The sequence below is a fragment of the Haematobia irritans genome, chromosome 1 (assembly GCF_050003625.1).
Source record: "Haematobia irritans isolate KBUSLIRL chromosome 1, ASM5000362v1, whole genome shotgun sequence".
Classification (NCBI taxonomy): domain Eukaryota; kingdom Metazoa; phylum Arthropoda; class Insecta; order Diptera; family Muscidae; genus Haematobia; species Haematobia irritans.
The window spans coordinates 63901411-64045589 of record NC_134397.1 but is presented as its reverse complement, the minus strand read 5'-3'; the positions used below and the strand labels follow the sequence as shown (position 1 = coordinate 64045589).

General features: G+C 33.8%; 2 protein-coding genes and 2 long non-coding RNA genes across 4 annotated transcripts; 1 reads left to right on the top strand and 3 right to left on the bottom strand.

Moving 5' to 3' along the window:
* Positions 1–34234: 34234 nt before the first annotated feature.
* On the bottom strand, positions 34235–50458 carry osk (oskar). Its single transcript, XM_075290587.1, has 5 exons — positions 49573–50458; positions 42733–43144; positions 42133–42674; positions 41668–42052; positions 34235–35485 (listed from the first exon to the last, which is right to left on the bottom strand). Exons 1-5 carry the CDS (start codon positions 50354–50356, stop codon positions 35383–35385), a joined length of 2226 nt encoding a protein of 741 aa, XP_075146702.1. The 5' UTR covers positions 50357–50458; the 3' UTR covers positions 34235–35382.
* An 8084-nt stretch (positions 50459–58542) lies between these two features.
* Positions 58543–87475, top strand: ScsbetaA (Succinyl-coenzyme A synthetase beta subunit, ADP-forming). The gene is made up of 8 exons (XM_075290586.1): positions 58543–58622; positions 58684–58763; positions 59592–59698; positions 73373–73525; positions 73581–73743; positions 73816–74083; positions 86274–86698; positions 86764–87475. Exons 2-8 carry the CDS (start codon positions 58698–58700, stop codon positions 86935–86937), a joined length of 1356 nt encoding a protein of 451 aa, XP_075146701.1. The 5' UTR covers positions 58543–58622; positions 58684–58697; the 3' UTR covers positions 86938–87475.
* On the bottom strand, positions 64758–66766 carry LOC142238826 (uncharacterized). Its single transcript, XR_012722831.1, has 2 exons — positions 66202–66766; positions 64758–66097 (listed from the first exon to the last, which is right to left on the bottom strand). It is a non-coding gene; the product is annotated as an uncharacterized LOC142238826 (long non-coding RNA).
* A 4310-nt stretch (positions 87476–91785) lies between the features above and the next one.
* LOC142238824 (uncharacterized) lies at positions 91786–92216 on the bottom strand. The gene is made up of 2 exons (XR_012722830.1): positions 92108–92216; positions 91786–92044 (listed from the first exon to the last, which is right to left on the bottom strand). It is a non-coding gene; the product is annotated as an uncharacterized LOC142238824 (long non-coding RNA).
* Positions 92217–144179: the final 51963 nt, after the last annotated feature.

The window sequence follows — 144179 nt, the reverse complement described above, 5'->3', positions numbered from 1 at the left end:
GTTTATTTGGGGCTATATATAATATAGATCTATACGGAACAATTTTGGCATGGTTGCTATTTGCCATACACTAGCGAAATGTACCAAATTTGATCCTCCAAGAGGCTCCGGAGGTCAAATCTGGGGATCAGTTTATATGGGGGCTATATATAATTATGAACCGATATGGACCAATTCTGGCATGGTTGTGGTTGTTAGAGACCATATACTAACACCACGTTTCAAATTTCAACCGGATCGGATGAAATTTGCATCTCTAAGAGGCTCCTCAAGCCAAATTTGGGGATCGGTTTATATGGGGACTATATATAATTATGAACCGATATGGACACGATGTACCAAATTTCAGTCTGATCGGATGAAATTTGCTTCTCTTTGAGGCTTCGCAAGCCAAATCTAGTGATCGGTTTATATGGGGGGCTATATATAATTATGAACCGATGTGGACCGATTTTTGCATGGTTGGTAGAGAGCATATACCAACACCATGTACAAAATTTCAGCCAGATCGGATGAAATATGATTCTCTTAGAGGCTCCGCAAGCCAAATCTCGGAGTCCGTTTATATGGGGGCTATACGTAAAAGTGAACTGATATGGCCCCATCCGACCTACGTCAATAACAACTACTTGTGCCAAGTTTCAAGTCGATAGCTTGTTTCGTTCGGAAGTTAGCGTGATTTAAACAGACGGACGGACGGACGGACGGACATGCTTAGATCGACTCTGAATTCCACCACGACCTAGAATATATATACTTTATGGGCCTTAGAGCAAGATTTCGATGTGTTACAAACGGAATGACAAAGTTAATATACCCTCATCCTATGGTGGGGCTATATTATCTTACTCTACAAAACATTTTTTTTTTTGATTGGGTTAGGTATATTTTCGTACACTCAGAGAAGAGTGAACCCATTAGCGAGTTATTTTTAACTAACCAGTGTTAATATTGAATTTCGTATGTCGCTAAAGAAGCATGTACCCATATTAAGTTCAACATTTTCCTATAGGTTAGTAATTTATTTTAACTTTTGTCAACTTCAAATTTAACTGTTCAGAAGTAAAAATTTAACTAAATAATACACTTTTTGAAAACGAAAAAATTAATGTTCCGGATTTCCTAGACCACCTGGTGACTTGGAGCAAGGAGACCTCAAGGGGGAGGATCCCCATTTCTACATGAAATATTATATTTAGTACAAACCACTTACTCTTCTGTAGTACAAATCCTTTAGAATCATTTATTAGATTTTATTTTTATCATTTTATAAAATTTTACCTTTTGTCCGGACGGAGGATAGAACCGCGTTTTCTAACTAAACACACTATCCACTGGGCCACTTAGCTCTTACGCTCATCAACAACCAAATGTGACTTTGTTTAGGATAGAACCGCGTACCATCAGTTTTCTAACTAAACACACTATCCATTGGGCCACTTAGCTCTTACGCTCATCAACAACCAAATGTGACTTTGTTTATTCTTTTCTTGCTTGGCTGCATGTATTCATTAACACATACATTCAAGCTTATGCACAGTAAAAGTTCAGTAACGCTGAGAAACTTCTTCGTATGTTGGAGAAAATACGTACTCGCTATTATTATATTTGCTTCAGTCCATTTACGAACCCATTGGGAGTTCTTAACCATTTTGCTGGTAATGACCGTAAGTTCAATTTACTTCCACTGAGTTAATTTTGTTCATCAATAGATCAATTTAACTAACTGTGAGCAAAATTTTGAACTACTCAATATTATGGAATTTACGACGTAGTTACGACGTTAAATTTTCTGAGTGTACACTTATGTTAATCCTTTCGAACTTTATTATTTTAAGTAACTTCTTAAAAATATCAACGCATCCATAACGCGATCTTGTCATATTGTTGACGTATCATAAATGTTTATTACTTAATTTGTCGGGTATGAAATCTAAAGCCCGTTTGCACTGAATTAACTCTAATTTATTATTAAGCAATCTTAAAAACAAAAAAAAAATAAATAACAAATTGGGTTTATTTTTTCGGGATCCCGAAAAATCCCGGGATTCAAAAAAAATCGCGGTATTTGGGATTAATCCCGTCCCGAAAATCCCGAGATTTTCATTTTTTATTGTTTACGAAAATATAAGACCAAATCAAAAATATCATGGATAAAGATTATTCAATTTTCATACCAACATTGAATTTGTATATAATATTTTCCTATATCTACACGTATACTTATCACAAAGTTTTTTCTTATATGTAATAATTTCCTATAAGAAACAAATGAATATAAGAAAAACTGTGTTTTTTATGACATTCGGAGAAAATGCGTGCATTATAGGCGGTACTCAAAGGAATTTTATTAGACACTTTATAATGGGCGGGTCTCACCTTATAATGCCTACTACTATTTGTTTCTGGACTACTCGCTGCGATAAAGGCTCAAATTCTCAAAAAACTCGGCAATTAATTGACAACACTAAACTCATCTGTTGAAAAGCATCAAACATGTTTGAAGTCTTTCACATCAATTTGAATTACATATGGGTATTTCCATTATTTTACTACCAATGTATAACAGTAATCTATGAAATATTTTACATTCTTGATCAGTGTTGCCAGCATTTTCCTGCCTCTTGTCCCCAAATTGGGACGCCTTCGTCGCCAAAAATCCCCAATTTATATTAAAATTCCCCAATAAATTGTTGACAAGTTTTTTTTTGGAAAAAACAACTTTAGAAGAATGGGCTCCGCTGTAGAAAATAATATGCAATGTTTGTTATACCAGTTTGTGAGTTACAACTAGATAAAGATTTCAAAACACAGAACCAGGAGACGGGTGCTCAAAATATCATCCGATACAATTCCTGATCAGAATTAACATAATTATGGGTATAAAGAGTTAGGTTAGGTGGCAGCCCGATGTATCAGGCTCACTTAGACTATTCAGTCCATTGTGATACCACATTGGTGAACTTCTCTCTTAACACTGAGTGGGTATAAAGAGTCAACGAATTTATATCTTATGCAAATCGTTTTCTAAATGCTCAAAAAATAAAAATAGGAGTTCGGTCAGCATGTGTATTTATGTATTTATTAATTTGAAATAGTCAAGAAATATTCTCACAATAGTAGGTTAGGTTAGGTTAGGTGGGAGCCCAATGTATCAGACTCACTTAGACTATTCAGTCCATTATGATACCACATTGGTGAACTTCTCTCTCTAAAATAGTAAAACAATCTTAGAAAACAGAGTAAATTGCAAATTAGCTTTTGGATCCATAGACAATAGAATATATACAGATGATCCATCGGTGTCAAACGATGTTTGACAGTTCCGAAGATTAAGAATAAACGAAGAAAATAAGAGCATGCTTACATTCTCCTTCGTTTTCCTTTTTGTAGTTTGCCAATTTTACACAAAATTAGAACGTTTATGGTGCACCAGAGGATTTATAAATAAATTAATATATTAAATGTTCATATTTGAACAAAAAAATTGTGACCAAAACCACGAAAATACGAAATTTAATTTTGAGCAGCATTGCTCTTTACGAACAACACAAAAGCAAATCCACGAACATTAATGTTTGGGGCTGACTCTTTACGAAAAGATCAAAACGAAATGTTAGAAAATTAATTTTTGGAACTGACACATTTTTTAAAGAGACAAGTGGATCATCTATGTATATTCTATTGTCTATGCTTGGACCCCCAAATAAATGCCGTGGAATAAAGAGGAGGAAATTTTGTTTTTATATTTTGAAAATTCACTGTATCCCTTTTTAAGCATGTAGAAGAAAAGAATTTCATATAAACTATAACTCTACGCTTGATTTATTATACTGAACAGGTTTCGAAAATTCCCCGGAAAAATCCTCAAATTTCTGGAAATTCCCCACCAAATCCCCAAGTCCCCAACTCAAAAATTTCTATAAAAAATCCGGACTTCATTCTAACTCCGGTCCATCTCGTCTGCTCATTCTTACGTCATTTCTATTTTTCTTCTATTGATGTATTTCAACTCTGCCTTTTTCTTCCACAGGATTTATGTATTGCTACGATTGTAATCGGGTTTAATTTGGAATTATGTAGGCCTTTATTGGAACTCCAACATCTCAATAGCCGACAAAGGCCTTGTCGTGGTGTCACCTAGTTAATTAGCGAATCCACTAAACCTAATAAGCGAACGTTGGCATAGGAGTTACCAAATGTTACAAAAATAGGAATCGCTTTTCTAATCAATATTCCTCATTTTATAAAATTTTTGTTTTTAATTTTTATATAATACAATTCATATTGTAATTATACGAACGTATTGAAGTTGTCAGTCGAACATTGCAAGAACAAGTCACTCATTAATTTTTAATTTCATTTCAAGAAATTTCTCACTCCTTACTCTCGTGTGGCATAAATCATAATGAGGGTTGAAATCTGTTTTGTTGCAAAAAACTCAATTGCGAAACCACCCTTTTGGAATCAACCGGACCGTTAGGACATGGAACAACATCATTCAGCAACATAGTCAGGAAGTTACATTTGGAAACGTCAGTAAAATAAGAAAACTTGAAGATTTTTGCAAATTTACCTTTTTATGCAAGTGTTTCGATGCGAAAAAGTGTGGGCAGCTTGAGGGAATGTCATTTCAGGAAAAAAGGGTTCTAAAATGCAACAGTTAATAAGACATGAGAGAGTAATACAGAATATTAAAAATTATTAAAATTTGACAAGAACCTATTACTTCACAACAAACAATGAGATAACTACTCAAGCTATCAAATCGTTGGTGCTGAGACTAGAAATGTTCACAGAACAGGTCTTATTCGGTCTGTTGATCCCTCCAAAAGAATCACCTTGATATCCAGAGATACTCATACGTCCATTTTCCCTATAGGGAAAGAATTCTCTTCGTTAATTTTACGAAGAAGTCTTCATTAACTATTCTTCGTGAATTCTTCATTAAAACAACGAATTTTTCATTCATTATCGTAAATTTTACGAAGAACATTTTACGACTATAAGAAACATGTACGAAATATTCTACATTAGTACTTTTCGTACTTTTAACGAAACTTTCTTTAAATTTCATGAGTTTTGTGAATAAGTTTTTACGAATTTATGAATATTTTACGAAATATATGTTTTTATACCCACCACCATAGAATGGTGATGGGGGTATAATAAGTTTGTAACACATCGAAATATCGATTTCCGACTATATAAAGTATATATATATATATTCTTGATCAGGGAGAAATTCTAAGACGATATAAGAATGTCCGTCTGTCTGTTTGTTGTAATCACGCTACAGCCTTCAATAATGGCGCTATCGTCCAGATATGGCACAGATTCGTTTTTTGTTTGCAGGCAGGTCAAGTTCGAAGATGTGCTATATCGGTCCAAGTTTTGATATAGTCCCCATATAAACCGACTTCCCGATATGTGGTCTTGGGCTTATAAAACCCGAAAAATATAGAGGTATTTGAGGACCATAAAAAGGTGTGCCGAAAATGATGCCCATCGGTCCATGTTTTGGTATAGCCCCCATATAGACCGATCTCCCGATTTTGCTTCTTGGGCTTCTAGAAACTGTATTTTCTATCTGATCTGCCTGAAATTGAAACTCTGGAAGTATTTTTGGACCTTAAAGAGGTGTGTCGAAAATGGGGTGTATCGGTCCATTTTTTGGTATAACCCCCATATTGACCGATCTCCCGATTTTACTTCTTGGGCTACTAGAAACTGTATTTTCTAGCCGATTTGCTTGAAATTGAAAATCTAGAGGTATTTTAAGATCACTATCGGTCCATGTTTTGGTATAGCTGCCATATAGACCTATCTCCCGACTTTATTTCTGGGGCTTCTAGAATCCGTAGTTCCACATAAACTGATCTGCAGATTTAACTCCTTGGCCTTCTAGAAACCGTAGTTTTTATCCGATTTTCACAAAAATGTAAATATACTGGAATTTTAGACACTCAAAAATCTGTATCGCATTTATTTTTACCGGTCCGTTTGGTAAGGCATCGATATAGACCGAGTTAACTTCTTGAGGGTACACCCAAAGAAAAAATATTTTCCTCCGGAATGAAATTTTAGACAAACGAAATTCCCCTTTCGTATAAAGTATTTTCGTTTAGAGCAAACTAATCCGAATTTTTGATAAGCGATTCAACGATTGTCTCTAAAATTTGTGTCAAAAGAAAGCTTTGCTTATTTAAAATTTCGTTCCTCAGAAAAGAAAACACTTCTTTCAGGGTATAACAGGCGCACTGATCATGAAAATTGCTTGAAACTGAAAGTAAAATTTCCAGATTTTACTCATCGTATTCGTTTAAATATTGGCGGAAAAAATCTACAGATTTAAGATTTAAAATTAAGGCGTTATTTCATCATATACTTGATATACTTATGCTCCAATCGATCACGCATCGATGACGCATTACCTGTCTGATCAGCATTTTCGTTCTTGGGAGGAATCCAAAAGTGGTTGTTTTCCTCGCTGTATCCGTATGTTGCCAGAAGAATGGCGATGGACAATACTTCTATTCTATGACAATTTTTTCGGAAAAATTCTCAAAGATTTGAAAACGACTCGCATTATTAATTTGAGCTCCCCATAGATGCAGGTGGTGTGAACTTGCCAGGAATATTTGGGCAATCGTGGTTAATAGGTATAGAATATGTGGACATATTTTCAATATCACTTCCAAGTTGTTTAGTTTCCCCAAAACTAAAATCTTTCAATGCCGTTTTTTTCTTTACTTTCCTCCTCTTCCTCTAAATGATGACGAAAGCAAAATCAACATTTGCGCATGTTACCATTAATTACAACAGCAGCATCCGTCGCATTATATATAGATGTTTCCGATGCTCATACATGCACTAACATGCTAGTTAAACCTACTAGACTTAGTAAGAAGAACAACATATACGACAAAAAAAAATTGGTTCAACACAACGACAGCACTAAACAAAAGCATCACTGCCAGTGTCAATGACAGCAATATACCATAGAATAGAAATAAGCACCAGCAGCTATGCAATCGTGCTTTGCAATTAAAAATTCTAAAGGCATGTCAGAATAGAATACCAGAGCTGAGAGAAGCTTATGCAAGTCCACAAAAGGGATAAGGATATAAGACTAATGAGGAAGAGATGAAGATTGGTTACCAAAGTTTGCAATCGCAATGAGTAGAATGCTGTACGAGTAGTTTATCCCTCATTTTATTTTTCATTTGTATTAAAATGTTGAAATAAAATAGATCAAAACAGAGAAGAATAAAGTAAGTAGCAGTAGAGATACCCTACATAAGAGGCAGAGAATAAATAAGATCGATCGTCAAGTTGAACTCATCTAATCTAGAGTGCGTTTGCCTAAGTTGGTAGAATTCTACCAAATATGGTAGATTTTTTACTGCTTGATAGATTGGTAGAATACTTGATGTTTTGGTAGATTTTACAAAATATTCCTCTCCACCTATGAGGTACTTCACAATTTTCTATAGAAATAATATTTAGGCATCATTTCTACAGACATAAAATTGAGACAAAATTTTCTACAGAAATAAAATTATTGACAAAATTGTGTATAGAATTTTTTTTTTATTTTACCAAAATTTTCTATAGAAATAAAATTTTGACAAAATTTTCTATAGAAATAAAATTTTGACAACATTTTCTACAGAAATAAAATTTTGACAAATTATTCTATAGAAATAAAATTTCGACAAAATTTTCTATAGAAATAAAATTTGACAAAATTGTTTATAGAAATAAAATGTTGACAAAATTGTCTACAGAAATAAAATTTTGCCAAAATTTTCTATAAAAATAAAATTTTGAAAAATTTTTCTACAGAAATAAAATTTTGACAAAATTTTCTATAGAAAAAAAATGTTGACAAAATTTTCTACAGAAATAAAATGTTGACAAAATTTTCTATAGAAATAAAATTTTGACAAAATTTTCTATAGAAATAAAATTTTGACAAAATTTTCTATAGAAATAAAATTTTGTCAAAATTTTCTATAGAAGTAAAATTTTGACAAAAAAATTCGATAGAAATAAAATTTTGACAAAATTTTCGATAGAAATAGATTTTTGGCAAAACTTTCTACAGTAATAAAATTTTGATAAAATTTTCTATAGAAATAACATTTTGACAAAATTTTTGATAGAAATAAAATTTTGACAAAATTTTTGATAGAAATAAAATTTTGACAAAATTTTTGATAGAAATAAATTTTTGACAAAATTTTCTATAGAAATAAAATTTTGACAAAATTTTCTATAGAAATAAAATTTGTGAAAATTTTTCTAAAGGAATAAAATTTGTGAAAATTTTTCTATAGAAATAAAATTTTTTAAATATTTTCTACAGAAATAAAATTTTTAAAATATTTTCTATAGAAATAAAATTTTGGCAAAATTTTCTATAGAAATACAATTTTGACAAAACTTTCTATAGAAATAAACTTTTGACAAAATTTTCTTTAGAAATAAAATTTTGACAAAATTTGCTATAGAAATAAAATTTTTGAAATATCTCTATAGAAATAATTTTTTTTTAATATTTTCTATAGAAATGAAATTTTTGAAATATTTTCTATAGGAATGAAATTGGAAACATTTTTAAAGAAATAAAATGTTGACAAAATTTTCTATAGAAATACAATTTATCCAAAATTTGCTATAGAAATAATTTTATTAAATATTTGCTATAGAAATAAAATGTTGACAAAATTTTCTATAGAAATAAAATTTTGACTAAATTTTCAATAGAAATAAAATTTTGACAAAATTTTCGATAGAAATAAAATTTTTGAAATATTTTCTATAGAAATAAAATTTTGACTAAACTTTCAATTGAAATAAAATTTTGACAAAATTATCTCTAGAAATAAAATATTGAAAAAATTTTCTCTAGAAATAAAATATTGACTGGATATTCCTTTGTCGGAGGCTTCTACGAAGAGAGGTCAAATTCCTTCAGTACTATGGGCGGTGGTCGAATTCCAAGAACTGGATTAACCTGATGGCAGTTTACGGCTTCCGCTCCAGTACTCGCACGAATCCTGTTTGAAGCTGCCTAATTTACAGGCTCTTAACTTCACTGAAAGCTTCATTCATATACACAAGCCTGTGATTTCGATGTTCACTGCGAAAACGATACAGGAGATATTCCTTTGTCAGCCGTCGTTCTAAATGTAGCTTTTCACCGATTGACGCTGACACGAAATATTTCTCCACTGACCGGCCGATTGCCTCATCAGTTCTCTTAAGTTTCTTTGTCTGCACACCAAAAGCTGATTGCAAGTACTATAGCAATAGAATGAAGAGATGGTTTGTGACCCTAAGTTACATTCGACCCTATATTAATTTGTTGTCGGTATTATGAAAATTAACTCGAAAGTAGCATGCCTGGGTAGCATGATTATAAAAGGTTTCATGGCTGATATTATAAAATTTCTCGGGGTGAAAATTTACTGGAAAGAACAGCCATGATTATAGAATCAACAATCAAATTGAACTCATCTAATCTAGAGTGCATTGAAAATTTGACGTGAAGTCTGCTTATGTTGTGCTGCAACTTCCTTATCATCTAATCAGCTGGCTCCACAGCTGATTAGATGATGTGGTCGAACATCAAGAACTGGATTAACCTGGTAGCTACACATGGATTCCGCTACAGTAATCGCATGAATCCCGTTTGGACCTGTCTGATTGTAAGGCTGGACATCGGGTACATAATCGTGCGAAATAACTTCACTTTCCTGAAAGTTTCGCCTTCACAACCATAAGTCCATGATTTGAAAGGTCGCTACGAAAACAATACAAGAGATATTCCTTTGACTGGGAATTCTGTGAATAGTCCGTCGTCGTTCTGAGTACTGCGTTATCACAGGATTGTTACTTTATAGTGTGTCGCCGATCAATACTAACACAACATAGTTTTCTACTGGCTGGCCGATTGTCTCTTATATTGTCAAAAAGGTTTCTATGTCTGACGACAAGTATCTTACTACTAATTTTAGAAGTGCAAATTAAAAATGCGGGATTTTTCAAATGTTCGAGAAATTGTTCCGAAGTTTTTAAACACTGTGAAATCTCAGCAGCATTACTGAGTAGGCATAATCCAAAAAAGGTTTTTTTGTGTTCGGTCGAAACTGGACCCCATGACCCTTTGAATGCAAGGCGGGCATGCTAACCATTGAACCACGATGGCTCCCAAGTTCGATACAAAGCTCCAGTGATCGTTTCACTGAGTTGCAAGTGCTCATAGTACACGACATCCAGATGGTCCCACCAGATACACAGAATGAGCTTCTTTCCATAGGCATTCTGCTTTGACGTTGACGTTTAGGCATGGTTGCGGTAACCATAGAAATCTTTGTTTGCTTGAGATTATCATAGTGTATCCATTTTACATTCATTGCCATAGGTGATGCAATAATCCGTTCTGTTGCCTTTGAACCAGATTTTCGCAAGCTTCCCTCAAATTCTGTTTTGTGGCATATTAGGAGCCAAAAAAAACTATTTTGGTTACACTCCGGGTAACTGAGACATACTGAAAATGAAAGCTATGAATTGAGGTTATCACATGAATGTAGTTTCAGTAGTGTCTGATGCGTATATCTTGAAATTCGCCATCTGTTATCACTCTCGCATTACAAATTTACGCATCCAATATTAAATCTACGGATAACCTTAATCGGGTAAGTCAGTGAAAAGTAATTTGGACAACAATTCGCGATTCAAACTTTGAAAAACTACGACTTCGGATTTTTTTTTAATGTACAGTGATTGGGCAACAAATCGAAATTTGAGGAAATACAACTTTGAAATTAAAAATAAAAAAAAACAAAAGATTCTTATAGAAGCCTCTTCACTACAATACTCTCTAGATTCCGATGTACCTTTGTCATTTATGTGAAATCATTCTGTAGGGTACATATCATCCATCATAGCCATGCAATATATCTATGCATAGGATTCCACAATGTAGAGTTATCTATTCCATACTCGTAATATATGCAGTATCAGCAGAAATTCAAGGGAAATTTTATTATTCCACAGCTAGCAGCATAACTTTCCACAGAAAAATAAACAAATAAATAAATGAAAAAACCTAACCTGTTAGGTCTAACTCACTATGTCATGATTAAATCAAACTTGAGCAAGTACATCTATGACGCTAAGACCTTAACATAGTAAAGGAATAGATACAGATAGTATCATCAATGTCATAACATGTTATCTATCTAAGCTACCTATACCGAGGAGGAGATAAAAATATCTTCATGTAGAAATATGCAATAATTCGCTTATTGTTGGTACAGATGCATCATCCTCGACTACATCGATTAACACCCATTAAAGTAATTGTTGCAATTCTTATATAAAATATCTTGTTGTTGCACAATAACAGCTGTAACCAAAAATTCAAGAGCATACATGTGCACAGTGGATTAAAAAGTAGAGTTAGTAGAGTCTCTAGACTAATGAAACACTAAAGCTGGAATATGCTGAGCTTCAGAGCCGAAATGTAAAGTTTGAAAATGTAAAGTTGCGCTGTAACAGCTTCGCAACTGATGCCGACGATTGTTTTGTTCCTTACGAGGGTTACCTTTTATATTTCGGGATTAAGAACCAAAACAACTACTAATCATCGTAAATCAGCATTATGCAAGATATCGAACATGCAGTGGAGTGGATTACTAAGGCCTTCAACATCTCACTGAAAGCTGCTTGCCCTAGAGGGAAGCCTAGGGGGGAAAATCAACCATCATGGTGGTCTACGGAGTTAAGTAATATGAGGAAATCCAGCAGGAAGCTCTTTAACAAAGCAAAGTCCACCAGAGCTCCTGAGGATTGGGACGCTTACAAGAAGAATCTGAGAGGATACAAGCAAGAACTGAGAAAGGCTCAGCATAACTCTTGGAATGATTACTGCAGCAGTATTGAGAATACGTCCGAGGCTTCCAGACTGCGGAAGGTACTAACAGGTTGGCTGATAAGTCCCCGGTCTAACAAAGAAAAACACATTTTTTGTCAAAATTCGTTTTTATTATTCAACATAGTTCCCTTCAAGAGCGATACAACGATTATAACGACCTTCCAATTTTTGATAACATTTTGGTAGTACTCCATCGGTTTTGCCTCAAAATAGGCCTCAGTTTCGGCGATCACCTCTTCATTGCAGTCAAATTTTTCCCTGCCAGCATCCTTTTGAGGTCTGAGAACAAGAAAAAGTCGCTGGGGGCCACAGCTGGAGAATACAGTGGCTGGGGAAGCAATTCGAAGCCCAATTCATGAATTTTTGCCATCGTTCTCAATGACTTGTGGCACGGTGCGTTGTCTTGATGGAACAACACTTTTTTCTTCTTCATATGGGACCGTTTTGCCGCGATTTCGACCTTCAAACGCTCCAATAACGCCATATAATAATCACTGTTGATGGGTTTTCCCTTCTCAAGATAATCGATAAAAATTATTCCATACGCATCCCAAAAAACAGAGGCCATTACTTTGCCAGCGGACTTTTGAGTCTTTCCACGCTTCGGAGACGGTGCACCGTTCGCTGTCCACTCAGCCGACTGTCGATTGGACTCAAGAGTGTAGTGATGGAGCCATGTTTCATCCATTGTCACATATCGACGGAAAAACTCGGGTGTATTACGAGTTAACAGCTGCAAACACAGCTCAGAATCATCAACACGTTGTTGTTTTTGGTCAAATGTGAGCTTCCATTTTGCACAGGGCTTCCGCATATCCAAATATTGATGAATGATATGACCAACACGTTCCTTTGATATCTTTAAGGCCTCTGCTATCTCGATTAACTTCATTTTACGGTCATTCAAAATCATTTTGTGGATTTTTTTGATGTTTTCGTCGGTAACCACCTCTTTCGGGCGTCCACTGCGTTCACCGTCCTCCGTGCTCATTTCACCACGCTTGAATTTTGCATACCAATCAATTATTGTTGATTTCCCTGGGGCAGAATCCGGAAACTCATTATCAAGCCAAGTTATTGCTTCCACAGTATTTTATCAAAACACGAAATTCTTTTTTCCATTTTTTCACAATAACAAAAGTTGCTTCACAAAAGACGCTCTATCTCACAAACTAATTGACTTACAGACGTCAAATTTTGACACGAATCATTTGAAGGTTGGTACTATATAATACTAGCGACGCCATCTATGTGTCAGACCGGGGACTTATCAGCCAACCTGTTAGCATCCACTAACTGCGCTCCAAGTTTCATTAAAACATCGGAGGTCAATTGGACAACGTCTAGTGAGACGCTGGAGGTACTATTGGACACATATTTTCCTGGAAATCAGACGGTTGAACCATGTTCTGGCGGTACCACAGCGGCTCAGCGTGTCATTTCCTATCGAGTAAATTGTATCGAAATCTAGAATAAAATGGGCGTTAAATAGCTTTGGACCATTCAAATCCCCCGGACCTGATGGAATTACTCCGGCTGAGTTACAAGCAGTGGCTGACAGAATTATCCCCTGGTTGTCGGCAATATATACAGGATGTATCAACTTAGCATATATTCCAGGAAAGTGGAGGGAAACAAAAGTCGTTTTCATACCTAAAGCGGTAAAAGCCTGTCACTCGAGTGCGAAAGATTTCCGACCAATCAGCTTATCCTCATTCCTACTTAAGACTCTGGAGAGGATGATAGATATTTATCTTAGAACTAGCGTCGATTCAACTTTGCTCTCGAAACGACAGCATGCATACTCGAAGGGCAGGTCTACTGAGACCGCATTACATAAACTAGTCAGCTTTATTGAAAGCTCACTATCTGTCAATGAATACACAATATGGTGTTTCTAGACATCGAAGGGGCATTCAATAACGTCCATCCGAGCTCGATATTAAATGGACTGACAACTTTGAATGTTGATCCAGGTATACTTAGGTTGTTAAACGAACTTCTAATGAAGAGACGTATTTCAGCCACACTAGGACAAGCAAACATACAAAGGTATGTGAACAGAGACACTCCCCAAGGAGGAGTTCTAACACCTCTTCTTTGGAATGTTAGGTTAGGTTAGGTTAGGTTATGTGGCAGCCCGATGTATCAGGCTCACTTAGACTATTCAGTCCATTGTGATACCACAGTGGTAAACTTCTCTCTTATCACTGAGTGCTGCCCGATTCCATGTTAAGCTCAATGACAAGGGGCTTCCTTTTCATAGCCGAGTCCGAACGGCGTTCCACCTTGCAGTGAAACCACTTAGAGAAGTTTTGAAACCCTCAGAAATGTCACCAGCATTACTGAGGTGGGATAATCCACCGCTGAAAAACTTTTTTGTGTTCGGTCGTAGCAGAAATCGAAACCACGACCTTGTGTATGCAAGGCGGGCATGCTAATCATTGCACCACGGTGGCTCCCGCGAGCTATCGCTGTGATCGGAAAAAAGATACGGCCTCAGTTCGGTCCTCAAAACAATGCCAGATATGCCTAGCGTAGTGGATTACACTTTGAAGAGACCACTTTTCGACAAAAAGTTTGAAACTTTAATTCCCAACAGTGAGGCATGGTGCACACAGGCCCCGGTGAATGAACGATATATAGATTTCTACACTGATGGCTCCAAATTGGATGGACAAGTAGGCTTCGGAGAATATTCTAAAGATCTGGAACTTCGAATAGCGAAAAGATTACCTAATCACTGTAGTGTTTCTCAGACTGAAATATTAGCAATAAGAGAGGTGGCGAATAGGCTGAAAAGTAATGTTCCAAAAAATGTTGGCATTAATATATACTCAGACACTCAATCTGCAATAAAATCCTTGGACTCTGTGTTCCTTAACTCGAAAACGGCTGAGCAGCACAATATTCACCTAATATGGGTGCCTGGTCATAGGAACATACCGGGGAACTGCGAAGCGGATGATTTAGCAAGGCTAGGGAATACCTTACATATTCCAGGTGAACTAGAATCTATGATGCAATTGCAAGGGTTGTAACGACAGCGAGCAAATATGGCCCCATTTAAACTTAAACCGTACACTAGATATGTTAGTGTTCTCAAGACGTCACAGATCACTCCTGATATCTTCTATAACGGATCGCTGCCTCATAGGCGATTTTGCAAAATCTATTGAACTCACCTGTCCAACTAAGAGGTACTTAAATTTTCTATACAAACTTTTGGAAAGTTTTTCTATTTTTGAAAACTTTTCTATAGAATTTTCTATAGAAATAAAATTTTTTAAAAATTTTCTATAGAAATAAAATGTTGACAAACTTTTTTATAGAAATAAAATTTTGACAAATTTTTCTATAGAAATAAAATTTTGACCAAATTTTCTATAGAAATAAAATTTTTACAAAATTTTCTATAGAAATAAATTTTTTGAAAAATTTTCTATGGAAATACAAATTTTGAAAAATTTTGTATAGAAATAAAATTTTGAAAAATTTTGTATAGAAATAAAATTTTGAAAAATTTTGTATAGAAATAAAATTTTGACAAACATTTCTATAGAAATAAAAATGTTGAAAAATTTTCTATAGAAATAACTTTTTTTTACAAATTTTCTATAGAAATACAATTTTTGAAAAATTTTCTATAGAAATACAATTTTTGAAAAATTTTCTATAGAAATACAATTTTTGAAAAATTTTCTATAGAAATAAAATTTTTGAAAAATTTTCTATAGAAAAAAAAATTTTGAAAAATTTTCTATAAAAATAAATTTTTTGCAAAAACTATTGGTGCGAAGTATAATGACTACTGTATGAGCTATCATGATGCGGAGAAAAACGAATCAATTAAACACCTCTTGTGTGAGTGTCCTGCATTTTGTGTAAGGCGTAAGAATATTTTAGGGGCATATACACTGAAAAAAATATTGTCGTGAGGTCAAAGATGTCATGTCTTTAAAATACGAATGCAAATTTTGCTTAGCATAGAAGACGCATTTCTCTAGTATAAAGTTTTTTTCCTTGACCAAATGTCGATAAACTTTTCAATGAAGTCGTATTGTCCTTATAATTAAGTGATTTGATTTAAAGATGGATATCATAACATGAACGGAAAAATGTTTGGGCTAAGGTCAACTTGACTTTAATAATTTAGAAAAAATCTTTAAATTTAATGAAATTGTCTTTAAATTTGTTGTTTTTTTGCATCTTGACTACAAAGCAAAAAATCGTTCAAATATAGGACATGTTTTTCAACACTTTATTTTAAAGACGTTTTTTACTTGAAACACAGCAGAATTTATACTAGAAGTCGAGTCTTAATTTGGAAAATAAAGTCGTCGTTAACTTGTTTTTAAAAGACTTTGATAGCATATGAAGAAACAAAGCTGAAAAAGCGAAAAATTAAAATTTGCTTCCTAGAAGCAAGTACACAAAACCCGATTTTAAAAGAGAATTGTGTCTTAAAAGTATCCTTACTTGTATTCTCCGCTTCTTTGGCTCGGAATCAATACCAAATTTTTTAAAGTAAAGACAAAATCTTTGGAACCGGGTATGCTTTTTTTTCAGTGTAGCTTTAGATTACTGGCGGACCTGGAAAACGTTAACTTAAGCAGTCTGCTAATGTTTTTGGAACAATCTGGTTGGTTCAACAGAAGAAAATAATCGAGAAGTTTCAGCGGTTAAAACTAGAAGTAACCATATGTAAAAGGTACTTTTAGTTAATGTGGTACCACAATGGACTGAGTAGTCTAAGTGAGCCTGAAACTTAATCGGGCTGCATTTTAACCTAACCTAACCTATCGTAAATCGCTTTATTGTGTTCCAAAATATTCCCCCATTAAGATCTATACATTTTTGCATTGGTTTGCTAAATTCTCCATAACTGTCATTTCGCTCGAATCTATATTGGTCATAAGAAAACGTTTTTGGAGTTTTTTTGGTGTATGAAGTCCCTGTGCGCTATTTAAACACATCTCTTGTTGATGAATCTATGCAGTAACTACGATAAAGTTCATATCTATTTGTGTTATTTCCTTTAAAATCTGCTGCAGTTGACATTATAGGCGGCCGCATTACTCCACATGGACCACAATTCATATTCTCATTATCATTATCATTGTCATCGTCATCACAGTTATTGTAGCATCAGTTTATTCTTCTCTTTTACTTAAACTGTCATTGTTCGTTGCACTTGCACTGGTTTCCTTTCGGTTATATCTCCTCGGGATTTTATTGTTGTTATTCAATAGACAATTGCTAGCAGCATTGGATTGCCACCATAAGGAATGAGTGTTTAATTTACAGACAGACTAGACTGTATGGATAGCTCTTTTCAGACCACATTTATTTGAGAATTTCCATGTAATGAATATTTACATGATGTGTGATTTGTATACATAATTTGTTGAGGAGTTTTATTTATGTCATACAGGAATGTAGAAATTGTAATAAGACATGCCACCTACTTTGTGGTCTCTATTATATTGTAAAAGCTAAACAAATTATTGTTAATTTTATTGGCATTTCCGTTGGAAGACAGCAAAAAAGAAAAGAAATATTTCCCTTTGCAAAAAAACGTGTGTATTATTATATTATTGAATAAAACTATGCCTAATTAAAGTGGGTTGGTATACACTGAAAAAACAGTGAACCCACCAGGAAAGATAACTTTCGATTAATTTTAGAAAATTTGGAACTTTTTTAGAAAATTTTAACTAAACGGTATTACAAGCGCTGGCATCACTCCGATATGGCAAAAATAAGTAAATATTTTTCGACAAATTCAAGAAAATTTATTAGACATAACTAAATTTTTTCAGTAGTTAAAGAAAATTTTGTAGTTTTAAGTGAAATCTTGGAGTTCAAAATTGCAAGAATGTCTTTAGTGACATACGAAGTTCATGATGGACACATTTTTGGTAAAATTTACAAATTTAAAGAAATAATGTACTATTTTGTAAGAAATACGAAATTAGGAAATCTTTATGCTTTATTTGTGTATAAATTTTCCCCGTTTTTTAGTTCATTTAACTAACATACGCAAAAAATTATTTGACTAAAATAAACTTTTTCCAAACATAATGATTTTATGAACTAATATAAAGTTAATATGGCTTTAGCGAAATAGAGAGTTCACTTTTTTTTGAGTGTAAGTTTTCTGTGTCGAGCGTCTGAAAATGCACAAACTTGCTGTCACATTTTTCAAACCAGTTTTCAGCCTAATGCTTAGTACTAAGTTCGTTTCTGCGAAAAACGAATATCTTCATCTATATCCGTAAATAGGGCCTCAGACCCAGGGATGTTAACTTATTTATGCGAAGTAATATACCTGCCTATTTTTTCGTACGAAAAATCCAGGGTTGTATAAATATAAAACAAAGATTTCGCATTTATTCGGCGCTAACGTTTTTTATGTGGAGTATAACAGTTTTTCGTGCGAAAACGTGATCTTAGTACTAGGCTTAAAGTTGGGTATTAGGTTCGTGTTTAGCCGCTAAAATCGTCATTTTTCACGATTACTTTTCTTTCCCAGCAAAAAAAAATTGGAAGTTCTTCCAAAGACACAACTTTAAAAGCACTTCCAGAATATGCACTCCCAATGATGTTCTTTAATTTAACTACCCAGGAAGTTCTCTTAATTCAATTTTTTATAACTTGGGTTTTTCATACTTTTAATGGGTGATTTTAACTTTTTTTATTTCAAATAGCTTAAAAACAGAGTAAGAATTCATAAAATGGTACAAATTATTTAAATTTTGTCGAAAAAAATGGTAAATTCAATCTGAATAAATTGTGAATTTTTGAAAATATTTGAGGTCAAACGTTTCCAACAAGCGTTAGAATCCATTAAAAATTATAAAAAATTATAAAAATTATTTATTTGACAAAATATAACAGAATTTTTTAATTTTCATCCAAAATTACACCTAAAGAAGTGATGCAAATTCAGTGCAACGGCTGTTGAAATGGAGGACTTCCGTCCTATGACAAGCCCATGTTAAATTCATCGCTTCTGTGTTAATTATGCACCACTTCCGGATCCAAAAAGAACATTTTCATTACTTTTTTGGCGACGCTTTTTTTGCTGGGTACTTTTCTTTCCCACCAAAAAAATGTGGAAGTTCTTCCAAAGGCACAACTTTAAAAGCACTTCCAGAATATGCACTCCCAATGATGTTCTTTATTTTAACTACCCAGGAAATTCTCTTAATTCAATTTTTTATAACTTCGGTTTTTCATACTTTTAATGGGTGCTTTTAACTTTTTTTGTTTCAAATAGCTTAAAACCAGAGTAAGAATTCATAAAATGGTACAAATCATTTAAATTTTGTCGCTAAATTCAATCTGAAAAAATTATGCATTTTTGAAAATATTTGAGGTAAAACGTTTCCGACAAGCGTTAGATCCATTAAAATTAAAAAAAAATTATAAAAATTATTTATTTGACAAAATATCACAGAATTTTTTAATTTACTTCCAAAACATTGAATCCGGATCACACCTAAAGAAGTGATGCAAATTCAGTGCAACGGCTGTTGAAATGGAGGACTCCGTCCTATGACAAGCCCATGTTAAATTCATCGCTTCTGCGTCAATTTAGCACCACTTCCGGATCCAAAAAGAAAATTTTCATTACTTTTCTGACGACGCTTTTCTTGCTGGGTTTATAAACCCTTTTAAGGAATACAAACTTTGTGAAAATTTGCTTTGGACTATTCTCCATCAAGTTATAATAAAATTTGCAACAAAGATGTATAATTTTACACCGTTTTCATTTTAGCTGCTAAACTCGAACTTAGTACTCACCTCAAGGTTGATGATCCTGCCCGATAGAGGCGGTTCAATATATGCATAGGCCAACTTTGGTGTGGCGTTAGAAATATTTCCTCGTAAAAATAAATTTATGTTATCTATGTACACTGAAAAAAAAGCATACTCGGTTCCAAAGATTTTGTCTTTACTTTAAAAAATTTGGTATTGATTCCGAGCCAAACAAGTAAGGATACTTTTAAGACACAATTCTCTTTTTAATTTGGGTTTTGTGTACTTGCTTCTAGGAAGCAAATTTTAATTTTTCGCTTTCTCAGCTTTTTTTCTTAATATGCTATCAAAGTCCTTTAAAAACGAGTTCACGGCAACTTTATTTTCTAAATTAAGACTCGACTTCCAGCAGAAATTTGCTATGTTTGAAGCAAAAAACTTCTTTAAAATAAAGTTTTGAAAAACATGTCCTATATATGAACGATTTTTTGCTTTGTAGTCAAGATGCAAAAAAACAAAAACAAAAAATTTAAAGACAATTTCATTAAATTTAAAGAATTTTTCTGAATTATTAAAGTCAAGTTGACCTTAGCCTATACATTTTTTCTTTCATGTTAAGATACCCATTTTTAAGTCAAATCACTTAATTATAAGGACAATACGACTTCATTGAAAAGTTTATCGACTTTTGGACAAGGAAAATAAATTCATTTTAGAGAAATGCGTCTTCTATGCTAAGCAAAATTTGTATTCGTATTTTAAAGACATTAAATCTTTGACCTCACGACAATATTTTTTTCAGTGTAACAACGGCGTTACTTCCTCTATTGGCAAAAGTTCTTAATAGATCTAAAACGTGGTCATCCAAAGTTGTGGCACTAGTATCCCACCCTGTTCCTAGTATCCCACCCTCCTACTTTTCACAGAAACACATATCACTAAAATATTCCCAATTACAAAACGGTTCTTATAAATAAAGGGTGATTTGTTAAGAGCTTGATAACTTTTTTTTTAAAAAAAACGCATAAAATTTGCAAAATCTCATCGGTTCTTTATTTGAAACGTTAGATTGGTCCATGACATTTACTTTTTGAAGATAATTTCATTTAAATGTTGACCGCGGCTGCGTCTTAGGTGGTCCATTCAGAAAGTCCAATTTTGGGCAACTTTTTCGAGCATTTCGGCCGGAATAGCCCGAATTTCTTCGGAAATGTTGTCTTCCAAAGCTGGAATAGTTGCTGGCTTATTTCTGTAGACTTTAGACTTGACGTAGCCCCACAAAAAATAGTCTAAAGGCGTCAAATCGCATGATCTTGGTGGCCAACTTACCGGTCCATTTCTTGAGATGAATTGTTCTCCGAAGTTTTCCCTCAAAATGGCCATAGAATCGCGAGCTGTGTGGCATGTAGCGCCATCTTGTTGAAACCACATGTCAACCAAGTTCAGTTCTTCCATTTTTGGCAACAAAAAGTTTGTTAGCATCGAACGATAGCGATCGCCATTCACCGTAACGTTGCGTCCAACAGCATCTTTGAAAAAATACGGTCCAATGATTCCACCAGCGTACAAACCACACCAAACAGTGCATTTTTCGGGATGCATGGGCAGTTCTTGAACGGCTTCTGGTTGCTCTTCACTCCAAATGCGGCAATTTTGCTTATTTACGTAGCCATTCAACCAGAAATGAGCCTCATCGCTGAACAAAATTTGTCGATAAAAAAGCGGATTTTCTGCCAACTTTTCTAGGGCCCATTCACTGAAAATTCGACGTTGTGGCAGATCGTAAGTCTATTCATGATGAAATGTCAAAGCATACTGAGCATCTTTCTCTTTGACACCATGTCTGAAATCCCACGTGATCTGTCAAATACTAATGCATGAAAATCCTAACCTCAAAAGAATCACCCTTTATTAGCTTCGCAACTGGTGCAAATGTATTTTCGTAATCTATTGTTAAAAGAAAACTTTTGCCCCTAGCCTGGCCTTGTACCCACGGTTGCCACAGTTGGTATGATTCTACCGCAAAAGGGTAGATTTTTTACTGTTCGATAGATTGGTAGAATTCTGAATGATTTAGTAGATTTTGCAAAACACACTGTCCAACTAAGAGGTACTTAAATTTTCTATACAAACAAAGTTTGGGAAAGGTTTTTCTAATTTTGAAAACTTTTCTATAGAACTTTCTATAGAAATACAATTTTTTAAAAATTTTCTATAGAAATAAAATGTTGACAAACTTTTTTATAGAAATAAAATTTTAACAAATTTTTCTATAGAAATAAAATTTTGACAAATTTTTCTATAGAAATAAAATTTTAACAAAATTTTCTATAGTAATAAAATTTTAACAAAATTTTCTATAGAAATAAAATTTTAACAAAATTTTCTATGGAAATAAAAATTTTGAAAAATTTTGTATAGAAATAAAATTTTGACAAACATTTCTATAGAAATAAAAATTTTGAAAAATTTTCTATAGAAAAAAAATTTGAAAAATTTTCTATAGAAATAAAATTTTTGACAAAATTTTCTATAGAAATAAAATTTATGACAAGATTTTCTATAGAAATAAAATTTTGACAAAATTTTCTATAGACATAAAATTTTGACAAAACCTATTGAAAAATTTTCTATCGAAAAAAAATTTTGAAAAATTTTCTATAGAAAAAAATTTTTTGAAAAATGTTCTATAGAAATAAAATTTGGACAAAATTTTCTATAGACATAAAATTTTTGAAAAATTGTCTATGGAGATAAAATTTTTGAAAAATTGTCTATAGAAAAAAAATTTTGAAAAATTTTCTTTAGAAATAAAATTGTTGACAAAATTTTCTATAGAAATAAAATTTTGACAAAATTTTCTACAGTAATAAAATTTTGACAAAACTTTCTATAGAAATAAAATTTTGACAAAATTATCTATAGAAATAAAATTTTTGAAAAATTATCTATAGAAATAAAATTTTTGAAAAATTTTCTACAGAAAAAACATTTGGAAAAATTTTCTATAAAAAAAAAAATTTGAAAAATTTTCTTTAGAAATAAAATTGTTGACAACATTTTCTATAGAAATAAAATTTTGACAAAATTTTCTATAGAAATAAAATTTTTGAAAAATTGTCTACAGAAAAAAATTTTGAAAAATTTTCTATAGAAATAAAATTTTTGACAAAATTTTCTACAGAAATAAAATTTTGATAAAATTATCTATAGAAATAAAATTTTGACCAAATTTTCTATAGAAATAAACTTTTGACAAAATTTGCTATAGAAATAAACTTTTTGAAAATTTTTCTGTAGAAATAAACTTTTTGAAACATTTTCTATAGAAATAAAGTTTTTGACAACATTTTTTATAGAAATAAAATTTTTGAAAAATTTTCTCTAGAAATAACATTTTTGAAAATTTTCTAAAGAAATAAAAAACTTTTCTATAGAAATAAAATGTTGACAACATTTTTTATAGAAATAAAATTTTTACAAAAATTTATATAGAAATAAAATGTTGACAAAATTTTCAATAGAAAAAAATTTTTGACTAAATGCGTAGTGTTTTAGACTAGGAATCAATACCAAAATCTATAAAAAAATCGACGCAAATATGGAATGATTACTTATTATTGAAATAGAGCCAAATTAGAGTGTATAAATATATGTGATGTTTGTTTGCACAACATTATAAATACATATGAACAATGAAGTACTTTATAAATAAAGTTAATTTTGTGTTTTCTTTTCTCAAGTGGCGTCCTTTTTTCGACGACGAAAAAAAGTTTTTTCATAAAGATCAAAACATTTTAGGTTGTTACCATGTTATTTTAACTGGAAGAAAAACATTTCTGTCTAATACCATAACATTTTAGATCGTGACCATTATCTTTTAATGGAAACAAAATTCTTTTTATCAATATAATAAAATTTTAGATGAGGAAAATTTTATTTTTCTTAGAACCATGTTCACTGAGCCAACATGGTTGCAGGTGACAATGTTACATGGTTGCCGCAAAAATAGCTCCTCTCATATTATTTTGCTATTGGAATATGATTGTGACAATCATGTTTCTTCTCTGCGTGTATATTTCAACGTATATACTGCATCGCTGTGAAAGAGAATTACCAGTTATTGTATTCTAATATTATTTCTTCAATTATATTCTTCTTATTGTATATCCTTCTCTCTTAGAGAAACCTAAAAACATTCAAAACGCCTCCCATACCAATATATAAACACCAAGAATCACTTAATTTCTTGTTGGGAATTTTCAAACACTTATAATCCCTAAAATCTATGCCAAAATTTACCCCAAAAATCCTTGCCATTTTACCAATGTCTCGTAAATGTTATTATGTTGTTATTGCAAAAATCTAGATGGGTCGGCAGATTTAAAGCCAACCCCCATTCTACTTCATGGACTTCCCATTATGGTCTTACCATTCTTGTCGGCATATTCATAACAAACATCCAGAACTCAAGTGTCCCATATTGGGGATGAACTAGAAATAGCATGGCAGGCAACATCATAGTAGTCACACAATATGGATATAAAAATATTTACATTTGTTCGAAGGATATAAATGTTTATAAAGGATTGTGTGATTGCGAATGGGAAGGTAGGAAAAGATTGAAATTTATAAGTACTGGAAAAACGTTACATGTATACATGTGCAGATATTATGCGAAGTCTATTGAACCCGGTAGTTGGCACGGATGTATTTATAGAAAAATAAATGGGCAAAATTTTGTATATAATATAAATGAATGTACAGATATAAAACGTTCTTACATATACATGTATAAAAAAGCTGTCAGTTTTAAAACGTTTTGTGCAGTAAATTTATGTGAGTTGCTAAAAGGGTAAAAACAAAATTTGCACTTTTAAAATTAGTCTTGAACATAGCCTTGCACAAAAACAATATTGCTGTAAAAATTAGATTAGCTAATTAAATATGTTTAGATCTCGAAATTTTTCTCTTTGGGCCTAAACAGATAAATATAGTTGTGATTAATCAGATATAATCATATCGGATGTTAGATCTGAAATAAATAAATAAGTCTGGTAAACAAATATCTATTCTATTTTCGCATTTTTTTTATAATCGCCACTATAGAAAGGCGATGTATGTAGATGTAGAGGTATTTTAGATCCACAAAGAATACACAAATGGTGTTTATCGGTCCGTGCTTTGGTCTAATCCACATATAGACCTAGATCGTTCGTCTAGACACCGCAATTTTATGCAATTTTTAAATTAAAAATTTTAGGTCGATAAATAGGTAGGTCGAATAGGGCAAAGATTATAGATTACAGAAGATGGGCGATTGGCTACTGAGCACATCAAACCATTTACCACGTTAATTTAATACTCGAACCGACAAGTATTGACATCAAGGCCGTATTCAGGGGGGGTGAGGGGGATCAAACCAAAGATCAAAGAGACTGAATTTTAAAGAAAATAAAATTTTGACAAAACTTTCTATAGAAATAAAATTTTGCAAAAATTTCCTATAGAAATAAAATTTTGACAACGTTTTCTACCGAAAAAAATATCGATAATATAGAATCGCATTCTTTTTTCGACTAAAACTTTCTTGAAGTTCAATAAAATCCTGTTTTTGGCTATGTCTTTTACACAATCGAGATTTTCTTCCCACATGAACATGTCTGTTTTGCCATATTTGTAAAATACTATTAGCAAATAAGGTTGATAAAGACTTTCTCAAAATATTAAAATATTTTGTCAAAGCTATTGTACCATAAATCTGATATCGACTCAAAAATGTCTACACAAAAGGTTCTAAATCATTCGCGGGGGTACTACGGGGTGAAAAAGGTTTGAAAAAAGTACTATAGTACTGCATTTTCCATCCCTGCAGTTACTACGTGCTCATCCGAACGTTCATTTTCCACAATGAAGAGATTAAAGACGTATCTTAGAAATTCGACTAGCGAGAGTAGACTCAAAGGATTGGCATTAATGTCGGTTCATCGCCGAATAAATGTGCCGACTGCACACAAAAATTTTTTTTTCTGATTCAATCACGAAATTAATTGATCCAATTAATTTTTTAATTGAAATGTCTTCAATCACGAAAATGATAGTATTGGGCATAGAAAAAATTCTTGATTAAAAAATTCATTGATTTCATTACCAAATATCAATTAATTTTTTAATTGATTCAATTAAAAATTTAATTGATGTTGATTGCAAAACTCAATTAATTTATTAATTAAAATTAAAAAAGGTAACTATTTTCAATTAAATTCTGAATTGGCATAGAATTTTTATTTGGATTAAGAATTGATTGTTTGAAAAAAAAAAATTAATTAAAAATTTAAAAAAATGTTCATCGCTTTTTTAACTGACTTAGTCTTCCGAATTTGATTAAAAGTTAATTGTATCAATTAACTTTTTAATTAAAAATTTTAAAATTTTCAATCATTGACTTAATTAACTTAATGTTTCTATCTTGATTAAAAAGTTAATTGTACCACATAATTTATTAATTGAAAAAAATTTCAACTTCAATTAACTTTTTAATTGGAAATATTTTGGTGATATTTTTTTCTGTGTGAGGAAGTCATTGATTTATTTGCTGCCCAAAAAGCCCGTCGGCTCATTTTAATGAGCCGATTATCGGATTAAGTTTAATATTATAAAAATATTGTATACATACCTACACACAAAAAAAAAATTCTGATTCAATCACGAAATTAATTGATCCAATTAATTTTTTAATTGAAATGTCTTCAATCACAGAAATGATAGTATCAATTAACAAATTAATTGAAGGCCAATTAAAAAATTAATTGATCCAATTAAAAAATTAATTGATTAATTGATTGATTTTTGTGATTGATTTTTGTTTCAATTAAAAAATTTGTTGATTCAATTAAAAATTTAATTGAATATTTTTTAAAACTCACTTCAAATTTTAATTGGAAAATTTTTCGTGAAATTTTTTTCTGTGTATGCACATATGAGATTATATGAATATTTTTTTTAAAGTTGAAAAAAAATGTATTAGTTATACAAATGTAGCAAGTATGCTAAAATACTGGACTTTATCCCATCAATACTTAAGTTAGTGTCAATTAGATGATAGGTTGTATTAAAATCAATGCACATCCTACGGATAGGCTCTACCGAAGCTTAATTCGAACTTTGAAAATCAATGAAAAGGAACTGGTAATTCCTAGAAGCCCTGAATAATCCCAGATAACAATTCCGAGCATGGAATATCATCACTAACTAACCTATACATCGTCATAGAGCTCAACAGCGTCCGACGGCTCTTAAGAATGGGTAAATAAATCAGCCTCAATCTAGAAGTGTAAGGAGAAAGAACAAAGTCACTGTTCCAATGAAGATGCCTCAAAGTAAACATCATAATGAGGTTCCCATGCGATAGAGCCATAATCCAGGATAGAGCCATACTCTTGGTAACATAAAGGTCCGAAAACTCTTTCGCCCAATGCTTTATGTATCCTAGAACCACAGATGCCTTATTCACCATCGAATCAATATGGTCATTAAAATTAAGCTTATAATCTATAACAATGCCAAGATCAACAATATCGGCTGAGCTTACCTTACCACCGAAGAATCAGGCAAATGCCGGCCAAAAATCGATAATCGGCCTTCGGCATCAAGAAGCCGATTATCGATCGCTTTGCTTTTTCCTTCCCATTTTCTTGTATTCTGATATAATTTCTGTATAATGAAGTTTCTATATAATGAAATAATTTTTTTGTCCCGTCAATATTCATTGTAGGGAAGTTCGACTGTAGTGTTTCCTTTCAAACCTCTTCGCAGGGGGTTTTTTGAAAATGTATAGAATTTCAGGTGGTTTTGATGACAAATGTTCTCCCAAGAGGATTGGTTCAACTAGTACGCTTCCCAAAGTTAAATTTCAGATTTCGGATTTAGAGGAATAATTTTTGTTTATAATTTTAAACTTCTCGTCCAAGCTTGCAAGAAACTACGATGAAAGAAAACATTTCATATGATTTGAAATGTAAATAATAAAGATTTGTTATGCGAATCAGCTCTGATTAAAAAAAAACTGCGATTTCTAGAAGCTCAAGAAGTCAAATCGGAAAATTGATCTATATGGGATTATACCAAAATAGGGACCGATACATACCATATTCGGCATACCTATTCATGGACCTAAAAGACTTCTGGATTTATAATTTCAGGTAAATCGGATAAAAATTGCAGTATCTAGAAGTCCAAGAAACCAAATCAGAAGATCGGTCTATATGGGAGCTATCACGGTTGCACAGTTGGTAGAGTTCTACCAAAAATTGTTTACTGTTTTATAGATTGGTATAATTCTTGATATTTTGGTAGATTTTGCAAAATATTCCTCTCCAATTTTTATAGAAATACGATTTTGACAAAATTTTCTATAGAAAAAAACATTTTAAGAAAATTTTCTGTAAAAAAAAAACATTTTGAAAAAAAAAAATTCTATAGAAGAAAATTTAGACAAAATTTTCTTCTATAGAAATAAAATGTTGACAAAATTTTCTACAGAAATAAAATTGACTATAGTGTTTAGAGAAATAAAATTTTGACAAAATTTTCTATAGACGTAAATTTTTAAATTTTCTAGAGAAATAATATTTTGACAACATTTTCTAGAGAAAACATGTAAGTAAAGTCTAAAGTCGGGCGGGGCCGACTATATTATACCCTTCACCATTATGTAGACCAAAATTTGTGTTACCATATCTGATTTATATCAGAAATGATTTGGAGACAATTTTTTGTTCTTCTACAAAATCGATAGAATTAAAAATTAAATCGGCTAATACCCTGGGATGGAACACAATGTCGGGCGGGGCCGACTATATTATACCCTGCACCACTTTGTAGGTCTAAATTTTCGATACCATATCACATCCGTCAAATGTGTTGGGTGCTATATATAAAGGTTTGTCCCAAATACATACATTTAAATATCACTCGATCTGGACAGAATTTGATAGACTTCTACAAAATCTATAGACTCAAAATTTAAGTCGGCTAATGCACAAGGGTGGAACACAATGTTAGTAACAAAATATGGGAAATATTTAAATCTGAAGCAATTTTAAGGAAACATCGCAAACGTTTGTTTATGATTTATCGCTCGATATATATGTATTAGAAGCTTAGGAAAATTAGTCATTTTGACAACTTTTCGACTAAGCAGTGGCGATTTTACAAGGAAAATGTTGGTATTTGACCATTTTTGTCGAAATCAGAAAAACATATATATGGGAGCTATATCTAAATCTGAACCGATTTCAACCAAATTTGGTACGCATAGCTACATTGCTAATTCTACTCCCTGTGCAAAATTTCAACTAAATCGTAGCAAAAAATTGGCCTCTGTGGTCATATGAGTGTAAATCGGGCGAAAGCTATATATGGGAACTATATCTAAATCTGAATCGATTTCAACCAAATTTGGCACGCATAGCAACAATGTTAATTCTACTCCCTGTGCAAAATTTCAAGCAAATTGGGACAAAACTCTGGCTTTTAGGACCATATTAGTCCATATCGGGCGAAAGATATATATGGGAGCTATATCTAAATCTGAACCGATTTCAATCAAATTTTGCACACTTGACTATACTACTAATTGTACTCCTAGTGCAAAATTTTAACCAAATTCAGTCAAAAATCTGGCTTCTGGGGCCATATAAGTCCATATCGGGCGAAAGATATATAAAGGGTGATTCTTTTGAGGTTAGGATTTTCATGCATTAGTATTTGACAGATCACGTGGGATTTCAGACATGGTGTCAAAGAGAAAGATGCTCAGTATGCTTTGACATTTCATCATGAATAGACTTACTAACGAGCCACAACGTCGAATTTTCAGTGAATGGGCCCTAGAAAAGTTGGCAGAAAATCCGCTTTTTTATCGACAAATTTTGTTCAGCGATGAGGCTCATTTCTGGTTGAATGGCTACGTAAATAAGCAAAATTGCCGCATTTGGAGTGAAGAGCAACCAGAAGCCGTTCAAGAACTGCCCATGCATCCCGAAAAATGCACTGTTTGGTGTGGTTTGTACGCTGGTGGAATCATTGGACCGTATTTTTTCAAAGATGCTGTTGGACGCAACGTTACGGTGAATGGCGATCGCTATCGTTCGATGCTAACAAACTTTTTGTTGCCAAAAATGGAAGAACTGAACTTGGTTGACATGTGGTTTCAACAAGATGGCGCTACATGCCACACAGCTCGCGATTCTATGGCCATTTTGAGGGAAAACTTCGGAGAACAATTCATCTCAAGAAATGGACCGGTAAGTTGGCCACCAAGATCATGCGATTTGACGCCTTTAGACTATTTTTTGTGGGGCTACGTCAAGTCTAAAGTCTACAGAAATAAGCCAGCAACTATTCCAGCTTTGGAAGACAACATTTCCGAAGAAATTTGGGGCTATTCCGGCCGAAATGCTCGAAAAAGTTGCCCAAAATTGGACTTTCCGAATGGACCACCTAAGACGCAGCCGCGGTCAACATTTAAATGAAATTATCTTCAAAAAGTAAATGTCATGGACCAATCTAACGTTTCAAATAAAGAACCGATGAGATTTTGCAAATTTTATGCGTTTTTTTTTTTAAAAAGTTATCAAGCTCTTAACAAATCACCCTTTATATGGGAGCTATATCTAAATCTGAACCGATTTCTTCCAAAATCAATAGGGTGCTATTCTGACCCAAATTAGGAACATGTGCCAAATTTGAAGGCGATTGGACTTAAATTGCGACCTAGACTTTGATCACAAAAATGTGTTCACAGACAGACAGACGGACGGACGGACGGACGGACGGACAGACGGACATGGTTATATCGACTCAGGGACCCACCCTGAGCATTATGGCCAAAGACACCATGTGTCTATGGGAAATATAAAGCTAGAGCAATTTTGATGCAACAAAATAGCATTTATGATTTATCGGGCGATACATATGTATTCGAGATATAGGACAATTTGAGTAATATTTACAATTTTTGCTACTCAGCAGTGCACAGTGGTCGATCCCTTTGGCCAAAAATAAAAAATCAAAGTGAGAAATTTTTCAAAAAGTGTGGCATCACTGTTTCTTATGCAAACAAGGTTTTACAATGTGTATTTGTTTTTGTTTTATTCCATCTGTACACTTTATGAACGGCTTCAAAAGAGAGAGCAAGTAAGCAGTTGGTTTTTGAAGTGTGAAAAAGTATAAAATGAAGTGCATTTTTAAATAAATAAAACAAAAGATAGAAAAATTATATTGAAATAAATCGAAATGAATATTGAACTAAATTGTATTAACTATATTTTAAAATAAAAAAAAACTTGTTTTAAATTTGTTATAAAATCAATTTTTGTCAGTCTCATTGTTTCGTGTTCGTTCGTTCTTATATGTAAATTTTATGTAGAGTTTTAGTTGTGTTCCCCCCTGAAGTCTCCAATGGGATTTTTAGTGGTTTATTAGTTAATATTTCAAGATTCCAAATTGATAAAATTCAGCTGCTTTCTTTTGCCCCCCTTTGTGTTATCTCCCTAATACCGAAGTGGTCTTGTTTTTTTATATCCAAATATGAATTTTTGTGTGGTGTTTGTTAACACTGAAAATTTACATTTGATGACTTTTCTTATGTATTTTGATCTGCTGAATTTGAAAATGAAGGTTAAAAATTTTTTTATGAAACCGTTTTTGAAATATCCCGTCATTTTTAGTTTTTCCGACTTTTTTCGCTAAATAAATTATACCTCGAGCTAGAAATGTCCGATTATATCGTTGTTTGTACTTGAATGCAAGGTATTGAGATGGCGAACAAACGTGTATAATAAGATCTATGATAAGTTAAGTGGTTCAAAATATATCGATGAAAATAGGGCGAATTTTCAAAACAATCTTGTTTTACAACTTCATGAAAATCGGATAAAAACTACTGCCCTTGGAGTAAAATCGTGAGTTCGGTTTATACGTGGGCTACACCAACACATGGGCTGATTCACCTCATTTCCGTTACATCTATTTGTGATCTTAAAATAATTATAGATTTTAAATTTAGGCAAATCGGATAGAAAGTACGTTTTCTAGAAGCCCAAAAAATAAAAATCGGAAGATCTGTATATATAGGGGCTTTACCAACACAAGAACCTATATCCATCATTTTCTTCACACCTATTTGTGGTCCTAAAATACCTCTGTATTTCAAGTTTAAGGCAAATCGGATAGAAAATACGGTTTCTAGAAGCCCAAGAAGTAAAATCGGGATATCGGTCTATATGGGGGCTATATAAATACATGGACCGATACACAATTTTTGCCACTCCTATTTGCGGCCCTAAAATACCTCTAGATTTTCAATTTCAGGGAAATCGGATAGAAACAATGGTTCTTAGAAGATCAAGGTTTATATGGGGGCTATACTAAAACATGGACCGATACACACCATTTTTAGCACACATATGTCTGGTCCTAATATACCTTTAGATTTCAATTATCAGCCAAATCGGATAGAAAACAGTTTCTAGAAGCCCAAGAAGTAAAATCGGGAGATCGGTCTATATGGGGGGCTATACCAAAACGTCATCAATGAATCTCATTTTATCATTAAATAGTCCTGGCATAATTATAAAGCCGTGACCGAAGTTTCACGATGATACCTATACTGGAAGTATTTTTGGCCGCTAACTCCATATAGCACCGACCACTGTGCAGTGGCGATTTTACAAGGATATTGGTTAAATCTCGCCAAGATATGTGGTCAATTGTGGGTTATGATATATTATTTGGGCAATTCGGGCGATATTTCCACAAGTCGGAGGTTTATTGAAAAAAATTTGGCATTACAGTGTGTAGGATATGACTACGATATGGGAAAATCATCACAGAATTTTGTGTCAAATACGGGTATTTTGACCATATTTGGCATGCATAGTTAGAATAATAATCCTGCTATCTCAACAAAAAACATAAATGGGAGAATAATTTTGGCCTCCGTGGTCATATGGGTGTAAATCGGCCGAAAGATATATCAACCAAAATTAGCACGCTTAACGATACTACTCATACGTACTCCTTGTGCAAAATTTGAAGCAAATCATGGCAAACCTCTTGCTTATGAGGCCATATGAGTCTAAGTCGGGCGAAAGATATATATGGGAGCCATATCTAAATCTGAACCGATTTTAACCAAATTTAGCACACTGAATTATACTCTTAAACGTACTCCTTGCGCAAAATTTTAAGCAAATCAGGACAAAACTCTGGCTTTTGAGGCCATATTAGTCGAAATCGGACAAAAGGTATATATGGGAGCTATATCTAAATCTGAACCGATTTCAACCAAATTTAGCACAATTAACAATACTATTAAACGTACTCCTTGTGCAAAATCGTACTCCAAAGCAAATCAGGACAAAACTCTGGCTTTTGAGGCCATATAAGCGAAAATCGGACAAAAAATATATATGGGAGCTATATCTAAATCTGAACCGATTTCAACAAAATTTGGTACACTTAATGATACTATTAAATGTACTCCTTGTGCAAAATTTGAAGCGAATCAGGGCAAAACTCTGGATTTTGAGGCCATGTAAGTTCAAATCGGACGAAAGATATATATGGGAGCTATATCTAAATCTGAACCGATTTGGCTGATATTTTGCACATCTTACGAAAGCCCCAAAAAAATATTTGGCTGGCCGAAATTTTGAGAAAATACGTTGATAAATACGTCAATTATGACCAGATCGGTGATAAATATATATGGCAGCTATATCTAAATCTGAACCGATTTTTTCCAAAATCAATAGTGATTGTCTTTGAGCCAATGTAAAACTCTGTGCCAAATTTGAGGACGATCGGACTTAAACTGCGAGCTGTACTTTGCACACAAAATTACATATACAGACAGACGGACGGACATCGCTAAATCGACTCAGAATTTAATTCTAAGACTATCGGTATACTAAACGATGGGTCCCAGACTTTTCCTTTTTGGCGTTACATACAAATGCACAAACTTATTATACCCTGTACCACAGTAGTGGTGAAGGGTATAAAAATTGGCAACATTTTGATCAAAAACTTCAAAATAAAAATTTTAAATTCGGTAGATTCGGGTAAAATTTTCTTAAAATTTTGGTAGATTATTTTTTGGACGAGTGGCAATCGTGGAGCTATATCAAAACATGGACCGATACACACCATATTTAGCACATCGAAACCTGGACCGATATAGCCCATCTTCGAACGTAATCTTCCTTCAGACAAAAGATGAGTATGTGTCAAATTTCTGCACGATAGGTTCATTATTGAAGGCTGAATTGTGATTACAACAGACAGACGGACTTCGCTATATCGTCTAAGAATTTCTCCCTCAAGAATATATATACTTTGTATAGTCGAAAATAGATATTTCAATGTGTTACAAACGGCCAAAAAAAACGCTTCGATCGAGCTCTACTGTGGAGTATTTGAATTTTCCCGAAAATTTTCTTTGAATAAAAGACACGATTAGTTTGCTTTAATTTATTTAATTAATTTTTTTTTTTGGTTTTTTTAAAGCTTGTTATGGTTTGACACACGTAAACGCGCACAAAGGGACAAAACACAAGCACACATAGTGAACACCAACATAAATTTTTAATTAAAAAAAAAAAAGAAATATGTATGAATTTTTATAAATTATATACAAATTGCGACATATAAAATTTTCATTAACGAATGTAAGGAAAACGAAAATACGAATATAAGTTGTATAGATTTAATGAATTTAAAAACTCCAGTGGAAAAATAAAAAAGAAAATTTCCAAATTTCCAGTGGTTTTTTAAACAAAAAAAAAATATACAAAACGAATACATACAGCATGACGTACACAATGCTTGAGCGAATATGGTTTAAAACTTTAGCGAATTAGCAAAAATCAACCGCGGCATTGATTTATGTAAATTTTAAACTTATATTGACCCAGGCATACACCTACAAATGTGGTAAAAATTTTTCAACTATGGTTAGTGTTAAATTCAAAGTAAAAGTATTGACTTTCATGTATTTGTGCACGAATACAAGAAAGAATACCATACTTTGGCAAAAGAGGATGAGGACAAGACGCATTATGGAATTCCAAAAAAAAATAGGTAAAGGATAAGTAAGACGATAGTAGAGTAAAAAAAACCTAAACAAGTGTTGAAGGTTTCTTGAAATTTTGCCCAACTTTTCTTCCCTCAAAAAGTTGTTGAAAAATTTAAAGAAATAGGATTTTCAACACTCGGTTTATAACAAAAGCCAGCTTTTGTTGTAATGGGAAAATAATAATCAATTGATAAGGTGGGTTTAAAATTTTAGCCTAATTATATACTAACGTACCTAAAATATCCTTATTTCTATAGATCGATCTATGGGGTTTCCTTACATGTCGCCAGAAAAATAAACATATAAATAAACAAAAAAACAAAAAAAAAAGACAAAAAGGACGAAACACACAAAAAACATAGATACATAAATATAACATAAAAAACACAAATGATAACATAAAATATTGAAATCTTGTAAAAACAGCGTTTTGAAATGGTTCGTTTGTGGCATAAAATGGAGTTTTAAAATATTGTTGCTTCTTTTTTATCACATCCCTGTTTTCATCGTGGTATGGGAATTATTAGCTCTAGTATTCCAGCTTAGATTCGATAAAATTTAATACACGTTGACGTCCAATTTTATTCCAGAATAGATAGAATTCTGTGGCGCCGGTGACACTTCGTGGAGCGCTAAAATGCCAAATAGAATCTATATTAATTTCTCTTCATTTACGATTTAGTTGAAATCGTTAGTAGAACAATCAAATTTGTACATAGATTAACGGACACAAGCTATAAGCAATTACACATATATTATTAACAACAAAAAGTGAGTTGTTGCAGCTGTTTTTGTCTGCACACAAAATTTTTTTTTCTGATTCAATCACGAAATTAATTGTCCAATTAATTTTTTAATTGAAATGTCTTCAATCACAGAAATGATAATATCAATTAAAAAAATAATTGATAGTCAATTCAAAAAAATTAATTGATCCAATTAAAAAATTAATTGATATTATTAATTTGTGTGATTGATTTTTGTTTCAATTAAAAAATTTGTTGAATCAATTAAATTTTTAATTGACTATTTCTTAAAACTCAATTAAGATTTTAATTGGAAAAATTTTCGTGAATTTTTTTTCTGTGTGTAGAAAAAGGGATATTTCAACAAGAACGGATTTCTTATTTCATGAAACAGAAAACTGTAGATTCAGCAACCTTATACCTCATAAACATTACGGTTCCAAAATCCACTGTAACTAGATTTCAACTGTCATTTGCCTTATAAAAAGGGGAAATTAATTTTTGTAGACTTTGATCAATTAGCTTCTGAATTAATAGACCGAAATATCCAACAACTTTTTTGTGTGATTTATTAGAAAAAAAACACCATTAGATCTTTTCTTTATTTCTACCCTACGGGAAATGGATCAACCCCAGGACCGGTACAGGGCTGGTCTCTGGTGTGTATGGACCAGAGAATGAAAAAGAATATTCATGAGAGAGTACCATATTCGATATACTTTGAATCCAACCATAGATTATAAATAACATAGATGGTTCCAAAATTGTTCGAAAACCACGAAAATACAAAATGGATTTCCTCTTTACGAACGACACGACAACCGAATCGGACAAATTACTATCTGGAATTGACACTTTCGGAAAAAAACGAAAAATTAATGTTTGGAGCTTAAATTTTTTCGGGAAGGAAAACGGCTACCCTATGTAATCTTTAATCTCTGCTTTGGTGTGTAAATATAACAACAGGCGGTAGGCGAATACTCGTTTACGTGTATTTCTTATGCTCAAAATCCGTGGCGGAATACCGTGACGGTTAGCGGCATGTCGCCAAATTAAAATCTATTATAATTCCTTGGCGGTAAGTGTTGACATCGCTTTTCAAATTTCACTAGGCAATGTTGTCGCCTGGCCACGTGAACATTCTTTTATCTTCAAATAACTCAACAAGACACAAGATTTTACATGCAGTTATTCAACTCCTTTATTATTTAAAAATGTGCTTTTTCGTCCGTTAAGTCGAATGCTTCTGGAAATGATGGATTTCCACTTAAATTCTACAAAATAGTAATACCCTATATCGCCGACCACTTCCTTCATTTGGTCAACACCATTATCATGAGCAGTGTTGCCAGTATTGGGGATTTTTCCCCAAATCGGAGATATTTTTTCGTGGATGGGGACACAATTTTTGAGTTGGGGACTTGGGGATTTGGTGTGGAACTTCCACAAATTTGGGGATTTTTGTGGGGAATTTTCGATATTTGTTCAGTATACGAGTAATTATCACAGTAAGAACTATGGTTTATATGAAATTCTTTACATGCTTAAAAAAAAGGCTTAAAGAAGTACAGAGATTCTCAAAAAAATAAAAAAAAACTTTCCTCCTCTTTATTCCACAGAGTACAATTTATTTTTTTTCCTAAGAAATTTTTTACTATTGTGAAATTATTTCGTAAGGACTCATATGCGTACATCACTGATTTTGAACATGTATCCCATATCCCGCACAGAGTAGAGTTCATATCGGGACAGCAACGCATTTTGATCGATAAGTCAATTTTATTTCTTGACTATATGTTGACCGAACTCCCATTTTTATTTCTCGAGCGAGGATTTACATAAGATGACTCGATGACTCTTTATACCAATAATTAACTCTGATGGGGGCTGGTATCGGATGATATTTTGAGCACCCGTCTCCTAGTTTTGTGTTTTGAAATCTTCATTCAATTGCACATTTTTATTTTATTTAATTTTTTTTTTTAATTTTGTACGGATTTTCTACTGCAGAGTCTATTCGTTTACTTTTTTTTTCAAAAAACTTGCCAAAAATTTCTTGGGGATTTTTATGGGGAATTTTAAATTAAATTGGGGATTTTTGGGGATAAAAGCGATCCATTTTGGGGACAAGAGCTCGGAAAATACTGGCAACACTGATCATGACCTCTAAGTTCCCTCGAGAGTGGAAAACGGCAAGAGTGTGTCCGATTAAGAAAAAGTCAAATCCGAATTGTCAGGATTATAGGCCGATAGTGCTAATGCCTGTTTTATCTAAGGTATTCGAATATATTTTGAAAAAGCAACTTAATGATTATTTGGAATTTAATAATTTGCTTTCTGATTGTCAATGTGGCTTCAGAAGTCATAGAAGCACAGCGATGTTACTGCTCGTCCTAACCGCATTAGCGTAGCTAGACAATTTTCCTAGGGGGGGCTATAGCCCCCTAGCTAAAAATGTATAAACTGAACTTATAGGTTCAATTAATGTTTTATTTCATAAAATTGAATAAAAAATTAGACATCAAAATAACTCGACAATTAATTTATAATAAAGCAACTAAAAGTAGTTCCACACTTTTCCCAGCAAAAAAATTGTGAGTTGTTCTAAAGGCACAACTTTAAAAGTACTTCCAAAAATGTCCTCAATTATTTTAACTACACAGGACGTTTTTTTACTTCATTTTTTTTCATATTTTAATGTGTAATTTTTGTTTTCTTTTTGTTTCAAATAGTTTAAAAAAGAGTACGAATAAATAAATTGGTACAAATTATTCAAATTTTGGCACAAAACTGCTAAATCTATTATAGAAAAATCGATAATTTTGGAAATTATTCGAGGAAAAACGTTTTAAACAAGCGTCAGAATGCATTAAAAATCATAAAAACAATATAAAAATTATTTATTTGGGAAAATATCACAAAATTTTTGAATTCACATTCAAAACACTTAAGAAGTGATGCAAATTCATTGCAACGTCTGTTGAAACGGTGGACATTTGTTCTATGACAAGCTCATATTACATTCATTGCTTCTCCGCCAATTTTGCACCATTTTCACTCCTTTTTTGGCAACGCTTTTTCGCAGCATTATTAAGATATTAATTTATGAAAGAATAGTTTTAATATCAATTACTATTTTTTTAATTAAATTAAACTAAATCATAAGTTCAACCACAGCTTTATTTCATAAATATCTGACTTCAAACATTGCCATCGGCAACTGCTACCACAACCCAAGTAATTCGATTGTTAATGAAAGTCTTTAGCGGAACTTTGTGCGATTGTATATTCTTGTTTAATTTTTATAAAAATTAAAAAAACTATTGACATTTATTGAAAAATGGAAAATCATAAATAGAGTTTCAAATTCTGGGGGGGGCTAAAATTTTTCTGGGGGGGTCTAAGCCCCCTCCCCAGAGGCCTTCATACGCTTATGCCTAACCGACGCTATAAGGGGGAATTTGGAAAAAGTTGGGGTTCCAGATTTATACGTGAAAGATAGATCTTTTTAGTGCTATATCCCTTGTCAAAAACGGATATTGAGAAATTTATTTGGGAATCTCCATATATGGCCTGGAAAATAGTGTAGGTAATGCTCTTCGAGAGAAATGTGATCACGGTGGACAAATGGAAAAAGATGGGGTTCCAGATTTATATGTGAAAGATAGATCTTTTTTATGCACTATCCGATGGTAAAAACGGATTTTGTGAAATGTGTTTGGGAGTCTCAATATATGGCCTGGAAAAAAGTAGAGGCACTGTTCCTCGTGATAAATGTGACCACTGTGGCCAAATGGAAAAAGTTGGGGTTCCAGATTTATATGTGAAAGATAGATCTTTTTAGTGCTATATCCCTTGTCAAAAACGGATATTGAGAAATTTATTTGGGAGTCTCCATATATGACCTGGAAAATAGTGGAGGTACTGCTCTTCGAGAGAAATGTGACCACTGTGGCCAAGTGGAAAAAGATGGGGTACCAGATTTATATGTGAAAGATAGATCTTTTGAATGCTATATCCGATGGTAAAAACGGATGTGTTTGAGAGTATCAATATATGCCCTGGAAAAGTAGAGGCACTGCTCCTCAAGAGAAATGTGACCACTGTGGCCAAATGGAAAAAGTGTGGTTCCAGATTTCTAAGTGAAAGACAGATCTTTTAGTACTCTATCCGATGGTAAAACAGATATTGTGAACTGCATTTGGGAGTCTCAATATCTGGCTTGGAAAATAGTGGAGGCACTGCTCTTCGAGAGAAATGTGATCACTGTGGACAAATGGAAAAAATGGGGTTCCAGTTTTATATATGACCAGGAAAAGCGAAGGCACTGACCTCTGGAAGAAGTTCCAAAGGTCAAGTCTAGGGATCGGTTTATATGGGGGCTATATATAATTATTGACTGAGGCCACATTATTGTTGGAGGCCACATACTAACTTCACGTACTAAATTTCAACCGTATCTGATGAAATTTGGACCCGTTCAATAACTAGGAAAATTGATCTCCATATGGACTAACTTAGAATTTAGAAGAGAATATTAAGAAGTTTTAAGACACCTGTGCATCGGCTATTGTTACCACAAGAGACTTTAATGTCCACCATGAACTTTTGCAGTCTCTCCTGAGTAATGACCAGAAGGGCATAGCTTTTGGCGGAGCAGATAGAGGGACTTCACATTTTGCACGGTATATATGGCCTGGAAAAGTGAAGGCACTGACCTCTGGAAGAAGTTCCAGAGTTCAAGTCTAGGGATCGGTTTATATGGGAGCTATATATAATTATTGACTGAGGCCACATTATTGTTGGAGGCCACATACTAACTTCACGTACTAAATTTCAACCGAATCTGATGAAATTCGAAACCGTTCAATAACTAGGTAAAATGATCTCCATATGGACTAACTTAGAATTTAGAAGAGAATATTAAGAAGTTTTAGGACACCTGTGCATTGGCAATTTTTACCACCATGTTACCATTTTAATGCCCACCATAAACTTTTGCAGACACCTGTGCATCGGCTATTGTTACCACAAGAGACTTTAATGTCCACCATGAACTTTTGCAGTCTCTCCTGAGTAATTACCAGAAGGGCATAGCTTTGACGGAGCAAATAGAGGGACTTCACATTTTGCACGGTGAATGTAGAGGCATTCAAGGTAATTATGGGTGATTGCAGCAGTTTGACAGATTAGCGTCTGATAAATGACGGGATCGGATCACCTCCCCATAACTCTCACTATTGACTAACCCTCCGATTTCATAGCCTCTGAAGGTCGGACGTATATCAAACAAAAGAAAGCCAACTGGGACGGCTTCAGAGAATTTAGACCGCAGCACCGTGGTTTCAAATCGGATAAAGATTTGTGTGAAAGCTGAGGTGATTTCTTTAAAGTTGCAAGTTTTTGGCGTTGAAAGTTGGTCATATAAAGTTTATGAAATTTTGTTTTAGCTGCAAATCCGAAATTTGGGGCGGATTCTTGCTTTCTGGTCCGATTTCCAACAAATTTAGCACGGTTAACTATATATTACAAATTATTCTCCTTATACAAAATTTGAAGCAAATCAAAGTAAAACTCTGGCTCCTGGAGGCATATTGGATACTGACTAAATGCGGTGTTACTGCATTTATATGGGCCCAGAAGCCAAAGATTTACATTTAAAGAAATGCACTATATCGCCAGAGTTAGTAAGGCGCATTTTGCCGCATTTTACTAAGCAACGGTCTAAATATAATATGCCGATGGAAAGTTATTTGAGAGGACTTTCTTTTTATGTAATCGAAAAATTACGAACATTTATAGTTTTTGGGCTAAGGAACAATTTTTTTCTTTATTTTTTTTTTTTTGGATTTAAAAATATGATTTGAACAGATTATGATATCATTATGATTTTTGATTTGGTTTAATTTGATTTTAAGAAATAGTGCTCAATATACCATTCCCAAAATTCGTATCAAAAATCCCCAAAATCTTCAAAGTGAGAACATTTGTTATGAAGACACAATTTCAATCATAGAGGTTAAATAGTTTTCAAAACTACTTGGAAAATACAAACAATGACGACTTACCTCTGATAGCAATCGAAACGCACATTTCCCTTTTCATTTGCCAAACACTTCCAGATATCTATAACCACTAATTTTTTTCGTTCGCCTTCACGTTTTATAAATTCATTGAAACGTTCCAAGTTGCACTTTACATCTACTTCATGAGAATAATTTCCCAACGGGGCCAAGGTGGTGAGAATAGGTTTGATGCCCTTTTTTAACATTGTATTAATGAGTTCGCGGAATTCATGTTCGATTTGTATTAATTGACGCCTCTGCATTATATTCACCGAACCAATATTGACAATAATTGAACGGTCACTATCGGTAAGAGCGTTAATACGTTTAATGGCGGCATTAATGGTTTGGCCCGATACGCATAGGCCGGATTGTAAAATTCTTTCATCTGCAATTGATTGAAAAAAAAAAACACAAAACACTGCAAGTAAGAACCAAAACTTGGAGGGAGAAAATGTTGACACATACGTTTTTTAAATTTACACCTAAGCTCCATTCGGGCCATAAACAAAAAGAAATCATCTCCCAGCAATAGAAAATCCAAGAGATGTGCCTCATAATCGGAATCTGCGAACATGGAATCATTGGTATAACAACTTTTGGCATTAGGCGATGATGATCTACTTGAGCGTGGCATTGAATCTTTAAAAGGCAAATAAGATGAACGCCGCGGATTTGCCAAATTCTTATTTGTGTTATTCGTATTCGGTTGATTATGTGCCATTTGGAAAAGATTATTCAAATGGTTAATATTATTTTCATATGTTGGAACATCAGCTGTGATTATATTATTGCCATTGAATTGATTGAAATCCACATTGTTAGGGACATTTGTAGCTGTCCCAAGTACTTGGTTGTAATCGACATTGTTGGGGTCATTTGTTGTAACTGTCCCAAGTACTTGCTGGACTTGCTGTAGATTTTTGTTTGCCGCAAACAGATCGGTGGCAACAAGCATGTGATTTGGATAACTTGATGGAATAATCTCTTGGTTGTGGATACGATTGAGCCTTCAATATTTAGAATCATAAAACAATTGTATTAAATTTTAGTTCATTATTTACTTACAGATAATTACAGTTGTCATTATAGAACCAATTGTCTTCGATAAATCCTTCAGAATGATCGTGTAACATATTGGGATCATTGCAAGCATTCAACGCAGTACTCTCGGTATGTATTATTGGTGGTTTCCGTTCATATGGACGAGGTGGATAATAAAATCGCTTTTTCGGAAAATAGTTGGGGTTCCTTTGATTTTCTCTATAACGACGATGATTGACTTTGGGTTGTTGGTCATTGGTATTTTTCTGTTCCATTACTAGGTCGTGTATATGTTTTGTCCTTTCCATAGGCCTTATGTTAAATATTCGTGTTCCCTTCTCATTACAATAGCAGGTAACGTAGGGAATGGTCAAAAGGAAATCGGTGACCGCCTCATAAATGGGAAAAGTAAGACCAGTAAGTTTACGATAATCATCTGTAGCAAAGAAAGATGAGATGGAAGAAAATTTGAGATGGAAATGAGCATAGAATTTATTATATCTTAATATGTTTTGAATCTATTTTATTCGTTGGGGAATTAACTAAAGAATCAAAAAATAATCTTCTCTATATCGGAAAAATGGAACTTGTGAGGAATTTGGTGGAAAAGTTCAATGTATTGCACACGTTTGTCTACCATTTTTAACAGTTTTAATACCAAGCTTATGTTTCCTCCACCATGTGATGCTTAAAAAGTTTTACTGAAAACAGTCATCCACATTCGAAATTATTAGGTAAAAATTGCCGATGGCAAGGTATTTTAAAACTTTTTTGCATTGTCTTCAAAATTGTATGTTAGCCTATATGGAGTCAATGTTAGATAATAGGCACATTAAATACCTATACCGTTTTTGTTTTCATTCTATTTTTATTAAAATTCATAAATAACATACAATTTTAGAATCAGTTTAGATTTATTCGAATTGGCAACCCCGTTGATACGATTTATGTCTTTCAAACTGTGTGAAACTGGGTCTGCGGTATTGTAATCCATTCCCGACGAAGGACCGTCTTGAGATCATCGACACTTTGGTATTTTTTAGTGCCAACTTCCTCCAAAATACCCCAAGTGCAAAAGTTCAACGACTTGATATCCGTAAATTTTGGTGGCCATTGTGATGTAGAAAGTAAGGAGCCTCATTTGAAAGCCATTCTGATTGCGATAGTGCTGAGTTCTACTACCCATGAACTTCTTGTATTTTTTGCAATTTCAGTGGCCTTAATTCAAGCTCCAAAGACTTAAGATCTGGAGATTTTGGTGGCCATTATTAGGTAGAAAGCGAGAAACCTCATTTTTAAGATTCTACTGGAGTGCCCATGATCTTGTACTTTTTGGAATTTCAGCGGTCTTAATCCATGCTCATTTTTCAATTCGTGTTGCAGCCATTCTAGTTATATATTCAGTTTTCTACCTCTGCGGCGTGTATTTCGACAAATCTGGCCTTCACTTTTCGGATCATTTCTGGTGTTATCGTTTTTTTATGTCCACTTTTTAGATGAATTCCATCACCAATAAATGTATTTCTAAATGCAATGTAAATTCTTTTATAAGCTATAAAATGAGTTGTCACTGGAACAAATCTGCCAGCTGTCAGACGAGAGGTCCATAAAGGGTGATACGGTCAAAATTTGGTCAAGGGAAAACACGTGTAAATCGGTGAAATCGTTTATTAAAAAATCAAATTAAATTTCTTTTTCAAGTTCAATTAGTATAAAATTCAGGAAAAATATTCAGTTAGGTTTTAGCTTTTCCAAATACGAATTGCCGGGCCTCACGCTTGACACCTGCCATCAGATTTTGTACAGCCACCTTGTCCACCTTCTTCGCCGCAGAAAGCCAGTTTGCCATGAACTGCTGCTCGTCCTTACCAGTTTTCTTGGTCTTCTTTGGGTTCCGCTTGACAATAGCCCAGTATTTCTTAATTGGGCGGAGCTCTGGCGTGTTGGGAGGGTTCTTGTCCTTGGGAACCACCTGCACGTTGTTGGCGGCGTACCACTCCATGGCCTTTTTACCGTAATGGCAAGATGCCAAATCCGGCCAAAACAGTACGGAACAACCGTGTTTCTTCAGGAAAGGCAGCAGACGTTTATTCAAACACTCTTTCACGTAAATTTCTTGGTTGACAGTCCCGGAAGCTATAAAAATTCTGCTTTTCAAGCCACAGGTACAGATGGCTTGCCAAACCAGATATTTCTTTGCGAACTTTGACAGTTTTATGTGCTTGAAAATATCTGCTACCTTTCCCCTTCCTTTTGTCGTATAAAACTCCTGTCCCGGAAGCTGCTTGTAGTCGGCTTTGACGTACGTTTCGTCGTCCATTACCACGCTGTCAAACTTCTTCAGCATCGTCGTGTACAGCCTCCGGGATCGCGCTTTGGCCGTCGTATTTTGTTTATCATCGCGATTTGGAGTCGCTACCTTCTTGTAAGTCGATAGTCCGGCTCGTTTTTTGGCTCGATGCACGGTTGTAGACGATACACCCAGCTTATTTGCGGCATCTCGGAGAGAGAGGTTAGGGTTTCGCTTGAAACTACCGGCAACTCTCTTTGTCATCTCAACGGCTTCCGGTTTTCGATTTCCCCCCGATCCAGACTTCGTGGCTGTCGACAAACGTTCCCCAAACACTTTAATTACATTTGTTACGGCTGATTTGGCAACTTTTAGCGATTTTGTCAGGTTTGCGTGCGGGTAGCTCGGATTTTCGCGATGCGCGAGCAAAATTTTGATACGCTGCTCTTCTTGCTTGGACGGCATTTTGACAACTGAAGAGTGAATTCCAAAATCAAAATAGGAGCAACATTCTACACACACACACCTTCAAAATGAGGGGTGTTCAGGTTTTTTAAATGCAAAATTGAAAGAAATACGTCAAGTTTATATTGACCAAATTTTGACCGTATCACCCTTTAAATTGTAACAACCTGAAATTGGTTGCAATTCATATTCACTGTTCAGTGTTGGTTGCAATTCATACACTGTATAAACCACTTTAGTTCGTGATTTGTTTAGAGAGAGGAGTCTATGTATAATTATGAACCGATATGGATTCATTTATGTGTTAACCGAATCGGATGAAATTTGTTTATCCATGAGGAAGAAATCAATTTTTAGGATCGGTTTATAAAGGGGCTACATACTAATATTGACCGATATGGGCAGTATATAGCATGACTATATACTGAACATATGCTGTGAAATCACTTACCACTTCAATCTCCTCCTCCAAAAGGCTGAAGGAATCAACTCTGGAAATCGGTTTATATCAGGGCTATATATAATTATGATCCAAATTTCAACCAGATCGGATGAAATTCAACCTCCTCCTCCAGGATTCTCAGAAAGTCAATTCTAGGGGACGGGACGAACGGACATCGGACGGACGGGAGGATGGACATCGGACGGACGGTAGGATGGACATCGGACGGACGGGAGGATGGACATCGTTAGATCGACCCCACAATATATATACTTTATGAGTAGGAGACCAATATTTCGATGCGTTAGAAAGGGAATGACAAGTTGGATGGCATGAAAATATCGAATTGGACACGATTCCACAAGTAATTACTATTTTTCGGTTTTTTTTTATTAAGGTGGGTATTAAGTTCGACAGTTTGTATTTAAGGAATACAAACTTTGCGAAAATTTGCTTTGGGCTATTCCACATCAAGTTATAATAAAATTTGCAACAAATAAGTATAATTCTATGCCTTTTTTGTACTGATTTAGTTTTCACTTTTGCGATTTTAGCGGCTAAACTCGAACTTAATACCCACCTTTAGCCTAAAAGAATTAAAAACAAGTATATACAGCAGTAAGTTCGGCCGGGCCGAATCTTAAATGCCCACAACCACGAATCAAATATAATAATAGTCTTCTATGAAAACTATTCGTCGTAGCGGATTACTAGATATAGTTTCAGAACACCTAATTGTGGTTTTGAAAAACCTACAGAATCTGAACACCAAATCGGAGGGCGGGTTTATAACGGGGATATATAAAAATCTAGAGCGATACACAATATATTCGGAACACCTATTAATGATCCTAAAAATTTATAGATTAAAAATTTCATACAAATTTGATAGAGACCGAGATATCAACATTTGTACGGATGGATTAAAAATGGCCGAGGTCATGGGCAGTCATTTAAGTTAGACGGGAGTCACCGAAGTGCAATGGTTAACATGCCCGCCTTGCATGTTAACCATCGGTCTATATGGGGGCTATACTAAAATATGAACCAATGCACACGATTTTCTGGTCATAAAAAAACGTCTCGATTTCAAATTTCAGGCAAATTGAATAAATACTACGGTTTCTAGCAGTTCGAGAAGCAATATTGGGATATCGGTATATATGGGGGCTATAGCAAACCATAGGCCGATACACACCATACTTGGCACACATATTTGTGGTCCTAAAATACCTCTAGATTTCCAATTACAGGCAAATCGGATAGAAAATATGACCTATAGAAACACAAGAAGTAAAATCGAGAGATCGGTCTATATGGGGACTATACCAAAACATGGACTGATACACACCACTCCAGTCCGCCGTATATTCTATCCGATTTCAGGTAAATCGGATAGAAAATACGGCGTCTATAAGCCCAAAACCCCAAACCGGCAAATCGGGTAGAAAATACGGTTTTTAGAACCCCAAGACCCTAAATCAGGGGTTCGTTTTAAAAGGGGGTCTATATTAAAACCTGCCCACCTTCGAACTTGGCCAGCCTGCAAACAAAAAACGAATCTGTGTCTAATTGGAGGACGATAGCGTCATTATTGAAAGCTGTAGCGTGATTAAAACAGACAGACAGACGGACATGGTTGTATCGTCTTAGAATTTCTCCTTAATCAAGAGTATATATACTTTATAAAGTCGGAAATCGATATTTAGATGTGTTACAGACGGAATGACAAACTTATTATACCCCATCACCATTCTATGGTGGTGGGTATAAAAATCCGACAAAATTTACTGAAATAAATACCCCAGTAATCGAACAGCTTTAACACAAATCAAAAGCAAATGAGAAGGATCATTTAAAATTATACAAAGAGCAGAAATGTTGCATAGTTAAAGAACAGAAACGCGATATATGTTCAAAGTTTAAATAAATTTCAGTGAATGGCGTGCTTGCGTATCTCAGGCGCATTCATTATGGCAGAAACAGATTCCCTTAATGTCATACTTCATCTGTTTCCTTTAGACATATTGGCCAAACAGTCAGCTGCAACAACGGCTGTACGGTTGGGTGAACTATCGAATAATATAATTTTTTAATATTTTCGCTGTATCTCAAAAAGTCTTCGATTATACCCTAAGATTTTTTTACATAGTTAGAAAGCCTACATTTATAGGTCTATTTTTAGCAAAGTTATTGAGCATTAGATTAGGTTAGGTAAAGTGGCAGCCCGATGTATCAGGCTCACTTAGACTATTCAGTCCATTGTGATACCACATTGGTGAACTTCTCTCTTATCACTGAATGTTGCCCTTCGGCCGGGGTTTACGACTTTCTCTTATGGACAGAGTCCAAAGTGGGCAATCGCAGACCCAAGGCCGGGGTTTAAAACTTTCTCCTATGGACAGAGTCCAGAGTAGGCTAACTCGAACGCATAATGGTTTACATCAATTGTAATAAAATTAATTAATACTTACAACATAAAAAATTATTTCAGTGATAATCAATTTTTTCCATACTCAGAATCAAAGCACAATAACTTTGCTAAAAGTAGATCTGTTGATGCTGTGCATCAATTGTATGGCCAGAATGTAGGCTTTCTAACTATGTAGAAAAATCTAAGGGAATAATCGAACTTTTTGAGATACAACGAAAATATTAAAAAATTAGGGTAAACATTTTCTTTTTTTATCCATATCTCCCAAACTAAACTAAATATTTATGAAATATGTTTTGCGTATAAAAGTGCATTAAATAAGCTTTCATACGATTATGTTCAGATAGGACAAAAAACAAAGGAGATATATCGTTTTTTTTTAACCCTTTCGAGGGCTATATCTTAAGACCCTGTACTTCCCCCGGCTAAGGGTCACTTTGTTGGAATCAGCTCACCAAATGACAGAACATATATGAAATCTACGCAATTCGGTGAGGGGCCCATAAACTGCAGTTGAGGCCTAAATTAAAAACAATTTTGCATGTTTGGTACAAATAGAGTAATATAATATACAATATTAAGAAACAAATTTGTGGGAAAAGCCTGTTTTTCGCATCAAGGGAAATGCGCCGGGTTTGAGACTTTCTTCTACAGACAGGGACCAAAGTGGGCTAATATCAACCCATATTGATACGTAAGCCTTCGGCCGGGTTTGAGGCTTTCTCCTATGGGCTAACCAAATTGATAAGCGTGGATTTTTATTAATATTTTCTCTTTTTTAAAAAAGCGATTTAAAAAAAATCTATTTCCCAAGATTCTTTTTAATTTATTTTTATTGAATTCGCAATGTACATGAAATTAGCTTTGATATGAGGACAATATCATATGCTTATATGAGAAGGGATCAAAAGTTTGAATAGTGACAAACATTGTGCTTAAAAATATAAAAAATTGAAATTGATTGAAATCCAATATCGCTGATTGCATTTAGAAACTTTCAAGTACGTTTGTTGGCAAGGAATATAAAAAAAAAACTAAACGAATTGTTGTTCTACGCTAAATTCTCGACGGCGGTAATTTATCACTACTCAGTAATTCCGTTAACTTTTTCTTTAAGCCCGTTTTCCAAAGTCAGAGTTCATCAAATTGGTCAATTTATTTTTTGATTCTAAGTGTATACCAATACCTACATTTAAAAAAAAAAAAATATCGATCAATTAGAACTATACTTACCGCGTATTTCCGATATGGTAGCCCCATCTTGAGCACGTGCTAATAATATACCACGAACTTCGGCATCCAAATCGGGATACTCATCACGAACTTCCAGAAATGTTAAATCCGTTACAGTCATATCGACGTCTTTGTCCAATGTTAATGTTGATGTTACACAATTCTGGAATATTTCCAAACTATCCGAAATACTGTGATAAGCACTATCAGCGGAACTACGACGTCGCTGTCGAAGAGAGTTCTCGATGGAATTTGCCTTTGAAATTGCGTTGATGGTGTTCGCTTCCGATTCTCTACCAATCAAAGTTAATGACAAAAGTTTCGAAACAATTTCAACTTTACGACCATATCTTCGAGGGCCCTCTTTACCGTCGTCGATAGTTGAAATTGATCTTTGTTCACCAAAGGCAAATGAAAACGGAACTTTATTGGCTTTTGAATTAAAAGTACAACGTGGTACAAAACTGTTTGTGGATACTGTGCTGCTGGATACGCAAAAATCCTTACGTTTATATTTTCTAAACCATTTATTACCACTTTGTTGGCCAGAGCTTTGATGCACCTCCTTTTGTTGCTGCTTTTTTGGATTTGGTTGGTGTTCACATAAATTTTTCGACAACTTTGGGGAAGGATCTTTTTGCCGCCAACGCTTTATACACGTGGTGATGTGCTCTTGTAGAGCTGTGAAATTTCTGCGACCGTTCGAAACGCTGTTTGAATTACGTTTGATTGTAGTTGTTTCTTCATCTACACTTGTTTTTGTTGTTGGATCCGTATTGGCCATAGTAAATTCCAAAATGAATGATGCCTCCACAAACAAACAAAAACAAATTGAATGAATACAATTTTTACTTGAAACTGATAGAAAAATGTTCAGCAGCAGCAGAACGTAAAATAACGGTTCATTAATTGCAGTTGTTGGTCTCAGCAAATAAAATCGATAAATAATCGATTCATAGAAAATTTGATTTTTCTCATATGCACAGCACAGTGTTGCCAATGAAATTGTTGACACCTTTTCCTATAGGCCCAATACGCACGTGATCAGAGACACTGCCAATATATTTTGAATTTGACTTTTCTTATAATCCCCACCACGTCCGCTAATAGTAGAAGAGATTCGCGCAGTGATATCGAATTATTTGGAAAGTACCAGAAGAATTAATTATAATATATATTTATATATGTTTTAACTCTGCTGTTTTGGTATTCTTCATAAACATGCAGCAGTATCGATTATGCCTTCCGACTTGACTTATAATGTGGCCAATATACCCTGCCAGCATTTCAAAGATCCATTTCATCCTCATCGCTACCACAGACTCGTAAGTGGCACTGCAACAATCCCAACTGTGATAGTATTTTTCCATCACTATTCGCATGAAAGTACTTTACCATCACTATTGTTACAAGAGCCATTTTATATTTTGTGAAACACCAAGCACAACTAGCTTCTTATAATTTGTTTAAATAAAAATGATAGTGAAGTGCTGAAAACATAGTTATTTCGCTTAAAATTGTGAAAGGTATATTGGTGAACAATTTTTGACTTTCCAAATGGAATAAAGTGATAGTTTTTCAAATATTTTTCCAGACACGCTGCCTCCATTGGGAATAAAGGCACTGGCTGATAGACGCTACAACATGCAACTTGTAACTCAACATCAATCTTTTATTAATGCATAAAAATATGTTAAATGTGATGTGATAGTCGTATAAATGTTATATTTATGAGAATTTATAAATGTTTAATAAAATTAATAAACATCTAAACAATCGTGTTTTACTTGACCACATTGATTCTTTTACAACTATCTTATGCGCTTTACAGATTATCAGTTATTCCGGACGGAATGTCGGTGTTTGTAAAGAATCTTACAATGTGTCGGATCGATACGACTTGTCGGCGATGACTAAATAATCGGTAAATGTGTTATCGATCCCATAAACATGCAGCAGTATCGATTATGCCTTCGGACTTAACTTATAATGTGCACAATATATGGGATATATTCGACACGAGCACTGTCGTCCGGAATAACTGATAATCTGTAAAGCGCATTAAAATGAACTTTGTCTGATTGTTTGAAGGGGCTCTTATTGGCGTCCTTCTAAATGTATCCAGAAGGGCACCTAATAATTGCACTCATGCGATACTTTTTTATAGTAACTTGGCGTGGTACAACTTCTCAATAGTGGCGGCGCTTTTCCGAGGAGTTTTGGATATCGTATACGACTGTTTTCGACGTAGTGGGGATTCTCAGAATCGCCCCCAAATTCAAAAAATGTTGGCAGGGTATGCAGCCAGAAAACAAATTCGTTGCCTCAACCGAATTATTTGCCAACCGAAAGCAGGTGGTTCCATCAACTATCAATGATATCTGTCAGCACAACTAACATTTGGCAATTGTAACTACATGGTAGTATGTTGGATCAACTTTGCATTGGTTGTCGCAATTTCATATTAATTGTTTTGTTTGTTGGTGCAACTGCCCTCGATTTTCTTTGCTATTATCCTAACCAAATTCCAATATCAAATGAAAGGGCAGATTATATTGAGATTTTATTAATTTATTACAAGATTTACAATCATAATAAACTACGAAAATAAATACATAAGGTGCTAACAACAAAGGCTTTTGATCTACATATATGTGAGATAAATTTACATTACAATTTACAATTTTTTATAGGTAATGTTTGTATACCAATGACAGATGGTTATTAAGGTGAGTATTAAGTTCGAGTTTAAGGTGGGTACTATGTTTGTTGGCACGAAAAAAACTTCACTTAACCATTCTTTCGCGTTGAAAAATGAGAGTGTTGACAATACATTTCGAACGAAGAAAACAGCTATTTTGGAGCTATTCCGCGTTTATTTCTCCGCAATTTAATTGACAACATCGCCAAATGTCATACTATTTTTACTTATACATACGCAGCAGCTGATTGTTTACATACACGCATTCATGATAATTGTTTTGAAAAGTGTTTTTCTACCAGTTTTTGGATTGTTTTGCAAAAAAATCTCATACAGCACTGGACACTAATAATTGTTAAGAATAAAGCTCCAGCCGCTCTACTCCTGGTGTCTTACCACATTATGCAACAGCTTTTACAACATGTGGTACATTGTCTTCTTCAGCTTTTCCAAATGGATACCGTCAATTTGTAACGCACATCAAAAAAACATATAATTCCGGTGTTATGCTAACTTTTACATCATGCGCAGCAATGGACTCATTCCTCAACAAACTTATTTCGTTGGTGTCCACAATATCTACACAATCGCATTGCAATACCATGCTGTTGCCGCCTCACTAGCAATTTCAAATCCAGTGGTCACCACCACGGTTCCCACAAAGGATAATAACGCCATTTCATTTGCCAATGTTGTTACATCGGGGGGAACAACCAACTTAAGCCCATAACTCAAGTTCAAGGGTAGTCCCTAAGCCAAAGTCACTGTTCCCGACTTATATTTCGTCACAAAGGGATGTTAGTGTTCTATACCAGACTCTTCGTTGACTGAAATTAATACATTGAGAAGCAATTGGCTGGTTTACTGAAGGATGTTATACTCTCCCAATGTATAAGTTCCAATAACTATTTCAGTCACGTTATGAAATTCAACCAGTGTTTTGAATTGATAAAATGCTAGAATGCCGCTAACTGAAATTTAAAAGCCACAACGAAATTAAATCGTTTCATTCCAGCCTATCGCAACCATTTTGGACAAATGATGAATACAAGAAAATTATTTTGCTATTTAAATAAAAATTATTTAATTATTTGCTATAAACATTTATTTTGGATATAACTTTGTTCAGAAAAATTTACTAATTTTATATTAAAAAGTATAAAACGTATAAGACCACCCAATTACTTATACCCCGGTATATAAAAATAAAACAAGTTCGATTATAATTTTATTATGATTTTTTATTAATTTGTACATTTATACACTAATTAAAGACCCTAGAACACAATGTTTTCTTTTCTGGATTATCAGCTTTCTTTCATTAATATTGTTATATTTAAAAATTTTTAATTATCATTTCTCATATTTAGCTTTCATGTTGTTTCCATTAAAAATTAAAATTGCATTAACATTTCTTTTGTTCAATTCTCATTCATTTACGCCTCTTACACACAAAAAACGAGCTCGCTTAACAAATAGAAAAGGGAGCAATTACGAGGAGCGGTAAAATAATAAAAAAAATACAATTCATTTCTTTGTAAAAAATGGGTGTTGAATGTAGAAGCACTGGGTTTACAGAGATAAGACGAAATCGTTTTTAAGCATATTTTAAAAAAGAAATCTTCATCGATTACATCTGCAGTATTATGACAATTAGCTTCTTCTACTTCTTCGTGTTCTGTGCAAACATTATGTAGCATAACATTAGTCAATTCTAAATTAGCAGGGGATGATGATAAATGGTGGCCTGGTTGTATCTCTACAATATGACGCTGATGGAATGCTATTGTTGCTGATGGCTGAAGCGATGATGGTACTGTTGTAATAGGCGGAGTTTCCAAAGGGCACCGGTCGCCGATTGGAAACTCCTAGAAGACATTCCTTAGGGGTAAAATTTCACCCGGCCACTACTTCGCCAGCAAAATCCAATTTAACAACATCACCTGGTAAACATTCCTCCACATCAACTTCATTCTCTGCCGTATTTATACGGTTCAATGTCATTGTAATATCTGGACCAGACTTAAGTCCCACGGTAGCTCCTGCTAAAGCCATTGTAGTGGTGGGAACAACAACATTCGATCCAGCTGCTGGTGATACTATTGTGGATGATTGTGAAACCACCATTGCATTAGTATTGCATTTGTATTACTAACGGCAGCAACAGTCGATATTGCATTTGAAGAATTAGTAATAGTGGCTAATATTGGAGTAGTATTTGCTGCCACCCCAATGGGACCACTCACTACTTGGGCGGCCGTTGTATTTGGTTGTTGCAATACAATATTTGCGGTCACAGCCACTGTGGTCGTGGCAGGTGTTGAGGGTGCTATGTTGGAGTTGTTCACTGTAGCTGATGTAGTGGCTGCAATTGTGGGTGTCAGGGATGTGAGGGCAGATGCTACTGTGGCAGAAACGGCTACAGAACCAGATGCTGTTATATATGTTATATACATATAGCACTCCGTTATTTTTATTTCGTCAATCTAATTGCATTTTTAAATAACAACGCGAACCACTTTTGTATTCTAATTTAACACAAATCATTTGAATAAATCAATTATTTCTTAATTCACATTACAAATGGCGCCATGTTTTGAAACTAACTAATCTCAACATATGGAAGGATTTAAAGCCGACCTAATTAGGGACTATGAACTTTATGTCAGTTTTTCAACTCGAAAAAAAACAAAGTACCACAAATGAAAAAATATTTCGGTAGTTTTTCGCATTTTTGGTTTTGTATGGGATTTCGCTTCGGAAACCGAACATAGTACCTACCTTTAGCCGCTAAAATCGCTAAAATGAAAACTAAATCAGTAAGAAAAATGCATGAAATTATACGTATTTGTTGCAAATTTTATTATAACTTGATGGGGAAAAGCCCAAAGCCAATTTTCACAAAGTTTGTATTCCTTAAAATGGATTATTAAAGAAAAGTAATCGTGAAAAAATTACGTTTTTAGCGGCTAAAGGTAGGTACTATGTTTATTGGCACGAAAAAAGCCCTAAATCATTCTTTCGCGTTGAAAAATGAGAGTGTTGACAATAGATTTCGAAGGAAGAAAACAGCCATTTTGGAAATATTTCGGGTTTATTTCTCCGAAATTTAATTGACAACATCGCCAAACGTCATAAAATTATTACATATGTTACGCAGCAGCTGATTAGATTGTTTACACACACGCATTCATGATAATAGTTTTGAAAAGTTTTTTTTACCAGTTTTTAAATTGTTTTGCAACCAAACCTCACACAGCACTGGACAATAATAATTGTTAAGAATAAAACGCCAGCCGCTCTACTCCTGGTGTTTTACCACATTCGGCAACAGCTTTAACGACATGTGGTACATTGTCGTCTTCTTCAGCTTTTCCAAATGGATACCGTCAATTTGTAACGCCCATCTAACAAACATATAATTCCGGTGGTAGGATAACTTTTACATCATGCGCAGCAATGGACTCATTCATCAACAAACTTATTTCGTTGGTGTCCACAATATCTACAAAATTGCATTGCAATACCAGCGGACAAGAGTGTACTTATGCCCATGCTGTTGCCGCCTCACTAGCAATTTCAAATCCAGTGGTCACCACCACGGTTCCCACAAAGGATAATAAAGTCATTTCATTTGCCAATGTTGTTACCTCGGGGGAACAACATCATGGGGTGACCAGTTAAAACACGTACACAATACAATAGCTATAGTCAAAGTGAAACTTTTTGTTCAATCACCATAAGCCTAAAGCTTACGTTCAAGGGTAGTTCCTAAGCAAAAGTCACTGTTCCCGACTTATATTTCGCAAGATAATTCGTCACAAAGGGATGTTAGTGTTCTATACCAGGAACTCTTCGTTGACTGAAATTAATATATTGAGATGCAAAGTGGCTGGTTTACTGAAGAATGTTTCTTGTTATACTCTCCCAATGTATAATTTTATAACTATTTCAGTCACGTTATAAAATTCAACCAGTGTTTTGAATCGATAAAATGCAAGATATATGCATAATTAATTTTTGCATTTTATTTTTGGAACATAGCAATTTATTCCTGTGATTCCATTCGTAGCTACCATAGTACTGCAACATCAATTGCACTGCCTTCTTTATAATTACGATGCACGGCCAGCATTTGTGTTTATTATCCCTATACCCAGTAAAAAGAAACGATTGTAAAATGAAATTCACTAAATAGAACTTTATTTTGTTAACACTTTTCTATAAATTTCATGTTATGTACATTATTTATATTCTATCATGTAGTAGGGAGCCGCTAGATGGTGGCTTTATTACTAAAACACCGCTCCAAGTTATTTTTATTTTGTCAATCGATCTTATTGCATTTTTAAATAACAATGCGAACCACATTTGTGTTGTAATTTCACACAAATCATTTGAATAAATAAATTATTTCTTAATTCACATTGCAAATGGCGCCATGTTTTGAAACTAACTAATCTCAACATGTGGAAGGATTTAACACGATCTAATTAGGGACTGTGCGCTTTACGTCAGTTTTTCAACTCGAAAAAAAAAACAAAGTACCACAAATGAAAAAATATTTCGGTAGTTTTTCGCATTTTTGGTTTTGTATGGGATTTCGCTGCGGAAACCGAACATAGTACCTACCTTAAACTCGAACTTAATACCCACCTTTAATAATCCATTTTAAGGAATACAAACTTTGTGAAAATTGGCTATGGGCTTTTCCCCATCAAGTTATAATAAAATTTGCAACAAATACGTATAATTTCATGCATTTTTCTTACTGATTTAGTTTTCACTTAAGCGATTTTAGCGGCTAAACTCGAACTTAATACTCACCTTTAGGTTGCAATTATGTGGTCAAACGACAGACCCTAATTCAATATATACTTACCAGAAATTTCTTCCTTAAGCCTCTAGATATAAATACAGATCGACTTAGACTCATCCTGTATTCTTAATACAATAAAAAGCTCGCTTGCCGTAAAAAGTATTTGTGTTTGTTGGTGTATGAAGCCTGCAATTTTTTATGGAAACTTTTGTAATATTCCTTTTTTATAAAGCGGTGCGATACTTACCTAAAGACAACTTCTTTTCTATGGGATAAACTTTATTCAATGTATTGCGGACTATTATCAAGTAAATGCTGTTCCCCGTTTTGCAAATTTTGTAGCGTCATTCCATTTACCATGTCGATGTTGATATAAATATTTATTTGTTGCAACAACTACCTTACGCCCGTCCTATAATTGAACTGTGATTCTATTAGTATACTCAACTTTTGGTTGTACCAGCCATTTGTTGATTCCCATGATATAAGTCTCACTATGCTGGTGGTTAGCTCAACAATTTTATGCAGCATAAAACCAAATTTATCGGCATTGGTTATTGTAACCAATTGAATGGTTATGGGAATTTCGTTTTGATCCTGTGAACTTTTTTATGGTCGTGTTGGATGTATAATGGGGAAAATAATCAAAACATTGTTCTTGTAACAAAAAATAAGTTACTGACATCATTTCCTCATTGTAATTATCGAATTGCAACCAACCATTTCTCTGGTTGTGAGATATGTTCGACACGACCACTGTCGCCCGGATAAACTTAACTCTTAATCAAATCTATATGAAAAAGATAATGCCTACCCTGCCAGCATTTCAATGTTCCATTTCATCCTCATCGCTACCACATACTCGTAAATGACACTACAACAATCGCCTACTGTGATGGGGGAAGCGTATGAAAAGTATGAAATTTATGTAAGGGAAATAACTATGTTTTCAGCACTTCATTATCGATTTTATTTAAATAAATTATAAGAAGCTAGTTGCGCTTGGTGTCTCACAAAATATAAAACGGCTCTTGTAATAATAGCGATGGCAAAATGCTTTCAAGTACATTTCATACTTTTTCAAACGTTTCCCCATCACAGTTGGCGATTGTTGTAGTGTCACTTACGAGTCTGTGGTAGCGATGAGGATGAAATGGAACTTTGAAATGCTGGCAGGGAGATTATACATATTTGTTGCAAATTTTATTATAACTTGATGGGGAATAGCCCAAAGCAAAAACAGTTCAATATAAAGCAGATAAATAACTCAATTGATACGTAGTTTCTCTCTAGTTATTGGCTTGTTTTTTTATTTGTGACGTATTTACACCAAGCATTTCAAAATTGTATATTCGTTAATACTGAATTGTGTAGCGTATTTACACTATTCTATACGCTTTTAAGTGGGTAGCACTTTTTTAGATGTGTTGCCATATTACTTAATTGTAATGTCAAACTAGTTTATGCGATGTGGCATTACTGAGTCAGCTTTTTTCATTCAATTCACTTGTCTTGACGTTTAGCTCCACGGTAGGGCTAAATTTTCATTTAATTCAAATTAGAATTTAATTAAATTCATTTTCTTTCATAGAATATTCGATTAAAATGGCTTCTTTGATTACGCGCAGCAGTGTTTTGAAAGAAATAATCAATCCCAAAGTTGGTCAAAAGGTAATTGTTAACAAATCTATGCAAAGTTTTTGGACTTTTTACATAATTGGTGCAAATTCATACTTATTTCAAGTGTTGGAGGGGTGTGATGAGGTAGAGGTAGGGGACATCTAATAAAAATTTAAACAATTCTGTGCATAAAAGAAAAACGGACAAAGATAGAATTTTATCAAAAAATGTGTGACGTAACAAATGTGAATTTTTTCGAGTTCATGGAGTAAGAACTTATTTGTTGTCGCATTGCTCGCGTTTGTTGTTGTTGAAGAATGTGAAGGAAATAAAAAAGTGAAGGTATTTTTAATTTTTTTCACTTGATTTTATCATTGACCTTAAATTTTTCTGCTACTGCGGCGAAGGTAAAAGATCGAATCTGTTGTGTTAAGCATTTTATATGGCGCGTGGGTAATGGGAACCTAATTTTTGTTTGTAGCATGCCCAGCATCTCGCGAAGTCCCATATTGGGCTTATCACCCACCGGCCATTTATAATCAGTTCTTGGTTTGGTTTTTTGACGTCACATGAATGGCCTACAATATTTATGTCTTAGAGCCTTAGAGAGTGATTCACTTGAAGATCTTGTGACTTGTTGTTGTCTAGCTCTACCAGTTATTTTTTGGCTCTGGTCTCAATTTTTGGTTGTTTTGAATTTGTTTGTTTGCTTGATTATCATTCATTATCAATTTTGTGTGCGTCAAATTTAAGCTTTTATTTGGCCGTGAATCTAATTCAACATACGTCGTTCTAGGTGGGGGAGCTATAGTGTATACATACTTTATCAAATCTGTATTTTTAATTACGATAATTGCATTGATTTTTTCTGTATTGTAGATCTTGGGATCAGTCGCTGCTGCTCAAAGCCAACAACAACGTAATCTAAACGTCCAAGAACATGTATCCTATAAACTTTTGAATGATGGCAATATTGCAACACCAAAGTAAGTATCGTTTGTTTATTTAGCCATATCTGTTCTGTGGGGGTATAAGTGGAGGCATAAAAATGCTTTTGAATATTCTGAGTAAAATATTAAAATTCTAAATACCAGTTATTTATGCAAAATACTTAGCTGCAACAAACAACAGGTGGTTGTATATCGTGTTATATATTTTTTTATATGTCCACAAAAATAAAAAATATATCAGTTTCAATGAAATTATCAGGTATCCGGAACGGAAGATTTATTTCGCTCCTCTCCGAGGAAAAAAGTGTTAATGTCTCACGTTCCGACAAAATACCTGTGGATTTCGTAAACAACCACAACTGAGTGTCTTATAAAAATGGAATTAGGTGTTTAATGGCGTTAATATGACAATTGTTTTTACATTTATATGTGAGCTATATCTAAATTTGACCCGATATATAGATGATTGTGTTCAGATTTTATGGGTAATATTATAGATAGAAGTTGAACTCCTAGAAATTACATTTTCGATCTAATATGACATAATTTTGGAATATCACATAAACAGATATTCTAAATTTATGTTTAGACGTTTAAGATTTCCGTAGAACATAGACAAATTGGTTCTGATAGATTTAGAGAGCGACGTTTTGCGATATTTCAATCTATCTTCTTGAGGATGCACCTTTTTTCAGATGGTCAAGACATTGTTTACGACGTTGTTTTATCAAGAGAAAAAAAGAAAATCTAAAAGTAGAATTTGCATTGAATACGTAACGTTATGTAGAACTTTGTATTGTAAGAATTCATCAAATAGTCGAAAGTAGCGAAGTCAATGATCGCAAAAGTCGATTTGTTTATTGATTTATTGTTTATATCCTTATCAGTTCTATTTATTAGAAAAACTTATGCTTCCTCTTATCGAACATAAGCCTAAGTTTTTTTTAATAATTTATTTCACATCGAATTGTCCTCGTGTTGAATTTGTCCCAGTCAAAACACTGAGTACAAATGAGACAAAAAGCTCAAAGTCCTCCATATGGGCAAAATATGACTCCATGATAAATAAAATTGAGAAGAGTAAAAAGGAGGATTATATTATGGGGCATGCTATCGGCAACATATTTGAACACATCTCAGTTCACCTTTACAACATCACAGAAAAAAATTCACGACAATTCTGCCAATTAAATTCTTGATTGACTTTTAAAAAATATTCACTTAAAAATTCAAATGATTCAACAATTTTTTTAATTGAAACAAAAATCAATCACAAAAATTAATAGTGTCAATTATTTTTTTAATTGGACCAATTAATTTTTTAATTTACTTTCAATTAATTTTTTAATTGATACTGCCTTTTCTGTGATTGAAGATATTTCAATTAAAAATTAATTGGATCAATTAATTTCGTGATTGAAGACAAAAAATATTTTGTTGTGCTGCGGCAATAAAAATTTAAATAAATATTTAAATAGCAATTTTTCATGCAGAAAATTTACAAATTTTTTTTTATTACTATAATAATTAACTACTGAATATTGAATACTAAAAGGTCTGTTAGTTCTAAAAAAACTATTAAAAGACATAGACTGAATTAACGGGTTTTGTTTTTTTTTTTTAATCGTATTTGTGGAATAAAAATCGTAGTATTGAACTAAAACACTCCAAAATTATATAATTACAAATTTCAGAAAAATAATCGGCTGCGATTAATTATTTAATTGCAAAAGCTTTATAATAATATATTAAATTTTCTACAGATTTTTGGATAGTTAAATACTCAACTCTGATTATTTTGCAAAGCGCATGAAATTTCTGCCAACCATTTTGAATTATTTGTTTGTTTATATTTTAGAAAAAGTAATGGCTGGTAATAATATTGATAACTATTAGTAGACTATAATATAAATTCCAAAGAATTATATTATTTATGAGTGTACAATATAGATAACCGCTTCTCAGGTATGAACACTTTAAAGTAAAGGAAATGAAACATTTAGATGAAATTTTGAAAATGAAGAGTGCAGACTTCTTCATTTTTATGCGAATGGCCTATAAATCGTATATATCGATCCAAAATTATGCATAGCTTTCATATGTACCGTTCTCGATATTTAACTTCTTGGTCTCCCGGTCAGCGATCCGGTTGAAATTACGTACGATCTCCTATAAATCGAACGTCAAATTAGACTACATGATCCTTCTGAGGACGCAATTTCCATCCGATCTGATTGAAATTTCGCATGCGATGTAAAGCAAACACATGAATTGAAATCAATCTAGTTTTCAAAGCTCGGGTTGTTTGTGTAAGAATATATTAATTTTCAAAATAGCTATTTTTAAATGTTCGATCAATTCAATTTTCCTTCGATGGAAAGCTTTGGATCGGGATAGAGGGATAGGGCATAAGTTTAATTCAATTTGTAGATAAATCCAATTAACAATATTTTCTTTTCTATATATTATTCCACAACATTTTCGATTGAGACAGATAAGGTATTTGTTGCAATAAATGTCTTAATATTCCCATTGGTACGTTCTTTGACCAACTATGATAAATTGATTTTTTTTATTAAAATTTTGCTAAAATATAAGGATAAAAGATAACGAAATAATATTCAATTTCCTAGAAAAAGTTTGGAACGGTAAATTGATTATGAGAAAAATTTAATTTAATTTGATCTTCTTGAGAAGACTTAGTATTCTGAATTCGACATTTACACAAGCAAATCTTTGGTTGTTTTACAAATCTCTAATGTCATTATTAGGGCTGTCATTCGGGATTTCAAAATATTGAATCCCGGGATCCATAGATTTTCCGGGATATCTTTCGGGATCCCGAAATTTTCAGAATTCTTTAACAGCACCAAACAATTTTAGTACATTATGCCAATTTGACTTCATTTTTTATTTTATTAACAAAAAAAGACAACAATGGGATATAAGACAAAATTAAAAAAACAAACAAATGGCAGCACTTAGCCCAATTCAACTTGATGAAGAAAAGAAAACCAAAAAATTAACACAAAAATAAATTAGAAAGTAATTTCATATCGCTATCTTACTCAAAAAAAATTTTCATTATACAATTTCAATTTATTTCAATTTATTTGAATGAGATTTCACATACAATAAGATATTATAATCTTTTAATTACAGTATGTGATTTTAAGAGGTAGTAACATATTACATATTTAAATAACTTATTTTGCATTATGCTACAGGTATGTTTTCGTACCATAGTGTTAATTTTTTGTACTTCATCGTTCTAAGTGACTTCATAAAAATATCAAGCATCTAAAGTTTCATCAAATAAACGTGATGAATAACATCTCTCACAGTCGACAATGCTTTAAGGGTAGTTTACAATGAATAAATACATAAATTTATTAAAAAAAATCTTTAAAAAACCTTAAATTTAGATTATATTTTCGGGATCCCGAAAGACCCCAGGATTCCCTGGTTTTTCAGATCGGGATTTATCCCGAATGACAACTCTAGTCATTATACATCGATAAATAGAACATAGAGTTATACTGAAATCAAAATTAAACATAAAACTAAATTAAACTTCATTGTAAATTAACTTCGATATTGGTTTTCTAATCCTCATTTTAAATGGCTGCAATTTCTGATTAGATACAGTAATTTTCAGATTGACATTTAATTTGACATCTCTGTGAATTGATTCGTAATCAAATTTCCTCGAGTAAATGATTCTAGGTTCAAGAATGTTTTAAAATGTTAGTGATTTAAAAATAATTGTTTTTGATGTACTTGTCAGAGATTATCAACAAAATTCATTTAGATACTGTCAAAACGTCTAATGATTCATTTGGTTAGACATATTGCATGGGTAATATCTATAACATCGTATTAATCGCAAGCCCCACATTATTAAGCAACACAACTTTTACCAATGAAGACAGAATAAGAAGAGAGTAATTTTCTGATGCTAAACATTATATCTTTATTATATAAACGTAATTAGTAAAATGCGAAACATACATCATTAAATACTTTCTAAAACGTTTAAATTGAGCTGAATGTGGAATCGGCTTCGGCCATTGATAAGAGAGAAGTCCGTATTACAATAGCCTAAGTGAGCGTAAAATAACGGACTGTCACTACACAGAAAAAAATTTCACGAAAATTTTTCCAATTAAAATTTTAATTGAGCTTTAAAAATATTCAATTAAAATTTTAATTGTTTCAACAAATTCTTTAATTGAAACAAAAATTAATAGTATCAATTAATTTTTTAACTGGATCAATTAATTTTTTAATTGACCTTCAATTAATTTTTTAATTGATACTATCATTTCTGTGATTGAAGACATTTCAATTAAAAAATTAATTGGATCAATTAATTTCGTGATTGAACCAGAAAAATTTTGTTTGTGTGTATACTTAAACAGACCTTATCCTAGTATGCGTTTTATGTTAAGTTTGGGTCACATTAACTTGTTATCTCTTGGATTTTTTCCTTCAACCATTAGCCATAATATTATAAATCAACGGATTCTAGTTACCTTGGGATATGTTAGTTATGTTAGGTTAGCTCAGGGGTAGTCAACTTTGTTTTTACTTACCGCCCACTTTTTCACCTCGAGTGATAGAAAAATATTCTTAGTGCCCACCTAATCCACTGTGTTGTTTATTGATAAACTGCATTTATTTATTAGGTTTTTGCATTCTATTAAGTAATTTTAATTAAGTATAATGAAATATTGAGTATTTAATGGGATCCCTGAGGCTGATGCTGCCAAATTAAATATTTAATATCTGGTTCTATTTTTGTCAAAAACAAGCGAAGGTCTCCTCTTTCAGAAATAGTAAGGCGGTTTCTTTCTTTGTTCATAATGTGGTTAACAGCCCTAAATCCTGATTCGACTAAATATGAGGTGGAAAAAGGTATTCATAATTTGAATACCTCTTTCCACATATTTGGATATAAAAGAGGTATTATTTTATGTTGCCACAACTTTCATTATCCGCCATTTTCGAAACTTTGTTTCGCATTGTAAGCTTCTACATTTACAGCACATTATCTTTTAAATAAAACTAAAAGCAATAAGATAGTTAAAATATATAATTTTTTAAAATTTCAATTTTATTTGTTTCGCACACAATAAGACATTATAATCTTTTGATTACAGTGTGTGATTTGATGTGGTAGAGTTACAATTTTAAACAATTTATACCATAAAGTATATAAAATATAATAAATACATAAACGACGTTTCAATAGATTAACGACCTTATTCATAAAAACATTAACAATGAAAGTGCAAAGAAGACAACAAAATTAATGAAGAATACAGACTATTGAGAGTAAAATCTGTAAAGTGATTTTTTAAACATATTAGCGTTGTGAATAAATTGTATTGATGAAGGCAAAGAGTTCCAAAGACGGCATTCTGTGAGAAAAAAAGTGCCATTCTGAAATTGGAAGTTGGTGTTGTTGAGGTATTAGGAGGATTCTCCGGTTAGTCCTTCCGAATCGTAATTTCTCATAAAGGTATGTAGGTGTTTCGGTATAGATAATTGTATGCAATAGTATGAGAATTCGTATGTTCATCAGTTGTTTAAATTCGACTCCACATAACTTTCTTGAAAAGGACGAACAACTTTCATAGCGTTTAAGGCCATAAACATATCGCACAACCGCATTGTAGACAGACTCAAGGCGGGACATGCTCCTAGAGCTCACAGGAGGAAAACACTTCACAACCATACCGCCCACCAAAATGTCCATATCGCCCACTAGTGGGTGGTAGGGACCAGGTTGACTATCGCTGGGTTAGGTATAGTGGCAGCCCGATATTTCAGCCTCACTTAGACTATTCATTCCATTGTGATACCACAGTGGTAGTTCCTATTCTTCCTAACTCACGGGCTTTGTAGTTCTCTGGTGTGTATGTTATTACTAATGTATAATTCCATCCCTTCGTTTGAAGCAAAATCGTTCCGATTTCTACATTTTTGTTCAATTTCTACTTTCACTGAATAATGTGGGATTATATATAGCCATACAATTGAGAAGTTAACAGTCCCATTCAACATTTCCATTCCAGTTCCAGTTTAATCGCTTGTCAGATTTTGGATTAAATATCCATAATATTGCTTTCAACATTTCAATCGTTTCTAAATTTCCCCATTGTAATATGATCTTTATGGTGTCAAAGAAAAGGTCCATTTGCATTCATTTCAATTAATTGTGAATATTTTGTGGATATTTTGATCTTCACCGGAAAATTATTTTTTTTTAATTCCATCACAATATTAATTGAATGTTCACGAAAACGTGAATATCATATTAAAGAATTATTAAAGCAAAGTTGACTATCAAAAACTTTTTTCAAGTGACAAGCATACATTTCCTCTGTTGGTTAACCTACTTTTGTAGTTTAGTCAACGCATGGTTTTAGGCTGAAATTAAAACAATTATAATAGAATTAAGAACTCTTATTGATTAGAATCAGTAAATGGTACTAAATAGATGTTGTACAATTGTAGTAAACCAGCAGTAGTACCTGAGTCGTCGCTATTAACATGGAGGTCAAAAAGATAAATTCTCGTCCAATATTACTCCAAAAAAATTTAAGAATACTCACAAATTTCTTATTTTTAATGTTATTAGATATTTGTATCAGTTAATTTTTTAAATGATTACGTATTCAAAATTGATTACATTTTTAATTAGAAATATTTTGGCGATATTTTTTATGTGTTTATAATTTTCATTCGACCTTGAATTCTACAACACATTTTTCGCAAAGACAAGGCAATGAACTTGTATAAATTCAAATATTTTTTTTTTGTGGCCATAGATTGATCATTTCTATATCAACAATAGTATTGTAGATGTGGTAACTACAAAACTATTATTTCTACAGAAAACGCAAAAAAAAATCAAGAAAAGAAACGACATTCAAAGAAAATTGAGTTTAACCTTTGATCAATGAAAAATTCGCGCATGAATTGCCCGGCTGGTTATTGCCTTTACAAACCATATGGTTGACTGCAAAGAAATTAATGTTATTGTTTCTATTTTTATATGAATGCAATTCAATCAGAAGTGTACACAAGTGTTTTACAAAAAAAATAAAATAAAATAAAAACTATTGGCTTATCATCAGTAAATGTATGGTAATTTATTACATTTTAAAATATAGAACTATACTATTGTAGATAGGGTGGCCAACCTAATTTGCCAAAATGATAATATATGAACAGGTATAGCTCATACCTTAGAGTGGTATATATATACTCATTTATTAGCACTTCAGTATATTCATGTGAGATTTATATTGCGGTCTCAAGTGTTAAACCACTTTTAATTAAGTTGCCCTCCAAATACACACTCTAATTTAATCATGTAAAATTATAAAGAAATTGTGTTTCTATTTACATGTGTATATAAAAACATAAAGCTTTTTTTTAGGTCTGTGTATTAGAGGTGTGCGCGTGAGGGATTTTTCACGCACGCTCACGCACGCTCACAAATTCAAAATGTCATTCACGCACGATCACGCACGCCTTTTTTAGAATTGCTCACGCTCACGCACGCTCACGAACGAATTTGTAACATTCACGCACGATCACGCACGCCCGTTTTTTAATTGCTCACACTCACGCACGCTCACGAATGAATTCGTAATATTCACGCACGATCACGCACGCCCGTTTTTGAATTGCTCACACTCACGCACGCTCACGAATAAATTCGTAACATTCACGCACGAAGGTTTTTATTGATTCACGCTCACGAACCAAAAACCTGCAAAGATAAACACTCACGATTGCAGAATAGTGACTACCGCACGCTCACGACGGGAAATATCAACTCACGAACAACAAACTTATTCACGCACACTCGCGATTCGAAAAAACTACTCACGCACGTTCACGAACAACAAACTTATTCACGCACACTCACGATTCGAAAAAAACTACTCACGCACGCTCACGATGTAAAATACAACTCACGCACGTTCACGACATACGAAACTTACTCACGCATACCCACGATTCATAAAAACTATTCACGCACGCTCACGATGTAAAATGCAACTCACGCACATTCACGATTCATAAAAACTATTCACGCACGCTCACGATGTAAAATCAACTCACGCTCGTTCACGACTATTATACTTACAAAACTTAAAAACTTACTCACTCTCGCTTGTGATACAAATGAGCTACCCACACAAATTCGCCAAAATATTTCTAATTAAAAATCTGAAATTGAAAACGTACTCAATTAAAAAATTAACAGATACAATTAACATTTTAATCAAATCAAAATATAAACTCAATTAAAATTTGAATTGATTTTGTCCGAAAAACTTAATTAATTTTTAATTGAGGCAATCAATGATTTATAGTGTTATTGTTTACTTATTTTATTTTTTATTATATTATAATTACATATATTATAATTATACTATATAGAATTATTTTTTCAGATCTAAGCCAAAATTTAATGAACCAATGAAAACAATTATTTCCGAAAATTGTTAATTTTATATTTGGAAGTATGTTTTCAATTTAAAAATGTAAAAATGTTCAATCATTATCTTAGTTGGCTTTATTATTTATTTTGATTAACAAGTTAATTTTATAAGTTAATTAATTAATTGATTGCGTTTTCAATTCCAATCAACTTTTCAATTGGAAATATTTTACTGATATTTTTTCGTGTAAAGAAAAAATCCAACTATAATATAATCAGAAAGCACATAAGAAAGTGTAAACTCTTGTAAAGTTACCTTCATCGAAGAAACCAATAATTATAAATAAATAAAAAATACAATAAATAATTATTGCCTCAATTAAAAAATTAAGTTTCGACCACAACCAATTAAGTAATTCATTGAAAGTGCTGGAAGAAATCAATTATTGTTTAATCAAATAAGGCTTCTTGTTTCTTATTAATTCTGTGATTGATATCTAATCTGTGGCAATATCTAACAATAAAATGCTGCTTATGTTTAAAAATGTAGTCAAAGATCATATAATACATGAAATTATAATACTATGAAACAATTGACTTCGTTATAAAGAATAGCGATAGATATGGCTTTTTTTTGCTGCAGAAAATGTCTTGAATGCATAGAAAACTATCTTTCGTCCGAATGGTTGTCCTCGACATATCTAGCAAGTAAACCAGTCCCAAAATTACGTTAAATTGTGTGTGTTGTTGTATTTTCCCTAAAGCATACCATTCAAAGAAGATCATATTACTAGTGCGGTTAAAATGGGAGCTATATATAACTAAGGACCCATATGGAAATTTGCTCTTCCGGAAGCCAAATATGGGGGACCATTTGTAATACCATCCACCTACATAAATAACAACTACTTATACCAAGTTTTATATCGATAGCTTGTTTCGTTCGGAAATTTGGTTTCAACATGCGGACCGGCATCGCTAGATCGAGTTTCACCACGACCCAGAATATTATTCTGTATGAGAGCAGTATTTCAATGTGTTACAACCGGAATGACGACGTCAGTTATACCCCAACACATTATTCAGAATTTTTTTAGTGTGGTTTATAAAAAACAACAAGAAAGATGTTTGGTTAGTAGGTTAAAAACTCAGGGGTATGTAAACTTGTGTAAGACTGTGTACATGTTTAAAAATTTTAGTAAAATATACTTGAGTAAATCTTACTTTTTAAAGCTAATTATTAAAAAATAAATGTTAGCTGCGAAACATGAATAATGAAAATGTTGTTTTTAATAAAATCTAGTATGAAGTCCAATACAATTTCTAATTTTTAGTATTTCAGATATTCCATACATACTTTTTATCGTGAGCAAGACATTTTTGTAAATATAAAATTTGTCGTGAGCTTAAATAGGTTCGTGAACGTGTCTTTTCTCGTGAGGCTGAATTAATTCGTGAATGTGAATTTTTTCGTGAACGTGAATTTCATCGTGAGCTTGAATTTTTCGTGAATGTGAGTTTCTTCGTGAACGTGAATTTTCTCGTGAGAGTGAATTTTTCGTGAACGTGAATGTCATCGTGAGTGTGAAGTTTTCGTGAATGTGAATTTCTTCGTGAACGTGAATTTCTTCGTGAGCGTGAATTTTGTCGTGAGCGTGAATTTTTCGTGAATGTGAATTTTTTCGTGAACGTGAATTTTGTCGTGAGCGTGATTTTGAAAAAAAATTACTCACGCACATTCACGAACAGAATTTGATGTTCACGCACGATCAGTCCCATTCACGCACATTCACGTGATTTGGTCAAAATTTCATTCACGAATCACGTGACTCACGCGTGAATCACGCGTGTCACGAAAACTTCGTGTCACGCGCACACCTCTACTGTGTATATTTGTTATCAGAACTATGTTTTGGCGTTATGCACTTTGGAATGCTTACCTAGTAATATTATCAATTATGTCATACGATAACACAATTTATCACAATTTAGAGGAACACCCGATATATTATTTTTTTTTAATTGAAAGTAAGTTTATGAATCGCAATCTTGCATAGGCCTGATATATAAAAACATTTTTTTTTTGCTTCATTCACGAAAGTAATTAGTCCAAGTAAAAAAAGAAAACAACAGGAGGGTGGGGTGAAAGTAGGGCTGTCACCCGGTATAAATCCCGTTCCGAAATCACGGGGTTTTCGGGACGGGATTAGCAATGATAAAAGGACCGTCGACAATATGACAATATGGCGTTTATCTGATAAGAATTTGGATGCCTTGATATTTTTAAGAAGGTTGGCTGATAAGTCCCCGGTCTAACAACGAAAAACACATTTTTTTTTGTCAAAATTCGTTTTTATTATTCAACATAGTTCACTTCAAGAGCGATACAACGATTATAACCCTTCCAATTTTTTGATACCATTTTGGTAGTACTTCTTCGGTTTTGCCTCAAAATAGGCCTCAGTTTCGGCGATCACCTCTTTATTGCAGCCAAATTTTTCCCCTGCGAGCATCCTTTTGAGGTCTGAGAACAAGAAAAAGTCGCTGGGGGCCAGATCTGGGTGGGGAAGCAATTCGAAGCCCAATTCATGAATTTTTGCCATCGTTCTAATTGACTTGTGGCACGGTGCGTTGTCTTGGTGGAACAACACTTTTTTCTTCTTCATATGGGGCCGTTTTGCCGCGATTTCGACCTTCAAACGCTCCAATAACGCCATATAATGGTCACTGTTGATGGTTTTTAGCTTCTCAAGATAATCGATAAAAATTATTCCATACGCATCCCAAAAAACAGAGGCCATTACTTTGCCAGCGGACTTTTGAGTCTATCCACGCTTCGGAGACGGTTCACCGGTCGCTGTCCACTCACCAGACTGTCGATTGGACTCAGGAGTGTAGTGATGGAGCCATGTTTCATCCATTGTCACATATCGACGGAAAAACTCGGGTGTATTACGAGTTAACAGCTGCAAACACCGCTCAGAATCATCAACACGTTGTTGTTTTTGGTCAAATGTGAGCTCGCGCGGCACCCATTTTGCACAGAGCTTCCGCATATCCAAATATTGATGATTGATATGACCAACACGTTCCTTTGATATCTATAAGGCCTCTGCTATCTCGATCAACTTCATTTTACGGTCATTCAAAATCATTTTGTGGATTTTTTTTTATGTTTTCGTCGGTAACCACCTCTTTCGAGCGTCCACTGAGTTTACCGTCCTCCGTGCTCATTTCACCACGCTTGAATTTTGCATATCAATCAATTATTGTTGATTTCCCTGGGGCAGAGTCCGGAAACTCATTATCAAGCCAAGTTTTTGCCTCCACCGTATTTTTTCCATTCAGAAAACAGTATTTTATCAAAGCACGAAATTCCTTTTTTCCATTTTTTTCACAATAACAAAAGTTGCTTCACAAAAGACGCTCTATCTCACAAACTAATTGATACGAATCATTTGAAGGTTGGTACTATATAAAAATAATATGCATTTAATACTAACGACGCCATCTATGTGTCAGACCGGGGACTTATCAGCCAACCTGTTAAGTGTACGAAAATATACCTAATCCAATCGAAATCCTTAAAATGCTTTGAACTAAGTGTTCGTTAAGTATTATAGCAATTTGAAATTGCTTTTTAATTTACTCTTATGTTATTTTGTTAATAAAATTGAATTAAACTAAAATGGTTTAATGTACAAAAATTGTTGGTCGCTGTAGATTTTTATTAGTAAATATTAAAAAAGTCCCGAACATTTCGGGATCTCGAAAAAATCCAGGGATTCCATATTTTGAAATCCCGAATCCCGGGTTTATAAAAATCGATCCCGAATGACAGCCCTAGGTGAAAGTGAACATGGTCTGGAGAATAATGATCGGACAACTAGAGCTGAAGCCACATCTGTGGCTAACAGAAACCTGGCCCAGCTTATAACAATGGAATAAGCGATGCGTGCACAGAAAAAAATGTTTGTTTTATTCAGTCATGAAATTCTGCCTCAAGGCGTTATTTTTGATTAGTATATATGGTAATTTACCTCAATTGGCCTATAGGCTTCAAATTACAAATAAAAATAATAATAATTAATTGAAATTTCTTCAACCACAAAATTGCTATCATAAATCATCAAATTCCAATTTAAATATTTGGTCCTATAAAAAATTTATTTTTCAAATTATTTTTTGTAAATAATATTAGTTTTTATCAAACAATAAGTAGAAACAATTAATATTTTAATTGAAAAAAATTTGTAAATTCAATTCAAAGTTTAAGTTGAGAAATTCGTCAAACCACAAACTGGCATAGTTGTATGTCAACCAACAGGGAAACCGATATGTACCTTTATCTAGCATTTTTTTTTTGATTTTAATAAAAACGTGACTTAAATTTGAAAAATGTTCGATTCGATTGTCGTAGGTGGTTCCACCGCTATAAAAAGGACGTGCCTTCACATTGAGCTAATCATAGAGTCGGGTTGTACTCCTTAATAACAGAGAACTTTACCACGTGTGGTATTGTAATGGACTGATTATACACTATATCTAACCTATTCTAAGATTAAATATGTTAGATGTTGCAGTAGTTTTGTCTTCAGTCTTATATGTCGGACCTACTGCTATTTAGACTAAACAAAAGTTTGCTATTTTAGCAAGGATACACTGTTGATTCAGAAAACATTACAACTAAATTAAGATATGGTAAAATTTTTGCTTTTTTAGATGGTGTCTTTCTAACTTCGTTTTGTAATTATTGTAAGATGAACATTTTAATTTAAGCGTCTCAATATTTGTGTAAAACATTTGGATAATCTTTGATACACTAAGAAATCTCATTACTGGGGCGAGATAGGATACCTCCGAAATATTTTTTGATGTTCGGCCGAAACAGGGGTTGAATCCATTGAAGGGCGAAACAGTCAATACAAATGTTCTTGTATTCCTGGTAATATTTCAGAGTATTTCATCCTAGTAAAAGTTGTCTGTAATGGTAGATATCGGGTGTAAATCATTGATATCTGAAAAGTTTCCGCTTTTTTCTCATCAAATGTGGGAAAAATATGTTTAATATATTTAATATATATTTAATATATTTAATATATATTTAATATATTCTTTATCTTAAATCATAAATACCTATGTTTATAAATAATTTGGGGAAAAAATTTATAATTCAAATTGTTTGGAAATTTTCCCAAAATTCTTATAAGACTAAACTCAATATTGTTTTGTTTTGTCCCTTCCAGATTCGGCGTTGCTACTTCGGCTCAAGAAGCCCGTGATATTGCTACAAAGCTCAATACCAACAACTTAGTCTTGAAAGCCCAAGTGTTAGCTGGTGGTCGTGGTAAAGGTGCCTTCAAGAATGGCTTCAAAGGCGGTGTCAGAGTGGTCAATGAGTATGTATTTCAAATAAGTTATTTAGTATAACATCAAATTGACAAATTCTTTTAGCCCCAAAGAAGCCGAAGAAGTTGCATCCAAAATGATCAATCAACTTTTGGTAACCAAACAAACTGGAGCTGCTGGTCGTATCTGCAAGAAAGTTATGGTTGCTGAACGTAAATTCCCTCGTCGTGAATTCTATTTCGCCGTAATGATGGAAAGAGCATTCAATGTAATTTGTGATTGCGTGAAATTAGGATATACTTAAGCTTTAAAAAAATTTTGATATAAATTTCAATTTAAGGGTCCCGTTGTCATTGCTTCGTCACAAGGTGGTGTTAACATTGAAGAAGTTGCCGCCGAAAATCCTGATGCCATTATCTATGAGCCCATTGATATTAAGAAAGGTCTTACCAAGGAACAAGCCCTAAAAGTAGTCCAAAAAGTAGGATTGGGTGATAAGCATGCCAACGATACCGTCGAAATGTTGCAAAACATGTATAAACTTTTTGTTGAGAAGGATGCCTTGTTGATTGAAATCAATCCTTATGCTGAAGATGCCATGCAAGGATGTAAGTAATTCGCAAAAAAATGTTTTTATTGATATTCTTTATATCGGAAGTGACTTTTCTCCAAAAAAACACCTTAATTTTACCACACAAAACCAAACAAACAAATTCCCAAATCATTTGTTTTGCACATCGTTTTTGTTTTCTGAGTTTTTTTGTGTGTGTGTTTGGCCTTAGTTTTCTTTTGTTTTTGTTTGAACAACAAACACTAATACTTTTAGAAATATACTTTCACATCTCTTTTATATTTCTGTATTTTAATCCATATAAATTCCATTTTATATTTCATTGCAATCGAATTCCTTCATTGTGTCTGTTTTATGAAACAAAATAACCAAATTGAATACACACCCAAACAAAATCACAGCCTGTAAGTAGTAGTTGAACAATTGGATATGTTATGTGTTCTGTTTTTAAATTAAAATTGCAAATAACTGTATAGTTGACTGTAGAGCTTATATTTGTTGAGATATTGTATATTGTCTGCTTTTTTCCTAATACTTACTTGCTTAAATACGTAGTTAATGTGAATTTTAAAACAAAGTTGATATAGATTTTTTTTAATATGCATCTATTTGTTGATCAATTCTAAAAAGTAAAAAATATATATATTATTATGTAAACGTGGATAGGCAAATGGGCTGGATAAATTATTTTCGAAACTAAATTAATTCTCCTATATCAATTAACAATAACTGTTATAATAACATCCGAAACACATTAGTTTAGAATTTTTCTATATGTCGCTTTGCTTTAATCGAATTGTTACATATGTAGTTTGTCTAAAGTATTTTTAACCGATCTTTCCAGAATTTTCTTCTTGCTACCATAAACTATTTCAATCATAATTTATTTTGTTTCACCTTTCCATTTCATTTGTCAAAATGCTCTGCGGGGAAAAAATGTAAATGTTCATTCACCTAGATCAATCAAATCATTGTCCATATTAGTTCCTATAAAAATGCAGTAGACATCACAAATTTCTAGGAAATTGCGATTGACATCAATTTTATTTTTATAAAAATTCGATTGAAATTTTCTGGGAAAATTCAATAGACATCAATATCTTCCAAATATCAAAGTGTGACTCAAGGCATATTTAGAAAGGTATTTTCAAGTTATTAGCTGATTAAAAAGGTTTCATTGGTGGTAGAATTTTGATAGTATTTGTTTATATTCTAATATATATTATACGAATAATATATTCAAATATATTTTACGAATAATATATTCAAATATATTTTACGAATAACGAAGCTAGAGGGCTACTTTTCAAACTAACAGGTTGGCTGATAAGTCCCCGGTCTAACAAAGAAAAACACATTTTTTTTGTCAAAATTCGTTTTTATTATTCAACATAGTTCCCTTCAAGAGCGATACAACGATTATAACGACCTTCCAATTTTTTGATACCAATTAGGTAGTACACCTTCGGTTTTGGCTCAAAATAGGCCGCAGTTTCGGCGATCACCTCTTCATTGCAGCCAAATTTTTTCCATGCGAGCATCCTTTTAAGGTCTGTGTTTAAGCCTGTAATATTTTTTACAGGCTATTTGCTCGACAATAAAAAAGCGAAGTTTTAAAGTTTTAATTTCAAACTAAAGTTCCGACTTGAACTTGACTTTATTCACTTGCTTCTGTGTATCGAATGAAGAAACCAAAAATATATTTGTTTCAAAAAATCTTAAAATAACAGAATTTATGTACAAAAAATAAAGGGTTTGTATGTACAAATGTCTAAGCATACACATTCTGACATGCATACAAAGGGATGCCCCAACCAATGCACCGCAGACGACGGCTAGACAGTTGCAATATGTATGTGCATAGGTGTATGTATGTATGAACTTGCAAATATTTTTAGAAATGCATTCAGGTAGAAAAATATGTTGATATACAAAACAATAACAAAGATACGCAGACAAAATCTATTCTTTGCTAATGCAATCAGGCTGCACAGGGCCGGACTTGAAGTTAACATCCTCCCCCCGTTGAAGGCTGTTGGCTTCAACAGAATCAATAGGAAGCAAGGCCAAGTTGTTGACAGCTCTTTTAAAGATTCCACAGCTAGTTCGCACATTTACAACTCGAACGACATCATCCTTTCCCTTTATGATTTCGGTTATACGTCCTATTTGCCATTTTAATGGGGGTAAATTGTCATCCTTAACAAGAACCATACATCCTGGTGAAATTTCTTCGCCCTTGGTTTGCCACTTTGAGCGTTCTTGTAAAAGTGAAAGGTATGATGTACTCCATTTTCGCCAGAAATTTTGTTGCATCTCTGAAACCTTTTGCCAGCTATTAAGACGACCGAAGTCAATCCAGGCCATGTTCGGTTCTGGGATGGAAATCAAAGGGCCACCAACTAAAAAGTGCCCAGGTGTCAATACATCCAAATCGTCTGGATCTTCCGATATTGGGCACAGCGGACGGGAATTTAAAATTGCCGATATTTGGCATACCACAGTCCTTAGCTCGTCGAAGGTTAGGGTGTTAAGTCCAACAGCAGCCTCCCAGAGCCCACCGAAATGTGGAGATCTGGGAGGAATGAACTTCCATTCTATGCCATCATTGAGACATTGATCGTGAACCGCATTTAGATGAGATTGTCTCAAAAACATTTGCTTCAAATCATTTAATTCGTTTTTGGCACCAACGAAATTTGTTGCATTATCCGACCATATCGTGGCTGGCTTGCCTCTGAGAGAAGTAAATCGTCGAAGTGCGCACAAAAATGAAGGCGTCGATAAGTCTTGAACTAACTCTAAATGAGTTGCCTTTGTCGCAAAACAGGTAAAAATGCAAACGTAGCTTTTTACTGGTGGACGGCTTTTCACTTCCGATTTGTAATAGAAGGGACCACAAAAATCTACACCAGTCGTGTGGAATGCTTTATTAGGCCTCACTCGATCAGTGGGAAGGTCACCCATTACATGCTTCATGAGCCTTGGCTTCATTCTAAAGCAACGAACGCATTTGGATATAATGGAGCTTACTAATTTTCGTCCACCAATGGGCCAAAACTGCTGTCGAACAGCTGCTAGTAGACATTGGGCTCCTGCATGAAGTAATTTGTTGTGGAAATGCATCACCACGGCAGTTGTAATGGGATGATTTTTAGGCAATATCAGGGGATGGCGCGCGTCGAAGTCCAGATTTGAGTGTTCAAGGCGTCCGCCAACTCGAACCAATCCAAAATCATCTATTATGGGCATCAATGATGATAACTTGCTGGATGAAGAAATCGCCTTATTCGCCTTTAATGCCTTGATGTCATCGGGAAAGCAAATCATTTGAATGTTTCGAATTAAAATTTTAGTGCCAGCTTTTAAGTCACTCGGAGTTAGTTCCAACGAAGAACCTCTCAATTTAGGGTAGATAAATTTAGATACATAAGCAAATATACGTTGCATTTTCGAAAATGAATTGTGATACTTACACTGTATCGACAAATCTGTGTGAGCAGTAGCCAGGAAAACATTTCTTTTACGTTCAGGCAAATCCACCAAGAATTCCTTATTGCCAGGCCAAGTACTAATTTCATTTGAAAGGAAGTTTGGACCATCACTCCAAAGTGGTGAATTGAGTAGCTCCTCTGGCGTTGCACCTCGCGATAAAATGTCTGCCGGATTAAGTTTGGTTGGAACGTAGCGCCATGACATTGGTGTTTCTTGCGATTGAATCTGAGAAACCCTATTTGATACGAAAACATTAAAGTTTGAGGGTAACTCTCGAATCCATGACAATACGACCATCGAATCTGACCAACAAAACACGTCGCATTGAGGAGATACTGTTTTGACAACATTGTCCACAAGATCGGCCAAAAGGCAAGCGGCTGAAAGCTCAAGCTTTGGTACAGTCAAAGTTTTTAAAGGCGAAACTCTCGATTTGGAACACAATAATGATGATTTCACAATGCCATTTAACTCAGTTCGAACATAAACGCATGCACCATAAGCAACTAAACTAGCATCACAAAATCCATGGATTTGGATTGATGCAGACGTCATCGAAATGTAACGAGGAAATGTAAACCGTTGAAGTGAAGTAAAATTTTTTATATATTCCATCCATGATGAGTGTAATGATTGTGGCAAACTTTCATCCCAATCTAAGTTCAATTTCCATAAGGTTTGCATGAAAACCTTTGCCTTTGTGATAACTGGTCCAATCAAACCCAAGGGGTCATAAAGCCGAGCTATGGACGATAATATGGAGCGCTTTGTCACCACTTTCCAATCATCAATAGGGTTGAAAACGAAAATAAAATCGTCACCTTTCGGATCCCAAACGAGCCCAAGAGTTTTTGTGACATCAGTGCCATCGTGAAATTTCAAAAATTGTTCACAGTCTGCAGATGGAACACCTTCCAGAACAGCAGGCTCATTAGACATCCACTTGCGTATTAGGAATCCTCCTCCTTTTAGAAGTGAGGTCACTTGCTGCCGTATTTCAGACACCTCTTCAACAGAATTACCACCAGAAATCATGTCATCTACATAAAAATCACGACGAACAATTTTGGAGCCAAGGGGAAATATTTTTTCGTCATCAAATGATAGTTGGTGCATTGCACGGATGGCCAAAAATGCTGCTGGTTTCGTACCATAAGTGACGGTATTCAACTTGTAAATTTTGACGTCATCAACCTCGTTTTCTCGCCAAAGTATGCATTGGAGATAATCGTCGGGATGGGTCACACGCACGCACCTATACATCTTGCAAATATCTCCACTCAGTGCCACCTTAAAAAATCTGTATCTGACCAGGGTATTAAACAGCTTTGCTTGAATAGTGGGTCCAGCGTATAAAATATCATTTAATGACTTTCCAGTTGTTGTTTTAGCTGACCCATCAAAAACCACCCTTAATTTTGTAGAGGTACTGTCCAGCTTATGTACGCAATGATGTGGTAAAAAATATTTGACCTGGGAATCTTGTGGCGAAATTAACGACATATGATTTAAATCAGCATACTCACGCATAAAAGCAGTGTATTTTGCCTTTATTTCTGGATAACGCCTAAATTTCTTTTCCAATGAATTTAACCGCTGTAAGGCTTGTTGGTAAGAACCTCCTAATGATGAAACATTATCGCCTTCAATTTTAGGCAATCGAACTGAGTACTCCCCTGTAGTCAGGCGCATGAAATTGTTGACAAAATGTTTTTCACAATATGCGCCTTCCTCACTGATGGCCACATTGTTTAAGAAATCACTTTCGACTTCCCAAAATGCCTTTACAATTGTCGAAAGCTTCTCTTCTTCTTCGGCATCGTTATATGAAAGGGCAAGGGTACAAGTTTGCCGAGGGCGAAAACTACCTCCAGCAACTACCCATCCAAATAGAGTCTTCTGTAAAATTGGTAAGTTAGCAGCTAACTTTATTTGTCCCACAGACATTAAATCGAAAAACAATTCAGCGCCTATCAGCATATCGATGGCTCCCGCCTTGTCAAACGCGGGATCAGCAAGATTAATGTTTTTAGGCATATTCCAGTCCAGGGCATTCAAGTTTATGCTAGGTTGATAATCTGTGATTGTGGGCACCACCATTGCGGACAATATTGTGGTAAAATCTCCAATTCGAGATTTTATCCTCATGTCAACCGATTTGTCAACTTCCAAACTTCCATCACCTATACCAGAAATTGTAGCTGCAATTCGTTTACAATTCATACCAAGGCGCCTAACAAGACGATTTGCAACTAAATTTATTTGGGATGCAGAATCCAAAATTGCACGACATGGGACGAAGTTTCCATTTTTATTTTTGACAAGGATTATTGCTGTCGCTAACAACACACTACCACTCGAAGATGACATGGCATCGCTCGAAGAAGCTAATACGGCTTGGGTTCTGTCTGGCTGTTCAGGCGACGTGGCTGACGGCTCCACCGATTGAGCAGATGAAGAGGCAGAGCAAGGCGGATCAATATGTAGCAAAGTGTTATGCTTAACTGAGCATATTCGACAACACTGCGCAGTACACTTCCGCAGTAGATGTCCCTTACGAAGACAGTTGAGGCATAATTTGAGCCTCTTTGCTTCTTTAAAACGAAGAGGGGGCGAAAGATTTCCAAATAGTGAGCAATTAACAATAAAATGTTCCATTGAGTCACAAAAAGCACACAAAGGCGATGGTGAGCCGGCAGCTACATGGACATGGCGATTCTTGGAAGTCTGTTTTTTGGTATGCTGGCGAATAGAATCCAAATTTACGCAGGAATTTTCCAAATTTTCCAGCATGCGACATCTCTGCTCCAAAAATGACGACATGGAATCCCAACTCGGCAGCTCATTAACAGGCAAGCCCTCCTCCCATTTGATCTGCGTCGATCTATCCATCTTAATGGTTGCTAGATAGATTAAAAGGCCATCAGCTATTTGTTCTTTTGAGGTAATGGTCATCATAGCGCGCAAATGTGAATTCAATTTATCGCTAAGGTGACGTAATCCTCCAGCAGAGCTGTCCTCCACAGCTTTCAATGAAAATATTGCATTTATATGACTCTGAAAATGTAACAGTTTATTATCGAATCTATTTTTCAATAATTTTACCGCTTCAGAATAATTCCTCTCATTTAGTTCCAGTGATGCAATGGTATCTAGAGCTACCCCTGTTAGGCTCGAACGGAGATGATGAAACTTCTCTAGGTCACTCAGATCCATATTGCTGTCGACAACCGTGGAAAATAACGAGAAAAAATTGGGCCAATTTGCATATGCACCATTAAATTTGGGCAATTGAATTTCAGGCAGTCTTGTCTTTCTCATAGAAGATGAATTTTCTGCAAAAGGAACACCATCAACTGAAAACTGACGCATTGTTGAACACCTGTGGTTTGGTTGAGTACGCTGAATCGAATTTTGCCTTCGGGTTAATTTTGCTTTGACATCTAGGTATAGAGAAGTAAACCGCATTCGTACATCATATTCCTGCTCTACAGAGAGCAATTCTTCTAAGACGGATTGGGCTTCCTCGAATGCGGCGTTGATCTGTTCCACATATTCCAGACGGACAGATAAATCAGCACTATCATATTCAGCCAATTGCTCATTCGTTAGGCTCCTCATCAACGATTCCAATTGCTTCTCCATAGCTAGTATTTTTGTCCGAAATGGCATTATGTTTTCTCGTACTTCTCCATCAATGGTATTAGTGATTTGATCTTCACCCGGCATATTATAATTTTTCACTTTGATTTATCAGCTTTAATACGAATTTATTTTTATTACGAAATTATCCAATTTGATAATACTGTGTGATTACTAAACTTAATCACGTCGGGGTCACCAATGTTTAAGCCTGTAATATTTTTTACAGGCTATTTGCTCGACAATAAAAAAGCGAAGTTTTAAAGTTTTAATTTCAAACTAAAGTTCCGACTTGAACTTGACTTTATTCACTTGCTTCTGTGTATCGAATGAAGAAACCAAAAATATATTTGTTTCAAAAAATCTTAAAATAACAGAATTTATGTACAAAAAATAAAGGGTTTGTATGTACAAATGTCTAAGCATACACATTCTGACATGCATACAAAGGGATGCCCCAACCAATGCACCGCAGACGACGGCTAGACAGTTGCAATATGTATGTGCATAGGTGTATGTATGTATGAACTTGCAAATATTTTTAGAAATGCATTCAGGTAGAAAAATATGTTGATATACAAAACAATAACAAAGATACGCAGACAAAATCTATTCTTTGCTAATGCAATCAGGCTGCACAGGGCCGGACTTGAAGTTAACAGTCTGAGAACAAGAAAAAGTCGCTGGGGCCAGATCTGGAGAATACGGTGGGTGGGGAAGCAATTCGAAGCCAAATTCATGAATTTTTGCCATCTTTCTCAATGACTTGTGGCACGGTGCGTTGTCTTGGTGGAACAACACTTTTTTCTTCTTCATATGGGGCCGTTTTGCCGCGATTTCGACCTTTAAACGCTCCAATAACGCCATATAATAGTCACTGTTGATGGTTTTTCCCTTCTCAAGATAATCGATAAAAATTATTCCATGCGCATCCCAAAAAACAGAGGCCATTACTTTGCCAGCGGACTTTTGAGTCTTTCCACGCTTCGGAGACGGTTCACCGGTCGCTGTCCATTCAGCCGACTGTCGATTGGACTCAGAAGTGTAGTGATGGAGCCATGTTTCATCCATTGTCACATATCGATGGAAAAACGGGTGTATTACGAGTTAACAGCTGCAAACACCGCTCAGAATCATCAACACGTTGTTGTTTTTGGTCAAATGTGAGCTTGCGCGGCACCCATTTTGCAGAGAGCTTCCGCATATCCAAATATTGATGAATGATATGACCAACACGTTCCTTTGATATCTTTAAGGCCTCTGCTATCTCGATCAACTTCATTTTACGGTCATTCAAAATCATTTTGTGGATTTTTTGATGTTTACGTCGGTAACCACTAGATAGGGTCACGAAAAAAAGTTGATGCGGTCACCCCCCAGTTTTGTAGCATATACGAAGACAATTTCAGAACACCAAAACTTTTTTTCCGTGCACCCTACGACCCCCCGAAATACAATTTATTGTGCTGTGTCGTCATTTGCTCTCAAATTGTTCTAGCAAAAATACATGCACTTTGCATAACGCAGAAAATGTCGTAGTGCAAACAACGAGTATGTATACAAAGGTACCGTTAGAAATTAACAGATAAACAGGTTTTGTGTTCTAAATGCCTTATAAATCAATTTCGTAGATATGAATAACGATGTGCATGTGGTTTCGATCGGACATCATGACAACACAGCAAAAACTATTTAGTGTTGTGTAGGGTGACCTATTGACTTTTTAAAATCTCTATAACTTTTTTGTTTATGACTATAATTAAATACTTCAAAAGCAAAAGTTTCATATTTTGTTAAGATCTTTATAATGGTTATTAGAAATGGGCGTCATAGGGGTATACGAAGCGAAATAAAAAAATTAAAAATCAAATTTGACGTTGGAGTCAAAAATGACCAATGCACGAAATATAGCCCCTGATCAACCACGAACAACGATATGCGTTTCTTTTCGATCGGACTTCAAATGACGACACAGCACAATAAATTGTATTTCGGGGGGTCGTAGGGTGCACGAAAAAAAAAAAGTTTTGGTGTTCTGAAATTGTCTTCGAATATGCTACAAAACTGGGGGGTGACCGCATCAACTATTTTTTCCTTTAGGCCGTGACCCTATCTAGTAACCACCTCTTTCGGGCGTCCACTGCGTTCACCGTCCTCCGTGCTCATTCACCACGCTTGAATTTTGCATACCAATCAATTATTGTTGATTTCCCTGAGGCAGAATCCGGAAACTCATTATCAAGCAAAGTTTTTGCTTCCACCGTATTTTTCCCCTTCAGAAAACAGTATTTTATCAAAACACGAAATTCCTTTTTTTTTATTTTTTCACAATAACAAAAGTTGGTTCACAAAAGACGCTCTATCTCACAAACTAATTGACTTACAGACATCAAATTTTGACACGAATCATTTGAAGGTTGGTACTATATAAAAATAATATACATTTAATACTAGCGACGCCATCTATGTGTCAGACCGGGGACTTATCAGCCAACCTGTTATTATTCTATATCCTGGAATAAAATAGTCTTTATTCTTCCCATCTATACGAATACACTTTTTTCTCTTTTTGTGGTATGTTAACAAAGTGCCCACAGCTTTGGCACCCCTACGCCAATGTTCACAATTAAAATAAAATGCAAAATAAAATTTTACCAGGTATACCGGCATGAAATGAGCGTTTTTATGTGGCTCTCATTTTCTACCCTTTTGGATCTTTCCCATAGCTTTTAAACGGCCAGAAATTGTTTGTTGTGCAACATTTAACATTACTGCAATTTGCTTTTGTCATCTCCATCCAATTCGGCGTCTTGAAACTTTTTTGGTGGTCTTCCATGTTCTTCATTTCTCAAATCAAAATCATTATTTCTGAACCGTTGAAACCATCTTTCGCATGTTGCTTCTGATAGAGCATGATCACCATATGCCTCGACAAGCATTCGATGCGACTCTGCAGCACTTTTCTTCAAATGAAAACAAAAAATTAATGCTTTCCGCAAATCAGCACTTTCTGGTACAAAATTCGATGTTTTCTATTCAATGACTTGATGTGTACTAAATATTTTTCACAGATGTTATAGCAAACAAACAAAAAAAATAAGCACTCGTTCATAACAAATGTTCCCTATCGAGACATTTGTATCTTGACGCTCACTTCATACCGGTATACGTATCACGGTTGCCACTCGAGGCAAAAAACATCTACCAAAATTTGGAGAAAATTTTACCAAAAACCTACCAAACTAGAAAAATCTTATTTGATCAAAATTTAATTTCTATAGAAAATTTTGTCAAAATTTTATTTCTATCGAAAATTTGTCAAAATATTATTTCTATAGAAATTTTTATTTCTTTAGAAAATTTTATCAAAATTTTATTTCTTTAGAAAATTTTGGCAAAATTTTATATCTATAGAAAATTTTGTAAAAAATTTATTTCTATAGGAAATTTGTGAAGTAACTCTTAGTTGAAGAGGAATATTTTTCAAAATCTACCAAAACATGAAGAATTCTACCAATCTACCAAACAATACAAAATCAACCAGTTTTGATAGAATTCTACTATTTGTGGCAACCGTGATACGTATACAAAAATTTTTCAATATTGAATTTGCTTTAAAATGACAATAATGGTCCGACCTCATAATTGATGGTAAGAATTACTTCAATTATTCTGTAACTAGGGTTTTCTTTTTCCCGGACTTTTTCCATTCCCGGGAAAGCGGGAATTTTTTTCGAATTTCCCGGTATCCCGGTCAAAGGGAAACCAACTTTGATGTGGCATACATTTAGACAGTTGAATAAATTATAAATCGCCTAAAGTTACGGTTATAAGGAGGTTATATATAAAATATAGTAAAGAACATTTCCCGGGAATTCCCGCACTTCATTCCCGGGAAAGCGGGAGCGAAAAAATTCCCGGGATCCCGTTCCCGGGAAAACCCCCTAACTGTAACATATTTCCTCATACTTCGAAGAAAACATGTATAAATTTCCAGATTTGCTTTGTTGTGAATTTTCAAAATGGCAATATGGCAGCCTACATTATTGTTTTGGTAATACGGAGAGTACATTATTTCATATGCCTTGGTGTGACACATTTTGTACAAAAATTCGATTGACATCAAAATTTCGTTTTGAAAATTCCATATTTTCATGAAAATTTTATTGTCGTCAAAAATTTTTATGAAAATTCGATTGACAGCAATTTGTCTATGAAAATTCGATTGACATAAAATTTTTCTTATAAAATTCGGTTGGCATCAATTTTTCTTTTGAAAATTTGATTGGCATTAGCATTTAAATCGATTGAAACAAAAATTTACTTTGAAAATTAGAAGACTTGAAATTGTCTATAAATTGGTTGACAAGGGGCGTAGTTCTAAGATGTTTTTACATTTGTCTGTTATAAACACATTGCAGTCTTGAAAAGTACAGTTTTCTTGTGGAATCTGTTACAGGTTTGGCTTTGTCTGTAAGCCATTCAATTTCAGGATTAAATTGCCGGTCGATTTTTCAATAGTTCACATAATAATGCAATTTGGCTAGCATTCGTTATCTGGCGTTGCTTCAGCCTCTTAAAACGATGAAATAATAAGAAAAGGCAACAACAAAACAATATTACAAATTGTAGTGGATATTATATCCGGTGACTTTAGGTTTTTTTCACTTCCATGATTCTTTTAGAAGGGTTTCCAAATTTGGGAATTTAAAGATTTTTCGTAAAGCGGTCCACGTTATGAATTTGGATTTTCGGTAAACAGACCTTTGCCTATATATTCATTATTAAAATGTACCTTGTAACGACTTATAGTTCTGAAAAGAATCTGTCTTCAGCTACGAAAAATGATTCTCAAGCTCGAAAATATCATATAACTTTTTATATGATCCTCAATAATGATTTATTCTATATATTAATAATTAAGTTTTTGGTATCATATTCCTTTTTTTCGCTTTATATATCTATTTGTTTATCCAATTTAACATAGGTGTTGCTTAATGTTGGCTATTTGCTGCTATACATGTATATGTATTAATTGAATTTTTATTTATAAAAATTATTTATTTTGTTTTCTAAAATCTATGACAAAGTCTTTGCTCTTGATGCCAAATTCCGTTTCGATGACAACGGTGAATTCCGTCAGAAGGAATTATTTGCCATGCGTGATTGGACCCAAGAGGATCCACGTGAAGTAGAAGCTGCCAAATATGATTTGAACTACATTACATTGGATGGTACCATTGGATGCATGGTCAACGGTGCTGGTTTGGCTATGGCCACCATGGACATTATTAAATTGTATGGTGGTGATCCAGCCAACTTCTTGGATGTCGGTGGCGGTGCCACTGCCCAAGCTGTAAAGGAAGCTTTCAAAATTATTACTGCCGATCCCAAGGTCATGTGTATTTTGGTCAACATCTTTGGTGGTATTATGCGTTGTGATGTTATTGCCGAAGGTATTATTGCTGCTGCTAAAGATTTGCAAATGAAAATGCCCATTGTATGCAGATTACAGGTAAGTTGTTTTAAGAAATTTTGAAATAACATTTTATCGACACATTTCCATTATTCATTATACAGGGTACCAATGTCAATGAGGCTCGTGAATTGATTAGGAAATCTGGCTTAAGAATTATCCCACGTCACGATTTGGATGAAGCTGCCAATTTGGCTGTTCATTTGGCCAAGATTGTTGAATTGGCCCGTGAAGTTAAGATGGATGTCAGCTTTGAAATCCCCGACAGCGTCAAGTAGACACTTAATTTATTATTGATATAGATTCATCCTAAAGATACTGCTTCTATAATACACACACATACATACAACATAAACAACAATACCACCTTCTATCTATTATCGATAAACAAAATTATTTCACAAATTTCTTGTAATTCGTTGAGACCAATGGAAGAAATGTTTTGCAAAAAAATTCTAACAATATGCCATCTAAATCTACCAATGAATGATATTGACGCTTACAAAGCTCCTTTTAATAAAGGAAAAGTAAACATACTAGTATATATAGGTTAATTAAATCGATGAAAAAAAACGAGCACTATATTGTTGTATTATTTAAATGCACTGATTTTTAATGTAAATATATGTGAAATGTGTTACTAAGAAGAAAAATTAAACAAAAAACTAGAATATTTTTTGCAAAGCCTTTTTGTTGATGAGACACTAAACCGAGACGATAACATCCAACCGATATTGTTTATGGTTGTTGTTGTTTGTTTGGTCTATAGTGGTGTGTTATTATAGTATTAGTTCATTAAATACATTGTAAAAAATATTGAATGTTTATTCATTTTTTTGCGAGGTAAAAATTGAAAAATGCCCCCTCATCATTTGTTATTATGTAAATGTTACCCTATTTATAATTTTTAGTTTTTTTTCTCTTTCTCTATCATAATTTCTCACACTTTATTTCTCTTTTGTTTTTTTCCTATTTTTAAGTTTTAATTTAATCAAAAATACACACTCATAAACAGAGAAACCATTACCTCTATGAAACCAAACCCAGAATGGCTTTGTTTTATTTTCTGTTTTTTCATTTCATTTTTTTATTGTGTTTTAACTAACCACCATATTTGTTTTCCTTCCTTTTTGTAGAAAATCTAAATAAAAATAATTAACAAAATCGTTTAGTTCCTGTTCCCGAGATATATGGAAAATGCGAAAGCATAAATTCCTCATCAATTAATGCTCCATTCAAGTCTTATTTCCAATCTTATTTACTTCAGGAGATGATTTTAATTATTTATTATTTTCTATGAATAAATTCCAATCTAAATTAATTGTGATTTTGAATGTTATTTCAAATTTTTTGGATAATATACATACTTAACATAATTTAAAAATTTTTAATAATGTAATTTTAACAAATTTGATTTTGCACTTGGTAAGTTGAAATCCGAAAAGTTTTAATTCTGATTATTGAACCCTCCATCCATTACAAAATTTGATTTACTTTCTTTGTAGTTATAAACTGAAGAATGGTATTCGATCTGGAAAATGGAGTCAGGTCGAATACTCGATTCGGTTTCCGGCTTCGTTAAAAAATCCTGTACTTATCAGTTATTGGATTTGAAGCCGCAAGCTTTAAGCTTAATGCGAATTTTTGTAATCTTCAAATCAGATTTTTAAATTTTTCGAAAATCGAATCAAAACGACATTAAGCAAACAAACCGGACTTCATTAGCCTACTTTGAAAATTTGCGATTATTGAAAAGCTGACTTGATGTCGCAATTGCAGACATCAAGGAATGATAAATAGCATTCTTGAAATAACACTGAGTCAGCTTCGAAAAGGTATTTATTTAAGTAAAAAGGTATTTTTTAGTTTGTTAAAGGCCTGTTTGATTATGGAAGAGATCCGCCATAATAAAATGTTTAGCACATCCGCTTGCCATGATTTTATTGTGGTATTTCCCAAAAGGAAACTTTGAACTGAATACATAAACTTGAATTTTTTGCGATTTGGATGGAATTTTCAATTTTTTGGGGGTGAGCACGAATTAACGTCCTTTTCGTTTGGCTATAAGACGCTTAGTTTAGGATATATGGCTAAAAGATGTTTTTGGAATTATCAATTTTTGAGGGTGGTCACGAATTAAAGTCCTTTTCGCTCTAGGACGCATATTTAAGGAGATATGGCCAAAAGAAGTTTTTCATATAAAAATTTCAAGTTTTTTAAGATTTGGGTGGATTATTCAATTTTTTTTGGGTTTGTTACGAATTAAAGTCCTTTTCGCTCTAGGACGTATACTTAAGCAGATATGACCAAGAGAAGTTTTTCATATAAAAATTTTAATATAAAAATTTTCATATAAAAATTAGGATAAGGGTGAATTTTTCAATTTTTTGAGGGTGGTCACGAATTATTGTTCTTTTCGCTCTAGGACGCTTAGTTTATGAGATATGGCCAAAAGAAGTTGTATTATAAAAATTTCATTTTTTAAGGATTTGGGAGCATTTTTCAATTTTTTGAGGGTGGTCACGAATTATCGTCTTTTTCGCTCTAGGACGCTTAGGTTAAGAAGAAGATATGGCCAAAAGACGTTTTACATATAAAAATTTCATTTTTAAGGATTTGAGTGCATTTTTCATTTTTTTGAGAGTGGTCACGAATTATTGTCCTTTTCGCTCTAAGACGCTTAGTTTAGGAGATATCGGCAAAAGAAGTTTTCATATAAAAATTTCACTTGTTTTTGTTTGGGTGGATTTTTGAATTTTGTGAGGGTGGTCACGAATTATTGCCCTTTTCGCTCTAGAACGCATATTAAAGCAGATATGGCAAAAGAAGTTTTTCATATAAAAATTTCAATTTTGTTTAGAAGATATGGCCAAAAGACGTTCATATAAAAAATTCATTTTTAAGGATTTGAGTGCATTTTTCAATTTTTTGAGAGTGGTCACGAATTATCGTCCTTTTCGCTCTAGGACGCTTAGTTTAGGAGATATGGGCAAAAGAAGTTTTCATATAAAAATTTAAATTTTGTTTAGAAGATATGGCCAAAAGACGTTTTTCATATAAAAATTTCATTTTTAAGGATTTGAGTGCATTTTTCATTTGTTTGAGAGTGGTCACGAATTATTGTCCTTTTCGCTCTAAGACGCTTAGTTCAGGAGATATGGGCAAAAGAAGTTTTCATACAAAAATTTCACTTTTTTGGTCTGGGTGGATTTTTGAATTTTGTGAGGGTGGTCACGAATTATTGCCCTTTTCGCTCTAGAACGCATATTGAAGCAGATATGGGCAAAAGAAGTTTTTCATTTAAACATTTCAATTTTTTATGATTTGGGTGGATCTTTAAATTTTTTGAGAGTGGTCACGAATTAGTGTCCTTCTCGCTCTAGGACGCTTAGTTTAGGAGATATGGGCAAAAGAAGTTTTTCATATAAAAAGTTCAATTTCGTTATGGTTTTGGGTGGATTTTTTATAAAAATTTCAATTTTTTAGGATTTGGGTGGATCTTTAATTTTTTTGAGAGTTGTCACGAATTAAAGTCCTTTTCGCTCTAGGACGCTTAGTTTAGGAGATATGGGGAAAAGAAGTTTTTCATATAAAAATTTATTTTTTTGTTAGGTTTTGGGTGGATTTTTAAATTTTTGGGGGTTGTCACGAATTAAAGTCCTTTTCGCTCTAGGACGCTTAGTTTAGTTTTTGGGTGGATTTTTAAATTTTTTGGGGGTGGTCACGAATTAAAGTCCTTTTCGCTCTAGGACGCTTAGTTTGGGAGATATGGGCAAAAGAAGTTTTTCATATAAAAATTTCAATTTTTTTAGGTTGTGGGTGGATTTTTCAATTTTTTGAGGGTGGTCACGAATTAATGACGTTTTCGCCCTAGGACGCATATTTAAGGAGATATGGGCAAAAGAAGTTTTTCGTATAAAAATTTAAATTTTTTCAGGTTTTGGGTGGATTTTTCATTTTTTTGGGGGTGGTCACGAATTAAAGTTCTTTTCGCACTAGGACGCATATTTAAGGAGATATGGGGAAAAGAATCTTTCATATAAAAATTTCAATTTTTTTAGGTTTTGGGTGGATTTTTCAATTTTTTGAGGGTGGTCACGAATTAATGACGTTTTCGCCCTAGGACGCATATTTAAGGAGATATGGGCAAAAGAAGTTTTTCATATAAAAATTTCAATTTTTTTAGGTTTTGGATGGATTTTTCAATTTTTTGGGGGTGGTCACGAATTAAAGTCCTTTTCGCTCTAGGACGCATATTTAAGGAGATATGGGCAAAATAATTTTTCATATAAAAATTTCAATTTTTTTAGGTTTGGGTGGATTTTTCAATTTTTTGGGGGTGGTCACGAACTAAAGTCCTTTTCGCTATAGGACGCATATTTAAAGAGATATAGGCAATAGAAGTTTTTCATATAAAAATTTAAATTTTTTAGGTTTTGGGTGGATTTTTCAATTTTTTGGGGGTGGTCACTTATTATCCTTCTTTTCGTCCTAGGACGCTTAGATTACCCAATAAACACAAACGTTTGAAAAATACTAAATTACAACAATTTTTCAAACATTTTTTCAAAGGATTAGTGTAATATTCAAGTTGAGAAATTGTTGAGAAAATCGCGTTCTCAACAAAAAACAGACATTACCCTCAACAGTGAAATTCAACACATTGGCAATAATATCTCAAGTGTTATCCTCAAATTGAAATGCATCGCTACTCAATAATTTGTCAAACAATTTTCGATGCGAGTCAAATTCAAAATTAACATCGTTGCAAATACTTTTGAACCTTAATTTGTATGAATGATATCCCCACTTCAAATTGAAAGTCAAAGCCAAAATTCTATGAAATTTGTATAATTTATTCATTTTTATCAAAATAAAATATATAATAATACACTATACTACAAAATATACTACAATACCAATTGATAAATAATAATGTTATTAAACATATCAACAAATAAGAACAAAAAAAAAAAAAACAAACAAACAACAAAACTTTAAATATTTTAAACATTATTAGTAAACACTTTTGCATTGATAATTCGATTTCCTTCCTTTTGGTGTCATAAAACAACATTAAAATTTATTAACATGCGGGCAATTTGAAATTAGAAACGTACTGGACCGCGTGTTAGAATTGATTTCCAGTAGAAGAAATTCACAAAATATCCATTTTAAACTGATAATAGCATATGAATTAAACTGACGATGTGATGCACATTTCCATCCAGAAGTTGTTGATTTCAACAATTTGTTGTTTTTAACAATTTTAATTGGTTGCACTTGTAATGTTTCTGGTAACTTTTTCTTGTCGATAAGCCACTCATTTTTATTGATCAGCTTCTTATTGTTTGCAAGAATGTAGCATCCAAAGATTTTAGTTTTCTGCAGAGATTTAAATTTAGTGACTTCTTTAAAGTGTTGATTTAATTTTTCATATTGACGTACCAATTATCATAAACTATTTGAAACAGTTCCAGTTAATTGTCCACCATTTTTTCATTGGTCAGCTTTTTAATGTTTTCAAGAACGTAGAATCCATAATTTTAGTTGTCTGCAAAGAGATATACATTTAGTGACTTCCTTCAAGTTTTATTTCATTTTTTATTTTCACTTATCTATTTTTATAAACTATTTATTTGTGTAAAATTTTCCATTTCTTTTTATTTCTTGCAATTGACCACGAACTTCGTTGCACAAATAAGTATTGAAAACCACATGGTTTTTTCGTTGCATTTTAGGGTAGTGTTTTGTCAAAGTTTTCTCATATTATCTTCAATACCTTTTCAAAGATTTCGTCAACATTTTGGCAAATTGGAAGTAATTCGCAAACAATTTGATGATGTATTGAAGATGAGCTTTTTCAAGTCAAGTTGAATTTATGTTGAAAATTATATTTACCCTCAAACTGAAAAGTTGTTGCATTTGAAAAACGCTCATCCTGTGTTTATTGGGTAGGAGATATCGGCAAAAGAAGTTTTTCATATAAAAATTTCAATTTTTTTAGGTTTGGGTGGATTTTTCAATTTTTTGGGGGTGGTCACGAATTAAAGTCCTTTTCGCTCTAGGACGCTTAGTTTAGGAGATATGGCCAAAAGAAGTTTTTCATATAAAAATTTAAATTTTTTTAGGTTTTGGGTGGATTTTTCAATTTTTCGCTCTAGGACGCATATTTAAGGAGATATGGGCAAAAGAAGTTTTTCATATAAAAATTTCAATTTTTTTAGGTTTTGGGTGGATTTTTCAATTTTTTGGGGGTGGTCACTCATTATCCTCCTTTTCGCCCTAGGACGCTTAGATTAGGAGATATGGCCAAAAGAAGTTTTTCATATAAAAATTTCAATTTTTTACGTTTTGTGTGGATTTTTCAATTTTTTGTAGGTGGTCACGAATTAAAGTCCTTTTCGCTCTAGGACGCATATTTAAGGAGATATGGGCAAAAGAAGTTTTTCATACAAAAATTTCAATTTTTTTAGGGTTTTGGGTGGATTTTTCAATTTTTTGGGGGTGGTCACGAATTAAATTCCTTTTCGCCCTAGGACGCATATTTAAGGAGATATGGGCAAAAGAAGTTTTTTATATAAAAATTTCAATTTTTTTAGGTTAGGACGCATATTTAAGGAGATATGGGCAAAAGAAGCTTTTCATATAAAAATTTAAATTTTTTTAGGTTTTGGGTGGATTTTTCGATTTTTTGGGGGTGGTTACGAATTAAAGTCCTCTTCGCTCTACGACGCATATTTAAGGACATATCGGCAAAAGAATTGTTCATATAAAAATTTCAATTTTTTTTAGGTTTGGGTGGATTTTTCAATTTTTTGAGGGTGGTCACGAATTAAAGTCCTTTTCGCTCTAGGACGCATATTTAAGGAGATATGGGCAAAAGAAGTTTTTCATATAAAAATTTCAATTTTTTTAGGTTTTGGGTGGATTTTTCAATTTTTTGGGGGTGGTCACTTATTATCCTCCTTTTCGCCCTAGGACGCTTAGATTAGGAGATATCGGCAAAAGAAGTTTTTCTTATAAAAATTTCAATTTTTTTAGGTTTGGGTGGATTTTTCAATTTTTTGGGGGTGGTCACGAAATAAAGTCCTTTTCGCTCTAGGACGCATATTTAAGGAGATATAGGCAAAAGAAGTTTTTCATATATAAATTTCATTTTTTTTAGGTTTGGGTGGATTTTTCAATTTTTTGGGGGTGGTCACGAATTAAAGTCCTTTTCGCTCTAAGACGCTTAGTTTAGGAGATATGGGCAAAAGAAGTTTTTCATATAAAAATTTCAATTTTTTACGTTTTGTGTGGATTTTTCAATTTTTTGTAGGTGGTCACGAATTAAAGTCCTTTTCGCTCTAGGACGCATATTTAAGGAGATATGGGCAAAAGAAGTTTTTCATACAAAAATTTCAATTTTTTTAGGTTTTGGGTGGATTTTTCTATTTTTTGGGGGTGGTCACGAATTAAATTCCTTTTCGCCCTAGGACGCATATTTAAGGAGATATGGGCAAAAGAAGTTTTTCATATAAAAATTTCAATTTTTTTAGTTTTTGAGCGCATTTTTCAATTTTTTTGGGGGTGGTCACGAATTAAAGTCCTTTTCGCTCTAGGACGCTTAGTTTAGGAGATATGGCCAAAAGAAGTTTTTCATATAAAAATTTCAATTTTTTTTAGGTTTTGGGTGGATTTTTCAATTTTTTGGGGGTGGTCACGAATTAAAATCTTTTTCGCTCTAGGACGCATATTTAAGGAGATATGGGCAAAAGAAGTTTTTCATATAAAAATTTCAAGTTTTTTAGGTTTTGGGTGGATTTTTCAATTTTTTGGGGGTGGTTACGAATTAAAGTCCTCTTCGCTCTACGACGCATATTTAAGGAGATATCGGCAAAAGAATTGTTCATATAAAAATTTCAATTTTTTTTAGGTTTGGGTGGATTTTTCAATTTTTTGGGGGTGGTAACGAATTAAAGTCCTTTTCGCTCTAGGACGCATATTTAAGGAGATATGGGCAAAAGAATTTTTCATATAAAAATTTAAATTTTTTTAGGTTTTGGGTGGATTTTTCACTTTTTTGGGGGTGGTCACGAATTAAAGTCCTTTTCGCTCTAGGACGCTTAGTTTAGGAGATATGGGGAAAAGAAGTTTTTCATATAAAAATTTCAATTTTTTTTAGGTTTTGGGTGGCTTTTCAATTTTTTGGGGGTGGTCACGAATTAAAGTCCTTTTCGCTCTAGGACGCATATTTAAGGAGATATGGGCAAAAGAAGTTTTTCATATAAAAATTTAAATTTTTTTAGGTTTTGGGTGGATTTTTCGATTTTTTGGGGGTGGTTACGAATTAAAGTCTTCTTCGCTCTACGACGCATATTTAAGGACATATCGGCAAAAGAATTGTTCATATAAAAATTTCAATTTTTTTTAGGTTTGGGTGGATTTTTCAATTTTTTGAGGGTGGTCACGAATTAAGGTCCTTTTCGCTCTAGGACGCATATTTAAGGAGATATCGGCAAAAGAAGTTTTTCATATAAAAATTTCAATTTTTTTAGGTTTGGGTGGATTTTTCAATTTTTTGGGGGTGGTCACGAAATAAAGTCCTTTTCGCTCTAGGACGCATATTTAAGGAGATATAGGCAAAAGAAGTTTTTCATATAAATATTAAAAATTTTTTTTTTAAGTTTTGGGTGGATTTTTCAATTTTTTGGGGGTGGTCACGAATTAAAGTCCTTTTCGCTCTAGGACGCTTAGTTTAGGAGATATGGGCAAAAGAAGTTTTTCATATAAAAATTTCAATTTTTTTAGGTTTTGGGTGGATTTTTCCATTTTTTGGGGGGGGTCACGAATTAAAGTCCTTTTCGCTCTAGGACGCTTAGTTTAGGAGATATGGCCAAAAGAAGTTTTTCATATAAAAATTGCAATTTTTTGAGGTTTTGGGTGGATTTTTCAATTTTTTGGGGGTGGTCACGAATTAAAGTCCTTTTCGCTCTACGACGCTTAGTTTAGGAGATATGGGCAAAAGAAGTTTTTCATATAAAAATTTCAATTTTTTTAGGATTTGGGTGGATTTTTCGATTTTTTGGGGGTGGTCACGTATTAAACCTTATTCGCTCGAGGACGCTTAGTTTAGGAGATATGGCCAAAAGAAGTTTTTCATATAAAAATGTCAATTTTTTTAGGATTTGGGTGGATTTTTCGATTTTTTGGGGTGGTCACGAATTATCGTCCTTTTCGCTCTTGGACGCTTAGTTTAGGAGATATGACCAAAAGAAGTTTTTCATATAAAAATTTCAATTTTTTTAGGATTTGGGTGGATTTTTCGATTTTTTGAGGGTGGTCACGAATTAAAGTCCTTTTCGCTCTAGGACGCTTAGTTTAGGAGATATGGCCAAAAGAAGTTTTTCATATAAAAATTTAAATTTTTTAGGATTCGGGTGAATTTTTCGATTTTTTGAGGGTGGTTACGAATTATCGTCCTTTTCGCTCTAGGACGCTTAGTTTAGGAGATATGGCCAAAAGAAGTTTTTCATATAAAAATTTCAATTTTTTTAGGATTTGGGTGGATTTTTCGATTTTTTGAGGGTGGTCACGAATTAAAGCCCTTTTCGCTCTAGGACGCTTAGTTTAGGAGATATGGCCAAAAGAAGTTTTTCATATAAAAATTTCAATTTTTTTAGGATTTGGGTGGATTTTTCTATATTTTGGGGGTGGTCACGAATTAAAGCCTTTTTCGCTCTAGGACGCTTAGTTTAGGAGATATGGGCAAAAGAAGTTTTTCATATAAAAATTTCAAATTTTTTTAGGTTTTGGGTGGATTTTTCAATTTTTTGGGGTGATCACGAATTAAAGTCCTCTTCGCTCTACGACGCATATTTAAGGAGATATCGGCAAAAGAATTGTTCATATAAAAATTTCAATTTTTTTAGGTTTTGGGTGGATTTTTCAATTTTTTGAGGGTGGTCACGAATTAAATTCCTTTTCGCCCTAGGACGCATTTTTAAGGAGATATGGGCAAAAGAAGTTTTTCATATAAAAATTTCAATTTTTTTAGGTTTTGGATGGGTTTTTCAATTTTTTGGGGGTGGTCACGAATTAAAGTCCTTTTCGCTCTAGGACGCTTAGTTTAGGAGATATGGGCAAAAGAAGTTTTTCATATAAAAATTTCAAATTTTTTTAGGTTTTGGGTGGATTTTTCAATTTTTTGGGGTGATCACGAATTAAAGTCCTCTTCGGTCTACGACGCATATTTAAGGAGATATCGGCAAAAGAATTGTTCATATAAAAATTTCAATTTTTTTTTAGGTTTGGGTGGATTTTTCAATTTTTTGGGGGTGGTCACGAATTAAAGTCCTTTTCGCTCTAGGACGCATATTTAAGGAGATATGGGCGAAAGAAGTTTTTCATATAAAAATTTCATTTTATTAGGTTTTGGGTGGATTTTTCACTTTTTTGGGGGTGGTCACGAATTAAAATCCTTTTCGCTCTAGGATGCTTAGTTTAGGAGATATGGGCAAAAGAAGTTTTTCATATAAAAATTTAAATTTTTTTTTAGGTTTTGGGTGGATTTTTCACTTTTTTGGGGGTGGTCACGAATTAAAGTCCTTTTCGCTCTAGGACTCTTAGTTTAGGAGATATGGGCAAAATAAGTTTTTCATATAAAAATTTCAATTTTTTTAGGTTTTGGGTGGATTTTTCAATTTTTTTTTTTCGCTCTAGGACGCTTAGTTTAGGAGATATGGGCAAAAGAAGTTTTTCATATAAAAATTTCAATTTCTTTAGGATTTGGTGGATTTTTCGATTTTTTGAGGGTGGTCACGAATTAAAGCCCTTTTCGCTCTAGGACGCTTAGTTTAGGAGATATGGCCAAAAGAAGTTTTTCATATAAAAATTTCAATTTTTTTAGGATTTGGGTGGATTTTTCTATTTTTTGAGGGTGGTCACGAATTAAAGCCCTTTTCGCTCTAGGACGCTTAGTTTAGGAGATATGGCCAAAAGAAGTTTTTCATATAAAAATTTCAATTTTTTTAGGATTTGGGTGGATTTTTCGATTTTTTGGGGTTGTCACGAATTATCGTCCTTTTCGCTCTAGGACGCTTAGTTTAGGAGATATGTCCAAAAGAAGTTTTTCATATAAAAATTTCAATTTTTTTAGGATTTGGGTGGATTTTTCGATTTTTTGGGCTGGTCACGAATTATCGTCCTTTTCGCTCTAGGACGCTTAGTTTAGGAGATATGGCCAAAAGAAGTTTTTCATATAAAAATTTCAATTTTTTTAGGATTTGGGTGGATTTTTCGATTTTTTGAGGGTGGTTACGAATTATCGTCCTTTTCGCTCTAGGACGCTTAGTTTAGGAGATATGGCCAAAAGAAGTTTTTCATATAAAAATTTCAATTTTTTTAGGATTTGGGTGGATTTTTCGATTTTTTGAGGGTGGTCACGAATTAAAGCCCTTTTCGCTCTAGGACGCTTAGTTTAGGAGATATAACAATTTCAATTTTTTTAGGATTTGGGTGGATTTTTCGATTTTTTGGGGGTGGTCACGAATTAAAGCCCTTGAGGGTGGTCACGAATTATCGTCCTTTTCGCTCTAGGACGCTTAGTTTAGGAGATATGGCCAAAAGAAGTTTTTAATATAAAAATTTCAATTTTTTTAGGATTTGGGTGGATTTTTCGATTTTTTGAGGGTGGTCACGAATTATCGTCCTTTTCGCTCTAGGACGCTTAGTTTAGGAGATATGGCCAGAAGAAGTTTTTCATATAAAAATTTCAATTTTTTTAGGATTTGAGTGGATTTTTCGATTTTGTGGGGGTGGTCACGAATTATCGTCCTTTTCGCTCTAGGACGCTTAGTTTAGGAGATATGACCAAAAGAAGTTTTTCATATAAAAATTTCAATTTTTTTAGGATTTGGGTGGATTTTTCGATTTTTCGGGGGTGGTCACGAATTAACGTCCTTTTCGCTCTAGGACGTTTAGTTTAGGAGATATGGCCAAAAGAAGTTTTTCACATAAAAATTTCAATTTTTTTAGGATTTGGGTGGATTTTTCGATTTTTCGGGGGTGGTCACGAATTATCGTCCTTTTCGCTCTAGGACGCTTAGTTTAGGAGATATGGCCAAAAGAAGTTTTTCACATAAAAATTTCAATTTTTTTAGGATTTGGGTGGATTTTTCGATTTTTTGAGGGTGGTCACGAATTAAAGCCCTTTTCGCTCTAGGACGCTTAGTTTAGGAGATATGGCCAAAAGAAGTTTTTCATATAAAAATTTCAATTTTTTTAGGATTTGGGTGGATTTTTCGATTTTTCGGGGGTGGTCACGAATTATCGTCCTTTTCGCTCTAGGACGCTTAGTTTAGGAGATATGACCAAAAGAAGTTTTTCATATAAAAATTTAAATTTTTTTAGGATTTGGGTGGATTTTTCGATTTTTTCGTCGAATTATCGTCCTTTTCGCTCTAGGACGCTTAGTTTAGGAGATATGACCAAAAGAAGTTTTTCATATAAAAATTTAAATTTTTTTAGGATTTGGGTGGATTTTTCGATTTTTTGAGGGTGGTCACGAATTAAAGCCCTTTTCGTTCTAGGACGCTTAGTTTAGGAGATATGGCCAAAAGAAGTTTTTCATATAAAAATTTCAATTTTTTTAGGATTTGGGTGGATTTTTCGATTTTTTGGGGTTGTCACGAATTATCGTCCTTTTCGCTCTAGGACGCTTAGTTTAGGAGATATGGCCAAAAGAAGTTTTTCATATAAAAATTTCAATTTTTTTAGGATTTGGGTGGATTTTTCGATTTTTTGGGGTGGTCACGAATTATCGTCCTTTTCGCTCTAGGACGCTTAGTTTAGGAGATATGGCCAAAAGAAGTTTTTCATATAAAAATTTCAATTTTTTTAGGATTTGGGTGGATTTTTCGATTTTTTGAGGGTGGTTACGAATTATCGTCCTTTTCGCTCTAGGACGCTTAGTTTAGGAGATATGGCCAAAAGAAGTTTTTCATATAAAAATTTCAATTTTTTTAGGATTTGGGTGGATTTTTCGATTTTTTGAGGGTGGTCACGAATTATCGTCCTTTTCGCTCTAGGACGCTTAGTTAAGGAGATATGGCCAAAAGAAGTTTTTCATATAAAAATTTCAATTTTTTTAGGATTTGGGTGGATTTTTCGATTTTTTGGGGGTGGTCACGAATTGTCGTCCTTTTCGCTCTAGGACGCTTAGTTTAGGAGATATGGCCAAAAGAAGTTTTTCATATAAAAATTTCAGTTTTTTTAGGATTTGGGTGGATTTTTCGATTTTTTGAGGGTGGTCACGAATTATCGTCCTTTTCGCTCTAGGACGCGTAGTTTAGGAGATATCACCAAAAGAAGTTTTTCATATAAAAATTTCAATTTTTTTAGGATTTGGGTGGATTTTTCGATTTTTTGAGGGTGGTCACGAATTAAAGCCCTTTTCGTTCTAGGACGCTTAGTTTAGGAGATATGGCCAAAAGAAGTTTTTCATATAAAAATTTCAATTTTTTTAGGATTTGGGTGGATTTTTCGATTTTTTGAGGGTGGTCACGAATTAAAGCCCTTTTCGCTCTAGGACGCTTAGTTTAGGAGATATGGCCAAAAGAAGTTTTTCATATAAAAATTTATATTTTTTTAGGATTTGGGTGGATTTTTCGATTTTTCGGGGGTGGTCACGAATTATCGTCCTTTTCGCTCTAGGACGCTTAGTTTAGGAGATATGACCAAAAGAAGTTTTTCATATAAAAATTTCATTTTTTTAGGATTTGGGTGGATTTTTCGATTTTTTGGGGGTGGTTACGAATTATCGTCCTTTTCGCTCTAGGACGCTTAGTTTAGGAGATATGGCCAAAAGAAGTTTTTCACATAAAAATTTCAATTTTTTTAGGATTTGGGTGGATTTTTCGATTTTTTGAGGGTGGTCACGAATTAAAGCCCTTTTCGCTCTAGGACGCTTAGTTTAGGAGATATGACCAAAAGAAGTTTTTCATATAAAAATTTCAATTTTTTTAGGATTTGGGTGAATTTTTCGATTTTTTGGGGGTGGTCACGAATTATCGTCCTTTTCGCTCTAGGACGCTTAGTTTAGGAGATATGGCCAAAAGAAGTTGTTCATATAAAAATTTCAATTTTTTTAGGATTTGGGTGGATTTTTCGATTTTTCGGGGGTGGTCACGAATTATCGTCCTTTTCGCTCTAGGACGCTTAGTTTAGGAGATATGGCCAAAAGAAGTTTTTCATATAAAAATTTCAATTTTTTTAGGATTTGGGTGGATTTTTCGATTTTTTGAGGGTGGTTACGAATTATCTTCCTTTTCGCTCTAGGACGCGTAGTTTAGGAGATATGACCAAAAGAAGTTTTTCATATAAAAACTTCAATTTAGGATTGGGGTGGATTTCAATTTTTTTAGGATTTGGGTGAATTTTTCGATTTTTTGGGGGTGGTCACGAATTATCGTCCTTTTCGCTCTAGGACGCTTAGTTTAGGAGATATGGCCAAAAGAAGTTTTTCATATAAAAATTTCAATTTTTTTAGGATTTGGGTGGATTTTTCGATTTTTTTGGGGTGGTCACGAATTATCGTCCTTTTCGCTCTAGGACGCTTAGTTTAGGAGATATGACCAAAAGAAGTTTTTCATATAAAAATTTCAATTTTTTTAGGATTTGGGTGGATTTTTCGATTTTTTGAGGGTGGTCACGAATTAAAGCCCTTTTCGCTCTAGGACGCTTAGTTTAGGAGATATGGCCAAAAGAAGTTTTTCATATAAAAATTTAATTTTTTTTAGGATTTGGGTGGATTTTTCGATTTTTTGGGGTGGTCACGAATTATCGTCCTTTTCGCTCTAGGACGCTTAGTTTAGGAGATATGGCCAAAAGAAGTTTTTCATATAAAAATTTCAATTTTTTTAGGATTTGGGTGGATTTTTCGATTTTTTTAGGGTGGTTACGAATTATCGTCCTTTTCGCTCTAGGACGCTTAGTTTAGGAGATATGGCCAAAAGAAGTTTTTCATATAAAAATTTCAATTTTTTTAGGATTTGGGTGGATTTTTCGATTTTTTGAGGGTGGTCACGAATTATCGTCCTTTTCGCTCTAGGACGCTTAGTTAAGGAGATATGGCCAAAAGAAGTTTTTCATATAAAAATTTCAATTTTTTTAGGATTTGGGTGAATTTTTCGATTTTTTGGGGGTGGTCACGAATTATCGTCCTTTTCGCTCTAGGACGCTTAGTTTAGGAGATATGGCCAAAAGAAGTTTTTCATATAAAATTTCAATTTTTTTAGGATTTGGGTGGATTTTTCGATATTTTGGGGGTGGTCACGAATTAAAGCCCTTTTCGCTCTAGGACGCTTAGTTCAGGAGATATGGCCAAAAGAAGTTTTTCATATAAAAATTTCAATTTTTTTAGGATTTGGGTGGATTTTTCGATTTTTTGGGGGTGGTCACGAATTAAAGCCCTTTTCGCTCTAGGGCGCTTAGTTTAGGAGATATGGCCAAAAGAAGATTTTCATATAAAAATTTCAGTTTTTGTAGGATTTGGGTGGATTTTTCGATTTTTTGAGGGTGGTCACGAATTATCGTCCTTTTCGCTCTAGGACGCGTAGTTTAGGAGATATGACCAAAAGAAGTTTTTCATATAAAAATTTAAATTTTTTTAGGATTTGGGTGGATTTTTCGATTTTTTGAGGGTGGTCACGAATTAAAGCCCTTTTCGCTCTAGGACGCTTAGTTTAGGAGATATGGCCAAAAGAAGTTTTTCATATAAAAATTTCAATTTTTTTAGGATTTGGGTGGATTTTTCGATTTTTTGAGGGTGGTCACGAATTAAAGCCCTTTTCGCTCTAGGACGCTTAGTTTAGGAGATATGGCCAAAAGAAGTTTTTCATATAAAAATTTCAATTTTTTTAGGATTAGGGTGGATTTTTCGATTTTTTGAGGGTGGTCACGAATTGAAGCCCTTTTCGCTCTAGGACGCTTAGTTTAGGAGATATAAAAATTTCAATTTTTTTAGGATTTGGGTAGATTTTCGATTTTTTGGGGGTGGTCACGAATTAAAGCCCTTGAGGGTGGTCACGAATTATCGTCCTTTTCGCTCTAGGACACTTAGTTTAGGAGATATGACCAAAAGAAGTTTTTCATTTAAAATTTTCAATTTTTTTTGGTGGATTATTCGATTTTTTGAGGGTGGTCACGAATTAAAGCCCTTTTCGCTCTAGGACGCTTAGTTTAGGAGGCCAAAAGAAGTTTTTCATATAAAAATTTAAATTTTTTTAGGATTTGGGTGGATTTTTCGATTTTGTGAGGGTGGTCACGAATTATCGTCCTTTTCGCTCTAGGACGCTTAGTTTAGGAGATATGGCAAAAAGAAGTTTTTCATATAAAAATTTCAATTTTTTTAGGATTAGGGTGGATTTTTCGATTTTTTGAGGGTGGTCACGAATTATCGTCCTTTTCGCTCTAGGACGCTTAGTTTAGGAGATATGGCCAAAAGAAGTTTTTCATATAAAAATTTCAATTTTTTTAGGATTCGGGTGAATTTTTCGATTTTTTGAGGGTGGTTACGAATTATCGTCCTTTTCGCTCTAGGACGCTTAGTTTAGGAGATATGGCCAAAAGAAGTTTTTCATATAAAAATTTCAATTTTTTTAGGATTTGGGTGGATTTTTCGATTTTTTGAGGGTGGTCACGAATTAAAGCCCTTTTCGCTCTAGGACGCTTAGTTTAGGAGATATGGCCAAAAGAAGTTTTTCATATAAAAATTTCAATTTTTTTAGGATTTGGGTGGATTTTTCGATATTTTGGGGGTGGTCACGAATTAAAGCCTTTTTCGCTCTAGGACGCTTAGTTTAGGAGATATGGGCAAAAGAAGTTTTTCATATAAAAATTTCAAATTTTTTTAGGTTTTGGGTGGATTTTTCAATTTTTTGGGGTGATCGCGAATTAAAGTCCTCTTCGCTCTACGACGCATATTTAAGGAGATATCGGCAAAAGAATTGTTCATATAAAAATTTCAATTTTTTTAGGTTTTGGGTGGATTTTTCAATTTTTTGAGGGTGGTCACGAATTAAATTCCTTTTCGCCCTAGGACGCATTTTTAAGGAGATATGGGCAAAAGAAGTTTTTCATATAAAAATTTCAATTTTTTTAGGTTTTGGATGGGTTTTTCAATTTTTTGGGGGTGGTCACGAATTAAAGTCCTTTTCGCTCTAGGACGCTTAGTTTAGGAGATATGGGCAAAAGAAGTTTTTCATATAAAAATTTCAAATTTTTTTAGGTTTTGGGTGGATTTTTCAATTTTTTGGGGTGATCACGAATTAAAGTCCTCTTCGCTCTACGACGCATATTTAAGGAGATATCGGCAAAAGAATTGTTCATATAAAAATTTCAATTTTTTTTAGGTTTGGGTGGATTTTTCAATTTTTTGGGGGTGGTCACGAATTAAAGTCCTTTTCGCTCTAGGACGCATATTTAAGGAGATATGGGCGAAAGAAGTTTTTCATATAAAAATTTCATTTTTTTAGGTTTTGGGTGGATTTTTCACTTTTTTGGGGGTGGTCACGAATTAAAGTCCTTTTCGCTCTAGGACTCTTAGTTTAGGAGATATGGGCAAAATAAGTTTTTCATATAAAAATTTCAATTTTTTTAGGTTTTGGGTGGATTTTAAAATTTTTTTTTCGCTCTAGGACGCTTAGTTTAGGAGATATGGGCAAAAGAAGTTTTTCATATCAAAATTTCAATTTCTTTAGGATTTGGTGGATTTTTCGATTTTTTGAGGGTGGTCACGAATTAAAGCCCTTTTCGCTCTAGGACGCTTAGTTTAGGAGATATGGCCAAAAGAAGTTTTTCATATAAAAATTTCAATTTTTTTAGGATTTGGGTGGATTTTTCTATTTTTTGAGGGTGGTCACGAATTAAAGCCCTTTTCGCTCTAGGACGCTTAGTTTAGGAGATATGGCCAAAAGAAGTTTTTCATATAAAAATTTCAATTTTTTTAGGATTTGGGTGGATTTTTCGATTTTTTGGGGTTGTCACGAATTATCGTCCTTTTCGCTCTAGGACGCTTAGTTTAGGAGATATGGCCAAAAGAAGTTTTTCATATAAAAATTTCAATTTTTTTAGGATTTGGGTGGATTTTTCGATTTTTTGGGCTGGTCACGAATTATCGTCCAAAAGAAGTTTTTCATATAAAAATTTCAATTTTTTTAGGATTTGGGTGGATTTTTCGATTTTTTGAGGGTGGTCACGAATTAAAGCCCTTTTCGCTCTAGGACGCTTAGTTTAGGAGATATAAAAATTTCAATTTTTTTAGGATTTGGGTGGATTTTTCGATTTTTTGGGGGTGGTCACGAATTAAAGCCCTTGAGGGTGGTCACGAATTAAAGCCCTTTTCGCTCTAGGACGCTTAGTTTAGGAGATATGGCCAAAAGAAGTTTTTCATATAAAAATTTCAATTTTTTTAGGATTTGGGTGGATTTTTCGATTTTTTGAGGGTGGTCACGAATTATCGTCCTTTTCGCTCTAGGACGCTTAGTTTAGGAGATATGGCCAAAAGAAGTTTTTCATATAAAAATTTCAATTTTTTTAGGATTTGAGTGGATTTTTCGATTTTTTGGGGGTGGTCACGAATTATCGTCCTTTTCGCTCTAGGACGCTTAGTTTAGGAGATATGACCAAAAGAAGTTTTTCATATAAAAATTTCAATTTTTTTAGGATTTGGGTGGATTTTTCGATTTTTCGGGGGTGGTCACGAATTAACGTCCTTTTCGCTCTAGGACGTTTAGTTTAGGAGATATGGCCAAAAGAAGTTTTTCACATAAAAATTTCAATTTTTTTAGGATTTGGGTGGATTTTTCGATTTTTCGGGGGTGGTCACGAATTATCGTCCTTTTCGCTCTAGGACGCTTAGTTTAGGAGATATGGCCAAAAGAAGTTTTTCACATAAAAATTTCAATTTTTTTAGGATTTGGGTGGATTTTTCGATTTTTTGAGGGTGGTCACGAATTAAAGCCCTTTTCGCTCTAGGACGCTTAGTTTAGGAGATATGGCCAAAAGAAGTTTTTCATATAAAAATTTCAATTTTTTTAGGATTTGGGTGGATTTTTCGATTTTTCGGGGGTGGTCACGAATTATCGTCCTTTTCGCTCTAGGACGCTTAGTTTAGGAGATATGACCAAAATAAGTTTTTCATATAAAAATTTCAATTTTTTAGGATTTGGGTGGATTTTTCGATTTTTTCGTCGAATTATCGTCCTTTTCGCTCTAGGACGCTTAGTTTAGGAGATATGACCAAAAGAAGTTTTTCATATAAAAATTTAAATTTTTTTAGGATTTGGGTGGATTTTTCGATTTTTTGAGGGTGGTCACGAATTAAAGCCCTTTTCGTTCTAGGACGCTTAGTTTAGGAGATATGGCCAAAAGATGTTTTTCATATAAAAATTTCAATTTTTTTAGGATTTGGGTGGATTTTTCGATTTTGTGAGGGTGGTCACGAATTAAAGTCCTTTTCGCTCTAGGACGCTTAGTTTAGGAGATATGGCCAAAAGAAGTTTTTCATATAAAAATTTCATTTTTTTAGGATTTGGGTGGATTTTTCGATTTTTCGGGGGTGGTCACGAATTATCGTCCTTTTCGCTCTAGGACGCTTAGTTTAGGAGATATGGCCAAAAGAAGTTTTTCATATAAAAATTTCAATTGTTTTAGGATTTGGGTGGATTTTTCGATTTTTTTAGGGTGGTTACGAATTATCGTCCTTTTCGCTCTAGGACGCTTAGTTTAGGAGATATGGCCAAAAGAAGTTTTTCATATAAAACTTTAAATTTTTTTAGGATTTGGATGGATTTTTCGATTTTTTGAGGGTGGTCACGAATTATCGTCCTTTTCGCTCTAGGACGCTTAGTTTAGGAGATATGGCCAAAAGAAGTTTTTCATATAAAAATTTAAATTTTTTTAGGATTTGGGTGGATTTTTCGATTTTTTGGGGGTGGTCACGAATTATCGTCCTTTTCGCTCTAGGACGCTTAGTTTAGGAGATATGACCAAAAGAAGTTTTTCATATAAAAATTTCAATTTTTTTAGGATTTGGGTGGATTTTTCGATTTTTCGGGGGTGGTCACGAATTAACGTCCTTTTCGCTCTAGGACGTTTAGTTTAGGAGATATGGCCAAAAGAAGATTTTCACATAAAAATTTCAATTTTTTTAGGATTTGGGTGGATTTTTCGATTTTTCGGGGGTGGTCACGAATTATCGTCCTTTTCGCTCTAGGACGCTTAGTTTAGGAGATATGGCCAAAAGAAGTTTTTCACATAAAAATTTCAATTTTTTTAGGATTTGGGTGGATTTTTCGATTTTTTGAGGGTGGTCACGAATTAAAGCCCTTTTCGCTCTAGGACGCTTAGTTTAGGAGATATGGCCAAAAGAAGTTTTTCATATAAAAATTTCAATTTTTTTAGGATTTGGGTGGATTTTTCGATTTTTCGGGGGTGGTCACGAATTATCGTCCTTTTCGCTCTAGGACGCTTAATTTAGGAGATATGACCAAAATAAGTTTTTCATATAAAAATTTCAATTTTTTAGGATTTGGGTGGATTTTTCGATTTTTTCGTCGAATTATCGTCCTTTTCGCTCTAGGACGCTTAGTTTAGGAGATATGACCAAAAGAAGTTTTTCATATAAAAATTTAAATTTTTTTAGGATTTGGGTGGATTTTTCGATTTTTTGAGGGTGGTCACGAATTAAAGCCCTTTTCGTTCTAGGACGCTTAGTTTAGGAGATATGGCCAAAAGAAGTTTTTCATATAAAAATTTCAATTTTTTTAGGATTTGGGTGGATTTTTCGATTTTGTGAGGGTGGTCACGAATTAAAGTCCTTTTCGCTCTAGGACGCTTAGTTTAGGAGATATGGCCAAAAGAAGTTTTTCATATAAAAATATCATTTTTTTAGGATTTGGGTGGATTTTTCGATTTTTCGGGGGTGGTCACGAATTATCGTCCTTTTCGCTCTAGGACGCTTAGTTTAGGAGATATGGCCAAAAGAAGTTTTTCATATAAAAATTTCAATTTTTTTAGGATTTGGGTGGATTTTTCGATTTTTCGGGGGTGGTCACGAATTATCGTCCTTTTCGCTCTAGGACGCTTAGTTTAGGAGATATGGCCAAAAGAAGTTTTTCATATAAAAATTTCAATTTTTTTAGGATTTGGGTGGATTTTTCGATTTTTTTAGGGTGGTCACGAATTATCGTCCTTTTCGCTCTAGGACGCTTAGTTTAGGAGATATGGCCAAAAGAAGTTTTTCATATAAAAATTTAATTTTTTTAGGATTTGGGTGGATTTTTCGATTTTTCGGGGGTGGTCACGAATTATCGTCCTTTTCGCTCTAGGACGCTTAGTTTAGGAGATATGGCCAAAAGAAGTTTTTCATATAAAAATTTCAATTTTTTTAGGATTTGGGTGGATTTTTCGATTTTTTTAGGGTGGTTACGAATTATCGTCCTTTTCGCTCTAGGACGCTTAGTTTAGGAGATATGGCCAAAAGAAGTTTTTCATATAAAAATTTCAATTTTTTTAGGATTTGGGTGGATTTTTCGATTTTTTGGGGTGGTCACGAATTATCGTCCTTTTCGCTCTAGGACGCTTAGTTTAGGAGATATGGCCAAAAGAAGTTTTTCATATAAAAATTTCAATTTTTTTAGGATTTGGGTGGATTTTTCGATTTTTTTAGGGTGGTTACGAATTATCGTCCTTTTCGCTCTAGGACGCTTAGTTTAGGAGATATGGCCAAAAGAAGATTTTCATATAAAAATTTCAGTTTTTGTAGGATTTGGGTGGATTTTTCGATTTTTTGAGGGTGGTCACGAATTATCGTCCTTTTCGCTCTAGGACGCGTAGTTTAGGAGATATGACCAAAAGAAGTTTTTCATATAAAAATTTAAATTTTTTTAGGATTTGGGTGGATTTTTCGATTTTTTGAGGGTGGTCACGAATTAAAGCCCTTTTCGTTCTAGGACGCTTAGTTTAGGAGATATGGCCAAAAGAAGTTTTTCATATAAAAATTTCAATTTTTTTAGGATTTGGGTGGATTTTTCGATTTTTTGAGGGTGGTCACGAATTAAAGCCCTTTTCGCTCTAGGACGCTTAGTTTAGGAGATATGGCCAAAAGAAGTTTTTCATATAAAAATTTCAATTTTTTTAGGATTTGGGTGGATTTTTCGATTTTTTGAGGGTGGTCACGAATTAAAGCCCTTTTCGCTCTAGGACGCTTAGTTTAGGAGATATGGCCAAAAGAAGTTTTTCATATAAAAATTGCAATTTTTTGAGGTTGTGAGTGGATTTTTCAATTTTTTGGGGGTGGTCACGAATTCGCTCTAGGACGCTTAGTTTAGGAGATATGGGCAAAAGAAGTTTTTCATATAAAAATTGCAATTTTTTCGAATTAAAGCCCTTTTCGCTCTAGGACGCTTAGTTTAGGAGATATGGCCAAAAGAAGTTTTTCATATAAAAATTTCAATTTTTTTAGGATTTGGGTGGATTTTTCGATTTTTTGAGGGTGGTTACGAATTATCGTCCTTTTCGCTCTAGGACGCTTAGTTTAGGAGATATGGCCAAAAGAAGTTTTTCATATAATAATTTGAATTTTTTTAGGATTTGGGTGGATTTTTCGATTTTTTGAGGGTGGTCACGAATTGAAGCCCTTTTCGCTCTAGGACGCTTAGTTTAGGAGATATAAAAATTTCAATTTTTTTAGGATTTGGGTGGATTTTCGATTTTTTGGGGGTGGTCACGAATTAAAGCCCTTGAGGGTGGTCACGAATTATCGTCCTTTTCGCTCTAGGACACTTAGTTTAGGAGATATGACCAAAAGAAGTTTTTCATTTAAAATTTTCAATTTTTTTTGGTGGATTATTCGATTTTTTGAGGGTGGTCACGAATTAAAGCCCTTTTCGCTCTAGGACGCTTAGTTTAGGAGATATGGCCAAAAGAAGTTTTTCATATAAAAATTTAAATTTTTTTAGGATTTGGGTGGATTTTTCGATTTTGTGAGGGTGGTCACGAATTATCGTCCTTTTCGCTCTAGGACGCTTAGTTTAGGAGATATGGCAAAAAGAAGTTTTTCATATAAAAATTTCAATTTTTTTAGGATTAGGGTGGATTTTTCGATTTTTTGAGGGTGGTCACGAATTATCGTCCTTTTCGCTCTAGGACGCTTAGTTTAGGAGATATGGCCAAAAGAAGTTTTTCATATAAAAATTTCAATTTTTTTAGGATTCGGGTGAATTTTTCGATTTTTTGAGGGTGGTTACGAATTATCGTCCTTTTCGCTCTAGGACGCTTAGTTTAGGAGATATGGCCAAAAGAAGTTTTTCATATAAAAATTTCAATTTTTTTAGGATTTGGGTGGATTTTTCGATTTTTTGAGGGTGGTCACGAATTATCGTCCTTTTCGCTCTAGGACGCTTAGTTTAGGAGATATGGCCAAAAGAAGTTTTTCATATAAAAATTTCAATTTTTTTAGGATTTGGGTGGATTTTTCGATATTTTGGGGGTGGTCACGAATTAAAGCCGTTTTCGCTCTAGGACGCTTAGTTTAGGAGATATGGGCAAAAGAAGTTTTTCATATAAAAATTTCAAATTTTTTTAGGTTTTGGGTGGATTTTTCAATTTTTTGGGGTGATCACGAATTAAAGTCCTCTTCGCTCTACGACGCATATTTAAGGAGATATCGGCAAAAGAATTGTTCATATAAAAATTTCAATTTTTTTAGGTTTTGGGTGGATTTTTCAATTTTTTGAGGGTGGTCACGAATTAAATTCCTTTTCGCCCTAGGACGCATTTTTAAGGAGATATGGGCAAAAGAAGTTTTTCATATAAAAATTTCAATTTTTTTAGGTTTTGGATGGGTTTTTCAATTTTTTGGGGGTGGTCACGAATTAAATTCCTTTTCGCTCTAGGACGCTTAGTTTAGGAGATATGGGCAAAAGAAGTTTTTCATATAAAAATTTCAAATTTTTTTAGGTTTTGGGTGGATTTTTCAATTTTTTGGGGTGATCACGAATTAAAGTCCTCTTCGCTCTACGACGCATATTTAAGGAGATATCGGCAAAAGAATTGTTCATATAAAAATTTCAATTTTTTTTTAGGTTTGGGTGGATTTTTCAATTTTTTGGGGGTGGTCACGAATTAAAGTCCTTTTCGCTCTAGGACGCATATTTAAGGAGATATGGGCGAAAGAAGTTTTTCATATAAAAATTTCAATTTTTTAGGTTTTGGGTGGATTTTTCACTTTTTTGGGGGTGGTCACGAATTAAAATCCTTTTCGCTCTAGGATGCTTAGTTTAGGAGATATGGGCAAAAGAAGTTTTTCATATAAAAATTTAAATTTTTTTTTAGGTTTTGGGTGGATTTTTCACTTTTTTGGGGGTGGTCACGTATTAAAGTCCTTTTCGCTCTAGGACTCTTAGTTTAGGAGATATGGGCAAAATAAGTTTTTCATATAAAAATTTCAATTTTTTTAGGTTTTGGGTGGATTTTTAAATTTTTTTTTTCGCTCTAGGACGCTTAGTTTAGGAGATATGGGCAAAAGAAGTTTTTCATATAAAAATTTCAATTTCTTTAGGATTTGGTGGATTTTTCGATTTTTTGAGGGTGGTCACGAATTAAAGCCCTTTTCGCTCTAGGACGCTTAGTTTAGGAGATATGGCCAAAAGAAGTTTTTCATATAAAAATTTCAATTTTTTTAGGATTTGGGTGGATTTTTCTATTTTGTGAGGGTGGTCACGAATTAAAGCCCTTTTCGCTCTAGGACGCTTAGTTTAGGAGATATGGCCAAAAGAAGTTTTTCATATAAAAATTTCAATTTTTTTAGGATTTGGGTGGATTTTTCGATTTTTTGGGGTTGTCACGAATTATCGTCCTTTTCGCTCTAGGACGCTTAGTTTAGGAGATATGGCCAAAAGAAGTTTTTCATATAAAAATTTCAATTTTTTTAGGATTTGGGTGGATTTTTCGATTTTTTGGGCTGGTCACGAATTATCGTCCTTTTCGCTCTAGGACGCTTAGTTTAGGAGATATGGCCAAAAGAAGTTTTTCATATAAAAATTTCAATTTTTTTAGGATTTGGGTGGATTTTTCGATTTTTTGAGGGTGGTTACGAATTATCGTCCTTTTCGCTCTAGGACGCTTAGTTTAGGAGATATGGCCAAAAGAAGTTTTTCATATAAAAATTTCAATTTTTTTAGGATTTGGGTGGATTTTTCGATTTTTTGAGGGTGGTCACGAATTAAAGCCCTTTTCGCTCTAGGACGCTTAGTTTAGGAGATATAAAAATTTCAATTTTTTTAGGATTTGGGTGGATTTTTCGATTTTTTGGGGGTGGTCACGAATTAAAGCCCTTGAGGGTGGTCACGAATTATCGTCCTTTTCGCTCTAGGACGCTTAGTTTAGGAGATATGGCCAAAAGAAGTTTTTCATATAAAAATTTCAATTTTTTTAGGATTTGGGTGGATTTTTCGATTTTTTGAGGGTGGTCACGAATTATCGTCCTTTTCGCTCTAGGACGCTTAGTTTAGGAGATATGGCCAAAAGAAGTTTTTCATATAAAAATTTCAATTTTTTTAGGATTTGAGTGGATTTTTCGATTTTTTGAGGGTGGTCACGAATTATCGTCCTTTTCGCTCTAGGACGCTTAGTTTAGGAGATATGACCAAAAGAAGTTTTTCATATAAAAATTTCATTTTTTTTAGGATTTGGGTGGATTTTTCGATTTTTCGGGGGTGGTCACGAATTAACGTCCTTTTCGCTCTAGGACGTTTAGTTTAGGAGATATGGCCAAAAGAAGTTTTTCACATAAAAATTTCAATTTTTTTAGGATTTGGGTGGATTTTTCGATTTTTCGGGGGTGGTCACGAATTATCGTCCTTTTCGCTCTAGGACGCTTAGTTTAGGAGATATGGCCAAAAGAAGTTTTTCACATAAAAATTTCAATTTTTTTAGGATTTGGGTGGATTTTTCGATTTTTTGAGGGTGGTCACGAATTAAAGCCCTTTTCGCTCTAGGACGCTTAGTTTAGGAGATATGGCCAAAAGAAGTTTTTCATATAAAAATTTCAATTTTTTTAGGATTTGGGTGGATTTTTCGATTTTTCGGGGGTGGTCACGAATTATCGTCCTTTTCGCTCTAGGACGCTTAGTTTAGGAGATATGACCAAAAGAAGTTTTTCATATAAAAATTTCAATTTTTTTAGGATTTGGGTGGATTTTTCGATTTTTTCGTCGAATTATCGTCCTTTTCGCTCTAGGACGCTTAGTTTAGGAGATATGACCAAAAGAAGTTTTTCATATAAAAATTTAAATTTTTTTAGGATTTGGGTGGATTTTTCGATTTTTTGAGGGTGGTCACGAATTAAAGCCCTTTTCGTTCTAGGACGCTTAGTTTAGGAGATATGGCCAAAAGAAGTTTTTCATATAAAAATTTCAATTTTTTTAGGATTTGGGTGGATTTTTCGATTTTGTGAGGGTGGTCACGAATTAAAGTCCTTTTCGCTCTAGGACGCTTAGTTTAGGAGATATGGCCAAAAGAAGTTTTTCATATAAAAATTTCATTTTTTTTAGGATTTGGGTGGATTTTTCGATTTTTCGGGGGTGGTCACGAATTATCGTCCTTTTCGCTCTAGGACGCTTAGTTTAGGAGATATGGCCAAAAGAAGTTTTTCATATAAAAATTTCAATTTTTTTAGGATTTGGGTGGATTTTTCGATTTTTTGGGGTGGTCACGAATTATCGTCCTTTTCGCTCTAGGACGCTTAGTTTAGGAGATATGGCCAAAAGAAGTTTTTCATATAAAAATTTCAATTTTTTTAGGATTTGGGTGGATTTTTCGATTTTTTGAGGGTGGTTACGAATTATCGTCCTTTTCGCTCTAGGACGCTTAGTTTAGGAGATATGGCCAAAAGAAGTTTTTCATATAAAAATTTCAATTTTTTTAGGATTTGGGTGGATTTTTCGATTTTTTGAGGGTGGTCACGAATTATCGTCCTTTTCGCTCTAGGACGCTTAGTTAAGGAGATATGGCCAAAAGAAGTTTTTCATATAAAAATTTAAATTTTTTTAGGATTTGGGTGGATTTTTCGATTTTTTGGGGGTGGTCACGAATTATCGTCCTTTTCGCTCTAGGACGCTTAGTTTAGGAGATATGGCCAAAAGAAGTTTTTCATATAAAAATTTCACTTTTTTTTAAGATTTGGGTGGATTTTTCGATATTTTGGGGGTGGTCACGAATTAAACCCCTTTTCGCTCTAGGACGCTTAGTTTAGGAGATATGGCCAAAAGAAGTTTTTCATATAAAAATTTCAATTTTTTTAGGATTTGGGTGGATTTTTCGATTTTTTGGGGGTGGTCACGAATTAAGGCCCTTTTCGCTCTAGGGCGCTTAGTTTAGGAGATATGGCCAAAAGAAGATTTTCATATAAAAATTTCAGTTTTTTTAGGATTTGGGTGGATTTTTCGATTTTTTGAGGGTGGTCACGAATTATCGTCCTTTTCGCTCTAGGACGCGTAGTTTAGGAGATATGACCAAAAGAAGTTTTTCATATAAAAATTTCAATTTTTTTAGGATTTGGGTGGATTTTTCGATTTTTTGAGGGTGGTCACGAATTAAAGCCCTTTTCGTTCTAGGACGCTTAGTTTAGGAGATATGGCCAAAAGAAGTTTTTCATATAAAAATTTCAATTTTTTTAGGATTTGGGTGGATTTTTCGATTTTTTGGGGTGGTCACGAATTAAAGCCCTTTTCGCTCTAGGACTCTTAGTTTAGGAGATATGGCCAAAAGAAGTTTTTCATATAAAAATTTCAATTTTTTTTGGATTTGGGTGGATTTTTCGATTTTTCGGGGGTGGTCACGAATTATCGTCCTTTTCGCTCTAGGACGCTTAGTTTAGGAGATATGACCAAAAGAAGTTTTTCATATAAAAATTTCATTTTTTTAGGATTTGGGTGGATTTTTCGATTTTTTGGGGGTGGTTACGAATTATCGTCCTTTTCGCTCTAGGACGCTTAGTTTAGGAGATATGGCCAAAAGAAGTTTTTCACATAAAAATTTCAATTTTTTTAGGATTTGGGTGGATTTTTCGATTTTTTGAGGGTGGTCACGAATTAAAGCCCTTTTCGCTCTAGGACGCTTAGTTTAGGAGATATGACCAAAAGAAGTTTTTCATATAAAAATTTCAATTTTTTTAGGATTTGGGTGAATTTTTCGATTTTTTGGGGGTGGTCACGAATTATCGTCCTTTTCGCTCTAGGACGCTTAGTTTAGGAGATATGGCCAAAAGAAGTTTTTCATATAAAAATTTCAATTTTTTTAGGATTTGGGTGGATTTTTCGATTTTTCGGGGGTGGTCACGAATTATCGTCCTTTTCGCTTAGTTTAGGAGATATGGCCAAAAGAAGTTTTTCATATAAAAATTTCAATTTTTTTAGGATTTGGGTGGATTTTTCGATTTTTTGAGGGTGGTTACGAATTATCTTCCTTTTCGCTCTAGGACGCTTAGTTTAGGAGATATGACCAAAAGAAGTTTTTCATATAAAAATTTCAATTTAGGATTTGGGTGGATTTCAATTTTTTTAGGATTTGGGTGAATTTTTCGATTTTTTGGGGGTGGTCACGAATTATCGTCCTTTTCGCTCTAGGACGCTTAGTTTAGGAGATATGGCCAAAAGAAGTTTTTCATATAAAAATTTCAATTTTTTTAGGATTTGGGTGGATTTTTCGATTTTTTTGGGGTGGTCACGAATTATCGTCCTTTTCGCTCTAGGACGCTTAGTTTAGGAGATATGACCAAAAGAAGTTTTTCATATAAAAATTTCAATTTTTTTAGGATTTGGGTGGATTTTTCGATTTTTTGAGGGTGGTCACGAATTAAAGCCCTTTTCGCTCTAGGACGCTTAGTTTAGGAGATATGGCCAAAAGAAGTTTTTCATATAAAAATTTAAATTTTTTTAGGATTTGGGTGGATTTTTCGATTTTTTGGGGTGGTCACGAATTATCGTCCTTTTCGCTCTAGGACGCTTAGTTTAGGAGATATGGCCAAAAGAAGTTTTTCATATAAAAATTTCAATTTTTTTAGGATTTGGGTGGATTTTTCGATTTTTTTAGGGTGGTTACGAATTATCGTCCTTTTCGCTCTAGGACGCTTAGTTTAGGAGATATGGCCAAAAGAAGTTTTTCACATAAAAATTTCAATTTTTTTAGGATTTGGGTGGATTTTTCGATTTTTTGAGGGTGGTTACGAATAATCGTCCTTTTCGCTCTAGGACGCTTAGTTAAGGAGATATGGCCAAAAGAAGTTTTTCATATAAAAATTTCAATTTTTTTAGGATTTGGGTGAATTTTTCGATTTTTTGGGGGTGGTCACGAATTATCGTCCTTTTCGCTCTAGGACGCTTAGTTTAGGAGATATGGCCAAAAGAAGTTTTTCATATAAAAATTTCAATTTTTTTAGGATTTGGGTGGATTTTTCGATTTTTTGAGGGTGGTCACGAATTAAAGCCCTTTTCGCTCTAGGACGCTTAGTTTAGGAGATATGGCCAAAAGAAGTTTTTCATATAAAAATTGCAATTTTTTGAGGTTGTGAGTGGATTTTTCAATTTTTTGGGGGTGGTCACGAATTCGCTCTAGGACGCTTAGTTTAGGAGATATGGGCAAAAGAAGTTTTTCATATAAAAATTGCAATTTTTTCGAATTTTTCGAATTAAAGCCCTTTTCGCTCTAGGACGCTTAGTTTAGGAGATATGGCCAAAAGAAGTTTTTCATATAAAAATTTCAATTTTTTTAGGATTTGGGTGGATTTTTCGATTTTTTGAGGGTGGTTACGAATTATCGTCCTTTTCGCTCTAGGACGCTTAGTTTAGGAGATATGGCCAAAAGAAGTTTTTCATATAATAATTTGAATTTTTTTAGGATTTGGGTGGATTTTTCGATTTTTTGAGGGTGGTCACGAATTGAAGCCCTTTTCGCTCTAGGACGCTTAGTTTAGGAGATATAAAAATTTCAATTTTTTTAGGATTTGGGTGGATTTTCGATTTTTTGGGGGTGGTCACGAATTAAAGCCCTTGAGGGTGGTCACGAATTATCGTCCTTTTCGCTCTAGGGCACTTAGTTTAGGAGATATGACCAAAAGAAGTTTTTCATTTAAAATTTTCAATTTTTTTTGGTGGATTATTCGATTTTTTGAGGGTGGTCACGAATTAAAGCCCTTTTCGCTCTAGGACGCTTAGTTTAGGAGATATGGCCAAAAGAAGTTTTTCATATAAAAATTTAAATTTTTTTAGGATTTGGGTGGATTTTTCGATTTTGTGAGGGTGGTCACGAATTATCGTCCTTTTCGCTCTAGGACGCTTAGTTTAGGAGATATGGCAAAAAGAAGTTTTTCATATAAAAATTTCAATTTTTTTAGGATTAGGGTGGATTTTTCGATTTTTTGAGGGTGGTCACGAATTATCGTCCTTTTCGCTCTAGGACGCTTAGTTTAGGAGATATGGCCAAAAGAAGTTTTTCATATAAAAATTTCAATTTTTTTAGGATTTGGGTGGATTTTTCGATTTTTTGGGGTGGTCACGAATTATCGTCCTTTTCGCTCTAGGACGCTTAGTTTAGGAGATATGGCCAAAAGAAGTTTTTCATATAAAAATTTCAATTTTTTTAGGATTTGGGTGGATTTTTCGATTTTTTTAGGGTGGTTACGAATTATCGTCCTTTTCGCTCTAGGACGCTTAGTTTAGGAGATATGGCCAAAAGAAGTTTTTCATATAAAAATTTCAATTTTTTTAGGATTTGGGTGGATTTTTCGAATTTTTGAGGGTGGTCACGAATTATCGTCCTTTTCGCTCTAGGACGCTTAGTTAAGGAGATATGGCCAAAAGAAGTTTTTCATATAAAAATTTCAATTTTTTTAGGATTTGGGTGAATTTTTCGATTTTTTGGGAGTGGTCACGAATTATCGTCCTTTTCGCTCTAGGACGCTTAGTTTAGGAGATATGGCCAAAAGAAGTTTTTCATATAAAATTTCAATTTTTTTAGGATTTGGGTGGATTTTTCGATATTTTGGGGGTGGTCACGAATTAAAGCCCTTTTCGCTCTAGGACGCTTAGTTCAGGAGATATGGCCAAAAGAAGTTTTTCATATAAAAATTTCAATTTTTTTAGGATTTGGGTGGATTTCTCGATTTTTTGGGGGTGGTCACGAATTAAATCCCTTTTCGCTCTAGGGCGCTTAGTTTAGGAGATATGGCCAAAAGAAGATTTTCATATAAAAATTTCAGTTTTTGTAGGATTTGGGTGGATTTTTCGATTTTTTGAGGGTGGTCACGAATTATCGTCCTTTTCGCTCTAGGACGCGTAGTTTAGGAGATATGACCAAAAGAAGTTTTTCATATAAAAATTTAAATTTTTTTAGGATTTGGGTGGATTTTTCGATTTTTTGAGGGTGGTCACGAATTAAAGCCCTTTTCGTTCTAGGACGCTTAGTTTAGGAGATATGGCCAAAAGAAGTTTTTCATATAAAAATTTCAATTTTTTTAGGATTTGGGTGAATTTTTCGATTTTTTGGGGGTGGTCACGAATTATCGTCCTTTTCGCTCTAGGACGCTTAGTTTAGGAGATATGGCCAAAAGAAGTTTTTCATATAAAAATTTCAATTTTTTTAGGATTTGGGTGGATTTTTCGATTTTTTGAGGGTGGTCACGAATTAAAGCCCTTTTCGCTCTAGGACGCTTAGTTTAGGAGATATGGCCAAAAGAAGTTTTTCATATAAAAATTGCAATTTTTTGAGGTTGTGAGTGGATTTTTCAATTTTTTGGGGGTGGTCACGAATTCGCTCTAGGACGCTTAGTTTAGGAGATATGGGCAAAAGAAGTTTTTCATATAAAAATTGCAATTTTTTCGAATTTTTCGAATTAAAGCCCTTTTCGCTCTAGGACGCTTAGTTTAGGAGATATGGCCAAAAGAAGTTTTTCATATAAAAATTTCAATTTTTTTAGGATTTGGGTGGATTTTTCGATTTTTTGAGGGTGGTTACGAATTATCGTCCTTTTCGCTCTAGGACGCTTAGTTTAGGAGATATGGCCAAAAGAAGTTTTTCATATAATAATTTGAATTTTTTTAGGATTTGGGTGGATTTTTCGATTTTTTGAGGGTGGTCACGAATTGAAGCCCTTTTCGCTCTAGGACGCTTAGTTTAGGAGATATAAAAATTTCAATTTTTTTAGGATTTGGGTGGATTTTCGATTTTTTGGGGGTGGTCACGAATTAAAGCCCTTGAGGGTGGTCACGAATTATCGTCCTTTTCGCTCTAGGACGCTTAGTTTAGGAGATATGGCCAAAAGAAGTTTTTCATATAAAAATTTCAATTTTTTTAGTATTTGGGTGGATTTTTCGATTTTTTGAGGGTGGTCACGAATTTAAGCCCTTTTCGCTCTAGGACGCTTAGTTTAGGAGATATGGCCAAAAGAAGTTTTTCATATAAAAATTTAAATTTTTTTAAGATTTGGGTGGATTTTTCGATTTTGTGAGGGTGGTCACGAATTATCGTCCTTTTCGCTCTAGGACGCTTAGTTTAGGAGATATGGCAAAAAGAAGTTTCTCATATAAAAATGTCAATTTTTGTAGGATTTGGGTGGATTTTTCGATTTTTTGAGGGTGGTCACGAATTATCGTCCTTTTCGCTCTAGGACGCTTAGTTTAGGAGATATGGCCAAAAGAAGTTTTTCATATAAAAATTTAAATTTTTTTAGGATTTGGGTGGATTTTTCAATTTTTTGGGGGTGGTCACGAATTATCGTCCTTTTCGCTCTAGGACGCTTAGTTTAGGAGATATGGCCAAAAGAAGTTTTTCATATAAAAATTTAAATTTTTTTAGGATTTGGTGGATTTTTCGATTTTTTGAAGGTGGTCACGAATTAAAGCCCTTTTCGCTCTAGGACGCTTAGTTTAGGAGATATGGCCAGAAGAAGTTTTTTATATAAAAATTTCAATTTTTTTAGGATTTGGGTGGATTTTTCGATTTTTTGAGGGTGGTCACGAATTTAAGCGCTTTTCGCTCTAGGACGCTTAGTTTAGGAGATATGGCCAAAAGAAGTTTTTCATATAAAAATTTCAATTTTTTTAGGATTTGGGTGGATTTTTCGATTTTTTGGGGGTGGTCACGAATTATCGTCCTTTTCGCTCTAGGACGCTTAGTTTAGGAGATATGGCCAAAATAAGTTTTTCATATAAAAATTTCAATTTTTTTTAGGATTTGGGTGGATTTTTCGATTTTTTGGGGGTGGTCACGAATTATCGTCCTTTTCGCTCTAGGACGCTTAGTTTAGGAGATATGGCCAAAAGAAGTTTTTCATATAAAAATTTCAATTTTTTTAGGATTTTAGGACGCTTAGTTTAGGAGATATAAAAATTTCAATTTTTTTAGGATTTGGGTGGATTTTTCGATTTTTTGGGGGTGGTCACGAATTAAAGCCCTTGAGGGTGGTCACGAATTATCGTCCTTCTCGCTCTAGGACACTTAGTTTAGGAGATATGACCAAAAGAAGTTTCTCATATACAAATTTCAATTTTTTTAGGATTTGGGTGGATTTTTCGATTTTTTGAGGGTGGTCACGAATTATCGTCCTTTTCGCTCTAGGACGCTTAGTTTAGGAGATATGGCCAAAAGAAGTTTTTCATATAAAAATTTAAATTTTTTTAGGATTTGGGTGGATTTTTCGATTTTGTGGGGGTGGTCACGAATTATCGTCCTTTTCGCTCTAGAACGCTTAGTTTAGGAGATATGGCCAACAGAAGTTTCTCATATAAAAATTTCAATTTTTTTAGGATTTGGGTGGATTTTTCGATTTTTTGAGGGTGGTCACGAATTATCGTCCTTTTCGCTCTAGGACGCTTAGTTTAGGAGATATGGCCAAAAGAAGTTTTTCATATAAAAATTTCAATTTTTTTAGGATTTGGGTGGATTTTTCGATTTTTTGAGGGTGGTCACGAATTTAAGCCCTTTTCGCTCTAGGACGCTTAGTTTAGGAGATATGGCCAAAAGAAGTTTTTCATATAAAAATTTCAATTTTTTTTAGGATTTGGGTGGATTTTTCGATTTTTTGGGGGTGGTCACGAATTATCGTCCTTTTCGCTCTATGACGCTTAGTTTAGGAGAGATGGCCAAAAGAAGTTTTTCATATAAAAATTTCAATTTTTTTAGGATTTGGGTGGATTTTTCGATATTTTGGGGGTGGTCACGAATTAAAGCCCTTTTCGCTCTAGGACGCTTAGTTTAGGAGATATGACCAAAAGGAGTTTTTCATATAAAAATTTCAATTTTTTTAGGATGTGGGTGGATTTTTCGATTTTTTGGGTGTGGTCACGAATTAAAGCCCTTTTCGCTCTAGGGCGCTTAGTTTAGGAGATATGGCCAAAAGAAGTTTTTCATATAAAAATTTCAATTTTTTTAGGATTTGGGTGGATTTTTCGATTTTTTGAGGGTGGTCACGAATTAAAGCCCTTTTCGCTCTAGGACGCTTAGTTTAGGAGATATGGCCAAAAGAAGTTTTTCATATAAAAATTGCAATTTTTTGAGGTTGTGAGTGGATTTTTCAATTTTTTGGGGGTGGTCACGAATTCGCTCTAGGACGCTTAGTTTAGGAGATATGGCCAAAAGAAGTTTTTCATATAAAAATTTCAATTTTTTTAGGATTTGGGTGGATTTTTCGATTTTTTGAGGGTGGTTACGAATTATCGTCCTTTTCGCTCTAGGACGCTTAGTTTAGGAGATATGGCCAAAAGAAGTTTTTCATATAATAATTTGAATTTTTTTAGGATTTGGGTGGATTTTTCGATTTTTTGAGGGTGGTCACGAATTAAAGCCCTTTTCGCTCTAGGACGCTTAGTTTAGGAGATATAAAAATTTCAATTTTTTTAGGATTTGGGTGGATTTTTCGATTTTTTGGGGGTGGTCACGAATTAAAGCCCTTGAGGGTGGTCACGAATTATCGTCCTTTTCGCTCTAGGACACTTAGTTTAGGAGATATGACCAAAAGAAGTTTTTCATATAAAATTTTCAATTTTTTTTGGAGGATTATTCGATTTTTTGAGGGTGGTCACGAATTAAAGCCCTTTTCGCTCTAGGACGCTTAGTTTAGGAGATATGGCCAGAAGAAGTTTTTCATATAAAAATTTAAATTTTTTTAGGATTTGGGTGGATTTTTCGATTTTGTGAGGGTGGTCACGAATTATCGTCCTTTTCGCTCTAGGACGCTTAGTTTAGGAGATATGGCAAAAAGAAGTTTTTCATATAAAAATTTCAATTTTTTTAGGATTTGGGTGGATTTTTCGATTTTTTGAGGGTGGTCACGAATTATCGTCCTTTTCGCTCTAGGACGCTTAGTTTAGGAGATATGGCCAAAAGAAGTTTTTCATATAAAAATTTCAATTTTTTTAGGATTTGGGTGGATTTTTCGATTTTTTGAGGGTGGTCACGAATTTAAGCCCTTTTCGCTCTAGGACGCTTAGTTTAGGAGATATGGCCAAAAGAAGTTTTTCATATAAAAATTTAAATTTTTTTAGGATTTGGGTGGATTTTTCGATTTTGTGAGGGTGGTCACGAATTATCGTCCTTTTCGCTCTAGGACGCTTAGTTTATGAGATATGGCAAAAAGAAGTTTCTCATATAAAAATGTCAATTTTTTTAGGATTTGGGTGGACTTTTCGATTTTTTGAGGGTGGTCACGAATTATCGTCCTTTTCGCTCTAGGACGCTTAGTTTAGGAGATATGGCCAAAAGAAGTTTTTCATATAAAAATTTAAATTTTTTTAGGATTTGGGTGGATTTTTCGATTTTGTGAGGGTGGTCACGAATTATCGTCCTTTTCGCTCTAGGACGCTTAGTTTAGGAGATATGGCAAAAAGAAGTTTTTCATATAAAAATTTCAATTTTTTTAGGATTTGGGTGGATTTTTCGATTTTTTGAGGGTGGTCACGAATTATCGTCCTTTTCGCTCTAGGACGCTTAGTTTAGGAGATATGGCCAAAAGAAGTTTTTCATATAAAAATTTCAATTTTTTTAGGATTTGGGTGGATTTTTCGATTTTTTGAGGGTGGTCACGAATTATCGTCCTTTTCGCTCTAGGACGCTTAGTTTAGGAGATATGGCCAAAAGAAGTTTTTCATATAAAAATTTCAATTTTTTTAGGATTTGGGTGGATTTTTCGATTTTTTGGGGGTGGTCACGAATTATCGTCCTTTTCGCTCTAGGACGCTTAGTTTAGGAGATATGGCCAAAAGAAGTTTTTCATATAAAAATTTCAATTTTTTTAGGATTTGGGTGGATTTTTCGATTTTTTGGGGGTGGTCACGAATTATCGTCCTTTTCGCTCTAGGACGCTTAGTTTAGGAGATATGGCCAAAAGAAGTTTTTCATATAAAAATTTCAATTTTTTTAGGATTTTAGGACGCTTAGTTTAGGAGATATAAAAATTTCAATTTTTTTAGGATTTGGGCGGATTTTTCGATTTTTTGGGGGTGGTCACGAATTAAAGCCCTTGAGGGTGGTCACGAATTATCGTCCTTCTCGCTCTAGGACACTTAGTTTAGGAGATATGACCAAAAGAAGTTTCTCATATAAAAATTTCAATTTTTTTAGGATTTGGGTGGATTTTTCGATTTTTTGAGGGTGGTCACGAATTATCGTCCTTTTCGCTCTAGGACGCTTAGTTTAGGAGATATGGCCAAAAGAAGTTTTTCACATAAAAATTTCAATTTTTTTAGGATTTGGGTGGATTTTTCGATTTTGTGGGGGTGGTCACGAATTATCGTCCTTTTCGCTCTAGGACGCTTAGTTTAGGAGATATGACCAAAAGAAGTTTTTCATATAAAAATTTCAATTTTTTTAGGATTTGGGTGGATTTTTCGATTTTTTGAGGGTGGTCACGAATTAAAGCCCTTTTCGCTCTAGGACGCTTAGTTTAGGAGATATGGCCAAAAGAAGTTTTTCATATAAAAATTTAAATTTTTTTAGGATTTGGGTGGATTTTTCGATTTTTTGGGGGTGATCACGAATTATCGTCCTTTTCGCTCTAGGACGCTTAGTTTAGGAGATATGGCCAAAAGAAGTTTTTCATATAAAAATTTCAATTTTTTTAGGATTTGGGTGGATTTTTCGATATTTTGGGGGTGGTCACGAATTAAAGCCCTTTTCGCTCTAGGACGCTTAGTTTAGGAGATATGGCCAAAAGGAGTTTTTCATATAAAAATTTCAATTTTTTTAGGATGTGGGTGGATTTTTCGATTTTTTGGGTGTGGTTACGAATTAAAGCCCTTTTCGCTCTAGGGCGCTTAGTTTAGGAGATATGGCCAAAAGAAGTTTTTCATATAAAAATTTAAATTTTTTTAGGATTTGGGTGGATTTTTCGATTTTTTGGGGGTGATCACGAATTATCGTCCTTTTCGCTCTAGGACGCTTAGTTTAGGAGATATGGCCAAAAGAAGATTTTCATATAAAAATTTCAGTTTTTTTAGGATTTGGGTGGATTTTTCGATTTTTTTAGGGTGGTCACGAATTAAAGCCCTTTTCGTTCTAGGACGCTTAGTTTAGGAGATATGGCCAAAAGAAGTTTTTCATATAAAAATTCAATTTTTTTAGGATTTGGATTTTTCGATTTTTCGGGGGTGGTCACGAATTATCGTCCTTTTCGCTCTAGGACGCTTAGTTTAGGAGATATGACCAAAAGAAGTTTTTCATATAAAAATTTCAATTTTTTGAGGTTTTGGGTGGATTTTTCGATTTTTTGAGGGTGGTCACGAATTATCGTCCTTTTCGCTCTAGGACGCTTAGTTTAGGAGATATGGCCAAAAGAAGTTTCTCATATAAAAATTTCAATATTTTTAGGATTTGGGTGGATTTTTCGATTTTTTGGGGGTGGTCACGAATTATCGTCCTTTTCGCTCTAGGACGCTTAGTTTAGGAGATATGGCCAAAAGAAGTTTTTCATATAAAAATTTAAATTTTTTTAGGATTTGGGTGGATTTTTCGATATTTTGGGGTGGTCACGAATTAAAGCCCTTTTCGCTCTAGGACGCTTAGTTTAGGAGATATGACCAAAAGAAGTTTTCATATAACAATTTCAATTTTTTTAGGATTTGGGTGGATTTTTCGATTTTTTGGGGGTGGTCACGAATTATCGTCCTTTTCGCTCTAGGACGCTTAGTTTAGGAGATATGGCCAAAAGAAGTTTTTCATATAAAAATTTCATTTTTTTAGGATTTGGGTGGATTTGGCGATTTTTTGGGGTGGTTACGAATTATCGTCCTTTTCGCTCTAGGACGCTTAGTTTAGGAGATATGGCCAAAAGAAGTTTTTCATATAAAAATTTAAATTTTTTTAGGATTTGGGTGGATTTTTCGATTTTTTGAGGGTGGTTACGAATTATCGTCCTTTTCGCTCTAGGACGCTTAGTTTAGGAGATATGGCCAAAAGAAGTTTTTCATATAAAAATTTCAATTTTTTTAGGATTTGGGTGGATTTTTCGATTTTTTGGGGTGGTCACGAATTATCGTCCTTTTCGCTCTAGGACGCTTAGTTTAGGAGATATGACCAAAAGAAGTTTTTCATATAAAAATTTCAATTTTTTTAGGATTTGGGTGGATTTTTCGATTTTTGGGGGTGGTCACGAATTATCGTCCTTTTCGCTCTAGGACGCTTAGTTTAGGAGATATGGCCAAAAGAAGTTTTTCATATAAAAATTTAAATTTTTTTAGGATTTGGGTGGATTTTTCGATTTTTTGGGGTGGTCACGAATTATCGTCCTTTTCGCTCTAGGACGCTTAGTTTAGGAGATATGGCCAAAAGAAGTTTTTCATATAAAAATTTCAATTTTTTTAGGATTTGGGTGGATTTTTCGATTTTTGAGGGTGGTTACGAATTATCGTCCTTTTCGCTCTAGGACGCTTAGTTTAGGAGATATGGCCAAAAGAAGTTTATCATATAAAAATTTAAATTTTTTTTAGGATTTGGGTGAATTTTTCGATTTTTTGGGGGTGGTCACGAATTATCGTCCTTTTCGCTCTAGGACGCTTAGTTTAGGAGATATGACCAAAAGAAGTTTTTCATATAAAAATTTTCAATTTTTTTAGGATTTGGGTGAATTTTTCGATTTTTTGGGGGTGGTCACGAATTATCGTCCTTTTCGCTCTAGGACGCTTAGTTTAGGAGATATGGCCAAAAGAAGTTTTTCATATAAAAATTTCAATTTTTTTAGGATTTGGGTGGATTTTTCGATTTTTTGGGGTGGTCACGAATTATCGTCCTTTTCGCTCTAGGACGCTTAGTTTAGGAGATATGACCAAAAGAAGTTTTTCATATAAAAATTTCAATTTTTTTAGGATTTGGGTGGATTTTTCGATTTTTTGAGGGTGGTCACGAATTAAAGCCCTTTTCGCTCTAGGACGCTTAGTTTAGGAGATATGGCCAAAAGAAGTTTTTCATATAAAAATTTCAATTTTTTTAGGATTTGGGTGGATTTTTCGATTTTTTGGGGTGGTCACGAATTATCGTCCTTTTCGCTCTAGGACGCTTAGTTTAGGAGATATGGCCAAAAGAAGTTTTTCATATAAAAATTTCAATTTTTTTAGGATTTGGGTGGATTTTTCGATTTTTTGAGGGTGGTTACGAATTATCGTCCTTTTCGCTCTAGGACGCTTAGTTTAGGAGATATGGCCAAAAGAAGTTTTTCATATAAAAATTTCAATTTTTTTAGGATTTGGGTGGATTTTTCGATTTTTTGAGGGTGGTCACGAATTATCGTCCTTTTCGCTCTAGGACGCTTAGTTAAGGAGATATGGCCAAAAGAAGTTTTTCATATAAAAATTTCAATTTTTTTAGGATTTGGGTGGATTTTTCGATTTTTTGGGGGTGGTCACGAATTATCGTCCTTTTCGCTCTAGGACGCTTAGTTTAGGAGATATGGCCAAAAGAAGTTTTTCATATAAAAATTTCAATTTTTTAGGATTTGGGTGGATTTTTCGATATTATGGGGGTGGTAACGAATTAAAGCCCTTTTCGCTCTAGGACGCTTAGTTTAGGAGATATGGCCAAAAGAAGTTTTTCATATAAAAATTTCAATTTTTTTAGGATTTGGGTGGATTTTTCGATTTTTTGGGGGTGGTCACGAATTAAAGCCCTTTTCGCTCTAGGGCGCTTAGTTTAGGAGATATGGCCAAAAGAAGATTTTCATATAAAAATTTCAGTTTTTTTAGGATATGGGTGGATTTTTCGATTTTTTGACGGTGGTCACGAATTATCGTCCTTTTCGCTCTAGGACGCGTAGTTTAGGAGATATGACCAAAAGAAGTTTTTCATATAAAAATTAAATTTTTTTTAGGATTTGGGTGGATTTTTCGATTTTTTGAGGGTGGTCACGAATTAAAGCCCTTTTCGTTCTAGGACGCTTAGTTTAGGAGATATGGCCAAAAGAAGTTTTTCATATAAAAATTTCAATTTTTTTAGGATTTGGGTGGATTTTTCGATTTTTTGAGGGTGGTCACGAATTAAAGCCCTTTTCGCTCTAGGACGCTTAGTTTAGGAGATATGGCCAAAAGAAGTTTTTCATATAAAAATTTCAATTTTTTTGGGATATGGGTGGATTTTTCGATTTTTTGACGGTGGTCACGAATTATCGTCCTTTTCGCTCTAGGACGCGAAGTTTAGGAGATATGGCCAAAAGAAGTTTTTCATATAAAAATTTAATTTTTTTTAGGACTTGGGTGGATTTTTCGATTTTTTGAGGGTGGTCACGAATTAAAGCCCTTTTCGTTCTAGGACGCTTAGTTTAGGAGATATGGCCAAAAGAAGTTTTTCATATAAAAATTTAAATTTTTTTAGGATTTGGGTGGATTTTTCGATTTTTTGAGGGTGGTCACGAATTAAAGCCCTTTTCGCTCTAGGACGCTTAGTTTAGGAGATATGGCCAAAAGAAGTTTTTCATATAAAAATTTCAATTTTTTTGGGATTTGGGTGGATTTTTCGATTTTTCGGGGGTGGTCACGAATTATCGTCCTTTTCGCTCTAGGACGCTTAGTTTAGGAGATATGACCAAAAGAAGTTTTTCATATAAAAATTTCAATTTTTTAGGATTTGGGTGGATTTTTCGATTTTTTGAGGGTGGTTACGAATTATCGTCCTTTTCGCTCTAGGACGCTTAGTTTAGGAGATATGGCCAAAAGAAGTTTTTCATATAAAAATTTCAATTTTGTTAGGATTTGGGTGGATTTTTCGATTTTTTGAGGGTGGTCACGAATTAAAGCCCTTTTCGCTCTAGGACGCTTAGTTTAGGAGATATGACCAAAAGAAGTTTTTCATATAAAAATTTCAATTTTTTTAGGATTTGGGTGGATTTTTCGATTTTTTGAGGTTGGTCACGAATTAAAGCCCTTTTCGCTCTAGGACGCTTAGTTTAGGAGATATGGCCAAAAGAAGTTTTTCATATAAAAATTTCAATTTCAATTTCAATATGGCCAAAAGAAGTTTTTCATATAAAAATTTCAATTTTTTTTAGGATTTGGGTGGATTTTTCGATTTTTTGAGGGTGGTTACGAATTATCGCCCTTTTCGCTCTAGGACGCTTAGTTTAGGAGATATGGCCAAAAGAAGTTTTTCATATAAAAATTTAAATTTTTTTAGGATTTGGGTGGATTTTTCGATTTTTTGAGGGTGGTCACGAATTATCGTCCTTTTCGCTCTAGGACGCTTAGTTAAGGAGATATGGCCAAAAGAAGTTTTTCATATAAAAATTTCAATTTTTTTAGGATTTGGGTGGATTTTTCGATTTTTTGGGGGTGGTCACGAATTATCGTCCTTTTCGCTCTAGGACGCTTAGTTTAGGAGATATGGCCAAAAGAAGATTTTCATATAAAAATTTCAGTTTTTTTAGGATTTGGGTGGATTTTTCGATTTTTTTAGGGTGGTCACGAATTAAAGCCCTTTTCGTTCTAGGACGCTTAGTTTAGGAGATATGGCCAAAAGAAGTTTTTCATATAAAAATTCAATTTTTTTAGGATTTGGATTTTTCGATTTTTCGGGGGTGGTCACGAATTATCGTCCTTTTCGCTCTAGGACGCTTAGTTTAGGAGATATGACCAAAAGAAGTTTTTCATATAAAAATTTCAATTTTTTGAGGTTTTGGGTGGATTTTTCGATTTTTTGAGGGTGGTCACGAATTATCGTCCTTTTCGCTCTAGGTCGCTTAGTTTAGGAGATATGGCCAAAAGAAGTTTCTCATATAAAAATTTCAATATTTTTAGGATTTGGGTGGATTTTTCGATTTTTTGGGGGTGGTCACGAATTATAGTCCTTTTCGCTCTAGGACGCTTAGTTTAGGAGATATGGCCAAAAGAAGTTTTTCATATAAAAATTTAAATTTTTTTAGGATTTGGGTGGATTTTTCGATATTTTGGGGTGGTCACGAATTAAAGCCCTTTTCGCTCTAGGACGCTTAGTTTAGGAGATATGACCAAAAGAAGTTTTCATATAACAATTTCAATTTTTTTAGGATTTGGGTGGATTTTTCGATTTTTTGGGGGTGGTCACGAATTATCGTCCTTTTCGCTCTAGGACGCTTAGTTTAGGAGATATGGCCAAAAGAAGTTTTTCATATAAAAATTTCATTTTTTTAGGATTTGGGTGGATTTTGCGATTTTTTGGGGTGGTTACGAATTATCGTCCTTTTCGCTCTAGGACGCTTAGTTTAGGAGATATGGCCAAAAGAAGTTTTTCATATAAAAATTTAAATTTTTTTAGGATTTGGGTGGATTTTTCGATTTTTTGAGGGTGGTTACGAATTATCGTCCTTTTCGCTCTAGGACGCTTAGTTTAGGAGATATGGCCAAAAGAAGTTTTTCATATAAAAATTTCAATTTTTTTAGGATTTGGGTGGATTTTTCGATTTTTTGGGGTGGTCACGAATTATCGTCCTTTTCGCTCTAGGACGCTTAGTTTAGGAGATATGACCAAAAGAAGTTTTTCATATAAAAATTTCAATTTTTTTAGGATTTGGGTGGATTTTTCGATTTTTGGGGGTGGTCACGAATTATCGTCCTTTTCGCTCTAGGACGCTTAGTTTAGGAGATATGGCCAAAAGAAGTTTTTCATATAAAAATTTCAATTTTTTTAGGATTTGGGTGGATTTTTCGATTTTTTGGGGTGGTCACGAATTATCGTCCTTTTCGCTCTAGGACGCTTAGTTTAGGAGATATGGCCAAAAGAAGTTTTTCATATAAAAATTTAAATTTTTTTAGGATTTGGGTGGATTTTTCGATTTTTGAGGGTGGTTACGAATTATCGTCCTTTTCGCTCTAGGACGCTTAGTTTAGGAGATATGGCCAAAAGAAGTTTATCATATAAAAATTTAAATTTTTTTTAGGATTTGGGTGAATTTTTCGATTTTTTGGGGGTGGTCACGAATTATCGTCCTTTTCGCTCTAGGACGCTTAGTTTAGGAGATATGACCAAAAGAAGTTTTTCATATAAAAATTTCAATTTTTTTAGGATTTGGGTGAATTTTTCGATTTTTTGGGGGTGGTCACGAATTATCGTCCTTTTCGCTCTAGGACGCTTAGTTTAGGAGATATGGCCAAAAGAAGTTTTTCATATAAAAATTTCAATTTTTTTAGGATTTGGGTGGATTTTTCGATTTTTTGGGGTGGTCACGAATTATCGTCCTTTTCGCTCTAGGACGCTTAGTTTAGGAGATATGGCCAAAAGAAGTTTTTCATATAAAAATTTCAATTTTTTTAGGATTTGGGTGGATTTTTCGATTTTTTGAGGGTGGTTACGAATTATCGTCCTTTTCGCTCTAGGACGCTTAGTTTAGGAGATATGGCCAAAAGAAGTTTTTCATATAAAAATTTCAATTTTTTTAGGATTTGGGTGGATTTTTCGATTTTTTGAGGGTGGTCACGAATTATCGTCCTTTTCGCTCTAGGACGCTTAGTTAAGGAGATATGGCCAAAAGAAGTTTTTCATATAAAAATTTCAATTTTTTTAGGATTTGGGTGGATTTTTCGATTTTTTGGGGGTGGTCACGAATTATCGTCCTTTTCGCTCTAGGACGCTTAGTTTAGGAGATATGGCCAAAAGAAGTTTTTCATATAAAAATTTCAATTTTTTTAGGATTTGGGTGGATTTTTCGATATTATGGGGGTGGTCACGAATTAAAGCCCTTTTCGCTCTAGGACGCTTAGTTTAGGAGATATGGCCAAAAGAAGTTTTTCATATAAAAATTTCAATTTTTTTAGGATTTGGGTGGATTTTTCGATTTTTTGGGGGTGGTCACGAATTAAAGCCCTTTTCGCTCTAGGGCGCTTAGTTTAGGAGATATGGCCAAAAGAAGATTTTCATATAAAAATTTCAGTTTTTTTAGGATATGGGTGGATTTTTCGATTTTTTGACGGTGGTCACGAATTATCGTCCTTTTCGCTCTAGGACGCGTAGTTTAGGAGATATGACCAAAAGAAGTTTTTCATATAAAAATTTAATTTTTTTTAGGATTTGGGTGGATTTTTCGATTTTTTGAGGATGGTCACGAATTAAAGCCCTTTTCGTTCTAGGACGCTTAGTTTAGGAGATATGGCCAAAAGAAGTTTTTCATATAAAAATTTCAATTTTTATATGAAAAACTTCTTTTGGCCATATCTCCTAAACTAAGCGTCCTAGAACGAAAAGGGCTTTAATTCGTGACCATCCTCAAAAAATCGAAAAATCCACCCAAATCCTAAAAAAAATTAAATTTTTATATGAAAAACTTCTTTTGGTCATATCTCCTAAACTACGCGTCCTAGAGCGAAAAGGACGATAATTCGTGACCACCGTCAAAAAATCGAAAAATCCACCCATATCCTAAAAAAACTGAAATTTTTATATGAAAATCTTCTTTTGGCCATATCTCCTAAACTAAGCGCCCTAGAGCGAAAAGGGCTTTAATTCGTGACCACCCCCAAAAAATCGAAAAATCCACCCAAATCCTAAAAAAATTGAAATTTTTATATGAAAAACTTCTTTTGGCCATATCTCCTAAACTAAGCGTCCTAGAGCGAAAAGGGCTTTAATTCGTGACCACCCCCATAATATCGAAAAATCCACCCAAATCCTAAAAAAATTGAAATTTTTATATGAAAAACTTCTTTTGGCCATATCTCCTTAACTAAGCGTCCTAGAGCGAAAAGGACGATAATTCGTGACCACCCTCAAAAAATCGAAAAATCCACCCAAATCCTAAAAAAATTGAAATTTTTATATGAAAAACTTCTTTTGGCCATATCTCCTAAACTAAGCGTCCTAGAGCGAAAAGGACGATAATTCGTAACCACCCTCAAAAAATCGAAAAATCCACCCAAATCCTAAAAAAATTGAAATTTTTATATGAAAAACTTCTTTTGGCCATATCTCCTAAACTAAGCGTCCTAGAGCGAAAAGGACGATAATTCGTGACCACCCCAAAAAATCGAAAAATCCACCCAAATCCTAAAAAAATTGAAATTTTTATATGAAAAACTTCTTTTGGCCATATCTCCTAAACTAAGCGTCCTAGAGCGAAAAGGGCTTTAATTCGTGACCACCCTCAAAAAATCGAAAAATCCACCCAAATCCTAAAAAAATTGAAATTTTTATATGAAAAACTTCTTTTGGCCATATCTCCTTAACTAAGCGTCCTAGAGCGAAAAGGACGATAATTCGTGACCACCCTCAAAAAATCGAAAAATCCACCCAAATCCTAAAAAAATTGAAATTTTTATATGAAAAACTTCTTTTGGCCATATCTCCTAAACTAAGCGTCCTAGAGCGAAAAGGACGATAATTCGTAACCACCCTCAAAAAATCGAAAAATCCACCCAAATCCTAAAAAAATTGAAATTTTTATATGAAAAACTTCTTTTGGCCATATCTCCTAAACTAAGCGTCCTAGAGCGAAAAGGACGATAATTCGTGACCACCCCAAAAAATCGAAAAATCCACCCAAATCCTAAAAAAATTGAAATTTTTATATGAAAAACTTCTTTTGGCCATATCTCCTAAACTAAGCGTCCTAGAGCGAAAAGGGCTTTAATTCGTGACCACCCTCAAAAAATCGAAAAATCCACCCAAATCCTAAAAAAATTGAAATTTTTATATGAAAAACTTCTTTTGGTCATATCTCCTAAACTAAGCGTCCTAGAGCGAAAAGGACGATAATTCGTGACCACCCCAAAAAATCGAAAAATCCACCCAAATCCTAAAAAAATTGAAATTTTTATATGAAAAACTTCTTTTGGCCATATCTCCTAAACTAAGCGTCCTAGAGCGAAAAGGACGATAATTCGTGACCACCCCCAAAAAATCGAAAAATTCACCCAAATCCTAAAAAAATTGAAATTTTTATATGAAAAACTTCTTTTGGTCATATCTCCTAAACTAAGCGTCCTAGAGCGAAAAGGACGATAATTCGTGACCACCCCCAAAAAATCGAAAAATTCACCCAAATCCTAAAAAAAATTTAAATTTTTATATGATAAACTTCTTTTGGCCATATCTCCTAAACTAAGCGTCCTAGAGCGAAAAGGACGATAATTCGTAACCACCCTCAAAAATCGAAAAATCCACCCAAATCCTAAAAAAATTGAAATTTTTATATGAAAAACTTCTTTTGGCCATATCTCCTAAACTAAGCGTCCTAGAGCGAAAAGGACGATAATTCGTGACCACCCCAAAAAATCGAAAAATCCACCCAAATCCTAAAAAAATTGAAATTTTTATATGAAAAACTTCTTTTGGCCATATCTCCTAAACTAAGCGTCCTAGAGCGAAAAGGACGATAATTCGTGACCACCCCCAAAAATCGAAAAATCCACCCAAATCCTAAAAAAATTGAAATTTTTATATGAAAAACTTCTTTTGGTCATATCTCCTAAACTAAGCGTCCTAGAGCGAAAAGGACGATAATTCGTGACCACCCCAAAAAATCGAAAAATCCACCCAAATCCTAAAAAAATTGAAATTTTTATATGAAAAACTTCTTTTGGCCATATCTCCTAAACTAAGCGTCCTAGAGCGAAAAGGACGATAATTCGTAACCACCCTCAAAAAATCGAAAAATCCACCCAAATCCTAAAAAAATTTAAATTTTTATATGAAAAACTTCTTTTGGCCATATCTCCTAAACTAAGCGTCCTAGAGCGAAAAGGACGATAATTCGTAACCACCCTCAAAAAATCGAAAAATCCACCCAAATCCTAAAAAAATTGAAATTTTTATATGAAAAACTTCTTTTGGCCATATCTCCTAAACTAAGCGTCCTAGAGCGAAAAGGACGATAATTCGTGACCACCCCCAAAAAATCGAAAAATCCACCCAAATCCTAAAAAAATTGAAATTGTTATATGAAAACTTCTTTTGGTCATATCTCCTAAACTAAGCGTCCTAGAGCGAAAAGGGCTTTAATTCGTGACCACCCCAAAATATCGAAAAATCCACCCAAATCCTAAAAAAATTTAAATTTTTATATGAAAAACTTCTTTTGGCCATATCTCCTAAACTAAGCGTCCTAGAGCGAAAAGGACGATAATTCGTGACCACCCCCAAAAAATCGAAAAATCCACCCAAATCCTAAAAATATTGAAATTTTTATATGAGAAACTTCTTTTGGCCATATCTCCTAAACTAAGCGTCCTAGAGCGAAAAGGACGATAATTCGTGACCACCCTCAAAAAATCGAAAAATCCACCCAAAACCTCAAAAAATTGAAATTTTTATATGAAAAACTTCTTTTGGTCATATCTCCTAAACTAAGCGTCCTAGAGCGAAAAGGACGATAATTCGTGACCACCCCCGAAAAATCGAAAAATCCAAATCCTAAAAAAATTGAATTTTTATATGAAAAACTTCTTTTGGCCATATCTCCTAAACTAAGCGTCCTAGAACGAAAAGGGCTTTAATTCGTGACCACCCTAAAAAAATCGAAAAATCCACCCAAATCCTAAAAAAACTGAAATTTTTATATGAAAATCTTCTTTTGGCCATATCTCCTAAACTAAGCGTCCTAGAGCGAAAAGGACGATAATTCGTGACCACCCCCAAAAAATCGAAAAATCCACCCAAATCCTAAAAAAATTGAAATTTTTATATGAAAAACTTCTTTTGGCCATATCTCCTTAACTAAGCGTCCTAGAGCGAAAAGGACGATAATTCGTGACCACCCTCAAAAAATCGAAAAATCCACCCAAATCCTAAAAAAATTTAAATTTTTATATGAAAAACTTCTTTTGGCCATATCTCCTAAACTAAGCGTCCTAGAGCGAAAAGGGCGATAATTCGTAACCACCCTCAAAAAATCGAAAAATCCACCCAAATCCTAAAAAAAATTGAAATTTTTATATGAAAAACTTCTTTTGGCCATATCTCCTAAACTAAGCGTCCTAGAGCGAAAAGGACGATAATTCGTGACCACCCCAAAAAATCGAAAAATCCACCCAAATCCTAAAAAAATTGAAATTTTTATATGAAAAACTTCTTTTGGCCATATCTCCTAAACTAAGCGTCCTAGAGCGAAAAGGGCTTTAATTCGTGACCAACCTCAAAAAATCGAAAAATCCACCCAAATCCTAAAAAAATTGAAATTTTTATATGAAAAACTTCTTTTGGTCATATCTCCTAAACTAAGCGTCCTAGAGCGAAAAGGGCTTTAATTCGTGACCACCCTCAAAAAATCGAAAAATCCACCCAAATCCTAACAAAATTGAAATTTTTATCTGAAAAACTTCTTTTGGCCATATCTCCTAAACTAAGCGTCCTAGAGCGAAAAGGACGATAATTCGTAACCACCCTCAAAAAATCGAAAAATCCACCCAAATCCTAAAAAATTGAAATTTTTATATGAAAAACTTCTTTTGGTCATATCTCCTAAACTAAGCGTCCTAGAGCGAAAAGGACGATAATTCGTGACCACCCCCGAAAAATCGAAAAATCCACCCAAATCCCAAAAAAATTGAAATTTTTATATGAAAAACTTCTTTTGGCCATATCTCCTAAACTAAGCGTCCTAGAGCGAAAAGGGCTTTAATTCGTGACCACCCTCAAAAAATCGAAAAATCCACCCAAATCCTAAAAAAATTTAAATTTTTATATGAAAAACTTCTTTTGGCCATATCTCCTAAACTAAGCGTCCTAGAACGAAAAGGGCTTTAATTCGTGACCACCCTCAAAAAATCGAAAAATCCACCCAAGTCCTAAAAAAAATTAAATTTTTATATGAAAAACTTCTTTTGGCCATATCTCCTAAACTACGCGTCCTAGAGCGAAAAGGACGATAATTCGTGACCACCGTCAAAAAATCGAAAAATCCACCCATATCCCAAAAAAATTGAAATTTTTATATGAAAAACTTTAGGAGATATGGCCAAAAGAAGATTTTCATATAAAAATTTCAGTTTTTTTAGGATATGGGTGGATTTTTCGATTTTTTGACGGTGGTCACGAATTATCGTCCTTTTCGCTCTAGGACGCGTAGTTTAGGAGATATGACCAAAAGAAGTTTTTCATATAAAAATTTAATTTTTTTTAGGATTTGGGTGGATTTTTCGATTTTTTGAGGATGGTCACGAATTAAAGCCATTTTCGTTCTAGGACGCTTAGTTTAGGAGATATGGCCAAAAGAAGTTTTTCATATAAAAATTTCAATTTTTTTAGGATTTGGGTGGATTTTTCGATTTTTTGAGGGTGGTCACGAATTAAAGCCCTTTTCGCTCTAGGACGCTTAGTTTAGGAGATATGGCCAAAAGAAGTTTTTCATATAAAAATTTCAATTTTTTAGGATTTGGGTGGATTTTTCGATTTTTTGAGGGTGGTTACGAATTATCGTCCTTTTCGCTCTAGGACGCTTAGTTTAGGAGATATGGCCAAAAGAAGTTTTTCAGATAAAAAATTCAATTTTGTTAGGATTTGGGTGGATTTTTCGTTTTTTTGAGGGTGGTCACGAATTAAAGCCCTTTTCGCTCTAGGACGCTTAGTTTAGGAGATATGACCAAAAGAAGTTTTTCATATAAAAATTTCAATTTTTTTAGGATTTGGGTGGATTTTTCGATTTTTTTAGGTTGGTCACGAATTAAAGCCCTTTTCGCTCTAGGACGCTTAGTTTAGGAGATATGGCCAAAAGAAGTTTTTCATATAAAAATTTCAATTTTTTTAGGATTTGGGTGGATTTTTCGATTTTTTGGGGGTGGTCACGAATTATCGTCCTTTTCGCTCTAGGACGCTTAGTTTAGGGGATATGGGCAAAAGAAGTTTTTCATATAAAAATTGCAATTTTTTGAGGTTGTGAGTGGATTTTTCAATTTTTTGGGGGTGGTCACGAATTAAAGTCCTTTTCGCTCTAGGACGCTTAGTTTAGGAGATATGGGCAAAAGAAGTTTTTCATATAAAAATTGCAATTTTTTGAGGTTTTGGGTGGATTTTTCAATTTTTTGGGGGTGGTCACGAATTAAAGTCCTTTTCGCTCTAGGACGCTTAGTTTAGGAGATATGGCCAAAAGAAGTTTTTCATATAAAAATTTCAATTTTTGTAGGATTTGGTGGATTTTTCGATTTTTTGAGGGTGGTCACGAATTAAAGCCCTTTTCGCTCTAGGACGCTTAGTTTAGGAGATATGGCCAAAAGAAGTTTTTCATATAAAAATTTCAATTTTTTTAGGATTTGGGTGGATTTTTCGATTTTTTGAGGGTGGTTACGAATTATCGTCCTTTTCGCTCTAGGACGCTTAGTTTAGGAGATATGGCCAAAAGAAGTTTTTCATATAAAAATTTCAATTTTTTTAGGATTTGGGTGGATTTTTCGATTTTTTGAGGGTGGTTACGAATTATCGTCCTTTTCGCTCTAGGACGCTTAGTTTAGGAGATATGGCCAAAAGAAGTTTTTCATATAAAAATTTGAATTTTTTTAGGATTTGGGTGGATTTTTCGATTTTTTGAGGGTGGTCACGAATTAAAGCCCTTTTCGCTCTAGGACGCTTAGTTTAGGAGATATAAAAATTTCAATTTTTTTAGGATTTGGGTGGATTTTTCGATTTTTTGGGGGTGGTCACGAATTAAAGCCCTTGAGGGTGGTCACGAATTATCGTCCTTTTCGCTCTAGGACACTTAGTATAGGAGATATGGCCAAAAGAAGTTTTTCATATAAAAATTTCAATTTTTTTAGGATTTGGGTGGATTTTTCGATTTTTTGAAGGTGGTCACGAATTTAAGCCCTTTTCGCTCTAGGGCGCTTAGTTTAGGAGATATGGCCAAAAGAAGTTTTTCATATAAAAATTTCAATTTTTTTAGGATTTGGGTGGATTTTTCGATTTTTTGGGGGTGGTCACGAATTATCGTCCTTTTCGCTCTAGGACGCTTAGTTTAGGAGATATGGCCAAAAGAAGTTTTTCATATAAAAATTTCAATTTTTTTAGGATTTGGGTGGATTTTTCGATTTTTTGGGGGTGGTCACGAATTATCGTCCTTTTCGCTCTAGGACGCTTAGTTTAGGAGATATGGCCAAAAGAGTTTTTCAAATAAAAATTTCAATTTTTTTAGGATTTGGGTGGATTTTTCGATTTTTTGGGGGTGGTCACGAATTGTCGTCCTTTTCGCTCTAGGACGTTTAGTTTAGGAGATATGGCCAAAAGAAGTTTTTCATATAAAAATTTCAGATTTTTTAGGATTTGGGTGGATTTTTCGTGGTCACGAATTATCGTCCTTTTCGCTCTAGGACGCTTAGTTTAGGAGATATGGCCAAAAGAAGTTTCTCATATAAAAATTTCAATTTTTTTAGGATTTGGGTGGATTTTTCGATTTTTTGAGGGTGGTCACGAATTATCGTCCTTTTCGCTCTAGGACGCTTAGTTTAGGAGATATGGCCAAAAGAAGTTTTTCATATAAAAATTTCAATTTTTTTAGGATTTGGGTGGATTTTTCGATTTTTTGGGGTGGTCACGAATTATCGTCCTTTTCGCTCTAGGACGCTTAGTTTAGGAGATATGACCAACAGAAGTTTTTCATATAAAAATTTCAATTGGGTGGATTTTTCGATTTTTTGAGGGTGGTCACGAATTATCGTCCTTTTCGCTCTAGGACGCTTAGTTAAGGAGATATGGCCAAAAGAAGTTTTTCATATAAAAATTTCAATTTTTTTAGGATTTGGGTGGATTTTTCGATTTTTTGGGGGTGGTCACGAATTATCGTCCTTTTCGCTCTAGGACGCTTAGTTTAGGAGATATGGCCAAAAGAAGATTTTCATATAAAAATTTCAGTTTTTTTAGGATTTGGGTGGATTTTTCGATTTTTTGAGGGTGGTCACGAATTATCGTCCTTTTCGCTCTAGGACGCGTAGTTTAGGAGATATGACCAAAAGAAGTTTTTCATATAAAAATTTAATTTTTTTTAGGATTTGGGTGGATTTTTCGATTTTTTGAGGGTGGTCACGAATTAAAGCCCTTTTCGTTCTAGGACGCTTAGTTTAGGAGATATGGCCAAAAGAAGTTTTTCATATAAAAATTTCAATTTTTTTAGGATTTGGGTGGATTTTTCGATTTTTTGAGGGTGGTCACAAATTAAAGTCCTTTTCGCTCTAGGACGCTTAGTTTAGGAGATATGGCCAAAAGAAGTTTTTCATATAAAAATTTCAATTTTTTTGGGATTTGGGTGGATTTTTCGATTTTTCGGGGGTGGTCACGAATTATCGTTCTTTTCGCTCTAGGACGCTTAGTTTAGGAGATATGACCAAAAGAAGTTTTTCATATAAAAATTTCAATTTTTTTAGGATTTGGGTGGATTTTTCGATTTTTTGAGGGTGGTTACGAATTATCGTCCTTTTCGCTCTAGGACGCTTAGTTTAGGAGATATGACCAAAAGAAGTTTTTCACATAAAAATTTCAATTTTTTTAGGATTTGGGTGGATTTTTCGATTTTTTGAGGGTGGTCACGAATTAAAGCCCTTTTCGCTCTAGGACGCTTAGTTTAGGAAATATGACCAAAAGAAGTTTTTCATATAAAAATTTCAATTTTTTTAGGATTTGGGTGGATTTTTCGATTTTTTGGGGGTGGTCACGAATTATCGTCCTTTTCGCTCTAGGACGCTTAGTTTAGGAGATATGGCCAAAAGAAGTTTTTCATATAAAAATTTCAATTTTTTTTAGGATTTGGGTGGATTTTTCGATTTTTTGGGGTGGTCACGAATTATCGTCCTTTTCGCTCTAGGACGCTTAGTTTAGGAGATATGGCCAAAAGAAGTTTTTCATATAAAAATTTCAATTTTTTTAGGATTTGGGTGGATTTTTCGATTTTTTGAGGGTGGTTACGAATTATCGTCCTTTTCGCTCTAGGACGCTTAGTTTAGGAGATATGGCCAAAAGAAGTTTTTCATATAAAAATTTCAATTTTTTTAGGATTTGGGTGGATTTTTCGATTTTTTGGGATGGTCACGAATTATCGTCCTTTTCGCTCTAGGACGCTTAGTTTAGGAGATATGACCAAAAGAAGTTTTTCATATAAAAATTTCAATTTTTTTAGGATTTGGGTGAATTTTTCGATTTTTTGGGGGTGGTCACGAATTATCGTCCTTTTCGCTCTAGGACGCTTAGTTTAGGAGATATGGCCAAAAGACGTTTTTCATATAAAAATTTCAATTTTTTTAGGATTTGGGTGGATTTTTCGATTTTTTGAGGGTGGTCACGAATTATCGTCCTTTTCGCTCTTGGACGCTTAGTTTAGGAGATATGACCAAAAGAAGGTTTATAAAAATTTCAATTTTTTTAGGATTTGGGTGGATTTTTCGATTTTTTGAGGGTGGTCACGAATTAAAGTCCTTTTCGCTCTAGGACGCTTAGTTTAGGAGATATGACCAAAAGAAGTTTTTCATATAAAAATTTAAATTTTTTAGGATTCGGGTGAATTTTTCGATTTTTTGAGGGTGGTTACGAATTATCGTCCTTTTCGCTCTAGGACGAGTTTTTCATATAAAAATTTCAATTTTTTTAGGATTTTGGTGGATTTTTCGATTTTTTGGGGTGGTCACGAATTATCGTCCTTTTCGCTCTAGGACGCTTAGTTTAGGAGATATGACCAAAAGAAGTTTTTCATATAAAAATTTAAATTTTTTTAGGATTTGGGTGGATTTTTCGATTTTTGGGGGTGGTCACGAATTATCGTCCTTTTCGCTCTAGGACGCTTAGTTTAGGAGATATGGCCAAAAGAAGTTTTTCATATAAAAATTTCAATTTTTTTAGGATTTGGGTGGATTTTTCGATTTTTTGGGGGTGGTCACGAATTATCGTCCTTTTCGCTCTAGGACGCTTAGTTTAGGGGATATGGGCAAAAGAAGTTTTTCATATAAAAATTGCAATTTTTTGAGGTTGTGAGTGGATTTTTCAATTTTTTGGGGGTGGTCACGAATTAAAGTCCTTTTCGCTCTAGGACGCTTAGTTTAGGAGATATGGGCAAAAGAAGTTTTTCATATAAAAATTGCAATTTTTTGAGGTTTTGGGTGGATTTTTCAATTTTTTGGGGGTGGTCACGAATTAAAGTCCTTTTCGCTCTAGGACGCTTAGTTTAGGAGATATGGCCAAAAGAAGTTTTTCATATAAAAATTTCAATTTTTGTAGGATTTGGTGGATTTTTCGATTTTTTGAGGGTGGTCACGAATTAAAGCCCTTTTCGCTCTAGGACGCTTAGTTTAGGAGATATGGCCAAAAGAAGTTTTTCATATAAAAATTTCAATTTTTTTAGGATTTGGGTGGATTTTTCGATTTTTTGAGGGTGGTTACGAATTATCGTCCTTTTCGCTCTAGGACGCTTAGTTTAGGAGATATGGCCAAAAGAAGTTTTTCATATAAAAATTTCAATTTTTTTAGGATTTGGGTGGATTTTTCGATTTTTTGAGGGTGGTTACGAATTATCGTCCTTTTCGCTCTAGGACGCTTAGTTTAGGAGATATGGCCAAAAGAAGTTTTTCATATAAAAATTTGAATTTTTTTAGGATTTGGGTGGATTTTTCGATTTTTTGAGGGTGGTCACGAATTAAAGCCCTTTTCGCTCTAGGACGCTTAGTTTAGGAGATATAAAAATTTCAATTTTTTTAGGATTTGGGTGGATTTTTCGATTTTTTGGGGGTGGTCACGAATTAAAGCCCTTGAGGGTGGTCACGAATTATCGTCCTTTTCGCTCTAGGACACTTAGTATAGGAGATATGGCCAAAAGAAGTTTTTCATATAAAAATTTCAATTTTTTTAGGATTTGGGTGGATTTTTCGATTTTTTGAAGGTGGTCACGAATTTAAGCCCTTTTCGCTCTAGGGCGCTTAGTTTAGGAGATATGGCCAAAAGAAGTTTTTCATATAAAAATTTCAATTTTTTTAGGATTTGGGTGGATTTTTCGATTTTTTGGGGGTGGTCACGAATTATCGTCCTTTTCGCTCTAGGACGCTTAGTTTAGGAGATATGGCCAAAAGAAGTTTTTCATATAAAAATTTCAATTTTTTTAGGATTTGGGTGGATTTTTCGATTTTTTGGGGGTGGTCACGAATTATCGTCCTTTTCGCTCTAGGACGCTTAGTTTAGGAGATATGGCCAAAAGAGTTTTTCAAATAAAAATTTCAATTTTTTTAGGATTTGGGTGGATTTTTCGATTTTTTGGGGGTGGTCACGAATTGTCGTCCTTTTCGCTCTAGGACGTTTAGTTTAGGAGATATGGCCAAAAGAAGTTTTTCATATAAAAATTTCAGATTTTTTAGGATTTGGGTGGATTTTTCGTGGTCACGAATTATCGTCCTTTTCGCTCTAGGACGCTTAGTTTAGGAGATATGGCCAAAAGAAGTTTCTCATATAAAAATTTCAATTTTTTTAGGATTTGGGTGGATTTTTCGATTTTTTGAGGGTGGTCACGAATTATCGTCCTTTTCGCTCTAGGACGCTTAGTTTAGGAGATATGGCCAAAAGAAGTTTTTCATATAAAAATTTCAATTTTTTTAGGATTTGGGTGGATTTTTCGATTTTTTGGGGTGGTCACGAATTATCGTCCTTTTCGCTCTAGGACGCTTAGTTTAGGAGATATGACCAACAGAAGTTTTTCATATAAAAATTTCAATTGGGTGGATTTTTCGATTTTTTGAGGGTGGTCACGAATTATCGTCCTTTTCGCTCTAGGACGCTTAGTTAAGGAGATATGGCCAAAAGAAGTTTTTCATATAAAAATTTCAATTTTTTTAGGATTTGGGTGGATTTTTCGATTTTTTGGGGGTGGTCACGAATTATCGTCCTTTTCGCTCTAGGACGCTTAGTTTAGGAGATATGGCCAAAAGAAGATTTTCATATAAAAATTTCAGTTTTTTTAGGATTTGGGTGGATTTTTCGATTTTTTGAGGGTGGTCACGAATTATCGTCCTTTTCGCTCTAGGACGCGTAGTTTAGGAGATATGACCAAAAGAAGTTTTTCATATAAAAATTTAATTTTTTTTAGGATTTGGGTGGATTTTTCGATTTTTTGAGGGTGGTCACGAATTAAAGCCCTTTTCGTTCTAGGACGCTTAGTTTAGGAGATATGGCCAAAAGAAGTTTTTCATATAAAAATTTCAATTTTTTTAGGATTTGGGTGGATTTTTCGATTTTTTGAGGGTGGTCACAAATTAAAGTCCTTTTCGCTCTAGGACGCTTAGTTTAGGAGATATGGCCAAAAGAAGTTTTTCATATAAAAATTTCAATTTTTTTGGGATTTGGGTGGATTTTTCGATTTTTCGGGGGTGGTCACGAATTATCGTTCTTTTCGCTCTAGGACGCTTAGTTTAGGAGATATGACCAAAAGAAGTTTTTCATATAAAAATTTCAATTTTTTTAGGATTTGGGTGGATTTTTCGATTTTTTGAGGGTGGTTACGAATTATCGTCCTTTTCGCTCTAGGACGCTTAGTTTAGGAGATATGACCAAAAGAAGTTTTTCACATAAAAATTTCAATTTTTTTAGGATTTGGGTGGATTTTTCGATTTTTTGAGGGTGGTCACGAATTAAAGCCCTTTTCGCTCTAGGACGCTTAGTTTAGGAAATATGACCAAAAGAAGTTTTTCATATAAAAATTTCAATTTTTTTAGGATTTGGGTGGATTTTTCGATTTTTTGGGGGTGGTCACGAATTATCGTCCTTTTCGCTCTAGGACGCTTAGTTTAGGAGATATGGCCAAAAGAAGTTTTTCATATAAAAATTTCAATTTTTTTTAGGATTTGGGTGGATTTTTCGATTTTTTGGGGTGGTCACGAATTATCGTCCTTTTCGCTCTAGGACGCTTAGTTTAGGAGATATGGCCAAAAGAAGTTTTTCATATAAAAATTTCAATTTTTTTAGGATTTGGGTGGATTTTTCGATTTTTTGAGGGTGGTTACGAATTATCGTCCTTTTCGCTCTAGGACGCTTAGTTTAGGAGATATGGCCAAAAGAAGTTTTTCATATAAAAATTTCAATTTTTTTAGGA

What these genes read in the sequence shown, in the direction of transcription:
- osk (XM_075290587.1), bottom strand. Translation starts at nt 50,356, where the DNA reads ATGGCCAATACGGATCCAACAACAAAAACAAGTGTAGATGAAGAAACA. An exon ending in AATGACAACTGTAATTATCT is followed by an intron (nt 42,675 to 42,732) that starts GTAAGTAAATAA and finishes TAAATATTGAAG; the next exon opens with GCTCAATCGTATCCACAACC. An exon ending in CGTTTCGATTGCTATCAGAG is followed by an intron (nt 35,486 to 41,667) that starts GTAAGTCGTCAT and finishes TTGGCATTTTAG; the next exon opens with CGCTCCACGAAGTGTCACCG.
- ScsbetaA (XM_075290586.1), top strand. Translation starts at nt 58,698, where the DNA reads ATGGCTTCTTTGATTACGCGCAGCAGTGTTTTGAAAGAAATAATCAAT. An exon ending in GGCAATATTGCAACACCAAA is followed by an intron (nt 59,699 to 73,372) that starts GTAAGTATCGTT and finishes TGTCCCTTCCAG; the next exon opens with ATTCGGCGTTGCTACTTCGG. An exon ending in TGATGGAAAGAGCATTCAAT is followed by an intron (nt 73,744 to 73,815) that starts GTAATTTGTGAT and finishes TTTCAATTTAAG; the next exon opens with GGTCCCGTTGTCATTGCTTC.